We start from the raw sequence: 144,179 nt of genomic DNA, 5'->3' as shown, positions 1-144,179 counted from the left end.
TACCGCTGTGTATTGCCTCCTGAATCAGAATGAAGTTATCCGTGATTTGTCTCTGAGGTACAAATCCCCCTTGGTTCTCAGAAATGAGGGTGGGGAGGAGCTTTTTAAGCCTGTTGGCTAGAATTTTGGTGACAATCTTGTAAGAGACATTGCAAAGGGAGATGGGCCTGAACCGATTGAAGGAGAGGGGATTGATATCTTTGGGAATGAGGGTGAGGTGTGAGGATTTGGTGTTTTCCCCCATCTTGCAGTTTTTGAAAACATTTTTTACCATCCTTACAAAGTCTTTTTTTATAGTGTCCCAGTGATTTCTGAAAAAGGCGACAGTGGAACCATCTGGGCCTGGGGCCTTGTCCTGTTGCATGCTGAAGGCTGCCATTCTGATTTCCTCCTCTGAAACTTCCTTGTCCAAATCACTATTTTGCATGACTGAGATTTTGCTCTCAATTGGTCTGAGGAATTCCATGCTATTCGGAGACTGGGGGCCTGCTGTTAATAAGGATTGGAAATGCCTGAGTGCTGCCTCTTTTATTGCTTCTTGCTCGTTGATCTCTTTCCCTTCTGCCACGATTTTGTCGATTTGGTTGCCCGCGCATCTGAGCTTGACGTTGTTGTGGAAAAAGGAAGTGTTTTTGTCTCCGGCCTTTAGCCATAAACACCTCGATTTCTGTCGTTGTTCTTCCTCCTCTACCCTATTTTGTCTATACAGTTCCCTGTACATTTCGTTTTCTTGTGCTTGGTCCTCCTTTGTGTATTGAGTGTTCTCTTTTGCCTGGCTCCACTGTTCCAACTGCTTGTGAAGGTCTATTTTTTGTTTGTTTTCCTTAGCTGCGTTTTCTCTTGCCCACTGCTTTATAGCTGTTCTTAGCGACTTTAGCTTGGTTTCCCAGATATAATGAGGCGAGCCTATAACTTCCTTAGCCCACTGGGCTTGGATGAGGTTGCAGAAGTCTTCTTTAGCGTCCCAGATTTTGTTGTATTTGAAGGGGAGGGGCCCCAGATTTCTTCCCTTGTCCAGCATTATGGCCACTGGTTTATGGTCTGAGGCCGAGGCTTGAATGATTTTGGATTTGATAGAGGAAAAGCCTGCAACAATTCTTTCATGAACAAGGATTCTGTCTAATCTCTCCTTGATGTTATGGATGCCGATTCTTTTGTTACTCCACGTAAATTTCCCATTGTAAGGAGGAATATCTATCAGATTGTGATTCTGGATTATTGATTCCAATGTATCTCTTGAGGGGTCTGCGTGGAAGTTCCCACCTAGTTTTTCCTCGGCATTTCTTATTAGATTCAGATCTCCTCCCGAGAAAATATTCCTGTCTTGAAAGGACTGTAAGTCTGTGGATAAAGAATCCCAGCAGAGAGCTTTATCCCTATAGTGATTCGGAGCGTAGATGTTGTATATAGTGTAGATTTCTTTTGAGGTTTTGTTTCTGAGATTTGATCTTACCCACCAATTGCAAGAGTTTATATTGATGGGGTCCCATTTGTTCTTATTCCATAGAGTTCCTATACCTCCTGATGCGCCTGCTGCTCCTATTGATGTACCAGAGTAGTTTTTGTATTTTGTGGTTTGCTTTTGGAAATCGTTCTCAGAAATTTTGGTCTCCTGGATGAGGAGAAGGTCTGGTTGCTCCTGTTTAATTATATCCCGGACTGCATTTGTTTTTAAGGAGGAGCCCAACCCCCTGCAATTCCAAGAGACCACTATCATCATTTTCCAATTTTTAATTGGTGCCCGCTCTTCTCCTTTAGTTTTTCTCCACTTCCTTTTTGTCTATCAAGATATGTATCCATAGGTTGTTGGGTACCGGTGGCCATTTCTTTCGCTGTTGTTTCATCTCTGATCTCTTTGTTTGACTTCCTGCCTGCCTTTCTCGGAGGGTCAGAGGAGAGGCCTGCTTCTTTTGATTTGTTTCGAGTGAGTATTCGCTCGATGGTTGGGGGGGGTGAGGGTGGGGGTTTTGATGGGGAGGAGATGACTGCTAGGGCAGTGTCTCGGGGGGGAGGGGGGAGGGGATATGGGATCTTCCACTGATAGGGATTCAAAGGGGTTAGAGGAAGAGGGGAAGGGGGGAGCTGAACAGGAAGGGGGAGGAGGAGGAGGGAAGGGGATTTCCGGGAGGGGCTTGGAGCTTGGTCCTTGTGGGGGGGTGGATTTTTTCTTTTTAACTTGTTCCCAAGGACCTTCAGAGATTTATTCATTGCCATTAGGCTCATTTAATTTTGACTTGCTACATCTATTTGCGAAGCGTCCATATTCGTGACATACCTTGCATTTGAAGGGCAACTGCTCGTAGTCTAGTTGTTGGATGTGTGTCCAGTGATCTACCTTGATCTTGATGGCTTCTGGCAGGCCTTTCCTGAGGTCGACTTCCACGCATATCCTTGCACATGCATGCATGTTCTCCTTTGTCTCAGATCTGTCGATGTATTTGCCAATTGCGTTTCCAATAGCCTTTATAGATTCGTCTCCCCAGCAGTGAAGCGGCAGATGAGGCAGGCGGACCCAGACCGGGACTGCGTTTGGGATGTCCATTTCCGAATCGAAGTCTGGAGTCCATCTATTCAGATAAAGGCCTCTTGAATCCATGAAATAAGGGCCGTTTCTGAAGATGAGGTTCCTGTCCTCTTTTGATTCAAATAGGAAGGTGTAGAAGCCCCTTCCGCAGAACCTGATAGCTATTTTTTCTTGTGTCATCGTGCTCCAGTTGCATTCTACCCATTTTTGGACTGATCTGGGTGAAGGCCAAAGGCCAGTGAATTGGCCGACAAGGCCTCTTTCAGCTAAGGCGATTGCTGCCTTCCTCGGAAGGGTGGGAGGAAGAGAAACTTCAGGGATTTCATCCAGTTTTTTGACGAACTTTGTCGCAGATGGACGGATTCTTGTTGATGCATTCTCTGGGATGAGAGATGCGAACAGTTTTTCATGATCTTCCAGATCTGGTGGGGGGGGATCAGACCCAGCCATTAAGGCGAGGGGGAGCCAGAGTGCAGGCGCTTAAGAGTAAAGAAAGAGGCAGAAAGGGAGAGTCCCAGAGCTGGGGTGAGCAGGAGGCCCGAGGGGCGAAGGAAAACAGGGAGAGGCCCAGGGGGGCGAAGATGGCAGTGGGCCTGGGGTAGGGCCAAACGGCGGCCGCGAGAGTCTTCAGATCACCTTCTTCAGAGCTCGTGCAGCAGCCAAAATCCCCCCGTCTTCTCAATACCTCCATCAAACAGGCGCATTTGACCTCCGAATGAATAAGGAATTACTTGTGGAAGTTTGTAATAAACCAATGTTTTATTGCTCGACACATGGCAAAAGTACAAATTAAGCTCAGTGGCAGATCTCCAGCTTTGTTACAGTGGTAATATCTCCAGTTGGTTGCATGGTGAGATTTGCGTATATATGGCACATTAAAATCTATATTTAAATGCATTATATAAAAACTATATATATATATTAAAAATATGGTGCATTATATATAAATTAAAAAACCTAATTTTAAAACCATGGCAACTGAATATTACAAACCATATATGGTGAATACATTAATATATGGTGGGTGCTTTACATTAATGCTGCAAAGGAAATATTGTTATATGGTATAACATGGTGCGAAGTCAACAATCTGAAACCGTCGGATTTGTGGTTACGAAATATGCAGAACCACCATCTTAAACATAGTTACAACACCGTGTTCACATGCCACAGGTTCTAATAAGATATCACTGCCGAGAATGCTATGTTATGTTTGATATGTAGTTCAACACTTGCCATGGAATCTTCGCTTCAAACCATGGGAACAAATGACATAACGTGTTCCGAATCCACCGTGATTGTAACAATTCCACCGCTCTGCCATTCACATGCTATATTCGATATGGTTGTAACGATTTATGCCACAGGTCCACAATCATAACATATGTGATTTGATTGTATTTGTGTATAGTCATAATTGTAGCAAGGGATATGGTTATGAGATTTGTTATGCGTTGTGGATATGGTTGGCAACCATATAATTTATATATGATATATATTGTTAAAACAAACCTTATGTAGTTAATACACCATTTAATAAGACTATATTTGGGTTAGCCACAAACACTATATATACATGTAATGTTATGCCAAGGATATAAGAGAGGTGAGCTTGGTTCCTTGAGAGGAATTGTAACACTCTATGTAGCAGAAGAGTTTTAGAGCAGCTTTGAAGACTTGGAGGCGAAACTTTGCAGGCTTATTCCGGGAGTTGTAAGAGGTCTTTTTCTGAGCTGTCAGTTGCGTCGGAATTTTGAGGTCGAGCAGAACACAGCTGGACCAGCCAGGGATCTTGTTGATGTAACTTTGATGTATTTTTTGGGCTTTTAATTTTTAATATAAAGGCCTCCCTGTTGAAGACTAGGCCTGGAGATGTAGGCTTTGAGATAGCCGAACTTCGTTATCAATTTCTTGTGTCGTTTTATTTCGCACATGTTTGTTGTTCTATTATTTTGCTGCAACATTATTATTCAGTTCTCCATGCTTTACAATTTATGTGATTAAGTGGTGTTCTAATAATTCATGCATTAACTTGTTTTTGAAACATAAGAAAATCACAATTTCAATTAAAGATCTTTTTTGGGATCATTTGGTATCAGAGCGAGTTGTTGATAACTGTGATTTGAAGTGTGCATGATCACCAGGAGAAAATCAAAGCTTGGTGAAGGAGAACTTGTTGAAGGATATCCAGAAATTGGCTCGAGAAGAAGGACAACTCGAGGAGAAGAGATGGCTGAAGAAGGAAGCGGTGATCATCCGTTTGGATCTGATGCAGGCTTCATAGATGATTTCATGACCTTGTGAGCCATGGTCAAAGAAATGTATCGATAATTTAAGGAAGAAAAAGGTGAAGATGCAAAATCTAAAGACGAATAAGGACAACCATCACAATATGGAAAAGAAGATGAAAGCGATCAAAAAGACCCTATCACTTCTCTCTTGACTCCACCTGAAACTTTGAAACCGTTGTTGAAACTCGATGTTAAGTTCGAGTTACCCATGTAAAATGGAGAAGTTGATGCCGAGAAGCTTGACAACTGGGTCATGCAAATGAAGGTATATGTAGCGTGCAACAAATCAATGAAGATGAAGTCAAGATCAGATTTGCATCGCTTCATTTAGCAAGCACAACATTGATCTGGTGGCAATGTAAGTTATAGAAAAGTAATCAACATATCGGTAAGATTTTTCCATCATGGTTTGATTTTATTACTGCACTTAGAAATCAATTCTATCCATTGGGATATAAGGAAAAAACTTTAATAGAATGGCAAGGACTAAAAGTTAGGAAAGGTCATTCATTGTAGGAATATACAGATGAGTTTCGTAAGAAGGTGTTGATGTTAGATATTCCTTTGTATACTCAAGAAAATCTAATGAAATACATAGGAGGATTACTTGAGTATGTTCGCAATACGATATTTATGTTCAGTCCTACTAACTTGGATGAAGTGGCAGTACAAGCGACTTACATTGAAGCAAGTAAGTTGGGAGTTGGGGTATCATCAGAATTGACAGCTAGAATGAGAGCAAGGGAAAAGGGAAAGCGAAGAAAGTGAACATCACCAAGAAGGAGGCTAAAAATCTCTCTTGTAAACATTGCAATAAAGAGGGCCATGATGAGGATCACTGTTAGCAATTGCATCCCAAAATGAAACCAAAGTGGATCAGAAAAGGGAAGCCAAAGGTTGCAACAACAATGAAACCAATGGACCTAGGGTAAGATTCCGACGATGAGACACATATCGCATCATTGATTATGACTGGTAAACCCGATGAAGGTAATGATTCTAACAGTTCCAGAGGAAAGTTATTTCATATAAGGGTTGTTTGTAGAAATTCTGCAAATTCTCTACAAATCTCGCTCTAAGACCATGTAGAAAATTTGATTGTAGATTAACCCGATAATGCAATATAAATCAAAGCAAAATACTATAATCTACTTCTACCATCAATTTGCGGAAGCTTAAGTATTGAGAAAGATCGAGCTGAACACATATAACCAAAAGAAGAAGAATCAATCATCCAAGACACATGAAAATACTTGGGGAAAGCCTCAGCTAAAAACCCCACTATCTGTATTATCATACAAGTTGGAAATACATAGGAATTATACAAAGCCTTAGCTCTCATAGCTAGCCAGCTCTCAGTACAATACTCACAGATGCTCACAGGAAATCCTGGCTTCTCACAAGCCTTTTCCTCTGCCCTCCAAGCTCCTTTTTCCTTGCGTTGTTCCTAGTGGATGATTCTCACCTCACTAAGTGGAACACTGCTCTAACACATTGTCAGAACTGCACAATCCTCCAAGGATTAATCCTTCTACATGCATGAGTTTCCTTTATAGGAAAACACATGTAGCTGAAAGTACACTGTCCTTGACATTTAGCTCAACTGGGTATTTCTCATAATAGACATGCATGAGTTTCTGATGAGGGAATCTTAAGTTATCTGGAGTACATTGGTTGAGTGCGTGCATGCATCAACTGACTAATAACTCACAATTAGTTCCTCAAACAGTTTGGAACTAATTTAACTGGACTTAACTCAATAAACTGAGTTAAATAATTACAACTCAAATATAACTCAATCTTATCTCCTTAATTTAAGGGATAACTGTTGCATGACCGCAAAAAGATTTCTAACTTGAATTTCTCCAACTAATTAATCCATAATGAATTAATTAATTATTTCCAAGCAACTGGTGAGACTAAATTCAAATTTTAATTCAAGGACAAATTAAAATTGGAATATTCTGGATTCTATTTTTATCATTTCTTGTTGCTATTTTCAACACTCCCTCTCAACAAGAAAGGAATTCAACTCGATCTCGATCCTGAACCTTTGGAATGTTATGCATGCAACACTTCTCTCTAGTGTTGTTGCTCCAACAACTTCAGAAACAAAAAAACATCCAACCTGAATCAGTATGATGCATCTGTCATCAAAGTCTCTGACTGCTATTGCCTCTGTCAACTGAAAACTTTGCGCTTCGGCTGACTTTGCCTTTCTGCACTGTTGTCAATCCTTCTCTATGCTCTTTAGTATCTAACTGCTTTAACCTCTGTCACTTTGATCTTTGACTGCATCAATCCCACTGATTCCTCCTGCTACCATGTACTTTGAGCTCCCGTAGCAAGGTACGATCCATGAGATAAAACCTCTCAATGGACCCTGCCCAATTTCAGCCTTCTTGAGAGTATCACTTCACATCACCCCACCTCACATTTGTCAAGGTGATAGGAGGTCCAATCTCTCTCTGAAAAGCAACTGTGCCCACTTCTGAAACACTATCCTTTTGTCGTCACCCATCTCTATGTGCATCTGGAGGTCTTTCTCCTCCAAGGCACTGAATAAACTTTTATCACTAGTCATGTGGAATGAGACTCCACTATCAAGATACCAACCACAACCCATCATCGATGACACCATGCATGTGATGAGGGTAAAGTCCATTTCGAATTGATAGGCTAATGCCTCACCTTCCGATCCTACCAAGGATCCCTTCTTGGACTTCTCTGATGGGCAATTAGTCGCATAATGTTCGATCTCAATTTGAAGTATGATATGAATTCAATTTTCTCCTGCAACCTCGAACTTCAAACTTCGAATTCTCTTCTCTGTATACTATTCACAACTCCGATAAACTTGGCTCCAATACCATGTAGAAATTTCTCTATCAATCAGTTAGCTCTGATACCATGTAGAAATTTCTCTATAGATCAGCTAGCTCTGATACCATGTAGAAATTTATCTATAGATTAGCTAGCTCTGATACCATGTAGAAATTCTGCAAATTCTCTACAAATCTAGCTCTAAGACCATGAAGAAAATCTGACTGTAGATTAACCTGATAATGCAATATAAATCAAAGCAAAATACTAAAATCTACTTCTACTATCAATTTGCGGAAGTTTAAAGATTGAGCAAGATCGAGCTGAACACATATAACCAAAAGAAGAAGAATCAATCATCCAAGACACATGAAAATACTTTGGGGAAAGCCTCAGCTAAAAACCCCACTATTTGTATTATCATACAAGGTGGAAATACATAGGAATTATACAAAGCCTTAGCTCTCACAGCTAGCCAGCTCTTAGTACAATCCTCACAGATGCTCACAGGCAATCCTGGCTTCTCACAAGCCTTTTCCTCTGCCCTCCAAGCTCCTATTTCTGGTATCAGAGCTAGCTGATCTATAGAGAAATTTCTACATGGTATCAGAGCTAGCTGATCGATAGAGAAATTTATACATTGTTATGAAACATAGAAAAATCGACACATTGTTAGATAGTGGATCTCAAGCTAACTTAATTTCAGAAAAAGTGGTTAAGCAATTGGGATTGGAAACCATAAAGCATCATAAATCGTATACTTTAATTTGAATGAGAAGAAATCATAAATTACGAGTAACTGAGCAATGCATGTTACCGTTTGCAATCACTTCTCAATTTAAGGATAAGGTGATGTGTGATATGGTAAAGCTAGATACATGTGGGATGGCCTTGGGCAAGGAAAATTTTAAGGATGGAAATTTATCTTCAAGTTTAAAAACATTGGTGAATCTCACTAGTCCATAATATGCAAACTATAAAATGTTTATTGATGTATTTGTAAAATTATTTAAATTGATAATTATTTTATATATACTCTCTTTGTAATGTTGGCGATTTTTAAGGTAAAATAATTTTATATTGTAAAAATTGGGTGAATCATTTTTATAAAAATGGAAATTGGCGAATCTTTTTTTTGGGAAAATCATGGAAAATTAGCCCACCTACGAATATTAGCCCCTAAAATTTTCCATGGTCTTGGGTAGCCCGTATTTATATGATAGAAAAGTAATCTTTTACAGGGAACATAATCAATATCACTTCTTCAAGAAAGGAATTGAATATGTTGTACATTCTCATCGCAAAAAAGCAGATAAATCTCTTTTTATAGTTGAACAGTTAAAGCAAGCAACTTATGCTAGAAAAGATGTTGTTATACAATCTGAAGAACCTAAGCAAGAGATCATTAAAATTAATCAAGACATGTTAAACGGATCTAAAATTGTATGTCAATAGAATTCGCATCATGATAAGTTGAGTTCAGTTTCAGCTATGAAGGGAAACCAGGGTATGGTTTCATCTATGTTGATATTATCAATGTTTTCAATGGGCTTATTACTGTTTAGTGGTGCCTGTATATTAGCAGCAAATATGAATGTGGACATGGGTGAAAAAGGACATGACCTATTTTGCAGTTTGTGTGTTTCGCTGACGATTGCATGGATGAGTAAAGTGTACAGGTTCAGAACAGGGTGGAAAGATACCGTCCAAGTGGGAAAATGGAACCCACATTTATTTTATGGAACTTAAGCCTTTTGGAGGTCCAAAAGGTCTAAGCGGGGAGGAAATGATCCGAAATTGATCAAGGATCTAAAAAGGCCTAAAAAACAAAGTTACTGGAATCAAGCGGAAGTAGCACCATTGCGTCGAGCTCGCAGAAACGATCCTAACGCAACTTGAACAGGCGTATTTGACTTTTGAATGAATAAGGAATTTCTTGTGGAAGTTTGTGACAAACTAGTGTTTTACTGCTCGACACATGGTGAAAGTATAGGTTCAGCTCATTGGCAGATCTCCAACTTTGTTACAGTGGTAATATGTCCAGTTGGTTGCATGGCGAGATTTGGGTATATATGGCACATTAAAACCTATATTTAAATGCATTATATAAAAAACTAAAACCATATATATATAAACCATATATTAAAAATATGGTGCATTATATATAAATTAAAAAACCTAAGTTTAAAACCATGGCAACGGAATATTAAAAACCATATATGGTGAATACATTAATATATGGTGGGTACTTTACATTAATGCTGCAAAGGAAATATTGTTATATGGTATAACATGGTGCGGAGTCAACAATCCGAAACCGTCGGATTTGTGGTTACGAAATATGCAGAACCACCATTTTAAACATCGTTACAACACCATGTTCACATGCCATGGGTTCTAATGTGATATCACTACTGAGAATGCTATGCTATGTTTGATACGTAGTTCAACACTTGCCACAGAAGTCTGCTTCAAACCATGGGAACAAACGACATGACATGTTTTGAATCCACCGTGACCGCAACAGTTCCACCGCTCTGCCATTCACATGCTATATTCGATATGGTTGTAACGATTTATGCCACAGGTTCGCAGACATAACATATGCGATTTGATTATACTTGTGTATAGTCATAATTGCATCAAGGGATATGGTTATGAGATTTGTTATGCATTGTGGATATGGTTAGCAACCATATAATTTATCTATGGTATATATTGTTAAAACAAACCTTATGTAGTTAATACACCATTTAATAAGACCATATTTGGGTTAGCCACAAACACTATATATACAAGTAATGTTATGCCAAGGAGATAGGAGAGGTGAGCTTGGTTTGAGAGGAATTGTAACACTCTATGCAACAGCAGAGTTTTAGAGTAGCTTTGAAGACTCGGAGGCGAAAGTTTGTAGGCTTATTTTGGGAGTTGTAAGAGGTCTTTTTTTGAGCCGTCAGTTGCGTCGGAATTATGAGGTCGAGCAGAACACAACTGTACCAACCAGGGATCTTGTTGATGTAACTTTGATGTATTTTTTGGGCTTTGAAGTTTTAATATAAAGGCCTCCTCATTGAAGACTAGGCCCAAAGATGTCGGCTTTGAGATAGCCGAACTCCATTATCAATTTCTTGTGTAGTTTTTCTTTCACACATGTTTGTTGTTCTATTATTTTGCCGCAACATTACTATTCAGTTCTCCATGCTTTACAATTTATGTGATTGAGTGGTATTCTAATAATTCATGCATTAACTTGTTTTTGAAAAAATAAGAAAATCACAATTTCAATTAAAGATCTCTTTTGGGATCATGTAGACATTTTATTTGAATTTTACATGTTCAATACAGGTACATAAAAGTTTAACTTGTTATATACTTGAAAAAAGAGAAGAACTTAGATAAACAGAAACATGTGTATGTGTGTGTAAAGTGCCAGTATAGTATAATATTACTGTAAGATACAATAACGTTCAAACCTATATAATTTTGGATTTAATAAGATAATCTATGACTATGTATGTATAAATGTAACTATATGTATAAATATTTGCGTAGACATGTTGAATGAGAACATGAGTAGAAGCCATTCCAAGACTTGAAACAAATAAATGATCCAAGTAAAGGAATAATATTTACAAGAGGATGACATTAGGATACTATGAACCTATCAGAAATGCGATGTATTCAATTGGAAACTATTACTGGTATAAATGAATGTTAAGTAACATATACAAAGTCTAGAAGACCGAGTAGTCTAAATCTACACAAGAAAATAAGAGAGGAATACGACTATAAGATTAAAAAATAAGAATATATAGTTAAATGAAATATATCAATATAGTCATACATTTGAAAAACATAAACATCTTTTGTATATTAATATGGAGAAAGCACTGCCATAATAGCAGTATAGGTAAAAAATGACCTCAGTACATGTCAAATGATAATAGTTTTGGGTCTAATAAAACCCTTAATTTAAAATACATGTCTAGGCTTAGAAGCATGTAGTTTAATGCTCTAGAAAGGAAGAAAGAACTACCAAAAGGAAATAAACTGAAAAAAAAGATAGAAAAAGGACTAGTTTTGATCTTGATCTCAATAGTCATGAATAAGTAGACAAGGGCCAAAGGTATAGGAACATCTAACTTGGTAAGACAACCAAATGTTTTATAAATATCGATGAAGTGTTGTGAAGTTGAAAACGAGAAACATTGAAGGAAAACGACTTGGGAGTTTGGTAATATAATTACGTGCATGTATATGAGAGGAAAAAGAAAATTTTGTTAATCCTTATGAGTTAGAACACTATATATGAAATGAAGGTGAAAAATGAGAGAATATTATATATGAATTACCTTGAAATTAACCCTTTCTCCTTGTTAGAAACCTTTGCCACATGATAATTAATATGTTAGTAAATGATAAAAGCATTGTAAAGTAAAGAAGATAAAATTTATAAAGGAGCTAAAAACCCTAAAGAGGGAAAAACCAAATTTTAGAACAGTGTTACTAATTTTCAAAATATAGTTGACATCATGATTATAACACTCATATACGAACAATTTAATTTTGGCTTCCCAAATAAACTGTCTGTTGAGTTACCAAAATTCATGGGTAGTTAAGGTTTTAATTGCAAAACCTGGTCATGAAGGTAAATAACTTCGCAGTTAACAAATCAACTAATGAAAAGAATAAATAGGTTATGCCCATAACTTGTGGTGAAAAAAATAACAAATTCTTGGCTTGTGGCGACACAAATAACAAATTCTTCCAAGAATAGAATTATCAATTCACGAAAATAGCCAAAAAGATTAAAAGAAAAGCTTATAAAGTTTTGTAATAGAGAGTTGAAGACCAACAATATGTACATGGGTAGGGTTTTCATTTTGAATAACCCAACTCTAACTGTGAATTCAATTCAAACCAATATACGAGATATTAACAGAATGGGAAACGACAAATACACATTTGCATTTGAAAAATAAGTGAGTTTCTTCCCAATCATAAGGAAAATGACAAAATAAGCAATGAAGGGAAAACTTCAAGTACAAAACTAAATATGTATACAAATTCCAAACCAGAGAACGACAACTTGAAAACTTGAACCTTATATACATATAGGAAGGGATTCGAACCATGCATTATATGTAATATTGGTACAAGTGTTAAATTCATATCGGTAAGGCTTTTCTCCATGCCTGGAACACCTTAAAACCCTACTGACGATGAACTCAAAGGAATCGACAAGCAAAGAAAAAATGTTATCAAACCAAATAAAAATCCTGCTCTCAAATGTATATATCAAAGTTAATATACAAGAGTTAAAAAGGAACGGGCTGTAATTTAGTTCAAGAAGAAATGTTGCATAAAATAGAGAAGTCTTAACTTGAATTAGAAACCCTAGAAGTATAGGAATAAATTATGGGTTTCATTAATAGGAACTGTAATAACTTGATCTAAATTTCCAAGACCTTGGAATATTATACAAATAAGGAAAATGAGTGCTAATTGTGGAATCAGAACAAGTCTTAGAGCTTGTAGACCTTTGTTTAGCAATTCGAAAAACAAATGAATGGCTTGCAGGAATGACTGTCCAGGGTAGTCTTGAAACTCAAAAATAGATCTAATTGTCCAACACCATAGATCTAGAAAGGTTTGATAATAGTCATTGATGCTAAGGTTGAGTTCATCACCATGTTAACATAATATACCAACACATGGAGGCAAATACATGAGTTAAAAGTTCATGAATAATCTAGATTGTTCTAATATATCTATATATATATATATATATATACCACATGGCGCCGAAAATTAAGTTTCATAACACATATTAGAAACCCTTGAATAATGTAATACTATAACATACCTCCGATATGATCAACTGAAACATTAGTGTGTGTAGATATACATTAGAGGTAATACCTTTGAGTATGAATAAGTATGGAAACCATAACAGTCATAACCATATTATAATGTAAAGGAAGGGAAGATATATACACATAGGCACAAGGGAGTATAAACAAACCTTTTTGAAGGGGAACAAAAAATGGAAGTTAATCCAAGATAGGTTATACATATCATGAATGATATGTGTTGATTTCAAAATTTAGAGTAGATTGGAAAATCAAGTTTGGATTTCATAATGGTCTCAAAAGTAAAATCAGATATCTTATTCAATCTAAAACATTTTAATGTGGGAGAGACATTATCAAATAGAGAATCATGATTAAATTATATATGATAAGAGAAAGAAGTATAGAGAGTTTACAAGTGCAATAACCTATTTTGTCAAGTGAAGAATTATAATTCACTATCTGGACGAGAGAGAAATAATTTCCTTAGGAAACTAAATTGAATGAATGTAAAGGTTTAACTATACAACCTTGGATTTGAACATACAAAAGAAAAACAAGATTGTATTAAGAGTTTAAGAGATGAGAAAAGTATTAGAAGGAAAAGTCCTCAAAGTTTATAATTGCAAGTTAAGTGATATGAGTTATATCTCTCTCTCTCTCTCTCTCTATATATATATAGGATCCTATGTGGGCTTCATTACAGAACTTGACACTTTAGCCGAACAAGTATGCCATATGATTCTACTTTTCTAAAGGATTTCCAGTTCCTCCCATTTTGTCTTGTGGAGCAAGAGTATTTGGGAAATTTCTTCTCTAATTAGATCCCTTACTAAACCTATATTCTTTTTACTTCCCAAACCCATTCAATTGCAGGAGAGGATTTTCATTATTTACTAGAGCTTTTAAGGACTCCTCCCAGAGGAAGAGTACAACCTCTTTTACTTCTTGCACTTTAGGGAGCCCTGCTTTACATGCCCTCTATTGTTTGTTAGGTCCCAACTTCCTTATATTTGTCAGCTTACTCTTCTCTCTTACCTCAATTTGGTTCCTTCCAACCATCTTAGTCAGCCTACTTACCACAAAATTCTTGGTTTATGTTCCCATTCAATCTTTCATCAGCTAATTCAAGGCAGGAGAAGTGGAGCCCAATTACATACTGGATCAAAATGGGCCAGGGTTACCACTTCAACTAGATCCGAGCCTCCCAATATTTTTTATAGAACTGGAATTCCTTCCAATGGAGGCGTCTTTTTAGTTTTATCCTTATCTTCCATAAGAATATTCTGGGGGAAAAATATTGTCCTCATTTCCCCCTTAGGCTAGTACTTCATGCCTGTTTCATTGCAAGCTTCTCTCAACCTCCATATAACTAGATTGTGAGTGAGATCTCGGGAAGGGTCTTGAGGGTCTATAAACACCAACTAAGTAGTGAAGGGAAAACTTCTTATTGAGAGATAAAATTTTTCCTCTTAGGTTGTTTCTGTTGCTATTCTTGATCCCCTTGTTGAGAATCATATCTATTTTTTCACAAAGTGGCTATACTCATGGCATACTTTGCATTTGAATTATAGTTGGTCATAATCCACGGGTTGGAGAAAGGTCAAGTTGTCTAAGGAAAGCTAGATGGCCTTAGGGAGGCCCTTTTCCAAATCCATGTCCACACAGATCTAGGCACATGTGAACATCCGATCTCACAGTTCAACGTGATCAATGTACTTCCCTAGAGTATTGTCTATGGTTCTCATAGTGTCCTTGTTTCACCAGTGAAGGGAGAGATGAGGCAACTTAACCCATACTAGAAAAATTGATGGAATTTCATTATTTGGGTTGAAATTAGTGTTACAATGATTTAAGTATAAACCTTGGGTACCATGAAAATATGAACCACTCCAAAATATCGGATCATGGTCCTCATTTTCTTCAAAGAAAAAGTGAAAAAACTTCTTCCACAAAAAGAAATAGAAAGCTTCCATTTGATCAAAGGCCTTCAATTTTTATCCACCCACAAAGCCATAGTCCTCGAGGAGTGCATGATACCTATAAACTAGCCTATCAAACCCCACTCCACAAGTCTAAGAGCAAACATCTTGGATTTTGTTGCATGAACCTAAACTTTTGGAATCTCCTCAGGTTGCTTCATGAATTTGGAGAGTTGATATTTTTATAAAGGAAAAAATTTAGCGAGAGAAAAGTTGTGATATCGAAAGGAAAGGGAAGAAGAGATGCCTCTCATCCGGTGGTTGAAACCATAAGAAGAACTCATGAGGGAGCACAAAGAGAAGCAACCAAATTCACATAACTCAAAACCAATATTCTTCATCTTTCTTTTAGCATTCCTCTTTCCACTAAAGCGAGCTTACCCACTATTACCTATAAAAATAAATTAATAACACTAACCGTGCAATGGTAATGTTACATCAAGATGTATCAACTAATTAATAACTAGTGGAAATATGACAACAATAATTATAAATGCATAATGTTAATTTTTTTTGTTTGTTGTAATTGTCCATTTCAAAAAAATTGATATTTTACCTAATATTTGTAGCTTTAGCAGAGAAAACACGTATTAAAATAATTAAAATTTCAATTAACTTATAAAAACTAAATCATAAATTCACGAAGTTTTGTGTTGTTTTGATTTTGATAGGTTTTTTTCAGGACAAAAAAGCATAATTGTATTTATATAAGAAATATAAACATAGCATATATGGACAATGACATGAGAATATATATGTCTCATATAGATCTATCTAAGCAAAATCAAGGAGAGATCTTGCCGCAAAACCAACACAAAAGAGCCATACAATCAGCCATCATCAAAGTCTTCCAGAAAAAACCATACTGACAACCATCATCAAAATCTTCAAAAGATATAGGAGCCTGGAGAATCCTGCGGCCACTGAAACGAAGAAACAACATCATATAGGAAATGATGAACAACATCATATAGGAACCTAAGACCAGCATCATCTGGAGAGACAACAGAACTGATAGGAAAAAAAGACCAAAAGGGAAATGGGAAGACCAGAATAGATGCAAAGGAAGAGTTAAAAGTCGGGAGGAAAAAAATCCTGTATGGAGAAGATTTTCCCTTCATGAGCAACCTGCAAAAACCATAAACCTAGAACCGCCTGAAGGCCCTTTTTTGATAAAACATCTGCCTGCTGATTGAGTGCCCTGTTGATGTGATGAATAGAGGCTCCCTCTGATCTATTCCACAAGAATTTGATCCTGTCTAACCACCCTACAAGCTGAGGCTTGAGAATGTTATTCTTACCAAGAACATAATCCACCATAACCTTCGAATCTCCAAAAATGGAGACATCCTGAAGATTAAGAAAGAGACAGAAGTTTAGAAGGCCAGCAAGGGCCATCACCTCAGCTTTACTGTTGGAGCCCCTCCCCCCATTCCAGTGAATGAGAAAATGACTATTTTCATTTGCCCAGATGAGAACCCCACAGCCACAAGACCCATTCTGTTCAGCTCCATCGAAAAAAGCCCTTGGCATAGATGAAAGCTTCTGTGGGAGCTCATTACAATTCTGATTCAACTGCTTGGTAGGTCTCTGCGGGATTGTTTCATAGATAGAAATAATGATGGAGAAAATTTCCAGAAAAGGGGATGAATTGTCATTGAAAATAAAACTGTTGCGCCACTTCCAGATACTCCAAAAAGTGATAATGAAAACTGATCTCCATGACTCCTTTTGATTACTGCACCATAGAAACGCTTCCATAATAGAAGCGTGGGACATATGCTGGATTCCATAGCAGTCCTCCAATGATTTCCAAAGTTGCTGAGATTTCTTGCAATTTAGAAAAAGGTGATAGTTGTTTTCCTCTGCTGACCTGCAGATAGGACAAAAGCCAGGACCCTGCCATCCTCGCTTCCTTAAGTTTTCCCAAGAAAGATTTCTATTGTGGAAAGACAACCATGAGAATAAAATCATTTTTGTAGGGCAGCCAGATTTCCAAAAGATGGGTGGGAATGAAGGGCTGAGCTGAGACTGCTTTAGGCCACTCAAATCTTGGTAAACATCTTTTACACGAATGGAGGACATCCCTTTCGAGTTTCTCCACATGAGGCAGTCCTGTTCTGCCGAGCGAAAAATGCCACAATTTCTGAGTCGAGTTCTGATATGGTCCCATTGAAGAGCAATATCAACCGACATCCCCAGACTTCCTGCTTCCTTCCAGAGAGGGATCAGACCCTGCCAACCTGCGATTAGGCTGTCCCAATAAAAAAAACCTTTCCTGTGAAGAAAATTCAATAAAGGATCAGGTACATCGATCACCTCAGCGCCACTCATAAATTGATCTCTCCCAATGAGGATCCTTTTGCCGGATTGGAATCGCCAGATTAAATTTTTCAGGAAATAGCTTTCGATCTTTCGGAGGCTTAACCATATTGGAGAGCCTATTGAAGATCCGATCCTTTCTTTTCTGAACCAGAATGATAGGTCCTTCATGCCCAAGTATTTCTTTCGTATTATGTTGCTCCAAGGACCATCTTCATAAATCCCTCTCCACAGGGTTTTACAAAGCAGTGCCTTTCCGAAATTCCTCAAGTCTAAAAGACCCCAGCCTCCCCTGCTCTTCGGCATAGAGATATTGGACAATTTTGAGAGGTGATATTTCTTTTTTCCCGCTTGTCCGCCCCAAATAAAATTTGCAGAAAGCTTATTCATTGACTGTATTATGCTCGCTGGAAGGAAATATAAATGAGCCCAATAAACTGCAAGTTGGTTTAACACCGATTGAGCGAGGATCACTCTTCCTGCTAGAGTAAGACATCTATACTCCCAAGCCGATATCCTCTTGTAGTATCTATCTGTGATCCACTGCCAGTCCGCCTTTGTGTAACCAGATGCTTTTAACTGAAAGCCCAAATATTTAATTCCAAGACTGATAGTTTGTGCCTTAATTCCAAAGAGAGCCGATAACCAATCAACCTCATCCTGGCAGATATCATTGTGATAGATGACTGACTTAGCATTGTTTATCTGAAGACCTGTTTCCCTTTGAAATTTTTTAAGAATTTCATAGAAACATAACCATGTGAGTCTGCACAGAATTCCAAACATTATAATATCATCAACAAATAGATTATGAGAGATCGAAATGCTCCTGCAAATTTTTAGCGGATGACACCTATTTTCCTTTACGGCCTTGTTGATATGGAGACTGAGAGAATTCATCGCCAGTATGAATAAGAGCGGGGATAAGGGACAACCTTGACGAAGTCCTCTGGAGGCAAGGAAAAAGGAAGATGGGATCCCGTTTATGATCACCGCATAATTCACCTTCTCTACGCATGCCATGATCCAGTTTGTCATGCTAGCTCTTAAGCCAACCTTTGCAAGTAAACACCTTATGAATCCCCAGTCGAGGCAGTCGTACGCCTTGCGAAGGTCGATCTTGAGAATGATTGCATCCCTTTTTTTGGAGTGAATAGCAAAAAGACCTTCCTGTGTACTTGCCACCGCGTCCAGAATGTTTCTCCCTTGTAAAAAACCGTGCTGATCTTTAGTTAAGAATTTGGACAGAGTTGCTTTAATTCTTTCTGCAATAACTTTTGCAATAATTTTGTAAGAAATATTACACAGAGAGATCGGTCGGAAGTCCATGAATGACTCCGCCTTTTCTTTCTTCGGAATGAGCGCTATATTAGTGGAAGCGGTCTTTTGGTTGATACTGCCCGAAATCCTGGAACCTTCTACCATTCTTAACAGATCAACTTTGATGAGGTCGAAGAAGTGAATGAAGAACTCTATTGTCCAGCCGTCCGGCCCTGGACATTTATCTCTTTTAAAAGATTTCATAGTTCTTAGCAATTCCTCCTCAGAGACTGGCTGAAAGATTTTATCATTTGTATCCTCATCGAACATCTGAGGAAACACTTCAATGCCCCATAGAATGTCCTGGAACCTGCATTCTTCAGATCTTTGGTACTGTTTTTCAAAAAAATTTACTGCCTCATTTGATATTTCCTGTTGAGAATATAGGAAACCGCCTCTTCCATCTCTTATCTTCCATATGGAATTCTTTTCACGCCTGGCATTTGCAAAATTATGGAAAAATTTTGTGTTCTTATCCCCTTCTTTTAACCATATCGCCCTACTTTTCAACCTCCAAAAAGATTCCTCTTGTTCTAAAATTTTTATTTTCTTCTTTTGTAACTCCTTTATGAGACACCTCATTTTGAAGGATAGATGATGAGCAGCCATCGCTTCCGAAGCACTGTCCAATGCCTTCTGAATTTTCCTGAGATCTTTTCTGTTGGATTGCCTTTTCTCATATTGCCACTCTTTTACCACCTTACGCATATGAGCCATTTTGTCTCTGAATGTCATCAAAAGCGAAGAAGGATTAGAGGATGCCATCTCATTCCATGTTTTTTTTATAAGGTCGTTAAAAGCCGGATCCTCCAGGAATGATCTGTTGAATTTGAATGAATATCCTTTTCTGAAACCCTTTTCCTTCCAGCCTAATAAGATCGGTCTATGATCTGAAATGAAGACATTCTCAATTGATGAGAATGGCATGCCCATACTGTCAATCAAACTAGCATGGAGAATAAACCTATCCAGTCTCTTTGCAATATAAGCTTTCTCGATTCTGCCATTTTCCCATGTCGGGAGCATTTGGGGAGGGAGAATGTCGACAAAATTCCTCCTCAGCAGTTCATTTTTAATTCTTTCAGCAAGAGGGTCCTTCTTCTTGTTGCTGCCCCAGATCTCGTCCATATTTAAAGTGACATTTAAATCCCCTGCAATCAATAAATTTTCAACATCAAGAATTTCAGAGTCAAAGAGATTCTCCCAGAATAGCAGTCTATTCTTGTAGGGAGCATATACATTCAAGATATTTATTGGAAATTTATGTCCTCTCATTTGCGCCGAGATCAGGATCCCTGCCAAACAACTATATGTTTTTGCCTTGATCCAGATTGGATCCCATAAGACCACTAACCCCCCCGAAAGGCCGATAGCTTCTAGAGCAGAGATGTGCCAGGAAGGAAACATCTTCCTGAAGTAAGAGATTGCAACAGAAGAGGCATGCATAGTTTCCTGTACTAAAATAATTTTGGGGCTTGCTGAGTAAAAGAGGTTCTTTAAGGCCAAAAACTTTGGACCTGCCCCCAGACCCCTTATGTTCATGGAAATAATGAAATTCATTTTGGAGACTTTCTGGCCATGCTTGCTCTAAGAGGCCTATCTTCTGTCATGTCAATGATGGGAACATCTATGAGAGATAAATTACGGACTCCTCTGCCCGCGCCATCTCCTCTCCCCCTGAAATGCCTGCTTCCCCCTTTTGTTTTTCTCCTCACCGTGATATTACTAGCAGACTTTGGACTAATTTGAGGGGGATTTTGGACTGCAGGTTTATGAATTGTGAGCGCCCTGAGCTGTAAATATTTTTTACTTAATAAGAAATCCAAGTCACTGCCTATTGAATTTGTGGGCGAGGATGTAGGAGAGTATGGTGTTGAGGAGTAGATGGTTTGGATTTCCTTACTGAGCTTTTTAAAGGGGTGTGGAGTTGGAAGAGGATTTGGAACCTCGTGATCCGAGGCCAGCTCCAGAGGGGGCATGGATGGAGATATGGGCGGAATAGGAACCTCGCGGTCCGAGGCAGGCTATTAAAATCATTGATAGGCTTGCGGACTTATTAATCTAAATGGCGTCACAATCATAACGATTATCATCGTATTTTAGTGGGTATATTTTCTTAGGCATCGTTACATATATCTAATATCTTCATAACCCATCTATACTAAAAATGATTATATATATCTAATATCTTGTAGAGTTAAAATCTAAAGTAACGTAAAAATTATGCAATTTATGTTCTAAATAAATATTAATTTATAATTATTGATTTTTTAAGCTAATAAACTTCTCGTCATCTCTTAAAGAAACATAAGTTTTAATTCAAAAAATCAAAGTTTCATTTAAAAAAAATCAGAAGTTACATTAAAAATAAATAAATTTAAAATTAAAGTTTCATTTAAAAAATAAGTGTCTCTTTATTAGACATTTTGGAATTCCGATGGATTTTTGGTTAGAATTCAGCGAAAAAATTTGTGATCAAATCTTCATTTGTGTTGTTTAAACTGGTTTTTTTACTGCATATATGGTTTCAACACCCTCCAAAATTGTCATTGAGTGGGCGCAACACCGAAACTCTCTTGTTTTTCCATCCTTATTTCACTAGTTACAGAATATCAAAGTCATGTTGACTTCTTTCTCCAACATCTCCTTCGAACATGTTTACTGGGAGCAAAATCTTTTAGCAGATGCCCTCTCCAAATGGGGGATCTCCCTCCAGCTAGGTTCAATGCATTTTGATCACCATGTTGATGGTGTTGTCTGTGGATTCGACACCTTTGATTTCTAGCCCAGAAAGGTTTTGTCCTATGTTGCTCTGTTTTTTTTCTTATTTGATATGGATCAGATGCAGATACTTTGTTCCTTTTTTGTGGATTTTTTAACTATCTTTCGCCTGTCTTGCTTGTGGCATACGGTGATATCTGCTCCAGGTGTAGTTTTGCGCTTCGAGGGACATTGTTCCTCTGGTTTCTGATGTCACATTTCTTATCTGCCTTTGTTGGTTTTTCTTGGTTTGTAGATGGGCGTTATCTAGCCCTATTATGGAGATGGCATTTTCTCATATTTCTGGTTCTCATTGTATGTTTGGCCATGTTTGTGGATGTATCTAGGCCTTTACGATTCTGAAACATGATTATGTAAACTCCTTTTATTAATGAAAGTAGTTTTTTTTAATTCTTTTGAAAATTTTTATGGATTCAACACCCTCAAAAACACCTGGGACACTTCGATTGTGATGATTTCACCAGTGAAACTTATGATTTCAATGAATCCCTGCTGCATTCTAGACAAATTAGATCAGAAAATAATCCGGAAAACTTTCCAAAAAGTCTAATAAGTAGACACTCCCTTTAAAGAAGAGCCAATTCAAAACAAAATAAGGCACCCTTAGAGTGTGAGGAGAGAATAAAGGATGGGGACATTTAATGGAATATTTTGATCCAATTAAGGTCATCATTACGACTTACTTCTTCCGTCACATAAATAAATATGAAATTAGTTTGGACGAAAATAATGAAATAGTCTCATTGAAAAGCAATTAATAAGATGTAGAATCTCCTATTTGGACCAATAATCACTATATAAATTCAAATTTAAAGTATGTTTAAAATGTTAACGAAGGTTTGAATGTAAAGTGCATGAAGCAATTTTCCGGCTATAGGTTTTTGTTTGAGGTGATGATTGACATGCAAAATTTTTGTTTGGTAAAGGTGGAGGCGGCCTTTGTAGGAAGAGCCTCGCCATCCACTTGACCTCGCATGGGACACGCATGGCGTACTGTCACCTCAAGTTACGACAACTTAATATTAAGGTCCTTTCAAATTTATTGCACGAGGATGGGAGTTCAGGGTTTTCAGTATGCCAAGGGTTTCAGAAACTCAATTTTCTCTGTTGATTCAACTAAGGATAATCTCCCCTATGGTGGATTGGATGTTTTAAGGAATTTCTCTGACATACAGAGAAGGTTCATTAATGAGTTCACCATGATATACTGCCTTGGGATGGCAGAGACCTGGGGGGAGAAAAACACTTAGTGGTTGTTCTGGAAATTGATGAGAGTTTGGCTCTTAGTAGGTAAATATTATATTATGAACACGACTATATATACAAGTCTTGCTAGTGCTTCAGGGTGGCAGACAAGAGTGTTCGATGTCTTTGGAAACTTTCTGGTATAACACTTTTGTTTACGTATTTGTTTCTTAGTTGGTCGTATCACTATTAAGGGAAGGTTATTTAGATTTTTTTTTTTTTTTAATGTGAGATTTTGGGGGGGTTTGGCCAATTCACGTTTCAATGCTAGTAGTCATTGTATTCCTTAGTGATTTGTTACAAGGTTAAAAGTTTATCCACACAACATAATTGGTTTCATCTAGTCGGTCAATGTTTTCGTGTTATTTTTGCACAATACAGGGTCCAGACCCTCCTTTGAATTGGTTGTTGTCCTCCCATTGTTGACACCTCATTCCCTCGACCCCTCTGGGATTTCATTTAATTGTCATGTACTGGTGTGCAAAGTATTGTAGAGCAGATTTTTTTCCATATGGTTCTAAATTAGTTCGTCATCCCGTTATCTCTATGTTATTTCTCACATTCCAAGTGTTGAAGAATGTAACTAAGTTCTGTCTTCATAATTGTTTAATGTAATGTATTTGTCAAATGAATTTTTATTATTGATAAAATGACTTATTAAAGCATGGGTTTCATGCTTGGGTCATCATTTTTATGTCAAATCCTCCATTGTAGGCTTCTAGGTTTTATATTGAGTCAATAGATTCATTGTCATTTTTATTAGACCCTTCTTGGGCTTTTGTATCATGTAAAAGTACTTATTTTTGAGTCAAATAAGTCATTTGACACCTCCACTCCAAGTCGACCCTATCCCTATGAAGTTGGCCTACCTTAGGGAAATTCGACCCACAAAAAAGGCTATATATAGAGAAGCAGATCGATCCATTTGGAACATTCACACAATGAGTTTGATATACAAGCAAGAGAGGCAGAAAAAACGTGAAATAGATGGAGAAGGACGAAGTTTGATGGGAAGGATCTAAATCTAAGTTTTGGGTTATCAATCTCTCACATGTGTGAAGTTGTTGGGCACTTGTTGAGGCCGAAATTCTGAAATCTACTGTAGGTTGAAGTTCTGCTAGGGGGGCGAAATCCTGCTGCTGAAAGGTTGAAGTTTCTGATGGGAACTTGTCACTTGGAGAAGACGGAAGGGTTGACTTGGTGTTTAAAGGAAGTCTATGTCTAGGTCAAAAGAGTGTTGGATTGTCTCATATTGTTCTTGAAACTACTAAAGGAATAGTTCTGACTGGGTTTTGCCCTGGTTGTGCACCTACATCTTATGTTTCTTGTTGTTTTGGTATTCATACACATATAATTTGGTAATTGCTTGATGAAACATAATCTAATAAAGAATTAAAAGAAGCCAACATAATTCACAAGTGATTATCAAGAAGAGGAACAAAACCCTAATTCCTACAAGTATTTATTTCTCAACATGGTATCAAAGCCAAGGACGAAGAAGGTTGGAGATCACTTTTTTGGCTTGGAAGAAAAAGTTACCCCCTTTATGATAAGAATTGTAGAAATTTGGATTGGAAGGATCATCTACAACTTATCTAAGAAAGTCAGAAGCGAAGGGTACTTGGCTACACTTATAGGTACTCTTGATGATGAAAATGCATGGATCATTGATAATGGAGCATCAAGACATATGACAAGAGAAAGTGGACAACTTCATACTATATCAAAGGAACAATCATCTCATGTAGTGGATCTAGGAGACAACAACAATTATGTAGTCAAGGGCCTTGGATCTACATCATTGAAGCTGGAAAATGGAGCAAAGCTACACCTCAACAATATACTCTATGTTCCATGTTTGAAAAAGAATTTACTTTCAATTTCTTGTTTAGAAGATAAAGGAGATAGGGTTTCCTTTGTAGATGGTAAATTTTTGGTTTGGGGAAAGGAATCAAGCATTGAAAAGGCGAAGGTTATTGGATTTCGTGAAGGAAGACTATATAGAGTTATAACACCATCTCCTCAAGCCCTAACTCACATGGAAATCAATCCTATCAAACTATTTCATAGAAGATATGGGCATATACATTACAATAGCATTCCCTCTCTCAATCAAATGGTAAATGGCATCCCTAACATCAAGGAAGATCATGAAGGAGTTTGTAAGGGATTTTCTTTGGGAAAGAATACAAGGAATCCTTTCATAAGTAGTGATACAAGGTCTAAGGGAATATTAAATCCCATTCATTCTGATCTGTGTGGGCCTATTCCTAACAAGCATCTTTGAGGCCATCTTTATTATGTGATCTTCATTGATGATCAATCTAGAAAGACATGGATCTACCTTCTCAAGACAAAGGACGAATTATTTGAAAAATTCAAGGAGTTTAGATTTGAAGTGGAGACTTTAACCGGAAGAAAGATAAGACTTTAAGATCCAACAATGGTGGGGAATACACTTCAAAAGAACTAATTGCATATTGTAAAGAAGCAGGTTTTAAGAGGGATCAGATTGTTCCCTACTATCCTAAACAGAATGCAGTTGCAAAAAGTAAAAATAGAACATTTGAAGTAAGTATACGAACTATGATATTTGATCAAGATATACCAAAGTTTCTATGGGGAGAAGAAACTATGATGAAAATTTATATACAAAATAGAAGTCCTCATAAAATCCTTGAGAATATGACACCTGAATAAGCAGTCACAGGGAAGAAGCCATGTGTGGACCATCTCTGAATCTTCGGGTGTCCCGTATACATCCATGTTATAAAGGACAAGTGAAATAAATTAGATTCTACAAGCACTAAAGGGATCTTCGTTGGCTACGGTTTTTCTTCAAAAGAATATATAATACACATTAAGGAAGGAAGACAAATTGAAGTGAGTGGGGATGTTATATTTGATGAGAATCATGCCTACAAAAGATCCAAGGATATTCCAATTGATTCTGATGACGAAGATACAACACTATTTGAAGAAGAAGAACATCATGATAAGACAACTACAAACCAAGAAGAAGAAGAAGGATCAAATCTGATTCAACCTATGATCATACCCGAAACAAGGAAGAGGCCAAATTGGTTAAAATATACTCTTGAAGATGTCAAAGGACATGGAACTACTAAAGTAACTTTTAAAGAAAGAAAAAGACCAAATAGATATTCAAGACATGCATCATATATGAAAAAATTAATAGAAGTTGAACCAACTACATTTGAAGAAGTTGCTCATCAAGAAGAATGGAAGAAGGCGTTGCAAGAAGAATATCAATCCATCATGAAGAATTGAGTCTGGGAAATCATTCCTAGGCCAAGAGACAAATTAGTTGTCAGCTCAAAATGGATTTAAAATATCAAACATGTTGTTGATGGAAGTATAGATAAATACAAATATATATTCATTGCAATGGGCTTCTCTCAAATGGAAGGTATAGACTATGAAGAAACCTTTGCACCTATTGCTAGATATACTACTATAAGATCTTTAGTTTTGCTAGATGCTACAATGGGATGGAATATTCATCAAATGGATGTAAAAACAACATTTCTGAATGGAACCATCGATAAATAAGTATACATTGAACAACCAGAAGGATTTGAAATAAATATCAAGGAAACACATGTTTGCAGACTTAAGAAAGCCCTATATGGCTTGAACCAAGCTACTAGAACATGGCATGCAAGGAGGGATGCATATCTCTTAAGAATTCAGTTCGTCAAAAGTTCTACAGATCCAAATCTCTACATCAAGGTGGTGAACAATGAAACAATCATTATACTACTATATGTAAATGATTTGTTTATTACATGTGTGGAGTGAAAAATACAGGAATTCATGAAGATGTTGGTAGTTGAATTCGAAATGAAATATCCAGGACTTATGCACTGTTACTTGGGTTTGGAAGTCTGGAAGAAAACTGAAGAGGTATATCTAGGTCAAGGTAAATAAATAATTGATATATTACAGAGATTTGGTATGATGGATTCAAGGCCTAGGACTACTCCCATGATCACTAATCTCAAGAAGTTGAGAAGCTCTGACTCTAGTCTCGTCGATCCTACTAGCTATCATAAGTTGGTAGGTTGTTTGATGTACTTGGTAAATACAAGACCTGATATATGTTTTTTTGTAAATATTCTTAGTCGATTTAATTTGGACCCTCGTCATGACCATTGGATAGCTGCTAAGCATATTTTGAGATATCTATGTGGCACTATACATCAATGCCTAAAGTACAATGGAAAGGAAGTTAAGTTGATAGGTTTTACAAATTTCGTTTAGGGTGGCAGTGAGATTGATCAAAGAATCACTACTGGTGAATGTTTCAGTTTGGGATCTATAATGATTTCATGGATAAGTAGAAAAAAAGATCATGTTGCGTTAAGTAGTGTTGAATATGAATATGTTGCTGGATGTGAAGTAGCAAAGGAAGTTGTTTGGTTAATAAAACTCTTGTTAGATTTGTTTGGAAAGCCTCTGGATCCTACAAGAATAAATTGTGATAATCAAAGAAACATCAAGATGTCCGAAGACCTTATTTTCCATGCAAGGACGAAGCATATCAACAACAAGTACCACTACATTAAACGCTTGGTACAAGGTGGGGTCGTAAATCTACAATATATTCTGACAGATGGACATGTACCTGATGTGCTGACAAAGTCTCTTGTGAATAAGAAGTTTGAATATTTTAGAAGCAAGCTTGGATTGGTTGACATTACATATTTAGTTGATAGGGAGAGATGAAGCATCTAATGGCGGATTCTTGGGAGGACACTTGGTCGGCCTTTGTGTTGATGTCTAGATCCTGAAGAGGGAGGGTGGGGTTGGTCTTGGAGCTCTGACCTTGGATACAAGCCTAGATCCCTGGCTTGATAGTTAAAAAGTTCCTGATGGTAACTAGACTGGCTGAAAGCTTGATTCCATCTTAGTCCCACCCATATAGATAACCCTGGTCAGGTATTTAGTCCGTAGCATTGAGTATGTTAGAACTCTTCGCAATTCATGTATTTTGAGATCTTCCATGTAGTTGTATATATCTGTAATTATGAATACCTCCCTAGTTAAGAGGGAGTGTTGAAGAATGTAACTAGGTTCGGTCTTCATAATTTTATAATGTAATATATTTGTCAATATATATATATATATATATATATATTTAATAATAAAATGACTTATTAAAGCATGGGTTTCATGCTCGGGTCATCATTTTTAGGTCAAAGCCTCCATTGTAGGCTTCTAGGTTTTATATTGAGTCAATAGAGTCATTTCCATTTTTATTAGACCATTCTTGGCTTTTTGTATCATGTAAAAATAATTATTTTTGAGTCAAATAGGTCGTTTGACACTTCCACACCAAGTCGACCTACATTAGGGAAATTAAACCCACATAAAAGGCTATATATAGAGAGAGGCCGTTCGATCCATTTGGCACATTCACTCAACAAGTTAGATATACAAGCAAGAGAGGCAGAAAAAGTGTGAAATCGCTGGAGAAGGACAAAGTTTGTTGGGAAGGATCTAAATTTAAGTTTTGGGATATCTATCTCTCACACGTATGAAGTTGATGGGAATTTTCTCCGGCCAAAATTATGAAATCTACTACAAGTCGAAGTTCTATTGGGGGGCCAAAATTCTGTTGCTAGAAGGTTGAACTTGTTGTTGGGAAGTTTTCACTTGGAGAAGAAGGAAGGGCTGACTTGGCGATTGGAGGAAGTCTATGCCTAGGAAAAAGAGTCTTGGATTGTCTCATCTTGTTCTTGAAACTACTGAAGGAAGAGTTCTCACTGGGTTTTCCCTAGTTGTGTGCCTACATATTGTGTCTCTTGTTCTTATGACCTTCATACACATATAATTTGGTATTTTCTTGATGAAACATAATCTAATAAAGAAGTAAAAGAAGCCAACATAATTCACAAGTAATTATCAAGAAGAGGAATCAAAACCCTAATTACTACAAATATTTATTTCCCAACAACAAGGTGCCATATAGTCTGTTCCTCTTGCCTTAATGGTTTCCAGTGAAGAGTGTCAGTCCATGGTTTTAGTAAGTAAGTGTCTTTGTGTATTTTGTGGTCAACACCTATTCCTTCGAAGGTTTCTCAATGACTTGTGTTCTATGGTGGAAGTGGGGAATTTCACTCTGTCCGTCAACTATAAAGTGGCCTTTTCTGTTTTAGAGGTGTCCTATTCTCCAGTTATTTTTCGTATCTGGTTAAGTCAGTTAGTCAAAACAATTGTCTTCTGTGTTGATTACAAGTTTTAAGTTCATATGTCCCCTTGTTAAATATTTCCCAGTCGTAGGGTAGGTTCTCTGGGGGTGTCTTTGTCTAGGCACTATAGGATGTTCATGTGGGAATCAGTTACAAACTTCTTTGATTCCGGTCCCATGGAAGTTAGAAAGGAGGTTCTCACCCTAGAATTAAAGGAGTTTAGGGACCGAATGTATCATTATGACTTAGAAATTTGTAATGGAAATTTCAAACGGGTTCCAGACCCAAGAAAGTTGAGAAAGAGAAGATTGTATTTCTTGCATTCTATATCAACGCACCAACAGATGGAGACACTTCTCTTAGTAGGTTGAAAGAAAATATTTTTGTTTCTATGTGGATGAAGGAGAATGACCTTAATCCTTACACCATTGGTAGCCTAAGAGAGAAATTTTTCCTCTGGAATCATGTTGTGTAGACAACTAAGAGTCCACCCAAAGAATTTGGGTAGGCTTTGGGCTTAGTGTGGTTTTAAGATAATTTATGAGCTTGATTTGATGAAGGAGAATGTACTTCATGAATCCATCATATAATGTTTGAGTGAGGTCTTCCTTTATGTCTTCATGGTCTATATTTGAAGTGACTAACTACAAAGGGTATAATAGGCACATGACCTTATCATGGGGTGGAATGTGGTTCATCCTTCATCAATTACAAGAAGCTATTTCTATCTATCTGATAAGCACCCTTGTGGAATTTGAATCTATAATGTAAATCATATTCAATGAAATATAAAATATGATGATAAATTGTGTATATTTATGTGCTTTCTTACTGAATGTACATCTTCGTTTATGCGATTAATGCTCAAGGCATGAATTAGTACAACTGGCTATGATTACTATGAATATGCTTTTATATTGATGGGAATAGATGGAATGGTTCACATGAGCATGAGATTGATATATTCTTAGTTCTAGTTATTTTAATGTTTATGGCTATAATAGGACATTTTTCAAGTCAGATGTTATGGCCAAGAAGACATTGGATTCTAGCCTCTTATCTTCTTGGACTACTAAGTGTTACACAATAATTTGTCACTCTCCTGTCACTCCCAGTTCCTGATCCCGGAGAACCCTAGTAGTGACTGTTGTGTTATACATTCACCATGAAACCTATCCTCTTACATCCCTTGAAGTTTGAAGAAAGTAGTTCCCACTCCCTTCAAAACATTTCCAATGAATCCTTCTTAAAACCCAGTTTTTAAGATCAACGCTCTTTCCTAGTGTATCACCCACGCCGATGGCGGATTTTTACACTGTGACCCATGCCGATCATCACTACTGTTAGCCCAATACCCGCGCTGGTCTACTTCTGGAAAGTTTTTATAAAAGGAAATAGAGTTTCACATCTAGAAACTTCTAGTGGCGATGTGCTGAATGTCCGTTTGGTTGGATAAGGGCCAAGAAATCCATATAAGGTTCTTTCCCCCTTAAAAGTGGACCCTCCCAAGGAGATAAGACCTTCTTCCCCTTGAGTGGATCTCATTCTTATCCTCCTCTCCCTATATAAACCACTTCCTCTTACCCTTTTTTGTTACACATAATACAACACATAGTGAAAGTGGTGGAGAGATAGAACCAATTGCAAAATTCTGAAATCTTTAGCTTTTGATAGAAGAAGATTAGTCTTAGATGACAAAAGAATAGTCTTTGGTAGCTAAAACATGAGGAGAGAGAGAGTTAGAGCTTGGAAGCCATTTCATGTCAAGCTAGAGGAGGAAAAGAGTCACGTTGAAAAGGCGTGTAATAGGACTTGGATACCGCAAAGGAGATCTCCAATGTCAAGGCTTCGATTTTATTTCTATTTGAAGTTTATTTTAATACAAGTAATGGTTTATTTCCTATATCGGGTGTAATATTACATTTGATAGCTTAGAACTCATTGACCTTTTAAGTAGACTGGATTCAATTTTATGCTATCACATTTGTTGTTGTTTCTTTCATGTTCGTTTCAGGTACTTGAACAAAAGGAACGAAAGGACACTGGAGCAAGGAAGCAAGATCACCATCAAGTGTATTAGCGTTATAAGAGGTAGGCCCTCTTATTCGATTCTAATATAAGGAAATTTACATTAGATTGTCTTGTTTGTGGCTAGACCCACTCTCTTGGGCTAGAGGGATCATCTCTGTTCGCAGAGAGGATATTCCTACACCACACTAAAATGGTTGGTTGGTTGTGAAATACTCTTAGTGAGTCTCAATAAATGGACATTGGTTTTCTCTAGATAGACAAGAAAAGCTCTGAATATGTTATTTATGATTAGAGGTTCCTATTCATGAGGTACACCTAGAAATATGAGTAAAATACTTGCTTTTAAAGTGGAGACTCGAAGGAATTGGTCTTCATGGAACATATGAGAAAACATGTTAAAGTGTTCACCAAAGAACTATCGAATTGGTGGAAAGTCTATTGAAGGGACTGAAGTAAGAATATATGGACTTTTAGGTAATTGTGATTGGGCTTTACTAGGAAAATTGTAGGATTGAACAACCTTGTTGTATCCCTATTTATAATTCTATGTAATTGGTTAGTTGAAAGGTATCCTTACTTTGGGATAAGGAGGCTTGAAGAAATTTTGATGTTTATACCTTAGAAGGATTGTGTTCCTTTTAAAGGTAGGACTTGATGATGGCTTCTAGTTAGTATTATATTGGGTTGCAAGCATGTGTTTATTTGGTTTAGGAGAGAGAGAGAGGTTTCATGCAGATGGAGGAAAACCGTGAATAATGACTTATTTTGAGTCCTTAGAAGAAAGTCCTAGTTTATGAGCCTGGTGGCTCATCGCTTCGTTTAAGATTGTAGATTACCTCATATGATAAGTAGATATCTTGTCTGATGTGTGATGAACAAAGATCCAGTTAGAATGGCTAGTCACAAACGTAATAGAAATGTGATGATATCATGGTTTATGCATTCTTATAATTTTCTATGAAATCACAAAGTTCATAGATTAAAGCTTGGTCATAATCTTCTTGGGAAATATAGCTTCTTGATGCTGGCGCCAATGCTCCCAAATCTCTTCTCACAACCTTATTTGATTCATTACTAATCAAGACCGTGGATCAATTCACATTCAAGTGTAGTGCAATTCTATTAGGGATTTTATAAGCTCCTTATAGGAGCTGCAATAGTGATGCATATCCATCAAAATTATATAGCTTGGTTCCTTATCTAAATTATTAACCATGTGACCAAGGATAGTGAAAAAGTGCATGAGAACTCATATCCCAACTATTGGGACTTCCTCCATATTGTAACTCGCTATCTTTCTATTTTTTTGAAGCCCTGAGTTGCGGTACATCAAATGACGGGAGATTTCACATCTACATATGGTTGTTAACTGATGGAATTTCCCACCGCTCATCTGCTATTGTAGTGTTTCACTCTCCCATAGCATAGTGGTGGTGGTAGACAAAAATGCAAGCAATGGAAATATTTTTGTTTTCCAGATCCATTAGATAATGATATTTTCCAGTGCCCACCACTTGAAACTTAGTACTAAAGAATTTTTAGTAAGAAGAGGAGGTTGGAGCTCGTTTAGCATGACATGGGTATTGTATAATAATCATAAATGGTACGTGGGGGCCAAAATGATGATCATAGGATAACCCCACCAAAAAAAATGAGAAACCTTGAAGGGGACACACGTTAGGTTGACATGGAAATGCCGTGTAGAGTCGAGTTGGGTCTCTTTACATGAAGTCAAGTTTGGATCCGAGAGTCTAGGGATAGTGGATAAAAGTGCAAATACACCAATTAAATATGATATTGGATATACTGTAACAACATTGTAAAAAGTTGAAAAAGAGGGGATATAGTGGGTCCCACGCTGAATCTATGTGGCATTAGCCATGTAGAGCCCGTTCTCCTTTGTCTAAACCATAAGTGTTGCCACAATAATAAACTTGGGCATTGTGACTTAGATGTGGGGTGGGTCCCCATTAGGGTAGTTTTTAGGTCTAAACCGGGTCTCCTAAGGAAATTATAAAATAATAGTGGAAATAATAAAATTAGATTAGATTACATCATCAAATTTTAGAGGGAAAAAATAAAAAACTATTTTTTCAACTCGTATTTTCAAATTATCTCCTTATGGGTTTTCTCAAATTTTGAGCGACAACACTCGTTGGATGCATAATTTGATTCTTCATCCAATAAGTACCCATGTTTCATACTTTCCATGGACCCTGCGACACGAAAAATTAGAAATACACAAAAAACATGATTGCAATCACATTTTTTCATGTATTTCTCATTTTTCATGTAGTAGGGTCCATCAAAAGTATGCAACATGGGTACTTCCTGGACGAGGAATTAAATTTTGCATCCAACGAGTACTTCCACTCAAAATTTGAGTAAAACCTTAGGGAGATAAGTTGAAAATAAGAGTTGAAAAAATAATTTTATTATTTTTCTATTTTTTAATCTTTTTACTTTTTAACTCCAAAAATGGTTAATCATCCCCAATGGTTGACATCATCATCTTGAATCCTATTGGTTCCTATAAAGTTTATTTTGGTTGTACATTTTTCTTAGGAGGCCCATTTTAGACCTCAAAATTCCCCTAATGCTTAGTGGCTGATTGGGTGATGTGGTTTAGCTCCATGAGTATCCCTTATGGTACATGTGGTTGTCACGTGGGGTACATGTGGATGCCATGTTTGATCATGCAATTGGTCTAACTTTAGTATGTTTGATTTGGATCTCTTTAGCTACTGGAATTGACCAAGATCTTTTACTTATGTGATGTTAGTAGAATTGCATGTAAAAGAGTATTGAACAACCACATGTGCATGATTTAAGGAAGATAAAACATAACAACAACCATCAAATCAATGAACACAAACACCTTGATAATGGAGTTCACCCAGTACGGGTTACATCTCCCGACCCTGGTATCAAGAGAGTGGAGGAAAATTCATTTAATGCTGCAAATGATGATGATGTACATGGCATGTTCTTTTTCATTACAAGGACAAATACACCCAACCATCTTTATTACCCGTATTACAATATTTGAAAATTACATGCCCAATTACATGACCAAACATGACCCAAGCATCCCCATACTTGCCAATAGTTTATAAGACACACTCTTTGGTCAAGTTTACATAAGAATAGAAACAAATACCCCAACTATCAATAAAGGCCAAAATCATCATCATTGCTTTAATAAGCGATGGAAAACATATCATCACTTTTACAATTGCAACACATGATTTCAAAATTGTGGCCATGGCAAGTTATCGTATCTAGCAAAACCATCTCTACTTAATAGAGTGAACCATGAGGAATGTGGCAGATTCACTTGTTGAACATATTTTCCAACTGTTTCCTACATGGGCACTACTCGTCGCCAGAAATTTAGTGGTGCAGGCCATTTCAGCAGCTGAGCTTTGCAGTTTTTGGCCATCCATCAGAGTGGAGGTAACTGATGAAATTATGTCATGATTTTCTTCTGATTTGCTAAGATGATGTTGTTATTGTTGAGATACCTGATTACCATTATGTTGAGGGATACTTGTTTCCACATCAGGTGAGCTTTGTTAGTTTGTCATGCTGAAGGAGGACCCATTTGAGTGAGAGTTCCTATAGGGAGAACGTCTCATGGAGAGACATGCCACTCAGGTTGAGGGTATTTGTCCTTGTAATGACAAAGAACATGCCATGTACATCATCATCATTTGTAAAATTAAATGAAATGACCTCCACTCTCTTGACACCAAGGCCTGGAGATGTAACCCATATTGGGTGAACTCCGTTATCAAGGTGTTTGTGTTCATTGATTTGATGGTTGTTGTTATGTGTTATCTTCCTTAAATCATGCACATGTGGTTGTTCAATACTCTTTTACATGCAATTTTTCTAACATCACAAAAATAAAATATCTTGGTTAATTTCGGTACCTAAAGAGATACAGATCAAGTTTGGTATCAAAGTGGTCTTCTCCCTGATGTGAATTGCGAGTGTGAACGATTGAACGTGCAAAAAGAAAGAAAATGGAGGATGACAAAGATATGTATGAGGCCTTCCTCAGGATGTCAAAAATGGTGGACATAATGTTATGAATCTTATGAGAAGAATATGTCAAGAGATGGATAGTAGAAAGGAGGAGCATACAATGATGCTCCATCCACATCTTCTAGTGATCATTCTTCCTCTTCATCGTCTTCTCATCATTCATATGAGGAGATTAGTTGGATCCTTCAAGAAGAGAATGCTGAGTTGAGGAGACTTCTACAAGAAGAGAAAGAGGAGAATAAGAAATTACGACTTCAGCTACAAGCCATGAAAGAAGCCTTGAAAGAGTTGAAGCGTGAAGAAGGATTTGCAAATCCATCATCACCTGTTTCATAATCGATAGTTGAGGTAAACAATGTTGATCGTTCTTCAGTTTCATTTTCGAATGACACTATTTCTGTTGGAAACATGGAGGTACCCATTTCATGAACCGACATGAGACTCCTTACCAAGATGGGGTACAAAGGAGGAGGACTTGGTGTTAATGGCAAAGGAATGACTCAGCCATTGGAGATTGTGCAAAGACCCCGATTTTCAAGTTTGGGATACATTGAAGGAGGATGCTCAAGGGTGCTAGAAGCTTCCAAGACATTGTTGAAATCGTCGAGGAAAGATGATGATGGGAACACATCACCATCCTCCCATGGCAGTGCACATTGCAGAGGAAGAGCTGAGGCAAGCTCTCATCGCCATAATTTCACCAGAGACAACCAAGAGAGGTATAAACAGTCTCAATAATCCAAAGTTCATTTTGATTACAATCATGTTAATGACAAACATAAATCATGGCGTAGAAAAACATGTATTTATTGTGGTTTGCATAACCATGTGTTTGCTGAGTGCTCGAGGAGAATGACAACAAGAAAGAGGATGAGGCGTGAAAGGAATTCTCCACGTCAGGGAAGGAAGCAAGTTAAACAGGTCTAGAGGAAGAAGACTTATTGTATGAATTGCAATAGAGGTGGTCATCAAAGAGCCACATGTTGGAGGCTCCATCCATAAAAAGTGTCGCAAGGACAAAACTCCCATGCAAAAACTAGTTGGTGAAGGTCATGTTCAACAAGAAAATCCACCACATACTTATTGGTGCACTTTGTTGAGTAACTGATGGTTTTACTAGACATGGTAGCTTGTCATGGGCTCATTTAGTAAATCATGTGTTGCGATATAAATGTAAAAGTGATGATGTGTTTTCCATTGCTTATTAAAGAAACAATGATGTTTTGGCCTTGTATTTATAGCTAGGGTAATGTTTCTATTCTGATGTAAACTTTCCCACATAGTATGTGTTATAAAATCTTGGAATGTATGGGGACACTTGGGTCATGATTGGTCATGTAATTACGCATGTATTTTGCAAAGATCATACTACAAGTTTGTAGGGGATGCAGGTGTCAGTTCATTGCATATGGCTCCAAAGAACAAAGGTGAAGGAGAAGGAAGGGTGACCTGTGAGGACACTTGTGGTGCAGACAATGTAACACAACAATTGCAGATTATGTTCATGCTTTTGGAAGACAAAAATCTCCTCAGTGGGGAGGAATGATCTCAGTGGCTTTAGACACGCTCAAAATTCAATAGTGGCTCTGAAAACGCTCAGAAGTCAAAGGTGGCTCCAGAAAGACTTGAAAATCAAAGTCTTCAAAATGTATCCAAACCAATACCAAGTTGTAGTGCTCATCATTACAATTTCGGTGGTGCAGACAACACTCAAATCCGAGTCTGTATGATCAACTTATTGAAGTTTAAAGATTGATAAGACATGTAAAAAGAGGGGCCCACAATATGCCACCTGGCATCCCAGTCAGCAAGTGGGACCCACATGGAAACCCATTATTTGCAACATTAAATGAAGTGACCTCCTCTATATTGAGACTAAGGCCCGGAGACGTAATCCATATGGGGTGAACTCCATTATCAAGGTGTTTGTGTTCATTGATTTGATGGTTGTTGCTATGCTTTATCTTCCATAAAGCATGCACATGTGTTTGTTCAATACTCGTTTACATGCAATTCTGCTAACATCACAAAATTAAAAGATCTTAGATAATTTCGGTAGTTGAAGAGATTCGGATCAAGTTTGGTATTAGAGCGGTCTTCTCGCTAATGTGAATTGCAAGTGTGAACGATTGAATGTGCAACAAGAAAGAAAATGGAGGATGACAAAGATATGTACGAGGTCTTCCTAAGGATGTCAAAAATGGTGGACATAATGTATGAAGCCCATGAGAAGAATATGTCAAGATAGGGATAGTATAAAGAAGAAGCAAAGAACAATGCTCCATCCACATCTTCTAGTGATCATTCTTCCTCTTCATTGTCTTCTCATCATTCAGATGAAGAGATCAGTCGGATCCTTCAAGCATAGAAAGTTGAGTTTAGACGACTTCTACGGGAAGAGAAAGAGGAGAAGTAGAAACTGCAACTTCAACTACGAGCCACGAAAGAGGCCTTGGAAGAGTTGAAGCGTGAAGAAGGCTTTGCAAATCCATCATCCCCTGTTTCATAATCGATAGCTAAGGTAAATAATGTTGATCGTTCTTCAATTTCATTTTTGAATGACACTATTTCTGTTCGAAACATGGAGGTACCCATTTCAGGAATCGACATGAGACTCCTTACCAAGATGGGGTACAAAGGAGGAGGACTTGGTGTTAATGTCCAAGGAATGACTCAACCATTGGAGATCGTGCAAAGACCCCGATTTGTAGGTTTGGGATACATTGACGGAGGGTGCTCAAAGGTGTTAGAAGCTTCCAAGACATTGTTGAAACCATCGAGGAAAGAGGATGATGGGAACACATCACCATCCTCACATGGTAGTGCACATTACAGAGAAAGAGCTAAGGCAAGCTCTCATCGCCATAATTGCACCAGAGATAACAAAGAGAGGTATAATCAATCTCAATATTCCAAATTTCATTTTGATTACAAGCATGATAATGATGAACATAAATCATGGCATAGAAAAACATGTAGTTATTGTGGTTTGCATAACCATGTGTTTGCTGAGTCATGGAAGAGAATGGCAACAAGAAAGAGGATGAGGCGTGAAAGGTCTTCTCCACATCAGGGAAGGAAGCAAGTTAAATAGGTCTGGAGAGAGAAGACTTTTTGCAGCAATTGTAATAGAGGTGGTCATCAAAGAGCCAAATATTGGAGGCTCCATCCATAAAAGTGTCGCAAAGACAAAGTGCCCATGTAGAAACTAGTTGGTGAAGGTGTTCAACAAGCAAATCCACCACATACCTGTTGATGCACTTTGCTGAGTAAGAGATGGTTTTACTAGACATGGTAGCTTGTCATGGCCTCATTTTGTAAATCATGCGTTGCAATATAAATGTAAATGTGATGATGTGTTTGCCATGATTCACTTATTAAAGCAACAATGATGTTTTGGCCTTGTATTGATAGCTAGGGTAATGTTTCTATTCTGATGTAAACTTAACCAAAAAGTATGTGTTATAAACTCGTGGCAAGTATGAGGATGCTTGGGTCATGATTGGTCATGTAATTGAGCATGTAATTTGTAAATATTGTACTACAGGTTTGCAGGGGATGCAGGGGTTAGTTCATCTCTTATGGCTCCGAAGAACAAAGGTGAAGGAGAAGGAAGGGTGACCTGTGAGGACACTTGTGGTGCAGACAATGTAACACAAAAATTGCGGATTATGTTCATGCTTTTGGAGGAAAAAAATCTCCTAAGTGGGGAGGAATGATCCAGGTGGCTCTGGACACGCTTAGAATTCGACAATGACTCTGGAAACGCTCAGAAGTCGGGTGGCTCCAGAAAGACTTGAAAATCAAACTCTTCAAAATGTAACCAAACCAATACCAAGTTGTAGTGATCGTCATTACGATTTCGCTGGCACAGATAACACTCAAATCCGAGTTTGTATGATCAGCTCATTGAAGTTTAAAAGACTGATAAGACATGCAAAAAGAGGGCTCACAGTGTGGCACATGCCATCCCAGTCAGCAAGTGGAACCCACATGACAGCCCATCAGCCATTGACACATAGCACTCTATCATTGGCATCCCAACCCTGCACATATTTTTTTTTAATAATATTAAAATAATCATATATAACAAAATTCATATATATATATATAAAATTTAAATAGAACAAAAAAAATATTAAAATACCACCCACAAATATTAAAAAAATAAGAATATAAATCGAAATATGGTTATTTATTTTGTGGTGGGGATTTAACATATATTAAATATGGTTATAAAACCACTTATGATTATATTAAAAGAAAGGAAAATATTATTAAAAAAAATGAACTCAAAAAACCCACACAACTGAATATGGTGAAAATCTTTTATTAATGGGCATATGTTAAAAGGTCCAACAACCTTACGATAACTTTAACTTTTGGGAATGGCATTCAACATTATGTTACATATGTTTAAACCAATTGCAAACACTTATGTTAACCGCGCGAAGTTGAATGCACCAACGGTTAAACCAAATTGCTGACGACTTTTTTTTGAATGGTGCTACGATTTTTTATATTAAACCAAACTAGTTCACGATTTTTGAAATTGGGACATCCCTAACGACCTATGGTTTAACCTAATTCTGCCCATGCTGCTAGCAAGGTCGAATTTGGAATTTCCACCCGCACAATTTTATTTAAACCTCTAACTTGCTCATTCGACGACCGACTGAAGAGCACCAAGCCGAGGTCGAGCGGAACCAGGAGCCAAGTGCCGGACCCTAGGTCGAGCAGAACCAGGAGCCAAGTGCCGGAACCGTACATGGGCATGTTTTTTGAAAGAATTTTTTAAGTAATATTTTACAGATTGTTTTGATGCTTGTGAGGAATTTTTGAAATTCTCTTTATGATGAATTTCACAATGTCAGAATTTGATAAGTGGATAGTCATTTTTTACATTTTCACGCCAAGAGTTCAACCGTGCAGTTAGAATCTCCATCTGAGTCGCGGAAATGCATGGGTCCAATGGCTAAGAATCTTTTGAGAATCTTGGGGAATCTAAAAGATTCCCTTGGACGCTGATTTTTTCCGGTCTCAGATGATGCGGACTTTATAGTCATTTTTCACAGAATTTCACAAGGAGCGTAGTGGTGTGCTCAGAATTTTTATCCGAGCAGTAGATTTTTTGGCCATTTTCAGGTAGGAATCTTTGGGGAATTTTCAAGATCCCTAAGGGTCCAAAATTTGGCTGTGTCAAAATTGGACAAGTTTACAGTTGATTTTGCACCATTCATCGCCATGAATTTAGTGGTGCAATCCATTTCAGTAGCTAAGCTTTGCATTTTTCAGCCATCACCGAAAGTGGAGGTATATGATACAATTATGTTATGTCTTTCTCCTTGATTTACTGAGATGATGTATTTATTGTTGAGATCCTTGATTATCATTATGTTGAGGGGTATTTTTTGCCACATTATGTGAGATTTCAATAGATTGTCATGTTGAAGGAAATCCCATTTGAGTGAGAGTTCCTATAGGGAGAATGTTTTGTAGAGAGACACACCACTCAAGTTGAGGGTATTTGTCCTTGTAATGAACAAGAACATGCCATGTACATCATCGTCATTTGCAGAAATTAATGAAGCGACCTCAACTCTCTTGACATCGAGCCTAGAGACGTAACCCACACTGGGTGAACTCTGTTATCAACGTGTTGTGTTCTTATTTTTTGATCGTCATTATGTTTCCTCTTCTTTAAGCGTCCACATGTGGTTGTTTTCATACTTTTTTAAATGAAATTCTGCTAACATCACAGAAGTAAAAAGTCTGGGTTAATTCCGGTAGCTGAAGAGATCTAGATCAAGGCCATAAATTTCAACCCAGAGGTCGGATTGAGGTAAATTTCTTATCATCAGAAAGCTCTCGATGGGATGGATATGATGATGGTATCAATATTTATTTATGCATACTTTGTAAAAAGAGGACTTCTGTAACCCCATATTTATATAACAGATCTTGGAGGTCCGGTTAAATCAATAAGTAATACCTTCCACAGCTCGAGATAACACAAGGGGGTGGGAAGTAGTGTTACAATGCGGTATCAGAGTAAAGGTTCACCTCTAGACCTAAAGAGGATCATACACACATGCACATAGGATAAACATTTAATCTACTAGTATCATTACTATATACATGTGTGTTGATTTTAAGTTTAAACATGATATAATTGTTGATTTGATATATTGTGGATCTGTTAATCTACCCTCTAACCTATATACTAACCTAAGATTGATGTTTAGCCACTTTCAGATCAACATGCCTACTACAAGAATACCAAGGTTATCAATTTATATATATAATTTTTTAGGATTGATTTAATTGACATTTATGTTTGTGTGACAGTACATGAAAAGACTCAATTGAAAGAAAGAAATAAAGGAATGAGTAACAAAATGGTTTAGTATGGCACAAACAGGTCCCATTAGGATCAAGAAGAGGACACAATGGGGAAGAAGTCAGATGCAAGTTCTCTAGATTGGATGGACACTCTCAAGATCTTAAGAGCTAAGATGAGGAGTTGCAAGGAAGACAATAAAATATTGTTAGAGCATAAGAAAGGCAAGTAGAGGAAAATGCAATAATATTTCAAATCCTATTAGACCCGTAAAGGAAAAAATAACAAGATCTTGGTGCCAACTATCTAAGTAGGAAAAAATCCAAACCTAGCCCGTCAACAATATAAAAGCAAAAAATGGAGACCAATAGGGCATACAAAAACAAGTCAAGGAAAAGATATAGGAAAGTAGATGAAGACACTGTGAAAGAAGAATTTCCAATCATCACTCATGAAAGAGAATCAAACAACATAAACCAATCATTACATTTATACGACCATTCCATAACTTAAAAAAATTTGTATGTTGCATCTAAAAGCTTGGAAAACCTTATTTCATCAATTTCTTAACTTTCCCACACTGGTATGGCTGCCATATAATAACGATCATGGATGAAACAAAAGGAAACAATATTCAACCAACTTTATGTAGGTTCCATGACCTTTAAAGACCACTTCATAAGGTGCACGATAGCTTATTTTAAAGTCTTTTTTGTTATATCAAATGGATTTTACAAAATTTGATTTCATTTCCTATTTTGAGATAATATGTCATCAATTGAAGCCACACATGTCTATAAAGCTGCGTGACTACACACCCCTTGAGTTTCAGGAATGATTTTCTCACTCCAAAGATCATTAAAAAGAAATTATCTTATTTTAGTGGAAATATATATTCAATATATAAAATTGGTCTTCAACGGAATTTGATTTCATCACTTATAACAAAAGTTATCAACAAAGTTGCAGCAAGAGGTCTATTTCTAGCAAAAAAAGAAGAAGTTATGAGTCATCCAGAAACCCATGTTTATGGGTAAAACACAAAACATCTTCTCAAATATTACCATTTCCATCTTAGTTATGGGTCATCCACAAACACATGATTATGGATTAACCACATAAAATCCTTCTCTTCATTAGCACTTGGCACATTGTAATCATGATGTTTATGGGCCATCCACAAACCCATGGTTATGGGTTAACCAAACAAAATTATTCTCTTTATTGGCTCACAATATATTTTAATTATGATGGTACATTGAACATAATGGCATCCCCGTTTTGCAAGCATGAGTGAATGATGGGGACCATCATTTTCTAAGTGGAGAGGATTAATCTGAATCTTGGGGGCTTATAGTTGAAGTTCAGATGTATAAGTCATAAACCCATATTTTTATGTAAAAGGGGACTTGATATATATGTAATTGACAGAGTCAAACCTAGTTAAAGTTGACTCCATGAACAACACACATTATAAGAAGGCAATAGGAAGAGAGTTAAGGTTGGGAAGGAGAGGTCCTAAAATTGGCCTCATTGCATGTAATGGTTCTTCTTAATGGAACCGTTCTTCTCTAAGTCTATCTCTCTCTTTCTATTTTCATATTTTATATTTTTAATTATTTATTTATTTATCAATACTCATGTGATTACTTTCATGGAAGTTCTGTATGTTTTCTCTTCTCCTCTCTCGACATTTAATTCTTTTGAATCTTAGCCCCATAATATTCATATAATCTAGCATGGGTGGTTGAGAGGAATGATTGTTTTCCTTATTGCATGGATTTATTCTCACCAATAACATGTTAATATTTCCTTGAGCCCTATATAATCCATTTTACCTTGGGTAGTATCCTTGAATTTAAGGGAATTTTCGGAGGGTTTCCTAAGATACATATTCTAAAAAAATGTTAATTAGGTGTAACTTGGGTGGTTGAGAGGAGTGCTATCCTCACCACTCAAGATTACTTTTGCAAAGTGACATACTGAACTCATAATGAGTGTATTAATTTATCCTATATATCATCCTCAAAATGAGGGGAGTGCTCGATAGGTTTCCCTTGGATATGTATTTCACAAAAGAACATCTGAAGTCATGAAAAAATGAGTAATACAAACTAAACGTATATTCTAAATAAACCCAAAGTTTTGAACTATATAAATTCTCTTTTGAAAGTCAATATGATCTATGTTTCTTTATCTTTGGTTAAATAATTACATAGTAAGACAACATGTTTTGTTGGGGTTGAATTTGTGGATGTGTAACCGTTTCTTCCAATACTAATTAAGTGCTTTGATGAAAAGGGAAACATGCATGTGGTATTCATAATAAGTTCAAGATCTCAATATGTTGAGATCTCTAAATAGAAAATAGAATCATAATCTAATATGAATCTCATAATCTATAGGACAGGAAAAAATGAATTCTTTATCTGATTTGGGCTCTTCATTTCATAGTTTATATATATATATATATATATATATATATATATATATATATATATATATATATATGATTAGAAGGTATATGACTATTAGTGTCCATTACTAGCTAATGGGTGCAAACCTTGAATGCTCAAGATGAAGGAAAAGACTAAGGGAATGTTGACCCATATACTAACTCAAAGTGATTATAGAGTTATTTTCAATATAGAGATAAGGATTATGATAATGATAATGACGAAGATAATAAGACTCTTGTTGAAAGTTGAATGTGCCTCAAGTGTGTTTTATGAATGACCCTTATATTAATCTATTCATACCCCTTTTAGATACCATTCAATCAAAGATTGGGACATGTGATGGTAAAATTTGTCAATATTCAAGCCATGAGCATGACAAAGAGTTATAATATTTAGATACGAAGAGTGTCTATACCCGTTGCTTGCTTAGATGCACATAGAACTAAAGCATGAGAAAACGACACCTCTACTTACCAATAATAGAGTTTGTGGTTAAGTAATTGACCTAGTTCACGAGGGAAATAATGTGAAACAATGCCATAGTGATGAGGAATTAGACCACAAACTCTAGAAAAATAATCACATGAGGATTTTAAAAAGAGTGTAAATAAGGGTTCTCTCAAATTACTATGCTAGATTTAGTAAATAAAAAAACACTTGATAACAAGTTGTCTAAGATTACAACAACAGCAACAATAACAACAATAACAACATCCCTTACAAGATACTCCTAGCCAAAGTGAGGCTATACTCAATAAAATTGGAGGTATTAAAGATATTGATTTCATTCAAAGAGAAAATGGTGGCCATGGAAAATGATATGATTCTACTTAAATCAACCAAGATGAACTAAAACAATCAAAACCATGAGATTTACAATCATGAAGGAAATGGTTTGAAGAGTTGGGTATATAAGAAGACAAATCACGATAAGGTAATAGGGCATTGAAAAGTCATGTGCAAGATGTTACAAATATAGAGATAATGAAAGCATGCCAAATTAGAAAATAATGCTACATAGATAACTTCAACAAACATGAGGATACCAAAGTGAAACACCACTTGAAACTTAACATCACATGGAATGAAAAATAGGTAATAGCATAACTAAGGATGAGCTCACATAGGTTGAGATGTGAAACAAGGAGATATGAACAACCATAGTAACTATAGGGAAAGGTTATGTCATGTATGTGGAAATGGGGAGACAAAAAATAAACAGCACTTTCTCCACATTGTGCAATATATCATGAAAAAGGTAGAAGTCTAATTTATATATTAAAAATTGGGAATTAGTGTTTCAAAAAAATTTAGTGAAAAATATAACAAAATTAAAAAAAAATGATAATAAAACTAAAACATGGTTGACAACAAAATTAACAAGAAATATAGTTTTTCATGTTAAAAAGAAAACTAGAAAACTAGACTCAATTAAATATGCCAAAGTTCATGATATGGCCCTTCCACTTCATCACTAACTCTAATTATCATCATTTCTTACATTATTATCTTTGAAATTTACAATTAACACAAAAATGTAAGATCAAATTATCCCATATGTCTCTTGGGTCTCGTCAAACACCATGTTTATTATTAAATTACAGTGCACCAAATTTCACCTTCATATAATAAGTCAAAATATGAATTTGTGAAAAGAATATATTATATTGAACATTTTGAAAATGAACTTCGTTGTTGAAAAATAAATAAAACAACATAACCTCTTATTAATTTAGCTTTGAGAATCATAAACCATATTGAAATGGTTGCAAGAACAACGTACTTAAATAAATATCATAAATATTCATTACAACAATTATTTAAATAAATATCATAAATATTCATTACAACAATTATTTTTCTTTGAGGAATCTTGTGTGAAAAGATTCTCTTGTTTGAAATTTTGAAAGTCAAATATTAATATTTTAGAAATAAAACAACATAACCTTTTTCCTTTGAGGAATCTTGTGTGAAAAGGAATCTTGTTTGAAATTTTGGAAGTCAAATATCAATATTCTAGAAATAAAACAACATAACCTCTTATTGATTTAGCTTTGAGCATCATAAACCATATTGAAATGGTTGCAAGAACAACGTACTTAAATAAATATCATAAATATTCATTACAACAAATATTTTTCCTTCTGAGGAATCTTGTGTGAAAAGGAATCTTGTTTGAAATTTTGAAGTCAAATATTAATATTTTTAGTTTTTTTTTTTAAAGTTCCAAAAGTCACTTACAATATTTAGGTTTATGTAAATTTTGATCCTTTTGAGTCTTAAAAGTCACTTAGAATATTTAGGTATTTTTCCTTTGAGGAATCTTGTGTGAAAAAGAATCTTGTTTGAAAATTTGAAAGTCAAATATTAATATTTTTAGGTTTTTTTTTCATCCTTTTGAGTTCCAAAAGTCACTTAGAATATTTAGGTTTAGGTTAATTTTTGATTTTTTAGTCTTAAAAGTCACTTAGAATATAGGTATTTGAAATGAGAGGTTAATTTTTGATTTTTTGAGTTCTAAAAGTCATTTAGAATATTTAGTATCTAAAATGAGATACCTAAGTTTATATCATTATAAAATGTATGACAACAACATTAAAATTAAATTGATTGGTCTCTTTGTGGGATGATCAAGTAGTTGGCATAATAGGATGTTATCCCCTTTACTTGGTTTCAAATCCCATGAGCGGACATCTTTGGCCTGTTGTGATAAGGCTCAAGGAGTAGGCTACCCCACCCTTATGGAGTCTTGGCTCTTTCTATGTCATAAATTTTGGATATCTCTAGCTTATAAGATGTTGGATATACTCTTGGTGTTATAGTGGTAATGACTAGATTTAATCTTGGGCCTTGCCCAAATTACTCACAGAATATATATATATATAGATAGATATATATATATATATATATATAGAGAGAGAGAGAGAGAGAGAGAGAGAGAGAGAACCTCAATATTAATGGAAAAACAAACCTAAAATATATTTATAGGATGCACTAAGTTTTTTAACAAAATTATACATTTTTACGCCATAGTCTACTTCTTATAAGCTTTGGATCTTTTTTGAGGCATATTTTCCGATCGAATTTGTTTAGAATTAGGCAATGATTTGTTGCAATCATAAGTTTCGTTGTAAACTCCCCACGATGTGAAAACTTCATGAGATTTTCAAGGTGTTAAATCTATTTATATAGTCAAAAACTCAATTTAAATAACAAAATATTAAGATTTGACAAAAAATTATTTTGCCAAATTCCAACAAAAACTCTTAAATATAAAATAATAAACCATACCTATTTTTAATCCAATCATCTATTTTAATACTTATCTAAAACACGAACTAATTTAAAAAAAATTAAAATTATCACTTTAATTCAAATTATTACCTTTAAACTTTGCTCAAGCGAGAACATTGGTTCATATAAAAATCCAAGAAACGTGTCAAATTTGTTTAAAATATATAAAATTCATAGATGGATCCATTAAAGTTAGAAATGAGTTGTCATCTTAACCTTTTTCTTAATTTGTTTAAAATATATAAAATTCATAGATGGATCTATTGAAAGTGAGAAATGAGTTGTCACATTGACCTTTTTTTTAATGTGACTAAAAATTCATAGATCGATCGCTCTATAATAATTATGCTGGAGGGATCTTTAAGGGGATGATATATTCAAAAAGTTTTTGCCTCCATAATTGGTTGGATCATTGTTGTTGATTTTTGAAAATTGTTTTTTTTTTCAAATGTGTGTACTTGTTTATCTCACCTCGTAGTATCTATGTCTATGTGATTGTGATGGGATGGTCTATGGTCATGCAGAAAACCCACTAACAAAAGAAGGGGAGGTACTCCTATCTCATCACTGAAAGGGAAAAAGTTGGATGACATCTGGAAGGTTGTGAACGAATGCCACTTCTCTTTTTTTATTATTATTATTATATATCATCAACATTCAAAGGAATTATTTTGACATTCATGTAAAAGCTGAAAATGCCATCAATGGATTCATTATGAATAGAAAAAATGCCATCCATTCATGTAAAAGCTGAAATTGCCATCAATGGATTCATTATGAAAAGAAAAAATGCCATCAATGGATTCATTATCAATAGAATTTTTTTGGGAAAAGTTTATTATAGGAGTATTTATGGACCCATATCCTCACTTGGGCCAGCCAAGGAAAACAAGAGAATCAATCCCTTGCAAGTTTGGCATTACAACTTTAGTCTCTTAACAAAAACCTAATCTTTTAGCAATATATCATACGAGTCCTTAACTATTGCAGGCCCTTGCGAAGAGGATATTCTTGATATTTAGATGAGAAGGCGCAACATGATTAAATAATTACTCAAGAAAATGTTTGGCCAAATATCAAGCACATTGGTTTTAGTCCAATCCAAATATCCTATACAATTCAATGGGCACAATGCAAATGCAACTAGTGGTGTACAGTCTCAATTGTAAAGAAAGAATTTGTGCCAAACTTTAGTCTCTTAACAAAAACCTAATCTTTTAGCAATATATCATACGAGTCCTTAACTATTGCAGGCCCTTGCGAAGAGGATATTCTTGATATTTAGATGAGAAGCGCGCAACATGATTAAATAATTACTCAAGAAAATGTTTGGCCAAATATCAAGCACATTGGTTTTAGTCCAATCCAAATATCCTATACAACTCAATGTGCACAATGCAAATGCAACTAGTGGTGTACAGTCTCAATTGTAAAGAAAGAATTTGTGATTAGTGTAGTGATAGAAATTCACATACCCAAATCAGATATTTATGGTTATCAAGATTGGATGCAAGTTCATCTACTATTTTTAGCATGATTATATTGAGTTTTGAATGATAAGAGCCCATAGTTCTAGCATGACTTTATTGTTGTTTGAATGAAAAAGGTCTATAGTTTTTCCAATTTGAATGTATTAAATAATATGATTCTATTGAGTTTTGAATGATAAGAGCCCATAGTTCTAGCATGACTTTATTGTTGTTTGAATGACAAAGGTCTATAGTTTTTCCAATTTGAATGTATTAAATAATCACAACAAATTAATTGTCAGTGGTAAATAACGAAGTCTTAAAAATCATAATTAATTTATTTAATTTGAAAATTATAACTAATTTATTTATTTATTTATTTTTTTATAAAATTAAGACACCTTAAAATACTTGGCTAATCTATTGATATTAATAAATAGTTTTGATTTTTAAATTTAATTAAAATAGTATTCATAATAAAGAAACTTTATTATACTAAAATGATATAAGATTATATATATAATTAAATTTATTAATTAAAAAAATATTATACTAAAATAGTTCTTATAGGTGCAGTTCATTGATGATCTTGATATGAAGATATTGTGCAAATTTAAGATTCAAGATTCAAATTCCTTGATTTACTATGCACACCATGTGTGGAAACACATAAATTCACTTAAAAATTATAATGATATTGATCGAATCAACATTATATCACACAAATACAAATTAGACCCAATTACCAATTTATTTAAATACTTTAATAATAATAATAATTTTAATATACTTAAATAATATAATACTACACAACATGAAATATATTTTAATTACATATTTTTTACTTTAATAAAATATATAATACATTATTTTTTTTATTAGGTTAATAGTAATAAATTATTTTATTTATTTTTTATATAATGTTAATAGTAATGGCAAATCTTATACTAATATTAAATATATTTAGCAATATCTCTCTATATTAGTTTTATTTTTTCATTGTTTGAATTATAGTACTTTTTCTAGATTCTTGTCAAATAAATCCTAGTACTTCTTCTAGATTCTTGTCAAATAAATCTTGATTCGTTGTATTATATTTCATAATACTTATTCTAGATTCTTGACCCATAAATCTCGTTCCGTTGTCATAATACAAGTTCATAAAAGTCAAAGATTGTCCATGACTAGTTAACTTAATTTATTTTTTTAAAGTAATTATTTCTTTAGTTTAGTTGTACTATGCTATGCTTTACAACATGGGTGTAAGAGATGTTGGTGTGATGCATGCAATGCACATGAACAATAATGAAATTATATGTAATATTTATGCGAATTTTTGTAAATAAAAAAATAAATAAAAATGACTAATATATTTTAACATTGTGAAGTTTAGTTATATATTTATTTGAATATTTAATAATTATAATGTTAAAATTAATTTATATTAATTGATTAATAAAAATAAATTATAAATATAGAAAATATGTTAAAATGGTTGAGGTAATACTTAATAATTTATTACAATTTTATAAAACTACAATATTTTATAAGTATGGAAATTTTAAAATAATGGATAATTATATATATATATATATATATAGATATATTTTATAGAATTTTGAAAAATAAATTTGGATTACTATGAGGGGTAAATGCAAGAGAAATTATAATGGGTATTTTGAATTAATTGAAATTTTAAGGGGAATCATAAATTAATAAAGTTAAATGTGTACTTAGATAGGGTGTTTTTTTTTCCAAAGAAAAAAGCCGAGCTTTTCTATTATATAATAAAAGAGCTACAAAAGAGATGAGTTAACATCCAGCAGATCAACAAACTGCCTGATACAAGGAGGTGCCAACCTTCCCCATGGTTCGTCATTTTTCATGACTTTAATACACAGTATAGGATCCTAAGATCCCTGATGTCTACTGCCTGTACTCAGCCGCATAATAAAAGGCTGTCGAGTATCCACGGGCCTCCATTAAAGGAAAACAGCCCGCAACTTTACAGAAATATTCCATAAAAGTTTTATCCATAAAATTCTCCAAAAAATAAGAAGCTTTAAGTTTTTGTTTTTTTTGGTTCATATAAACACAGAAAACGCCAAGGAAAAAAAAGTACTAATACTTGGCCCCATCCGATCTTTTGAACAAAACAGAAAAAATTAAGTATATGGGGCCAGATCCGTCTCACGAATCTGGTCCTGGACCTGTTCCTTTATCCGCCACGAGCCCACAGCCTGTTGTAAACCTGTTTTAGAATATTCATCTGCTTCGACATTCCTGTCCCTGTAGATATGTGCAAGAGAGAAAACAGTGAAATAGGATTTAAGGTTTTGTATTTCTTCTAGCAATGGCATCAATAAATAATTTCTGCATCTAAATTTCCCATTGACCCAGTTTACTACATTTGAGGAATCTCCGAAAATCTGAACTGTGTGGACTTGTCTATGAATAAGCCAGCAAAGGAGGAGATTTAAGGCTGATAATTCGGCAAAGTTGTTTGTACCCGGACCAAGACCCACAGAGGCTTTTAGAGAGTGATTTGAGCTAAGGTGGATAATAATTCCAGCGCCAGTGGAATTGTTTTGTGCTGCCCCGTCGAAGAAAGCCCAGGGAATACCAGCTTTTATCTGAAGCTCTGTCCTTTGCTGAGAGGCAGGGGAGGTCTCAGGTTCGGGGATACTAGATAATATTGCTGTGCTCTGAATTGCAATAACTTCCACTGGGGGCGAATTTTCTGTGAAGATGCTGCGGTTACGAGCAATCCAAATGCCCCAACAGAGGATGGGAGGAAGGTTCCTCATATTCTTCTCTGGATGATTTAACCACCAACCCTCCCATGCCGCCTTGATATCCGCTCCCTCCCATCTAGCATTGATTTTCAATAATCTTTTTGTTTCTTCCCAAACAAGTTTGGTGAATGGACACTCCACAAAAAGGTGGTTGATCGTTTCTGAAGCTTCCTTGCATAGAGCACAGCGGCTAGGTCCCTCCTTATAACGAGCTGTCATAACATCCCAGGTAGGTATCTTCCGATTGAGTGCACACCATAGGAAAATCCTGGCTTTTTTGGGGCATTTCAGCTTAAGAAGAGGTCTTGACCACCAGATGGGAGGATCCCATCCCTTTCTGTTCATCAGGAAAGTGTATCCCTCCTTTGGGGAATATGAGCCTGTCTCAGCATGAGCCCATACCAACAGATCCGGCCGATCCTTTATCCTAACATTTGTACGCTTTAGTTCATTTAAATACCTCTGCCACTCATTCCGCCATAAATTTTCAATCCCTAAATCCTCTACCGATTTCCAATCTTGTCCCCAAATTGACTGAAGCTCCATGTTAGCAATCTGGCTTAGATTGTGGATCCCTTTTGAATCTAGATGAGTAAGGAGACCGGGGGGCAGGGCATAGAGCTCACTGCAACCTACCCATGGGTCCCTTCCTATCCGGATGCTCTCTCCATTTCCCACTTGCCAAGCGAGACCTTGTTCGATGATGTAGAAAGCCTCTGAGGTAGCCTTCCAGACGACCGAGCAATTTCTTCCTTTTTTATTTGGCCTCCGAATCCAGTCATCAAGGGGCACCGGGTCGATATACTTCCTTTTTACCACTCTGGTCCACAGGTTTTCTGCTTCTATTATTCGCCATCCTGATTTTGCAGCCAAGGACTGGCTAAAATCAACTAGTTGTTTTATGCCCCATCCCCCCCAATCCTTTGGTCTAGCTATCTTATCCCAGGCTACCCAAGGGAGGACTGAGTCTTCTTTTGTGCCCGACCAAAGGAATCTGCTACAAATTTTCTTAATTTTGTGAAGTACACCTTTTGGGATCCAAGTCAGGGCAGCCCAGAAGACCGGGATGGCCTGCAGAACAGAGTTTATCAGAGTTAATCTGCCTGCCCTTGATAACCATTTGAAACTCCAGTGAGCGATCCTTTGCTCAATTTTTGCCACAAGCCAATTCCAATCCTGTTTTCTGTATGTAGAAGGTTTTAGCCAGAACCCCAGATACTTAAAAGGCTGTTCCATGCTGCATGTTTCAAAAGGCAAATAAGAAGTGATCATGTCCTCCTCCTGCCTGGAAAAGGCTTCCATTATAAGCTGGGACTTCCTGGGGTTTATTTGCAGCCCTGTAGCTTTTAGGAACATGTCAAGAATGTCTTTAAGAATTGTTAGTTCATTTGGATTCCCATTTGTAAATAGAAGAATATCATCTACGAATAGAAGATGAGTAATAAAAAGATTTACCGCTACTTCCAAACCTGTTATCAAGCCAGCTCTCTTTGCTTTTGAGATCAGCCTGCTGAGACCTTCAGCAGCCAGAAGGAAAAGAAGAGGGGAGAGGGGGCATCCTTGTCTCAGACCACGCTGACTTTTGAAGAATTGAGAGGCTGCCCCATTAATCAAAACAGCAAAATTTACATTTGTAATGCACCCCATGATCCAATTTATGAATCCCACTTTGAATCCGAGGTGTGTCAGAAGAAGCTTGAGATATGACCAGCTGATTCTGTCATAAGCTTTTGATAGATCTATTTTCAACACTGCCCCTTTCTTCTTAGAGATTCTTAAACTATGGATGGTTTCCTGAGCCACCCCAATGGCCTCGTGAATTTGTCGTCCATCCAGGAATCCAAATTGCTCGTTGGAGATACAGGTAGAAAGGATGGGCTTCAAACGGACCGCTATAACTTTTGCAATAATCTTGTAAATGGTATTGCAAAGGGATATAGGTCTGAAATCTTCAAAGGATTCCGGTACTTCCTTTTTCGGGATGAGTGCAATGAAAGTTGCATTGAAAGGCCCATAGATTTCCCCTTTCCTTCTTGACTCCTCCACCACCTCAGTCAATTCATCGCCTATCTGTTCAAAAAAGTGCAAAAACAGTTCAATGGTCCAGCCGTCCGGACCTGGGCTTTTATCCTTGGGCATTGATTTTATGACATTTTCGACCTCCTCTTTTGTCACTGCACCAAAAATGTTCTCTGCCTCTTCCTCCTCCACAAAACGAGGGAAAGCTTGTGCAGTGCGAATGATCTCAGCTATTGTGGTCCCCCCTGGGTCAGAAAATAGAGATTGGAAATGATCTTTCCCCATATTTGAGACTGCCTCAAAGGAGGAGTGCTCCCTGCCATCCGCATCCTTTAATTTCCAAATTGTGTTTGCATTTTTCCTCCCCTTAGCATAATTGTGAAAGAATTTTGTGTTCTCATCCCCGGCTTTCAGCCAAATAGCCCTACTTTTTAATCTCCATTCTTCTTCTCTGTCCAAAAGAATCTTTGCCCTTCTTTTTTCTAATTCTAAAATTCTTTCCTTCGACTCCTGAGATAGATATGCATCAGCATCCGGGTCTTCTAGGGTGTTTAGAGCTTCATTTATACTAGCCATTTCCTCATATGACTTCCTCCTTTTCTCCGCTGCCCAATTGATGGTTTCCTTCTTTAACCTTTTTAAATTCTCCATGAAAAAAGCTCCTTTGCTTCCTGAATAGTCAAGATCCGGATGTCTCCAAGTATTCCTGAACAGTTGGATGAAAGACTCCTCCTGGATCCAGGAGGAGTTGAACTTAAAAGGAGAAGCCGGTTTTGGAGGGGTCTTAGAAAATTCTAGAAGAATAGGAAAATGGTCTGAGTTTCCTCCTTCCCCCACCCACTGCCTGAAAAGGGGAATATGAGAGGCCAAAGCATCATTTATGAGGAAACGATCCAGTCTTTTTGCAATTCTCTCCTCCCCTATTCTCCTATTCCGCCAAGTAGGTTTAGCCTTTATAATGTTAACATCAAGAAGATTGTGATTCAGGAGAAGAGATAAGAAGAAATCAGCCAGAGGATCTTCCCTTGCATTTGGTCCCCAAGCTTCAGCAATCCCCAGGGAAAAGTTTAAGTCCCCTCCAATAAGAAGCTTTTTCCCGTGAAGCAGAGTTTTTGATAACAGATCATTCCAGTAGGAGACACGACCCTGACAAGGCCCGTAAACATTGATGGCCAAGAAAGGCTGCTCAAAATCCGGGGATTGAATCTCCATACCCAGTGCATGGGAGAAACCCCAAGAATTTAAGGCTCTAAGTCTTCCAATTCTGTAACCAATGGCAAGACCTCCTGAGTGACCAGAGGCATCTAGAGCTGTGAAGGCCCAACCCGGGAGCAGAGCGCCAAGGGAGGATTCAACATCTGAGCTATTTCCCAAAGTTTCCTGTAGAAAAACCAAGTCTGGATTGTGGCAAGAAATTAAATCTTTTAGTGCTAGTTTTTTGGGTTTACTAGCCAACCCTCGACAATTCCAGGAGAGGCAGATCATTTAATAACCGACTCATGGGGTTTAGCTGCTCTAAGTGCCCCTGTGATCGACATTTGTTTGCCATCCTCAACATCAAATTTTGCCTTGACTTGAGCTTTGGAGAAAAGGGATTTCCTACCCCTGGATTTTTTTATATTACTTTTCGATGACTCAGGATGAAGGCCTCCAACAGATTCTAAGGTAGCCTGACAGGTTACTGGTCTCTTACCATGGGATCTGAGATTGTAATGATGAACAGGGGATGATTTGATTTGGGTCTGACTCGGAATGGGGGCTTCCACACAGTTCAGATTTAGGGCCGGAAGAGCTTCCGAGATGGACTCTATGTTTTGAATATGTTCATCAAGATTTTTAATCAAATTACAATCATCAGACAGACCCCCCTTTATAGATTCAGAAAAAGAGGAGAGGATAGGAAGAGGAGACTGCATACCCGATGGATCTTCCGCCAAGGGGATTTCAGGTCCTTCCAGAGGTGGGTCTTTTGAAGACTGATCTGTTGTGTTGCGCAGAGGGATCCCTTCCTCTTGATGCTGGTCCTCGACTTCCTGATCCTCCAAAATTGAGCTTCGGTGAGCCGCTTCCATAGCATTGTCCTCCATCTGCTTCTCCTTTCTTCTCCTCTGACCCTCTTTAACCTCTTCTCTGCGCTTCAGCTTCCTTCTCCTTTTTCCCCTAGGGCAATCCCTTGCCAGATGCCCATATTCTTGACAGCGAAAGCACCTGAATGGAAAGAGTTCGTAATCCAGTTTCTGATCATATTCATAATCCTTGTACTGTAATAAAACCGATTTTGCAAGCCCTTCAGATGGGTTTAGTCTTACAAGGATCCTCGCCACGGCCCGTTCATAGGTATGCAGAAAGGATCACTTAGATAGGGTGTTATCTGATAGAGATTGTGCCATAAGAAAGGATGTGATCGCTCTTATGCATTACTCATAAGAAAAGATGTGATCGTCCTTATGTATTGCTCGTTTGCCTCCTTGATTGATAACATCGAGCCATCATATGCTAGACAAGTTGTAGTTACAAATCTAGTTTGGCTACATGAATAAGTAATGGGGAGGAATGTGAATGCTCCCCCAACGGCTATTAACCTCATACAACATATGGAAGAATCCATAAGATGGGTTGATAAGCACTTGGTTTTGATTATTCAAAATCATGGGAACTCCAAGATGCAGACATTTTCCTATAGTCAGAGATATGATAGTAGGGTGAGGTGGATTTGAGGACCACATGACAAAGTTTAGAACAAGGTAGGAAGGCTTCTCATGGACATAATGGCACTATTGTGAATGTATGGATGTTCCTAACCTCTAGTCAATTGTTGATATTTATGTTAGTGTGCTCCTTCTTTTCAGTTTAATAGTTGTCTTGCTTGTGAGGTTTAAGGTCATTGAATTTCGATGGAGTGGAACTAAGACCTTATATTTTCAAAGACAATAGGTGCCTAAGGTACTAGGTAGGGGTTGCCTCTTATTAACAGAATTACTTATTTGTACTCGTTCCCAGTGGTGGTAGAGACCAAGGGGCTTCAATGTAATTCAGGGTGGAATGGTATCAGGTATGGGTAGGGAAGAGATAAGAAGAAGAGGAGAGACCATGCCTAGGTAGGTAGAGCTTCCTCCTCCCACCCTACTCATCCATCTCATGCAACGGGGAAGGATTTAGCACTAGGACAAAAATATTATTTCCAATTTTTGGAGGATGCACAATGCCAAATGGAAATTTTCGACAAAATAGTAGAGGAAAAGAAAGGGATGTTATCAGAGGACCATATTTTAAGTGAGGTGAAGTACTGGATCACTAACCCTATACACTCACTTACAAGGGACATGACATTCTTCATGATTGCAAAGATCTATTGGCTGTGATCTTAAACCATCACTTCCCATGTGTTCCCTCTCCCCTGGTCCCATGTGGCCCCCTTCCCTCTCTGCCTTCATCCCATGCTCCTTCTCTCCTTTCCCACACGCACATCCCCATGATAATGAGCAGTAGATTAGAAATGTTGAATGAAAACATTGAAGCAAGATGTATCAGGTAGTTAATTAATGGTGAGAATATGACATCAACAATTATAAACATATAATGTTGATTATTACATCTTTTAGTGATTTTAAATTCCTCATTCTAAAGAATTTGGGATGATATCTAGTATTTGTAGACTTAAAAGAGAGAATGTGGGTTAAAATAATTACAAATCCATTTACACATAATAATTAAACCATAAATTCATAGGGAGACATGTTTATAATGGGTTATTATTGGCCTAGGTGGGAATTTCTTAACACTTTCGAATGGATCCTAGGCCTCATGACAAAAAATGGAGCTGAAGCATGTGCTCTTCTATAAGGTATCACCCAAGCCATTGGGATCCACATCAAAAACCTCATGGTTCCGGGGGATTCCCGTCTCATCATTAAGTACATGGTACTTAACTCAAAACCTATAAATTCTCGTTTTCCTTCTATATTGGATTGGATCAAGTAAGCTAGGAGTGTTATTGAAAAGGCTAATTGGTTTCATCTTCTCCGCGACCATAATTCCCTAGCTAACTCCAAATCCAACTATGTGGGTAGGAGAAAAGGAGATGTAATACTTATCGATAACCTCATCTATGATCTCCGAATCCAATAGCTCACCTCACATCGAAACATCATCAAGGAAAATGACAATAAGTTTGATAAGCCCTTCACAAAATTTTTGAATGAGAGGAATAAGACATAACCACCTTCCACACATGATTTCATTAATACACCCCACAACTAGATAATGTCCCCATTTGAATATCTAGTGTCATGGCACGGCAATGGATTTTCCATTTCTAAAAGAATTTTACACCTACCTTTGGTCTTAAGGGAGGGGTGTCGACTCTGGTCATAACATGCACCATTATTTCAATTTTTTCATCTCTAAATCTAGGATTTTGATGGTTGTCACCTGAGTTTGAGCATTCTAATTCCTCTCTCAACTTTTTCCCATAATTTCACATTATATATCTTGTTTGGACAATGTTCTTTCAATTGTTTGGCTCTTTCCTTCTAGTTACCACTCTCTTTTCCATACTCACACTCTTTAAACATTGATAGTCATAGCATAATAGTTGGGATGACTAGCATATTAAGGAATTTTTTCAAAAATTTCAGAAACAAGATAAATCCATTGCCACCTTGATCTCTGTCTTCAAGGCCTTTCTAGATTCCTTAGCATTGTAGGGATGAAATATCAATCTTAGGATGGAATTAGAAATGGTTTTGTTGTTGTAGTAGTTGAGTTGACTGGAAGCATTGGAAGAAAAGGTCAAACTACTTACTTAATTGGAAGAAATTCGACTATGGGATCAAAACGTTGAACTATATCCAAGTCAACACAGAATTGTGTTAGCACTTTCCCTCAATGTTAGGAAGGAAGGTTAGTAGTATAAATCCCTCTCCAGCACTTGATTTTAAACATTCTACCAATACATACACCATTGATGTTGATACTTCTTTCGACTTGGTTACTATGTTTATCATGTTAATTTAGGTTATATTTAAATTAAACATGTTGGATCTTCAATTTAGTATTAAAAAAATATTCTGGCTCTTATATAGAAATGGCCCAAAGATTGTGTTAATTTAGTTATGGAAACATGGTCTAAATTTTTCGATCTTTATTTATTTATTTTTTAAAACATAAAATGGATGACATTGTTGTGTTCATCTCATCGAGTCATTTCCCACGATGTAAAATTTGTCTCAATTTGACTCCCAGATCAAAATATATGACCATTCAAAGATTAGCCTATCATATAGTGCCGCAACATCTTGACCTGCCATGTGGCATCCATGTGGTCCCCACTTGGTGCCCATATGGCTATCTGAGTCATCCACCTCACTACCACATGGCAACATTACCTTAGTTGTTGACCTGTTAATACTGTGTCATGAATTAACCCCTCTCTACGGCTCACATGGCCTAAACCATATACACTATATATCCAATGCATGCGGTTGTAGGCCCTCCATGGCCATGTCACACTAGGAATAAAATCCTAAAGGTATTCCTTGAAATCCTCTGTTAAAACTTTTAGGGAAAATGGAGGAGGGTTACATAGATTCTACCGCAGACCCTCCTCGAACGTGTACCAAAACCATTAGCTCTCGTCGCACTTTCGACTCTACCAAGCCGCACCATCTTGTCATATATTCTTTTGGGAGGATTTAAAATTGTTGGGGTAATGTGGAGAAGCCACCTAGCTACCCATCACCTCAACTCAGTTCTAACCAATCGTGCAGTCACGTTCTTTCATGCATGTTCTGGTGGGCTCCATTGCGCCACATCACACCAAGGATAAAATCCTGGTAGGGTTTCAACCAAATCCATTTGAAATTTTCAGGGACGGGGTGTTGAGGTGACGTTAGTGACCCTTTCCACCAGGATGATGTCACGCTCCATGTGGCGCCACTCTAGGTATGCCACGTGTCACTTAGATCTAGGCCACTTGGTCCTGCAAAAACCTCGAATTCAACTGACACGTGTTCGCTTTCGAATACAACACGTGGCTCTGAGTCCACGTCACTTGCCATGCTAGGTGGGGGTCCCGCCTGGCCTTTCATTGCATGGTAAGTTCAAATTTCATGTTATAAGTTATTTTGTGGTTCCTTTACGTTGATGCACCAAATGCATAACAACTGGCACCACTAACACGTTGCCTCGACATTTTAATCCTAGTGGGACTTTCCTTGCCTCCCATCAAAATCCCAAGGTACCAAACCTCTGAGACAAGTGGATGGCTCCAACACTTTTCAACATCCGTTGACTAGGAGATCTCTTGCCTATGCCTTTGGTCATGGCTTTGGTTCACATGGTTATAAGGAGGCTTAATGCCATTTCTCCAAAGGGCTAATGGTTACTACACCAAGCAAATACTTGGGCTTTGATTTTACACAACTCTTTAGAGATATCCCTCCTAAGTTTGGTATCCTTTTTCAGGCCCACCAACCTCCTCTCTCTCTCTCTCTCTCTCTCTCTCTATATATATATATATATATGGAATTCTTGTAGTGATTACGTCTTGACTGGCCTCCCACTATCTCTTCTGAGTTTATAGTTAAACTTCAACATATCATGGCCATATATATATATATATATATATATATATAGATATATATATAGATATATATATATATATATATAGATATATATATATATATATATATAGATATATATATAGATATATATATATATATAGATATATATATAGATAGATATATATATATATATATATATATATATATATATATATATATATCTATATATATATATATATATCTATCTATATATATATCTATATATATATATATCTATATATATATATATATATATATATATATATATATATATATATATATATATATATATATATATATTAAATACGGGCCAAACCTAGTTGCACATGCATATACATACAACTTTCCTCTTGAGCTTATAAGATTTAGACTAGGACCAAATGGCCAATTCATTTCCAGTTTAGACATCTATTTAAATTAACAAAGATTTGCCCGTCACACCATACATATACCTTAAGCCAAATTCCAAGATTAGGACAAACAAAGAAAATAATCTCATTCCTCAAAACATCTTCTAGGCACCTTTAATACATTTTCATGCTAAATTGACATCCTTGGTTATTCACTGGAGCAAATCAACAACCTTGTGCCAACATAAAATAGTCATTACATGAAAACATAAGTAATATAGATATATTAGTCCTCCTAGACTGAACCTTTCCTCATCCATGGCACAAAACTTGGCATTATTTATTCACATAAGAATTTAGCATGCCTCAACAGTAACATAGGTATTAAACCAACACATTACACTATGCAAAATCTATGGTCTTCCTAGGCTTACAAATTAGAGACAAAACCTACTAGCATTATCTTAAAAAAGCATAATCATTGCAAAGATCCACCCATCTCTTTGATAATCAAGTACCTACAAGATTCACAGATTCATTAACTACAAGCCATTTAGACTAGGATTATGCCTAATTTAACATGTGAATCTAATCCATATCCATTCCTTTAAAAGAACAATGTTCTTTCATACAAGAATGGATCATTCCTCAACATTACAAGCCATGATAAATCAACACATTAAACAGGCATAAATCATTTAGAACATAAGAGTCATAAGAAAACACTTATATTTCATAGATTAAACCAAGAACCTAAGATTGGGAGTTTAACTCTCCACCTAACCATAGACAAGCTGTAGACAAGTCTTTCTTGTAGTTGTCACCCCTGATCCAAATTCTAGAGCTAGAGGTAGAGTGCTTCTAGATGAGTTTTTAAAGCATTATTATCAACTGAAACAAGGTGTCTCGAGGATGTCTGACCTCAACCCGCCAGCTATCAAAATCAAATAAACACAGTGAACCACTTCAATGGAATACAACCATCTTCTACTTAGGAGATTAAATTAATATCATCAACTAAAACAAGGAGTCTCATGGATACCCTACGTTCACCCACCATCTATTCAACAAATTCACATCAGGAAGGGAACATTTTATTTTATACATAGGGACTTACAACATCCTAATATCTCTAGGGATTTAGACACAGAGTCTCAATTCATATGTGGAGATAGATATATATAGTTAATGTTAAGGAGATTTTATCAACAATGTTACCTCTAAAAGAACAAGAGTGCACTCTCCAATAACTTCTCAGTGGAACTTCCACCTGTGTTCTCATCCCAACCCATGGAAATGCCATCAGGTGTTATCAACCACTAGCCTTGGGTGCCTCCACCTCTTAGAAGTTATCAACTAGCATAGTCTCCAGTGGATTTATCAACCCTATAAGGCATAACCACTATTCAATTATTATCAACCAGCAAGCCTTTTGGTTTCCTCAACTTGACTATCATCTAAGCTTCCCTCTCACTAAATTATCTCGGTCGTCATATCTTTTCCTTCTCTCTAAGAAAATCAACTTATTCACCAGGAACCTCTTAGCCTCCCCTTTTTCATGTTCCCTTCTCTACCTATTCCTATGCAATCAAACACCATTTCTTTTCCAACAGGAACCTCTCGTCCTCCCCCATTTTCCTATGCATATTAATTGTGTAAGATCCACAAGGCCTTTTGGCCTCCACTTCTTGCTTCAACAGGAGCCTATTGGCCTCCTCTGCTTTCTTCACTAGGAGCCTCTTCGCCTCCCTATGCTTATTTTCCATAGGAGCCTCCTAACCCACTCTTCTCATGATTATGGTAACTGAATGAAGGAGTATCCCCATTCTTGAGTGGTATAAGCAAACTAAAAATGCTCGACAACACAACGCATACTTTGATTAACTTGTTCTCAATTATTTATTGTAATTGTTGCCCAAAGAGAACATTGACACATCCTTCATTTCCAACCTAATTTAAGAAGCAACCATCCGATTAAAATCACTCAGTAACCCCATGATTGATATTTAAAACAACCAACTCCTCAAGCAATGGAATATGTGTCCCTCTCTTAGCCATTTTAAATTTTATAGATACATAATTACAAGGAAAATGTTTTACAAGGGGAAATAACCTGCAGGGATGTCACAATCCCCACCCCCTTACAATTGCATTTCGCATATATAGTTGCTCACCCAACAACTAAATAAACATGAAAATTATCCTTGGATCAACCACTTCCTGTGACTCCTTTGCAATATTCTTGGTGCTTTTGATGTGCACTATGATATCTTTAAGCTGCTACAATCCTCTTTTTATTCAGCTTCATTCACCCAGACTGGGTAATTCCTATTCTTTCCTTTTAACATGGCATACAATCTCTCATGAGGTTCAACATAAATAATTTATAGAAGAAAAAATATTATACCTCTTGTCTTGTCCTTCACACACATGTCTTTAACAAAGCCTATTTATCATGTGTTCTCAACAAATCCTCATTGCTACACCACAATGGCCACAAATGAATCATTAAAAATCCCATTTAGCAAGTGTTCTCAACTTCTCCTCATTGTTACGCCTCAATGGCTACAAATTAGTCATTAAGAAGCCAATTTATCTGGTGTTCTCAATCGATCTTCGTTGTTACACCACAATGGCTACAAATCAGCATAAAGGTTCATGCAAAGCACAAAGAGCATAAGCTTAGCATTAGATGTAGAGATATAGTAAATAATGAGGAGGTTTTGTTAGCTACATTACTCTTGAAGGAATAAGAGTGCACTCTCTAGCAACTAAGTGGAACTTCCACCTATGTTCTCAGCCCAACTCCATGGAACTACCATAAGGTGTTATCAAGCAAATAAACGCATGTGCCTCCACCTTTTAGAGGTTGTCAACCTAGGCAGTCTCTAGTGGATTTATCAGCCCTGGAAGGCATAAAAACTACTCAATGATTATCATCCAACAAGCCCTTTTGGTTTCTTAGCCAAAATATCACATGCGCTTCTCTACTCAACCGAACTCGCATCAACACAATGCTTAGTGGAGTAAATGTCCAATCCTGTGATCAGGGAGTGTGATTATTAGTTAATATACCATCAACAATTACTTGTCATTTGCATGGTACAACATGAGAATATAAAATTCTTAACCTTATGAAATTAAAATGAACAATCATCCAAGGCTTTCCCCTACCCCATCGATTCCACTTTTAACCAGGAATCTTATTGGACAACTTATTATGTCATCCCATCTAGCCATTTGCATTTGCATCAATTAAATTTTTATATAACCATTCTTCCACACGAATGATACTTGACAAGACCCTCTCAAACATAATTATGAACATACAATTTGCATATGTAATTAGAGTCAAGGTTAAGAGAACCTCCTTTTGAGGCATTCTGATGGTTTCCATATCGTTTTCCATTATCCCATGGACCAAACTGGCCCACTTGGCTATCATACTTCCGTCCACTTAATCATGGACATACATATATTAACATATTTCAATTAAAATCAAATTTTAGAGAACTCCCTTCTTTTATGCAAGCATGCATGAAATTTCAACAACATTTTCCAAAGGAATTCTTTGTCCAATTCCTCCCTTTTACCTTTTTGTCTTGGTATTATTACCAATGTTCCAACTGTTGTTTTATGTTGGCACTACTTGCACAGTCAAACTCCAGTCATGCATATTTCCTCATTTATGCAGCTATTATATTCATGAGTAATGTTTCAAGGGATTCCAGTGATGGCCTTTTTCCAAACCATCTTCCCAATATCAACATGTCCTCATTCATGCTATCTTTGCACTTCCCATTTCCGACCTTCCTCATTTTTGTTCATGCTATTTAATTATTCGCAAGGCTTATTTTAGGTCGTAATTTTTGTTGGTCCTTCTCAGCTTTCTTACCAGAGCCCTGTGCCTTTCCTACCATGCCCAACCAATGTTCCCAAGGCCCCCAAAGCATGAAAATGAAAGAAAAAATCCAAAGGAAAGAGAGGGAAACCGTAAAAAGAAAGAAATTCATAAAAACAACCATAAAATTACATAACAAAATAGCATGGCCATGCACAATCCAAACATTAATCAATCGAGGAACAAAAAACATAAAATATTCAACATAACAACTCAATCCCCATGAGTTTTGGTGTTCCCAATGGTTCATGAATAAAATCTTAGGCAATTTCCAACCATTCACGGTTGCAAGACCATGCCACAATACAAGCTTCTTTTACTACCACTGAGTCTTGCTATGCTGCCACATACACTCAATTGTTAGTGTTTTAATGAAATATAATATGTATATCATCTGGTATCTTGCAATGCAAAGCCAAGCATGTTACCATGTAGATGTACACATGTATGTTTATTCATTAGTCACATGTCTCAAACAAGACATAATTTTAATTATATACATTAACTAGGTTTTCTAAATTTAGAACACATACACACATACCAAAATTTGCCATCATGCCATCACAGGTTTAGAATTCAGTCTTTAATCCATATCAACAACATAATTAAAATTAACCTCTTTACTAATGGCAACAACATTAGTTGAATACCCGTCTCTTTACTGATACTATCATTACAAAATTTTAAAACTCAAACTTTAGCATTTTTTTTTCCAATCAACCTTCTTTTCCGAGGCTAACAAATATATATATATATATATATATATATATATATATATATATATATATATATAAATGTATCATGGTTATGCATGCAATCAACTCATGACCATTCCATCACAATGCTACACCCAACATTCACTTGCATAAGAAAATAATCAACATGCAGGCCATACTCATAATGCTATAACCAACACCTATAACAACAATTATCAAACCACCTAACTCTCTAATAGAGTCACAAATACTATACCTTCATTTTTCTATGATAGAAGCCCATCTAGTCCAAGTGTTGAACTTGGAAGCTTTGATACCACTTTGTATTGTACCCCCTACTATCCCTAGCCCCAACTAATAGTAGAAGGAGGAAATAACTAAGATGACCCAACCTCCAAAGTACGGTTATTGAAATAGGGTCTAATTTTTTTGACATTCTTAAAACTTAAGATGAATAACGTTGTTGAGTCCATCTCATCGAGACCTTTCCGATGATTTAAATCTTTTCGTAATCCGACTCTCGTATTGAAAGATATGGCCATTCAAAGATTAACCACATCATCTTGACCTACCATGTGGCACCCATGTGGTCCCCATGTGGCTATCTAAGTTAGCCACCTCACCGTCACATGGTAGAATTACCTTCACTATTGGATTGTTGATACCGAGTCACAAATTAACCCCTCTCTATGGCTTACATTGCCCAAACCATAACATATACACAATATATGCAATGTATGCGGGTGCAGGACCTCCATGGCCACATCACTCCAGGAATAGGATGCCAAAGGTATTCCTTGTGGTCCCCCATTGAAACTTCTGGGGAAAATGGAGTGGACCCTCCTCCAACATGTACCAAAACCATTAGTTTCCATTGCATGCTCAACTGTACCATGCCACATCATCCTGGCCTATAATTTTTTGTGAGGCTTTTAAACTGTCGTGGTTACATGGATAAGCCACCTAACCACTCACCACCTCAACTTAGTTCTCACCAATTGCATGGTCACATTCTTTCACGCCTGTGCAGGTGGGATCCACAATGCCACATCACCTCAAGGATTAAATCTTGGCAGGGTTGCACTTGACTCCATTGAAAATCATCAAGGAAAGGGCATCGGGGTGACATCAACGACCCTTTCCACTGGAGTGACGTCACCCTTCACGTGGCACCACTCTTGGTATGTCATGTGTCACTCAGATTGAGGAGCCTCAAAATTAACTTATTTCAAGCACATCCCAAGCATCTTCTGTGACTCAAAACCTCAAGCCTTGCCTTGTATTTCCTCAAATTTTACTGCTATTTATTTATATTCCATGCCTTTAATTGCATATCGGTTATCAAAGGTGATTACCACTGTTTTATGCATTTTCTTGCTAAATTGGTCAGTATTTTAGTAAATTTTGCTTATCTAATGGTTCTAAAACTTTGTAGCCCTTCTTTGTTTAAGTACTAGGGAGGATGATCACTAGTTACTGGATCAAGCATAGTATCACAATCTACCAGAATGATCCATCCTGGATAGGTATGAGAAGAATGGATGATATGTTCAATTTACAGGATGCTTTGATTGCGACCTAAATAGTCAAATCAAATGTTATTTTGTTATCTTTTTATATATTATCTGAGTTGTATTTAGAACGACATTGTTGGCAGTTTCGTCTACTGTTGTTTTTGTAAATATTAACCACTTAGTTACAATGCTTTTCCCTACTCTTCAGATTGGATTGGTTGATAATGGTTATATATTTTATTATAACCATTTGAAGAGAGTTATCCATAATGCTATTGTGAGATTGTTGAAGTAGATGAACTTAATTCTCGACTTTGTATTGCATTTTTTATGGCTCCATAATATAATTCACACTGTTGTTGATTAATTTGTTGGTGTAACACGTTCCTTTATGTACAGTTCTTCTGGCCAGGCATGGCCCTCTAGTCTTGAATGCACTTGCATAGGTTATGCGTGTTTTTAACAAATTTAATGTGGTGCTTTACAAATTTGTAGACTCGTAATGTTAATGCTATAAATCATTATTTGATATTTTTTCCATTACAATTATTTAATGTTGTTAATTATTTTATGAGCATCACATTTTGACTTAAGGAATTTGGATTGTTATCATGTGTTAAGGGCCCCAGTTGCATGTGCTAAGAGACTACAAACCCAGGGATCCACTGAAGCATTAAGAGACACCCCCAGGACTCGAACCTATAGTCCTCTTAAACTATGTGGTTATATTTACTCTTTCTAGCATAAGTGCGAATTGATTGAGTAGTTGTTACTATTATTGGACTTTGTTGAACATTGATGAATGTAAATTTATTTTAGATTAATGCATATTGAATATTTGTTAACTGAGAGAAGCATAAATCATGTCTGATAGAAATAATTTTTTAATTAAAAATTGCAATGTGTGATAAAATCTTCCAATCAGATCTAATCCTGCATATATTGTGTCGGTGCCTCATTAGCTTACGAGCCCCAGTTGATAATTTAATGAACTTGCAATTTAAGAAAGTAAATCTCCCATCATTTTTGGCATCATTGCCAGGGAGGTGCCAAGGGAATAGGTCCTGATTGGTTAAATGTTTGATTATTGTTCCTCGTCTATAGTATCTGAACATCCTAGAAAACAAAGTGGCGGGAGTGGTAAGATGAGAGGTAAGAACATGTACATCCACGTTTCATAGGTTTCTTGCCTCATTGGATCTAGATGATGCTAGTCCTGTATGAGACGAGGGAGAGGTAGGAAAGGTAGAGGTAAGAAAAAATTTAATACTCCAATTGGTAAAGACAAAACATAAATACCCCCCCAGTACTAACTTGGAAGGTAGTAGATTTGATAAGAGAAGAGAAGGTGAAGCACTGGAGAATTTAGGCAAAGCATCGGTAGCTGGAAAAAGAAATTACTCTGCCACCTCCTTTAATAGTAATTATATTGAAACCATGTTGGGAAGAGGAGTAGGTTACCATTCCACATTAACCTAACTAATAGACTTCTACCCCTAGAATCTGAATTTAGTTTTATTTTAGGTAACAGGGTGGCTAAAGGAGAAGTGAAATGGACCAACCAAAGAAAGAGAATGAGACAACTTTTGGCTTTCCAATTGTTGATCAAAGTGATAATTTACAAATGAAGAACATACTCCAAGTAGTACTTCCACGCTTTCAAGGATTGGTAAGAGAAGATCCTGACACTTTTCCATTTGGATTCTATGTCTTATGTTGTAGTATGGATTATTCAACTGATGCATAGAAATTGGAGCTAGTTCTGGCTACTCTTAAATATTTTGGTTTGTGGTGGTTCATCGGACTGATGGAAAAGATCATCACCACATGGGAAGGCATGAGACATGCATTCCTAAAAAAATATCAGGATTATTGCAAGGCCCGCGAATTGAAGGAAGAAATTTTCAGAATGGTACAAAGGGAAGATGAAAGTTTGGAAGACTATCTGAAGAGATTTCTATAGAATCTTTAACATGCCAAGTAGCATAAGTTGGAACCTGAAACGAAAAATATTATTTTCTTAAAGGGCATGATGGAAGAATTGATGGAGGTGCTAAATTTGATGGGAGCTCGAGATATCTCATTGTTTACATTCGATGATATCACAAAATTTTGCAAGAGATATTCATGTGGACGAGGAAAAATAGTGAAAGGCTCTTGAGATCTCCTTAAAAATTAAAAGTTGACTTCTAGTGGAGTAACAGAAACAAAATTGGGAAATATTTTGGAAGCTTTTAAAACAGATATATTAAGCACACCAAGTTTACAACTAGACACTCTAAGTTTTAAGAAGAAACAAGAAGATAAGTGTGCCACCATTGCTATTTTTTGTCCCAAGTGTCAAAAGAAACAACCCAACAAAGATTGTCTACTTGTTAATCTCCTCACCTATGCCATTTGTGTAGAAGATCACTCCATGGACAATTGCCCTTTCTATATTAGTGCTAAAAGCGGTATACCATGGGGATGAGCCTATGATGAAGCAATTGTATTCATTATAAACCAAGAAACTATGGCAAACTAGGCCACAAGGTATGTCTTTTGACCCTACTGCTATGATTTTTTCACATTTTTCTCATTTAAAGTATGCACCATGGAATGTCACCACACCATGGAAGATGTGGTTGCAACAACCACCATGGAGCCAATCCTAGAAATAGGGTTATTGAGGACCAAGTTATGGATCCCCACCCTCGTATCCTTATCCTCCACAACCTCAGTATCCTTCGCAATCTCAAGTGTTTCTATAGAATTACCCGACATCAACATCTCAACAACAATATCCAAGTACCCAATTACAGTTTCCTTCTACCCAGCCTTCTAGGCTAAACCAATTTCCTATACAATTTTCACTAATCTAAATAATAAAACAACCCAACTTATCTTACAAGCTAAGTTGCAACCCTTTCCAACCTATGTCATCACTCTTGTAGAAGTGCGGGATATCCATTTATGGTCATGGAAGGTGTTGTCAAATTTTGGCCCCATTATTATAGAGGAAGAAAGAGAGGTAGATATTTCTATCCTTGTACAAAGAACTAGTGGACACACACCCCCTCAACAAGAGAGCAGACCTTAAAAGCAACCTTCCAACCCTCCTTTTCCTGAGAGGTTGAATGAGGTGAACCGATAAAACCTACTGAACATGATGTGATTAACAAATTAACAAATATTTGTGTTAAAATCCCCCTACTACAAGCTATTTGATATATGCCCATTTATGCTAAGATAGTAAGGATGTCATACATAAGAAACTAGGTAGGAAACAAGAGGATCCAATGAATATTAATATTGTTGGGAAGTGTGTTGATGTGATTACTAGAAAGAATTTAGCGAATAAATACTCTGATCCTGGAGGTCCTATTGTTTCAATACATATTAATGGAGTATGTATTCCCAACACTTTGATTGATGGTGGAACGACCGTCAACACCATGACTACATATAACATGGAATTGCTTGAACTAACTGATCTTCGTCTAACCCCAAATATTCCTGAAATGGTAGATCGGTCCAGGATTAAGCAGGAAGGAGTTTTGGACGATGTAACTTTCTTTGGATTCATGGGAATGTCTTATGGACTTCATGGTTTTACAAACTAAATCGACAGTTGGAGGGCATCCAATAATCCTTGGGATATTGTGGCTTGCCACTGCGAATGCATTCATATGATGTAGGTCTGTGTTATGCAACCAGCTCAAAAATAGAAGAAAGAGATAGATAAACAACTTCAAAAGTAGCCTCTTCAAGGGGGAAACCTCCTTTACATTACATAAAATGAAAAATTCTTGGATGATATTAATGACAAGACCTCCCTTCTATATATAGGAGTCTAAGGAGTCACAATATAATCAGAGATGACATAACAATAATAATGTAAGGGCACAACAATAACAATAGTGGGCTTCTATGGGGAACAATAATAACAATATGGGGACAACATGGGCACAACAATAATAATAAAGGGGTTACAATGAAAATAACAATAAGGGAATACACTAGTATTATAGGGACCTAACATGCCCCTCTCCTTCAAAAAAGTGTTGTCCTCAACGCTTGAGTAGTTATGGATGCTTTTGTATAAAACTCTCATCCTCCCATGTTCAGCAGGTAAGTTGTTCCACTTTATGAGATATTATGAAATTGATCGATTTCGTAGCTGTCAAGTTCTAGTTTCTGTGACCGCTTCAGGTTCCAATATGATTTTTCCTTCCTCGTCAAGTTTTGGCAATATTGTTTGAACTGGGAGCTTTTCACCTATAAACTTCTTTAAGTATGAAACATGGAAAACTGGGTGCACTCGGGAAGATGCAGGAAGTTCCAATTTGTATGCCATAGTAGCAATCTTTTGCAACACCTTGTACAAATCATAATACTTTGGTGATAATTTATTATCCTTCTTAGCTTGCTTGAGGGACATTTGTTTATATGGTTGTAGTCATAGAAATACCCAGTTACCTACATCAAAACTTATTTCACTGCGATGTTGATCTGTCTGTTGTTTCAATCTATTCTACACCAAAGTGAGGTTATCTTTTAAGAGTTGGAGATTTTTTTTTTGAATCTCGATGCAATCTTCCATTTCTTGAACCTTAGAATTTTCTCTTAAATATGATGTGATGGACGGTGGATGATATCTGTAAAGTGCCATAAATGGGGTCATTTTTTGTTGCAGTATGGAAGGAAGTGTTATACCACCATTCAGCCACAGGCAACCATTTGACCCATTGCGTGTGTTTATCAGATACAAAGCAACGAAGATATCCTTCCAAACATTTGCTCACTATCTCAGTTTTCCCATCAGATTGAGGATGATAAGATGAGCTATGAGCTAACTGAGTACCTAGACAAGAAAATAATTATGTCCAAAAATTTCCAGTGAAAATAGGATCTTTCTCACTTACAATAATCTTTGGGTTTCCATGTAGCTTTTGAATTTTTCCCATAAATGTAGTAGAAAATGTACCGGATTTAAATGGATGAGATAATGCACAAAAGCGTGCATACCTGGTAAGTCTATCAACTACCACCATGATGACACTCTTTCCTTCGGACTTAGGTAAACCTGTGATAAAATCCATTGATACCTCCTCCCAACGTTGACTTGGAATGGATAAAGGTTGTAATAGACCTAGGGTCTTAATTATATCAACTTTATTTTGTTGGAAAACCAAACATTTTGCCACAAACTTTTGAATATCAGATTTAAGGCCATCCCAAATAAATTCCTTCTTAACCCTGTGGTAAAGTTTTAAAAAAACTTGAATGCCCTCCTAAGGGAGAGGTGTACAGTTCTAAAAGAATATTTTGTTTGAGTTGGGAATTCTTATAGAGGTATAAGCAATCTTTGTACCATAACGAATCATTTTTCTAGCTAAATGTATTAGATGTACTAGGATCTTGCTGAAACTTTTGAATGAGTGCCCACACTTCTTCGTCATTCTTCGATTCATCCCTTGCTTCATTTTTCCAATTTGGTTGGATAATAGAAATGGCAAAAAGCAATGCTTCTACATCCTCATCCTTTCTTGAGAGTGCATCTGCAACAACATTTTTCTTCCCTTTTTTGTAGATGATTTCAAACCCTAGAATCCAAAGCTCTGATACTAATTGTTATGCAACCAGCTCACAAAATAGAAGAAAGAGATAGATAAACAAATTAAAAAGTAGTCTCTTCGAGGGGGAAACCTCCTTTACATTACATAAAATGAACAATTCTTGGATAAAAATGACAATACCTCCCTTCTATATATAGGAGTCTAAGGTGTCATAATATAATCAAAGCCGACATAACAATAATAATATAAGGGTACAACAATAACAATAGCGGGCTTCTATGGGGCACAATAATAAAAATATGGGGACAACATGGGCACAACAATAATAATAAGGGGTACAATGAAAATAAAAATAAGGGAATACACTAGTATTAGAGGGACCTAACAGGCTATTAGCCTGTTTACTTCTCATGTTGGAGCTGTAAAACATATCACCTCGTATCCAACTGCAAATTCTCCCATGGAATCAAAGGAAGCTCCCTGGTTTGATGACTCGAAAAGTTACGAGGAAGTGGTTCAACTCATGTGTATGGTCGATTAGTAAATAATTTTAAGGTATGTTATGAAAAGAGTTAGCTTAATTTTTTTCTATGTAATTTGAGTTCTTATGGTTTTGATAATCATCCATTTGGGTAAATTTTAAAGAGTGATCTGCAAGAAACAAATGATTTGACAACTTTGTCCTCATTAGATAATACTATTGAAGTACCGTTTCAATAAAAAGAGCTAGGTTGTATCTCTATTGAAGTAAGCCCTGGTCAATTTCTGAATATTCGTGCCGAACTTACTGATGAACATATAAAATAAATGATGTAGGTTTTACATGAACAGATAAAGGATTTCACATGGTATTACCAGGACATGAAAGAGATCGAACTTGCAGTTTTCTCTCATCATATTTATACGTAGGTTGATGCTCATCCTATCTAGAAACCCCATGGGCGTATGAACCCAACACCCAAGGAGGTAGTGAAAGAAGAATTGCAAAAGCTACTTGATGAAAACCTAATCTACCTAATATCTGATAGTAAATGAGTTTCCCCCTTAGTTGTGGTCCCTAATATTCAGGAAAATGGCAAGCGTGTGTAGAATTATGTGACTTAAAAAAGGACACTAGGAAAAATTATTTCCCCCTTCGCTTTATAGATCAATTCCTAGATACCTTAGCAAGAAAAAAATACTTCTCAATTTTTAATGGATTTAGCAGGTATAACTAAATTCAGATCGCTCTAGAGGATCAAGAGAAAGCCACTTTCACTTGTCCCTAGGGAATTTTTTCCTAGTGATTTTTACCTTTTGGGTTGTGTAATTCCTTAGCTACCTTCCAAAGAGTAGTATTGGGCATTGTTTCAAACTTGATCCATGAACATGTTGAGGTCTACTTGGAGGACTTTACTATTTAGGGGGATTCCTTCAAGGAAGCTTTGGCAAACCTTAAAAAAGTATTAATTTGATGCCAAGAAGCATACATTGTTGTGATTAACCAAAAAATTAGGATGATGATGACTAAGGGTTTTGTGCTTGGTAATGTTGTTTCTCCTGCAGGTATCAAGGTTGATTATGCTAGTATCAAGTTCTCCTTCCAATTATTGGTTCCCACAATGCAAAAATAGATGAGGAGTTTCCATGGTTCTACAGGGTATTATTGATGCTTCATTGAAGAATTTACAAAGATCGCTACACCTTTGCTAAAATTATTATGTAAATATGTTGTTTTCTTATGGATTGACCAATACTAGGATGCATTTAGGACTTTTAAAGAAAAAATCCCATTTGCTCCTGATTTGATGGGGCCCAATTGGGTTTTACCCTTTTATATCTCCCTAGACGCTTTGGATATGGCTTAGGGAGTTGTCCTTGGGAAAAAATACAACCTGTGTTACTATGAAATTTATTATACCAGTCAAAATATAGCCCCTTCTGAATTGAATTATACAGTGATGGATAAGGTGTTCCTCGCAGTGGTGCATTCTATTAACAAGTTGAGATGTTATATTATAGGTTATGAGGTCTTCATTCATATAGACCATGCAACTATTTGATACCTTATGAACAAACTGATAACTAATATATATATCACGATATGGCTCTTATTGCTACACGAATTTAGTGTTACAATTGTGGATCGACCTGGTAAATATAATTTGACCGTTGATTTCTTTTATAGGTTGCAATTTGTGTTGGGTGTGGAGCTTGATTATCTTCCTGATTTATAGGTCTTATTTCAACCATGTTTGGATCCAAGTCCCTGACGGGTGGGGGGGCTTCCCCCCTCACTGTTGTTTCCAAGGGAGTCTTGGGGGGGGGGGACAATACCTTTTAGTCCCCTTAACGGGGGTTTGGTGGAAGCACCCTTGAAAGAAAAATTTAGATAAAAATAGCCTTGTAAAATATGTAATTTCACAGTCAATTTAGGCCATTCATTAGGCTGAAGATATTTTTGAGAAGTTATGTTAATTTATATATTTTTTCCCTAGAAGGAAACCCTCGATTTGTATGTGGGAATTTTATTGTGGTTGTATATTATTATGTGTAAGAAAAAGAGAGGAGATTGTGTGAGATTGAAGAGGAATACAACGGATTTTCTGTAGGTTGTATCCCTTAAGTTTGCTAGATAATATAAAGGGAGGACTAGTTGATTCTACGTGTATGTAGCCCACATTTGGTGAACCACATATATCTGTGTCTCTCTTGTTTTATGATTTTCTGTGTTTGTGTTTCCTCAATATTTTATGTGTTCCATTGCTCTATTATTTAATTTCTAATAATCTAAAGAAAATTATGTTCTTGTAAATGTAGATTTTCCTGTTGAACAATTTTTTGCGGTTTCTACTTACCTTCCCTGATTTGTAGATATTACAAATTATCTAGCTATAGCAAACCTACTAGCAAAGTTGAATGCTCAAGAAAAGCATAAGTTCATAAAAAAATTTCTCATTATTCTTGGATTAATGGTGATTTGTTTTATACAAGTGTAGATCTTATCCTTAGATGACGTGTCTGGGAGGATGAAGTGCCTGACATTTTAAAAGCCTATCACAATGAACCCTATGGAGGTCATTTTTCAGATAAGTGCACTACATACAAAGTATTTCTGGTTGGATATTATTAGACCAACCTATTTAAATATGTGAATAAGTATTTGCGCCAATGTGATAGCTACTAGAGGATGGGGATGCCAGTTCAGGCAAACGAGATGCCATTGCAATCACATGTACTGGCTGAGCCATTCGAAATATGGGAATTGGGTTTCATAGTTCCAATCACACCAATGTTTAGAAAGAAGAAGTATCTTTTTGTGTGCACAAATTATGTTACGAAATGGGCCGAGGCCAAGGTATTAGATTGAGTGAATGAATAGGCAGTTGCAACTTTTCTTTATGAGGAAATTTTTACTTGGTTTGGGGTGCCACAAGAAATCATTATAGGCCAAGGGACATAGTTTCAATCCAACCTCATTAAATCTATTATGGAATAGTATCAGATTAGGAACCAAAATTCAAAATTGTATCACCCTCAGGTGAACGGGCAAGTAGAGTCCACGAATAAAGTGTTGGAGGACATTATTACTAAGATTGTTCGTATAAACCATAAAGGCTGGGTTGAACGATTAATTGAAGCATCTGGGCCTACAAAACAATGTGGAGGAGTACTAGGGGACACACACCATATGAGTTAGTCTACGGGAAGTAGGTCTTGTTGTCGATCGAGTTTCAAATTCATGCCTACTGGAATGTTGCTTAGTTGGGACTAGATTTAAGTGAAGCACAAGAACAAAGACTGTTGCAGTTGAATTGAATTGATGAAATTAAGCAAGATGTTGTCCAAAAAGAAGTCTTGGTACAAGATCATAGGAAGAATTGGCATGGTAAATTTATTCGGTAGAATCATTTTAAGGACTTTAAAGGAAAATTGATGACCTGCTAGTTGGGGTGATATGGAGTAGACAATGTTTTTGAAAATGGGTTAGTTTGAATCAAAACTGTTGTTGAACAACAAATGAATTTCATTATTAATGTACATAGGTAGAAATTATACTGAAATTCGATGTCCAAGGAGGAGTTTGTAACTGAAATTTGCAAGGACAATGGGATGGAAGTGTTGGAGCAAGGAGACTCTCTTCTCGCTATTATTTTAATTATTCTCTTTTTTTATGATTAAATAATAATAATAATAATAATAATAATCATAAAAAAAAAAAAACAATAAATATGAATTTTTGGGGCCCAATTATGAAAACTACCTTGTGGCATGATTAGGTTGTTAAGATATTGTTGTCATTTTCTTTTATTTTATGACCACGAATCTTCCAAATTTTCTTATTGACATAATGTTAGTTGATGAGGGATTCCTTAAGGCCCTCCTTCTAATGGTTTTCCCCCATTGACTTCAACACATTATCTAGGGAGGGGAGCTAGGGATTATTACAATAACTTGAGGCTTGCATGCATCAATGTCAGGTTCTCTCACCGCAAATCAGCAGGAATACATTAAAGTCTTCTGGTTACTGGATCTTCTAGGTGACTTGACTTCAGCTCATTTATTCGTTCCTCGTAATATGTACTAAGGTACTTTCACTTCTATTGACATTAAATGTGGACAACCTCACATTGATTAACATCACACATCAATGGCCGGTAATCTAACGATTCTCCCATGTGCTCGATCTCAACCCCTTCATTCGCATGGTGGGAGATTGTACCTAAAGTGGCGAAATGATAAAAATACTTGTTATTTTGTTCGAGATGAAAACTAATGGATTTGGGATAGGTTAGGGAAGTTATCAGAATTCATGGTGATAATTGTGACCATATCCTCTACTTGGAACAAAATTTTATCCTATAGAAATTACTAGTGAAAACTGGAATAAAAGTTAGAAGCAGAGCCACAAGATGAAGCCCAACGCAGTGCTAAGTTAATCTTCGAAGTTGTCAAGTCCAAAACTTTCTTTTTTTAGGATATAATAGTTATCAAATGAAGAATTCCATAATTCCTGATAACGATGAGCCTGAATTGTATGATCAAGGTAGCTTGTTCCTGTAACTGCTAGACAAGTGGACATAATCTTGGTTATCAAGACACAAACCTCCCAACAAAAATGTGTTAGTAATAGGGACTCCCAAGGGACTTAAGGTAATAACAATAAGGTGTTTTTACTTTAATGCATGACTTAATAAGGTAAGGATTCACTAATTGGTGAAATATTGTCGTACTCAAGATTGTGATTTATTATGTCGTCACCCTATCCTATCACAATGGATCGTGCAGGTGCAGTTTCCCCATGTAATCTAATGATTCTTGTTTTCCCTTTCTGTGTGATCCTTTTCCATAATAGAGAATTTCTATTTCAAATTCCCCATTTACCTTCTTGTTCCCCTCGATCATATGTAGAATTAAGGTTTCCAATGCTTCCCCACAAAGGATTGTATGGCACCAAAACCTCAAGTGTCATGCTTTGAACCTCCCAATTCTGAATTTCTTTACAAATTTCCTCAGGGTTGTAAATACTTCAAGGAGGTTGGTTGGCTTAAGTTTTATTGAAACTTTTAGGGATATTATTTTAAACTGATGAGAGCCTTCATGGAGAATTTTGATGGGAGGGTGGTTTGTTTCAACCAACTCGAGCTATTAATCTCAAAGGAATCCATTTCACAATGTATATAACTTCCGTAGGGAGGAAAATGTTAGTTCAACAGTGCAATGAAGGAGTTTGATTGTGACTAGTTCCTGATTTATGAGAAATAAGGCCCAAATTGGAGCAAGGGCATACCACGTGCATGGTGAAGGAGTGGCATAAGCCTCTATATTTGGTTAAAAAATACATCACTTGTGAAGGTAGATATATTATCACTTTCCAATACCATCTCAAATTTTTGATTTATTTTAAGGATAAGTAGGAAATTAACCTTCCCTTTTACCAGTTAATTTTTTTGACTAAATGGAAGAAAAAATAACATTCAGGTTCAGCCTGACAATACCAAGACTAGTATGTTTCACCATGCCTTGATAAAAATTTTAGTAGAAGTGAAATTACAGAAGTAGGGTAAGAAATGGGAATAATTTCTTTTATGGGGTGGATACAAACAAAATTTCCTATCGTCTCCCTCAAAAGAAAAATTATCCGTGTCTAAGAGGAAATGAGTTTTAAAAGATGAGTGTTCATATGAAGACTTGGTGTGTGGATAGAATGAGCAGGGATCCAACACAACACGAGAAACCCTTGTTTTTTAAAAGAGTAAAACCCTCTAGGAAGAAACTCTAGATTACCCCCTGTCTGAAAAAGTAGAGGAAGTAGTGGATGAAGATGGAAAAGAACATTCATTTGAAGAGTAGCTAATGTACACTATGTCAACAAGGGGAACTAACTCGATCGTAAGCCCCAATTAGACCTGCTTTCATTTGGATTGGCTAGCTCCGATGGGTTTGAAGGGACCCCGTAAACCACTTGAACATGTTGAAAGATTGCTTCCGGGAGGAATACTTCAATTAAATCAATAAAGTGAAACAGCTACCCTCTATGTATTAAATCTTATCTATACTACTTCTAACTACTCTAATCCAGTCCTAGCTACTCTAATCTATCTTGCAAGAGCATGAGACAGAGGTTTAAACATCATATATATGTTCAGTAGGAGCGTGATAAAGAAGGTTAAACATCATGCATAGATTCGAGTCCAAATGAATCAATCACTAAATTCACAGCTGGACAAGACTGTATTAAAGCTAAATTGCAATCCAATCACTCATATAGGAATCCACATTCTTCTATGGAATTAAAACTGAAACTGATGTTTAATTTAGTTTCAAATCAGATACCATTCACAAGTTAACCATGAAACTGAATCACATTCAATTTAACAAGACTAATAGTGAATTGTAAATCATCAATATGCATAAATATAAATCACATTTACATTCATGCCAGTAACAACACTCTGATCCAAAACAATACAATGAGTCTGAAACTAAAGGCTCCTTCTTCCCTAAAAAACAATCCTCCTCATTCACAATAAAGCAACATTGTTCTTCTCAAAAATCAAAAGCCCCTCCTCCTCTTCGGAGGTAATATTTATGCTAAAAGCCTCTCGCTCTCGGTCTTCCCTGCCTCTTTGCCTTCCCTCTCCTTCCTTCATTATGTCAATCAGAAGAAACAAGTGAAAACAGTCGATGTCATTGCTGACACGTAAAGGGCGTTTCTTGTCATTAGGGCGCTTCATTTCCTGGGCACTGAATGGTTATTGATTAGAGAGGATGACTGTTTTTCATCTCTTCATGATGCAATCTGGAGCGGTTTTGTCTTTTGGGAATACATGGGAAACACTTGGACATATGAATACCACGCCATAGAACTTGATCTTCAAATACACATATCCACGGGGACAATCTCTTCGGATCGACGCATGCATCTTTTATTTGGAGTCAAACTTGAAGCTTATGCATCCATCCTAAGGTTTTGCTTGCCTTCTATCGGTCTTCACCTGTAGAGATGGCCAACATCAGTTACACATATATAGATATGCTGCAAAATGCTTAAAAAACACAAATTTCACATCCATGAAACATTTATAACCTAAAGAATGACAATCATGAGAGAATCACCCCTTGGTTTTTAGCTTTATGCATAAATTAGGCCTCGCAAGCCAAACTTGGTTTACATTGAAAACTGTCGTAAAACACGGCTGAAATCAAATTGCAGAATTGAAAAATTATATGCTTGGCTTTGTAATCATCAGCGGGTCCGGGAGGTTGTGGTGCGCTATATCTATCTATATATATATATATATATATATATATATATATATATATATATATATATATATATCTATATATTCCAGATCCTGCCGATAGCGATAAATGATGGATCTTGGACCCGAAACACATATGTGTTAAGTTTCATAAATCCCTTCGGATCCACAATGTTACCCTTCCCTTTGGAAACCCCGACGTTAATGCTTTATCGGGGTTTCCAAAGGGAAGGGTAACATTGCGGATCCGAAGGGATTTATGAAACTTAACACATATGTGTTTCGGGTCCAAGATCCATCGCTTATCGCTATCGGCGGGATCTGGAATATATATATATATATATATATTCCAGATCCCGCCGATAGCGATAAGCGATGGATCTTGGACCCGAAACACATATGTGTTAAGTTTCATAAATCCCTTCGGATCCGCAATGTTACCCTTCCCTTTGGAAACCCCGACGTTAATGCTTTATCGCACAACACATGTATAATGGGAAAAATCCACGTATGGCCGTTGGGGCGGACTTGAAAGTGAATATGCCTGGCTTTATAATCATCAGCGGGTCTGACTTTTGCTTCCCGGCTAACTGTATGACCCCACGCTCCGCCGATATGCGATGGGTGATTGGGAATCGGACTTGATAGCGCATATATTCCAGTTAATAACTCCGTCGGGTCCGAAAGACAATAGAGTGCTTTATGTAAAGGCCTCATACCCAGGCCCGATGATATATAAAATGTGGTTAACAATGTTGTCGGGTCCGGCAGCCATGAAATCATTATGTTAGTTGTGATAGGCCCCCAAAAGGGATTTATGCATGCTTTGCAAAGGATTTTCATTATAAATGGTTATAATGAAAATAAAAGGGGCGATAGAAGGTTTTGTGTATTAAGTGCACAAACAGCTGTAGTGGGGGTGGGGGTGATTATGCGTGCAAGCATAGAAATACCACGAATGCATATGAAGATTGAAAAGTTTGATGAAGGGAATGAATGAAGGGCTAAGCTCGGTCAAGAATGAACTATGCAGCAGAGATTTATCAAAGGGGGCCTTGACCATTTAGAAATTAAAGATTTGGCTTGGCAAGAGCTAAAATCCTTGGGATAGGGTAGATCATTCGGAGGAGTGCAAGATCAACTTATGGGGGGGCCCATTCAAAATTGCTATCAAGGCAAGTTTTAATAGGGTGGTGGTTGTGGCCACAACAAATGGCAAACCATTGGGAAAACCAATTATCTCCGTTTCCAAATAAACCTTGGATCAATTAGAACAACAGGGTGTTAAGATAAACTTGAAATGCACACTGTACAGATGGACAAGCTTGGGTTCCACTTCAACATTAATTGCTTCAGGTGGGATAAAGACAAATAGCTTCTACTTACTGATAGGGTTTTGATAGGAATTCTCCAATGGTGGTGTTATGGGATTTATTTACCTTCCTCTACTTGTTTCCAACTTTCAAAAATCCTTTCAGGGCCATCACTAGTCTGCCAATACCTGTTTAGGTGTTTACCTCAGCTCTTTATTGCTCATCAAGCTTGATGTAGACATGTTTTTCTTGCACTTTATATGAGAATTTCAGTGCTATATTATTGATTGAATGGGGCATAGTCATGGATCATGCCATATTTTTAAACCGCTTAAGCAAGGTTGGGCTTGCTGTGTCAACCGGTACTCTAAGCCCAACAAACAGTCCTTAATCTAATCGGCTTCCCAAACAACCTGTCCTTCTAGATTGGCACAAGGACTTGACATTTCATTTCTTTTTAGATAAGTCCTTCCAGTTTCAGGCACAAGGACTAGAGCACAATTAGATTTGCCATAGGGTATGAGACAGTGAGCTTAGCCCATGAAAGGAGGTTTACTTGTGAGTAACAGGTATTGGACCATTTAATGTGGTGGATGGGACCAATGGAGAATGACTGTAAACTTTACAAGCAAGTATAGGCTAGGTCTGAGTGGGATTTATTTAAATGCAACGTTCCTCCATGCTAGTCCAACTGTAGTTACACATTTTTTTTTATAAAGATGCCCCTACATGCTCTAGATGTTCAAGTTATCAACAGATCTCACACAGTTCCCAACAGATGCCAATGAGGGGTTTCGGTTTGGATTCCACTGCTAATTCTCAAGTGCTCATGGGCCGATAGAAGGTTTGCTTGATTTGCTAGGAAATGATGGATTCAGGAACAACAGAATCATCAACAAGCTAATGAGGCAGGAAAGGCTGAGAGTAGTGAATGAGGGCAAATATGAAAGGTAGAACGAGACCAGAGGACAACAATTAGCTGGCTGAAAAGGAATGTAATTCAAAATAGCAGGAGAACAGACTTGGAAGAAAATAAAGGAAAGGATAGAAATACAAATAAACTAACAGCAAAAATGAAATGAACTCTAACCTACTCAGGAGGTAGCCACCAATGCGGTGGCTACTGGAAGTATCTATTCAAATGCTGGCCATTAACATGGAGCTTTTCAGTCCCCCCCAATAACGTTTTCAACCTATAAGTCCCTTAACAAATATTTTCAACGACTTGGAATGGGCCCAGCCATAGGTGTTGGAACTTTGTGTGTTTTCCCTTTGGCTCACTCAACTTGTCCCATTTTAGAACTAGTTCCCCCACTTGGAAATCTTTATCTCCCGCCAGATGATGATCAAACCATCTTTTTACAATCATTTGGTGATTTTTGAATTTAATTTTGGCTCTATCCATTAATTCCTCCAACTTCATCAGTTGGTCAATCCTTTCTTGAAGCGGGGCTGAAGGGGTTCCTCTTGAAGCTTGGGAGAGCTCTAATGATGGAAGGGCAACGTTTGGGGGCAAGATGGCTTCCTATCCATAGACTAGGAAGTATGGAGAGTTTCCCAAGGCCACTTTAGGGGTGACCCTATTGGCCCAAAGGGAATTTGTCAAGGCGTTGTGCCAGTTCCTCTGGTTATCAACGACTGTCTTGCAGATTATGCAGATAAGGTTCTTATTGGAAGACTTTGCAACTCCGTTTCCCTGGGGATAATAGTTTGCTGCATATTTTATGTGGATTGACTTATCAATGGAAAACTCAGTCAGTCTTAGAGATGAAAAATAAGAAGCGTTATCAAATATGAGAGCGTCAGGGATGCCATACCTGTTGATAATGAATTTCTCAATGAATGATATTACCTCATCTTCGTTCACCTTCCAGAGCGGGATGGCTTCGGTCCATCTGGTGAAGTAATCAGTCACTGTGAGTATATACTTGTGTTGCTGTGAGGAGTTTGGAGTGATCTCACCTATGACGTCTAGGCCCCATTGCTAGAACGGTCGGTAAATCATGACAGGCCTGAGGGGAACAACAGTGTTTCTTTCTCGTCCTGCAGCGGTTTGGCATGCCTTGCATTTGCGAGCATAGGCATGCGAGTCTCTGAACACTGTGGGCCAATAATATCCAGCTCTCAATATTTTGTGGGAAGTGGTCTCTCCGCCATAATGACCACCTGCTGGGTCGTTCGTGCATTTCTTTCAATACATGGTTGGCATCATCTTTCTCTAAACACCTTAGCCAGATTCCATCATGATTTTTTCTGTACAAGATGCTGTTGGCCAAATAATACATATTGGATTTTAATCTAAGAGCTCTCCTCTGTGATGCATCCATGTGTTCAGGACACGAACCCCGCACTAGATAGAAGCGTATGTTGTGGTACCATGACTCGGGGTCCAAAAAGGTTTCCGATGCTTCTCGCTCATACATCAGTGCTTCGTTACTCCATAAGAGCTCCTCCCTGAGTTCCCTTTGTGCATATTGCATGCTCAACATTCCTGATTCTTCAGGTGCCTCCTTTTGGTCCACTAAGGCTTCTGCCGCCAGCCTGCAAAGTCCCTGCCCTCGAACTATCTATGCTGGCTTTATCTCCAGGTCAAACTCTTGAAGGGCGGTTATCGAGTTCCCTCTTTGTTCACCCATTTATTTTTGTACGAAGAGGGCTCTTACAGCAGGATGGGGCACGATGACTTTGGTCTTGGCCTTTAGTAAGTAAGGGCGGAAATGTTTAATGGCCTTGAAAACTGCGTAGCCCTATTTCTCCACGTCTGGGTAATTCAGTTCCGCTCCTTGGAGATTTGAACTCATGTAGGAAATGGGGACTTCATTGCCATCATCATTTTTTTGAGTGAGAATTGCGGCATATGAAAGGTCAGAAGCAAAGGTGTATAAGAAGAATCCTTTGCTGAAATCAAGGCTGACCAATGTAGGAGCTTCAACAATGGCTTCCTTGATTCGCCGAAACGCTTCCTTGGCTTCATCGCTCCATTTGTACGCAACGTCTTTCTTCATCATCAGCTGCAAGGGGCATATTATTTTGGTGAAGCCTGAGACGAACTTTCTAACGAAATTAATCCTCCCAAAGAAATATTGCATGGCTTTTTTATTGGCAGGGGGTTGTATTCTCATGATGGTCTGTATTCTTTTAGGATCAATCACAATCCCGTCTTTAGAAAGGATATGACCCAGTAGTTTCCCCTCTGTGGCTGCAAAGATGCTCTTCTTGGGATTCAAAGAAATTCCATACCTTCGGCATCTTTCGAAAATCTACCTCAGGTGATAAATGTGATCCCTCCTGCGATATGAATACACAGTGATGTCATCCATGTACACCACTATCGATCTGTTCATCAACCCTCGGAAGGCTATGTCCATAGCTCTCTGGAATGTGGCACCCACGTTAATGAGCCCAAAACGTATTTTTTGGTATGTGTAGGTGCCCTATTTGGTGTTAAAGGTTGTCTTAAGCTAATCCCCATGCGATACCAGTACCTGATTATATCCCAAAAACCCATCTAATAGGGACAACATTTCAGACCCAGAAACGCACTGAAGGATGTGTTCCATAGAAGGGACATGATAATTGTCCTTTTGAGATGCTCTATTCAGGTTTCTGAAATCAATACACAACCTGATGTCTCCATTTTTATTTCTCACTGGCACGAGATTAGCTACCCAACGAGTGTGTTTGACCGGGAATATGATTTTAGCATCCAGCATCTTGTTCAGTGCTTTCTTCAGTAATGATTCTAGTCTTGGATGCATCTTATGCAGCTTTTGTTGGTAGGGCTTGACCTCCTTTTCCAAAGGGATCACATGCTGCATAATACTGGTATCAAAGGTCTTTAGGTCTTCATATGTCCATGCAAAGACATCCTTGTATTCTTTAAATAGTTTGACAAATGCAACCTTTTCTTGCGGAGAGCACCACAGGCCCAAATTAACATTTTTTGGGTCCTTTTCGGTCCCAATGTTGACCATTTCATACTTCATGGACGATTTGTGTGTTTGTAGTTAGTAGGTTTCTTGAATTTATCATGCAAGTCATACAAGTGCTCCATCCTACCCACTGATTTTGGAATCACATTGGTATGATCCTTTTCCTCATCTTCTCTTTCATTCATAAGCTTGTCATGCTCCCTTTCATCAATGAATGCACTCTTGAATGTCTTATCACAGTGTAGGAACTCAAGGATTTGCTCATCATCTTCGAAAACCTGCCAATTCAAGATGTTATCAAGCACGGACGGTCTGAAAATCAATTCAACAGAACATTTATTTTTCTTCAATCTAAAATCAGGCAAAATTTTAGCAGCCATATTAGCCATCAGATCAACATCTTGGTTTTGGCCTTGAGGTATGTATGTAATATTAAAGGAATCAAAATTGTCCATTAAATCCCACACCTCATGTTAGTACCTCACTAGGTGTGGAGAATTGCAATGTATCCTTTTCCTTACCTGATCTACAATTATCTGTGAGTCACCAAAAACCTTAATATTTTTCACATTCATACCAATGGCTTTCTTCAGGCCTTGCAGTAGACCCTCATATTCCGTTGTGTTTTTGGTGCATGTGAACTGCAACTGGCTAGCCATTAGATGTTGGTTCCCTTGCGGGTCAATGAGAATACTTCCAGCACCTGCACCTTTAAGGCAGTTAGAGTCATCAAAATAGAGTGTCAAGAATATTGCATCTAATGTTACATCAATTGAAATACTATCTCAGAAATTGGTCCTATCATCTACTATAATACAGGATAGCTCATCAGTTGGATTATAGGAGGGAATTTCCAACTGTGTGCATGTCAAAGTTTCTTCAACGGTTTCTGCATGAAACTCTCCAAAACATGTTTCTGTATTATAAAAATTGAAACTATAGTTCCCAAGGATGGAGTTGGTAAACATTATGGGTTCATTGCGACCATTTAGTTCCGTTACCACATACTTCATGTATCTCTCCCTATCGACTCTCAGCATATCACCTTTTCCCTTCTGAGGCAACAAGAGATGGGACCAATAAGTCAAGAAGTATCCGGTCAATTTTGATGACCAGTCCCTACTAAGTAGAATTCCATAGGCCTCAGGTATATCGACTACCACTATATCAATGACCTGTGTGTACTGTGGTTTAGCAGCCATCCGAATCAACACATCCTTCAATTCTCCAATTACTGTCACATTTGTCCTATCTAATTGCATGATTTGAGTTCCAGTTTTTTCAGGTATGGCCTGAAGTCTTTTAGCAACAACGTAAGGCATAACAGTGGATGAGGCGCCAATTCTACCAAGCAGTTATGGATGTTCATGTTGAAAATTTCAAACGTAATGAGGAACAGTGGGGTCATAGATTTTGATTTCCTCCCTATCATGGCTGCGTTGACATCTTGGGGTTTTCGATTCATTTTAGATAACGTGGCCTCCATAGCTGATGGTATTTGGGCTGCACTAGTGGTACTAACAGGTTTGGACATTGGCTTCTTGGTTTGGGTGCTTGAGGTGGTGGGGGTTTTGCAGTTTCACTCATTCATAGCTTTCAGCAGCAAATCTCTTTGCTGCGTTAATTTTAACAAGTCAAAATATGTGATATTGGCCCTAGACTTCTTGAGATCATCCACAATATTATAATCGATGTTATAAACAGGATAAGGCAGAGTAAACATACCTGTTTTTCCATTTTTAAGTGGGAGTTTACCATGTTGAGTAGCCTTCGTTGCAGTGGGAGATGCATTTTCTTTCTCTGGGTGACTTGCAACAGGGGTATTCTTGGATTGACTGCCAAGCCCACTCTTCTTGATAGGAACTCTGGGGGTGGATGCTTTCACAAGGCAAACATCTTGCTTTGTTTGGTCTAAGGGCTTTGTCGCACCTGGAAGCGACCCTTTACTACGCATGTGGATTTCATTAGCATTAATTTCTGCAGTGTCATCTCCCTTGTCGTCATTCTTATCATTATGGAAATCCTACAACACATTAATTTGGGTTTCCTCATCCAAGGTTTCCTCTACTTGGTACTCCACTTCATCTCCTTATTCTGGTTCGAGCTCTAGTATAGGTTCTTCTTTGTTGAGGAGTGATCCAATCAGAGGCAATTCTTTTGTGTTTAAAACCCCTTCATTAGGTGGAGCAGGCAATGCGAGCTGACCATGACCACCCTTTATTTTCTTCCTGTAGAAAGGTTTGAAGGGTTTTCTGTTATTATAATCTCCTCCCTTACCACTAGCACTCTCTTCGTGATTCCTTCTCATATCAATGACTGTGTTTGTAAGTTTCTTAATGATCCGATGCAACCCTTCTACATCCGTGGTGTCCTTGTCTTTAGTTTCAGCCCCTTTGTTATCATTTCAATTATTCTTCTTGGATGTATAAGGGGATTTATTTTCTCCAGTTGTGGGGTGGCATGTTGTGAGGCTGATCATTTCATTTTCAACTTTCACCGCTTCATAGATAGCATCTTGTAAGGTTTGCACATTACTCCTTTTGTTAGGTCCCTATGCTACTAATGTAACCCCTTGTTGTTATTAGTACAACCCCCTTATTATATTCTTGTGCCCATGTAGTCCCCATATTGTTATTATTGTGCCCTTACATTATTATTGTTATGTCAGCTTTGATTATATTATGACCCCTTAGACTCTTATATATAGAAAGGATGTCTTGTCATTTGTATCATCCAAGAATTGTTCATTTGTGTAATGTAAAGGAGGTTGCCCCCTTGAAGAGTCTGAATTATAAGGCGTTGATCTATCTTTTCTATCTTTTTGTGAGTTGGTTTCATAACATTTGGTATCAGAGCTTTGGATTCTAGGGTTTCGCTGCTCCAAATAGGTCATCATGGAATTTTCGCTATACCTTTTTTCTGCGACATTTCAGATGCTAAAAAGAAAACCCATTTGGGATGAAATAGTTCTGAACCTAGGTTCAGAATTTCAAAGCATTTTGCACTATATTTGCAAAGATATGATTCGAGGAAGTTTCCCTTTTTGTAGACTCCCGAATTAGATTACAAACAGGTGACCTGGGAAAAATAGTCATAACTTTGTTTTGAGAATCAGATTGAAATTTCATAAGAAGTCACAGAAAGATAACAGACTCTAGTTTCCTGTGTATATTTTTCAGATCCTAAGGCCAAAACAGTGACATGTGGCACTTCATACAAGTGCACTCTTCTGAAAAGGTATATAATTAGGTCATCTTGGGAGATTGTGCATAACTCTTTCTTGGAGAATCCAATTTTGATCAGACTAGTGGCATTGGAAAGAGGACACAGAGGGCTACTGCAGATCACAATTTTAGAACTTAAAGATTAGAAAGTACAAAGTTACAATAATTTCAAGGTCGAGCTCCTAAAATCAAGAAAAATTGAGATGAGGAAGTTTGATGGCAAGGATCCAGTAAATTGGATACTACAGATGGAGAAATATTTTGATCTACATGGTGTACTACTGTTACAAAATGTATGTATTGCATCTTCATATTTAGAAAAAGATCAATTTTTATGGTATAAAGGGCTTTGTTCTCATAAACCACTTGTTACGTGGTGAATTTTCACGGAGGAAATTATAGCACATTATGAGAATACAAAGAGCAACACCATAACAATTCGAAGAAAAAAGAGCAAAAGGGCTTTGTTACAAAGTGGAAAGAAAAATTATGGCAACAAGGAAGTCTACCCCTCACAACTATAAATATGGAAGTGTTGTTTCTCCTAGCTTTCCACAACTTACAAGGGTTACACCACAACAATTGGAAGAAAAAATTGAAAAAGGGCTTTGCTACAATTGTGATAGAAAATGCACTAAAGGTCATAAGTGTGCTGAGAAGAAATTATTCTACATAAATTATGAAGAGGAGGAAGAAAAGGATCAAGAAACATCAAAAGAAGAGGATATACGCTAGGACCCAACCCCAGAGAAAGAAGAAATGAATCTGACCATATCTTGTAAAGCATTGGCAAGAATTACCACTCCTCAAACTCTCAAGATAGAAGGACATATCAAGAAGAAAAAGGTTCAAGAAGTGAAAGATCACATCAAGAAAGAAGAAATGAATCCAACCATATCTTATAATGCATTGGCCGGAATTACCATTCCTCAAACTATCAAGATAGAAGGACATATCAAGAAGAAAAATGTTCAAGAAATGAAAGATCACATCAAGCATCAAGAAATGAATCCGACCATATCTTATAAAGCATTGGAAGAAATTACCACTCCTCAAACTCTCAATATAGAAGGAAATATCAAGAAGAAAAAGGTTCAAGCAGTGAAAGATCACATCAAGCATCAACAACAAGTTCTCCAACTTTTAAAGGATAACACCACTTTGGTGCAGAATCGAATGAAACAACAAGTGGATCAACATCGCAGTGAAAAAAGCTTTGATGTAAGTGATTGGGTATTTTTACGGCTACATCTCAAGCAAGCTATTTATGAGAAGGAAATGTTGGCAATACTACATGCACTTAAGAAATGGTGACCTTACCCAATGGGAAGACACTTCAAGGTAAAGATGGATCATGATAGTCTTAAATACTTTTTAGAACAAAGATTATCTTTAGAAGAACGGAAAAAATGGGTCACAAATATGTAGTGTTATGACTTTGACATCATCTATAGAAAAAGGAAGCAAAATTTTGTTGCAGATGCACTCTCAAGAAAGGATGAGGATGTGGAAGCATTGTTTTGTGCTATTTCTATTATCCAACTAGATTGGATAAACGAAGCAAGGGATGAATGGAAGAAGGACGAAGAAGTGTGGTGACGCATTCAAAAGTTGCAGAAGATCCTGATTCAAACAATATTTCTAGAACTTGAAGAGGAAGGAAAAAAAATATTGGAACATGAAGCAGTCACAGAACCAAGAAATCGAAAACTACGAAATAGATCAATTTCAGAGTATCTCATCAAGTGGAAGAACTTACCCGCTAAAGATTCCACATGGGAGGACAAGAATTTATACAGAAGCATCAAGAACTAATCAAGTGTTGAGGAAAACACTTTTTGAAGGAGAGGGCCATGTTAGGTCCCTATACTACTAGTGTAACCCCTTATTGTTATTAGTACAACCCCCTTATTATATTCTTGTGCCCATGTAGTCCCCATATTATTATTATTGTGCCCCATAAAAGCCCACTATTGTTATTATTGTGCCCTTACATTATTATTGTTATGTCGGCTCTGATTATATTATGACCCCTTAGACTCCTATATATAGAAAGGAGGTCTTGTCATTTGTATCATCCAAGAATTGTTCATTTGTGTAATGTAAAGGAGGTTACCCCCTCGAAGAGGCTAAATTATAAGGCATTGATCTATCTTTTCTATCTTTTTGTGAGCTGGTTTCATAACACCTTTTAACCCACATCGCTGTAGGGACAGGGAAAGCAGAGATATAGAATTCCATTAGCACCTCTTTAGTGGGTCTGGCAGTGACTGGGATTCTGTTGAACAAGGTGTTGAACCGAATGTTAAAATCCTTAACCTTCTCCTTGGTTTCCATTTTCAGATGGGATAATTCTAAAACTAAGTCTGTAGGTGTTTTGTCATCACTAAACTTGTCCAAAAAGGCTTGTTGAAAACCATCCTAACAGGTAATCGACCCTATTCTCAGACTGAAATACCATGTGGAGGCTGCACCAGTCAAAGTAAAAGAGAATATGTGGCACACCACATCTTCATCAGCGACCCCCAACCTGCGCAAGGCTAGGAAGAAAGAGCGAATATGGTTATTAGTGGTATCTCCCCGCTTAGGGTCGAAATTGGGCAACACTCTTTCTATATTTTTGGGTAAGGGACACTGCTGCCTGGGTACCGCTACAACATCCTGTGCAAGCCAGGGAGGGAGTGCTCCTAGAGGAGGTGGAGGTTGATTCCCACCCGGAGGAGGAGGTGGAGGCTGATTCCCACCTGGAGGAGGAATGTTGGCCATACTATGGACATGGAAGTTTTGGTTGGAGGCTTCTCTGTTAGGATTCTCAAAATCAAGCGAGGAGTTACCTTTAGAAGGGGAATCCTCAAGAATTTCTTCCCAAGGGGTGTGAATACTTTGCAAGGATTCTAGCACAATGTCTTCAAGAGAAGTGGTTGCTAATGTATCTTCGCTCAGGGTAAAGATCCTTGGCTTTCTCTTAGTTGTCGGAGGTAAAGAGTGAAAGATGGGAAGCTGAGAGAGGGAACGAGCGTAAGCCTGAGTAAGTGCTCTGACTGGTTGTTCCTGAGTGATAGGATACTCCCACAGTCTCTCTTCCTTGGGTGACCCAGAAACAGGACTTAGAGGGGTCTTTGTTTCTTCAAAATGAGGCTCTTTCAAATGTGTGGCAGGATCTCTCCGACCTTTATGATCCATACATTAATCCTTTTGAATCCATGCGTGGCACTTATAGATGAAATTTTGAAAAGCTAGAGAGGGCGGTTTAGGCCCTCCTTCTAGAGCCAATTTGTTGACATGGCTAATGTAATCTATGCCAACAAGGGGAACTAACCCAATCGAAATCCCCAATTAGACCTGCTTTTGTTTGTATTGGCTAGCTCCGACGGGTTATAAGGGACCCTGTAAACCGCTTGAACATGTCGAAAGTTTTCTTTCGGGAGGAAGACTTCAATTATATCAATAAAGTGAAACAACTAACCTCTATGTATTAAATCCTATCTATACTACTTTTAACTACTCTAATCTAGTCCTATCTACTCTAATCTATCATGCAAGATCATGGTACAGAGGTTTAAACATCATATATATGTTCAACGGAGCATGATAAAGAAGGTTAAACATTATGTATAGATTCGAGTCCAAATGACTCAATCACTGAATTCATAGCTGGACAAGATTGTATTAAAGCTAAATTGCAATCCAATAACTCATATGGGAATCCACATTGTTCTATGGAATTAAAACTACAACTGATGTTTAATTTAGTTTCAAATAAGAGACCATTCACAAGTTGACCATGAAATTGAATCACATGCAATTTAACAAGACTAATAGTGAACTGTAAGTCATCAATATGCATAAATATAAATCACATTTACGTTCATGCCAGTAACAACACTCTGATCCAAAACAATACAATGAGTCTGAAACTAAAGGCTCCTTCCCTCAAAAACAGTCCTCCTCATTCACAATAAAGCAAAATTGTGCTTCTCAAAAATCAAAAGCCCCTCCTCCTCTTCAGAGGTAATATTTATGCTAAAAGCCTCTCGCTCTCAGTCTTCCCTACCTCTTCGCCTTCCCTCTCCTTCCTTCATTACGCCGATCAGAAGAAACAAGTGAAAATAGTCAGTGTCATTGTTGACATGTAAAGGCCATTTCTTGTCATTATGGAACTTCATTTCCTAGGAATTGAATGGTTATTGACTAGAGAGGATGATTGTTTGTCATCTCTTCATGATGTAATCTGGAGCGGTTTTGTCTTTTGGGAATACATGGGCAACACCTGGACATATGACCTCCACGCCATAGAACACGATCTTCAAATAAACATATCTGCGGGGGCAAGATTTTTGGATCGGCACATACATCTTATATTTTGAGTCAAAATTTAAGCTTATGCATCCATCTTAAGGTTTTACTTGCCTTCTCTCGGTCCTTACCTGTAGAGACGACCAACATCAGTTACACATATATAGATATGCTACAAAATGCTTAGAAAACACAAATTTCACATCCATGAAACATTTATAACATAAAGAATGACAGTCGTGAGAGAATTGGCCCCTGGTTTTTAGCTTTATACATAAATTAAGCCTCGCAAGCCAAACTTGGTTTACACTGAAAACTGTCACAAAACACAACCGAAATCAAATTGCGGACTTGAAAAATTATATGCTCGGCTTTGTAATCATCGGCGGGTCCGAGAGGTTGTGGTGCGCTATATATATATATATATATATATTCTGGATCCCACCGATAGCGATAAGCGATGGATCCCAGACCCAAAACACATATGTGTTAAGTTTCATAAATCCCTTCGGATCCACAATGTTACCCTTCCCTTTGGAAACCCCGACGTTAATGCTTTATCACACAACACATGGATAATGGGAAAAATCCATGTATGGCCATTGGGGTAGACTTGAAAATGAATATGCCTGGTTTTATAATCATCGGCGGGTTTGGCTTCCGCCTCCTCGCTAACTGTATGCCCCCGTGCTTCGCCAATATGTGATGAGCGATTGGGAACCGGACTCGATAGCGCATATTCTGGTTAATAACTTTGTCGGGTCCAAAATACAGCAGAGTGCTTTATGTAAAGGCCTCATACCCAGGCCGATTGCGATATGTGGTGGTCTTTCGGACCCGATGATGTATAAAATGCGGTTAACATTGCCGTGGGGTCCGGCAGCCATGAATGCATTATGTTATTTGCGATAGGCCACCAAAAGGGAATTATGCATGCTTTGCAAAGGATTTTCATTATAAAGGGTTATAATGAAAATAAAAGGGGCGATAGAAGGTTTTGTGTATTAAGTGCACAAAAGACTGTAGTGAGGGTGGGGGTGATTATGTGTGCGGGCATAGAAATACCACGAATGCATATGAAGATTGAAAAGTTTGATGAAGGGAATGAATGAAGGGCTAAGCTAGGTCAAGAATGAACTATGCATAAGAGATTTATCAAAGGGGGCTTGACCATTTTGAAATTAAAGATTTGGCTTGGCAAAGAGCTAAAATCCTTGGGATAGGATAGATCATTCGGAGGAGTGCAAGATCAACTTATAGGGGGGCCCATTAAAAATTGATATCAAGGCAAGTTTTAATAGGGTGGTGGTTGTGGCCACAATAGACTGATATTTGAAACAACCAACTCCTCAATCCCTCCTCAAAGAATGGAATTTGTGTCCATATCTTAACTATTTTATATTTTATAGTTACATAATTGTAAGGAAAATGTTATACAAGCGGAATTAACATGTAGGGGATGTCACAAAACTATTTGAAAACATTATATTTTTATTAAAAAAAACATCTAAACAAAAGTATTTAAAATTTAAAAGTAAGAATAACATTAAAATAAAATAAAGTTAAATTAAAATATAATAAAATGAAAAAAAATTGATGGAAGTTTTGGTTGGGTGGGTGATATCACCTATCCCTGAGCTCGTACAATCCCACAAAATGCTACCATCACTGCTCACATCCTTCCTCTCCCACAAGTCCCTCGTGTTTTCCCTCCCTATCCACCCTTGTTCCCATCCCACCTCACCTCCTCCCCTCTCCCCTCCCCCTCAACTTCCATGACCTCATGCCAACAAGTTGCATGTTACAAATTTTGAATGAAGATGTAATATTGAATGAAAACATTGAAACAAGATGTATAGCTAGTTAATTAATGGTGAGAATATGACATCAAAATTTATAAATACATAATGTTGATTGTTACATCTTTTAGTGATTTTAAATTCCTCATTCAAAAGAACTTGGGATGTCACTCAGTATTTGTAGCTTTAAAAGTGAGAATGTGTGTCATGATAATTACAAATTATCTTAACTCATAACAATTAAATCATAAACTCCCAGGAAGGTAGGTGTGAGAGGGATCATTATTAGCCCTAGGGGTAATTATTTTCACTTTTGAATGGATCTTGGGCTTCATGATAAATAATAGAGCTAATGCATATGCTCTTACGTAAGGTATCACTCAAGCCATTGGATTCCACATAAAAAACCTCAGGGTGTTTGAGGATTCCTGTCTCATCATCAAGAAAATGATACATAACTCAAACTCTATGGATTCTCATCTATCTTCTATACTAGATAATATCAGGAAAGCTAGGAGTGACATCAAATGGTCCATTAGTTTCATATCCTTTGCGGTCGTAATTCCTTAGTTAATTCTGAATCCAACTCTGCAACTATGAGAAAACGAGTTGTGATACTTGTCAATAACAACATCTATGATCTTCTAATATCATATCTCACCTCGTGTTAACACATTATCAAAGAAAAATTAAACAAATTTTATAATCCCTTCAAACGAAATTTAGACAAGAGGGATAAGACATAAACATTTTCCGCTAATGATTTCATTAATACACACCACCATTGATTAATATCCTCCTTTGAATATCTAGTTCTACTGTCAGACAATGGCTTTTCCATTTCCAAAGGAATTTTGCACCTCCCTCTTGTCTTAGGGGAGGGGTGTCGAATTTGGTCACAACATGCATTGTTATTTCAAATCCATCAATTCTATCTTTAGGTTTTTTCTAGTTATCACCCCAGGTTCAAGCATTATAATACTTCTCTTGGATTTCCCCCCAAGTTTTCTCTCCCTATTTTGTCTGGATGGGGTTTGTTGTTTTTCTCACTCTTTATAGTTGCCACTTTCTCTTTAATAGTCACACTCTTTAGACATCGATAGTCATAATATAGTAGTAATGGATGACCAAAATATTAAAGAATTATGCCAAACATTTTAGAAGCAAGATAAATCCATTTTCACCTTGAGTTCTATCTTCAAGTCCTTTCTAGATTTATCAACATTGCAAGAGGAATTTACAATGGGTTTGTTGTTCTAGCAACTAAATAACCTAGAAGCATTGGAATAAAAGGTCAAACCGCTCACTCAATAGGAAGAAACTCCATTAGGGGAGAAAAAAGGTGAATAATCTCCAAGCTAGCATGAAATTTCATTGGCAACTCACCCTCAATGTTAAGGAAGTTCAACAAAAAATTTGTCTCCAACACTCAATTTCAAGCATGCTACCAATACATGCACCATTGATCCTAATACTTCTCTTAGGCTTGGTTTCAATGTTTATCATGCTAATTTTGGTTATGTCTAACTAAACATATAATCTCTCTCTTATACCATGTATAGAACTAGCATTGTTTTTATAGTGTATTATGATATCTAAGGATTTAGTTGGGACATTTTTTAACACAATTTATGAGACACAAAAAAGTCTCATCATAATGGAAGCTACACTATACTCTTTTCTATACATTTCTATTTCAACCCCTTTTCTTAATAAATATTTTCCTTGTGTGTTAAAAAAACCAACTAAATCATAAATTCATGGAATTTATGTTATTTTAATTTTGATATGTTATATGTGCTAATAGACTATGAAACTCATTGATGGACTATTGAAATTATTGCTGCAAGAGGCACTCTATATGGGGGATATTTTGGTCTCATAATAATACATTTAAAAATAATAAAATAATACTTACATTAACAAATTAAAAATTGATAATAGCAAAAAAAAACTTTCAAAAAGCTTTAATTTGTACCTTAATTTTACATCAACTGATATAGAGAAATAGAATGATTAAAAATAAGAAATTTCTAATTTCATCTATAATTGCTTTCATACAATAAAATAATTAAAAGTAAGAAATTTTTAATTTCATTTGTAATTGCTTTCTACTTTTTGGTATGAGGGAGATGTGTAATTCCTTCACTAATTAATAAGGAGTTCACACTTGCATCTAAAAGAGATATTAATATTGTAGTCAAATATGAAATATATATTCCTGGATCTAGGTGTTTTCTCGATGTAGAGCCTTGTTAGATTGGGAAGTACAAAATTCATTCTTGAAATGATTTAGAACTCCAAGTGGCCGTCATGTGCCACTGCCTCTTTAGATGATAGATTCATGAGTTAATACAACTCACCTGACTCATTCCTTCAACATCCACTTCATAATCTCCTTCACAACCATTCTGATGTACTGGTTAATACTTATGTCCCTACTCATGTCCTAGCCTTGTGGTCTCCTCGTGCATTCCTTCATGCAAAGATTAGCGGCTCAAAGGCAAAACCATTCCTCCTCCCTTCCTATCATTGTCACTAGAGATCACTCCATAGGGTTCTTCCATTCTTAGTCTGCCACCATGGTTAGAGGTAGAGGAAGAGAAATATGGGGTAGAAGAGACTGTGGGTGTCCACCTCGCATTCACTGGATTGGCGACCACATGGAGCATTCGACCTAGAATTTGTTTGTCCATTTCCATAACAGGGTGGCTTCCCTGGAGGTCGAGGAATGAAGAAGATTGGGTGATGGACATTAGGCTGTCCAGAACTTGCTAGCACACCACCTTTGGACTATGGAGTTTGTTATCACTCAGGTTGTTCCCCTAAAGTTGTGAGAAAATGGAATACGGCCGAGGTAACCACTAACCAATCTTTTAGATGCAGATTCTAGCCAACCTGCAGCCAGAGAGGGCTCTCTCTTTATGATTTGGCTTTGTTTTTGGTATATTAGGCTAGTTATGAAGTGCAGAGGTTTGTTTGATTTTTGGATGGTGACATTCAATAGAACAAGGGTGCAAATTATGAGAAGTTTAGAGCATTGGGTTAATGGAGTCAATGAAGATGAACTGCTGGGTATGGTTTCTTTGACAAAGGGAGGTACTACAGAGCAAGGTAATTAACCATGAAACAAATTGTAAGCTGGAATCAGGTGGAATGGGGTCAGGGGGTGAAGGGCAACTAAGAATCCTTCATCATGCTGACAGAGGGACAACGAATGAATATTGCTAAGGAGCAGTATTGAATTCCTTAGTTATATTCAAGGTGTAAGAACCAGGGAAACAGGAGCAGTTAAGAATTCAGGCTTATGCTAATTCTGAAGAAAACATAAAAAATAACGGGGATTGAACACAGAGTACAATTAAGCAAGTTCTGGGTTATTCTTTTTCCCTGTTATTAAGAATATGATATATAAATGATATATAAAACACAGAAAAAGTAAAACATGAGTTTAAAAGACTTATTGATCCATGAAATAATTCGAGAATTCTGCAATATAGTCTTCTGCCATCAACTCCACAACCAGAGAGTTCAGCAGCAAAGCATTCCAGCAACCTTTTATTCAGAAGAGTTCTCAAAATTACAACGCAGTTCCAGAATGATATCACCAACCCCTAATACTTAGCTTGGGGAGGTATTTGTACAAAAATGTTTACAAAATATCTCAATGAGATAATATCTATCAATAACTTCTTTCACCTACTTTACAGGAGCAGTAAATGATCTTGGGAACAGAGAGAAATGAATGCAGGAGTAAGAGATGCTGTGCTGGCATCTCAGTTGGTGAGATGCATTGATTATTTGCTCAGCGGGTCGGCCAATAGATACTTTAATGACATTTCGCGCTGTTGGCATTGCTTTTTTGGGTGCTTTGATTACGCTTTAATAGACCATTGCCCATCGCGGTTTTATCTGCTCCTTTCTCCACTTTACGATATATGATGTGTTGTGGGAAAAATAAACCAAAGTTTGAAATCTACCTACAAAATTTCCAGCATACTCTGCCACCACTGGTCATCTGGTAATTGGTGTCTTCGCATTTTTATTAGAGTTTGATCAGCATCCATGTACTTGAAGAAAGTGGGCTGGACTGTGAAAAGATGTCTTACTTCATGTTCAATAAAAACAGATTTTCTAAATTATCATACAAGCTTTGTCTAGATGGGAGTGCCTTCTCTCCTGCAGAACTTGATGATGCTGTGACTTGATTATCCACATATGTATTCAACCTGTGTACATAGTCTGCATGTGTCATCAGTCTATAGTCATTAGTTAATAAACTGGGTAGACCCTTTTCCTCCAAAGCTGTAAACTTCTGTGTGAAAGCATTTATCTCCATTTGCATGTCCTGGCACTTCCTCTCCAGATTTTGTATGAAGTTCCTCATGGTCAGAACTCTTTTAATTGTTAGGATGGTGCTTGTCCTATCCCTGATATCTAGTGCTGCCAGTTGTTCCTTGGTGTGGGTGTTCAAAAATTGTATTAGCCTATTGGCCTGCTCGGGCATGTGTCCCAATGAATCCCTGGCCTTTTGAATTTCTTCTTGAGCTACTATCACCAAATCAATCTGCTCATGAATTATCTGTATTGATGTCCATATATCAGTGATGGATTGGCCAATGTTGGCCCACAAAATGCCCCTGATTTCTCCCAGAGGCTTGTCTAAGGAGAGGTCTTTTTCCAATGCCTTTACTTTATTCTCTAATGCTTTTACCTCCCTTGTTTTTTCTGCCACAGTCATTTTAGATTTGTCATAACTTATTTCCAACTTGGCCAACTTCTCTTTAGCATCCTTTAATTCTGATACTTGGAGTCTTAGATCCTCCATAGCCTTTATCAGTTCCTCAGTAGTCATGGTAGTGCTGCTGCCTGCTGCTGTTGTTGTTGAAGTACTTGGTGCTGTTGATGCCGGGACAGTAGGAGGGACTGCTGTTGTGACTGTAGAAGGAGTAGTTGTAACTATTGGAGCTGTTTGAGATGGCTGGGAGGTCGACTCTCCCTGCTTTCCTTGCAGTTCTTTCTCCAATGCCTTCTCCATTTCTACTAATCTCTCATTCATTTTCATTAGTAGGTCCATCGTATCTTCTTGTGATTTTTTTTCAACAATCTTTGTAGTTTGGGGATGCATGGTAATGGGCAGCTTGAGCTACTTCCTGAGAGTTGCAATGTCTTCTTCCTTCTTTTTTATTAATGCTTTGATGCCTTTGGCATCCTTGGGATCATGTCCCAGCTCTATGATAATCTCTTCCAAGGACTTGATTCTGTTATCCTTGGCTAAAGAGGAAGCGTTTTCCAACTCCAATTGGGCAGAGGTATTATTTAAAGAATTCTGCAATTTGTGGGCCAATAATGCCTTATTTGCCAATGTGGAGTATACCATTTCTCTAGTTTGTTTATGCAACTCAATCTGGTCCATTGGTTGAATGTCTTTGGCTAATACTTCCAGATTGGTCCTGATGTAATCAGCAACTGACTGTGGTTGCTGCATTTTGGGCTTGAAGTGACTCAAGATCATCTTTCCTTCTTGAATGTCATATGCTGACATTAACCTTTGTTGATTTGTGGGGGCCATCTTCAGCAAGTGATTATAAAGTTGAATTCTTATTGGCTCATTCTTTGCCTTTATTTCAGTAAATGTCCTCTTAATGTCAGAGCCTTGCCTGCCTTGTGGCCTGGCAGAAGAAAATTCCACACTATGTTGTCTTACAATCTCCTGCCTGTGTGAATTGACCGATGTTTCTGTGACCGGGGATGTATCCTGGCTGACCAATCTTTCTTCCCTTAGACTTTCGGTGGTCTCCTAAATGAATTCCTCCTCTGATAAGGGGTTCAATATTTGCCTTTTCTCCCCAGGTTGCTCTACAGAACCGCTGATCGGTGTGTCTTCTTGCCTATCCCTTTTCTTGCCTATCTCCTCATTTAGAGGAGTTTGTAGTACAGGGATTTCTGGTGCTTTTGTTTGAGCTGGAGGAACCTGCCCTTGGTCTTGTTCCTTTGATGTAGCTGGTTGGTCTGTCATTATGTCCTGCTTTGAACCTATTACCTCTTTGCCCTTTGCTGACCCTGTGCTGGCTTTTTGTGTGGGCTGCTGAGAAGTCCCAGCAAAAGATGTATCACCTCCTATGTGCCGAGGCAGCTTGAAGGATAACTGTCCAAAAGAGTCTAGGTCAAGCATTTTTTCAAGCTCCTTCATGGCTTTTTCCAATTTTTCTTCCTCAATAATCTCTTCAATTAATGTGCCTTCTACCCATTCTTGTTGGTTAGCATACTGTTGAATTTCAGGGATCTTGTGGTGAACATACGCTGTTAGCTTGTTTTTCACTTTTCTATAACTTATGAAATGATCAGGGTCATAAGGTGCCCAATAAAAACTTTGTTTCAACTTAAGTTTCTCCCCTAAAATCTTGTCAGCCTCCTCCCAGGCTTCCCTTTTATTGAAGACAAATGGGTCCAATTGATTTCTTATTTTCAACTGTGCCTTTTTCTTGGCAGCATAGAAATGAGTCAAATATGAGCTAATAAATTTCCTGAAGTATTCTAGGGCAAACAGTCTCATAGGCACATATTTTGGCAGCTTATAGGGGCACAACTCACAGCCATATATCCTGATCTCAATGTGATTCTGGTAAAAGTACTAGTCACCTATACTGTAGCCTTTTGAGAGATGTAAAATTTTCTGCATTTCACGAGAGAGTCTGGTAGGAGGAGTTGTCATCAATAAAGAAGAGGCTGGGTGTATGAACATGTCAATGAATTGACAATAAGTATAAGGGGAGTCACTAACACGGTGGAAGATTGAGGTCCAGAAGATTATAGACCTTCGCTCTCCTTTGAGATCCAGTTTTCTAAGGGGAATTTGAAAACTATCTAGTTGATTGTACATCAGCAGATGATATATGTATGATGTGTATATACACACTCTTTCTCTGTCCAGGCTCATGAATTGCTCATGGATCTTATTAGCTATGAAGGTGGCATAATCATATTTGACAGCAGGGGGCTGTCTTGGAGTAAACATGGACAACAAAACTAAGGTAGTCTCATCAACATACTCATTGGTTTTAAATCTCAAGATGTAGGATATCATATCTACAATGAATATCCCTACTTCAGTGCACCATGAAAGCAGATAAGGAGGAGGTTGCTGGGGCTGGCAATTTGGTTTCATGAATAATTGAGCTATTCTGGTTATCTCTGAACTGGGCAGTTTGGCACCTTGGTCAAGCAAGAATCCCATGGAGAGAGGGGCCAGAGGTTAAGTTGGCTTAAAGTGTAGCATCTCATTGATGGATTCATGGGTAATATAGAAGAGGACAGTCCCAGATGGAGCCATAACTGCTCTTTGAGTGGGATAATTATTGGCACAGCATAAGTGGATTATATCAGGAAGCACATTTACTGAGGGGAGGTAATATATGGGCATGTTGGACTCCCAAATTCCATAGACATCAGCATTGCTGCGGTAGCTATTCCTAATTTCACAAACTGCTTGGAGGTGAGGCTTGTCACCAATTAAGTCATTAATCTGGAAATCTCTGTCAGCAAGGGGCAACCATTCCAATTCTTTGTGTGGTGCATTAAGGGGGGCAACATTGAGGGCCACTGGAGCCTCCATTAGTCAAATTATCTTGTGATTTTTCAACTTGGAGCTTGGGTTTTTACAGCAACAGTAGGTAAAATGATACTTTTGGGTCCTTTCTGCGGGAATTGTAGGCCGAAATGAGCTTGAATTTAGCTTAGTGGGCGAATTTTTCAATGGGGGATGAAGTTTGAGGGATTTCCCGGTAAAATGGATAAAAACAGAGGTTACAGTGTGCGGGTTTGAAGGCAGCACAGTGTTTCTAATTCAAATTTGGGTGTTTTTGGCGAATTTACAGAGAAAACTAGAAAAAACGGGGTTTGGGAGAAAATTTTGGGTAAATACCTGTTTTAATGGACGCCCTATGCAAAATGTAGGTGGCAGACCGAGCTGGGTGGCGGACTGTGTAGTCAAAATGCTGCTTTGGACATGAAACAACATGTAGAAGTTGCATAGAAGAAACAAATAGAAATGAACGAAAAATGACATTTTACGCCTTTTTGACAAAAATTTGATTTTGGCGGGTTTTGGCGCGCTTCGGTCGGGTGACATCAGCATGACGTAATATTTGTCATGTAGCGGGGGTACGAAGGCTGACTTGGTGGTGACGTGGCGAATGACACGACAGATGATGTGGAGGTGAGGTGGCAGACGACGTGGGTGATGACGTGGGTGACGACATCAGCGGGGGGAAGCGAGGGGCGGTATATGGTATTATCCCACACTGCTTTTGGACAAAAGCTGTTTTGGGCGGAGGGGTCGCGATAGCACCGGGCGGGCGCCACGTGGTTCTTGTACGACGGCAAAACCGCCATTTTCCTGGAGGCTAATGTTCGGTCATCGGAGGGGTTTCGATATCGCTGTGGGTTGTTCGATGGGAAAGCTCAGATCGGACGGTCGAGAGTGGACGGAGTTGGCGGAGGGGTACGACGTGGGGACCCGCCATATAATTCAACGTTTTGTAAGGTTTTGCAGTGTATTTCAACTTTGGGTTTATCGAGCGGGTTGGTTAATCATTTAACCGAATGTTGAATGAATCCCAATGTTTATATGCGCGCGCGGGGAGGGTTTTCCATAAGGTTTCGGATAAACCTTAGACTCGCTTAAAACATTAATATATGGCTATTATCGCCTGGGGTCGGGATATTTAAGTCTTTTTGGGGGTTTTTTTTATGTATTTTATATAATAGGGGCAGGGAAAACATTTATATAGGAACTATATAGTAAAGTTAATATGTTAATAATGAGAAATATTTTCAAACAAAGCACTAAGTCAAAAAAGTGGAACTTAGGCTTTAGGGAAATGAAAAGAATTGAAGTCATGAATTTTAGAGACTTAGCATAATGGAAGAAAAGGATTTTTACACAAGAAATGTGGCTTAGTTCTCTTAAGTAAAACCAGAATTTCACTTAATCTTTCTCATGAAATGAAGTGAACTAGGAACATTGAGCAGATCTCAATGTCCTTGAGGGAAGGTTAGTAAATGTTTTTTGGAGGAATGAGAAGGGGAATTAGTCATGCTCCAACTGTTTCATAGCCACCTTGCCATGGAATTTATGATATCCATGAGATGCAACATCTTAAAAAGACAAAATTTGTTCACAGACCTGCTTCTGCAACATCAAAACTGCCTACACAGCCTAATACACCTAACATTTTTTCTTCCTTTTTGATTGGGTGCATTTGAACTAGCAAACCCTCACTCTCTTCTTTTCTTTTAGTTGCAATCCTATCTAAGTCTGCCCTTATTTCTTCCAAGGGCTCAGATTTAACTGTTGAGCACCTCTGCTTCTCTACCTAACTACTTATCTGCCAAGCTTGAACTATTTGGACAGATCTTATTCTCTAGTTCTAAAACAAGAAATTTAAACATGGACTGGTCAAGATTAAGCTATTTGGTCACCCATCAACTGTAGTAAGAGTAAACTGATTGCACACAAGTGAGATTCTTTTGCAAAAATAGGACAGTAGTGGAATTTTGGATTAGCGCACTTTCCTGGTCTTTTCTTTGGGGTTCATTTTCTTTCTTTTTGACCAATTTATTCTTTTTGCCCTTCGATTTTTCTTTTAGGGCATACCCTCTTTTCATTTTTTCATTTTTTGTTTTTTCTGAAAATATGGAACCTTTGCAGCATGGAAAGGATGAACATATTTGGCATTTCAACAGTCAATCATGAAATATGACACCTATTGGTATAGGAGCATAACACTGGCTCCACTTGGGGATGGATTTTTCGGGTGAAAAGCCAAGAACAGCAGGTCAGATGGCCTTATATTCAACTCTTGCTGCAATCTGAAATTTTCCTTAGCTGTAAATAACCAAACTGCACCTCTGGAACATATGTACATTTTTCATAAATTCATTGAAACAATTGTAGCTCTGTTTTAACCTTTTGTCTGAGTGTTTGTCATCATGTTTTCAGCTCCCAAGTCTTCTTCTTCAATTCCTCTAATAAACTCAAAATGTAATACAAAAAGCTGGCACAGTTCCTTGCCTTTTTCCCAAAATTTACTGCACATTCCTTCCCTACCTTATTGCTGTAATAAACTGCAAAAAATAAACACTCTTATGTACAAGTTAGAGTCCTATAATCTCAACAATGTGGTTCAAAATAATGCTTGAACATCCGACCATTGACTGGCCCATCTTCTGCTTATGTAGCATCCAGGCTTTTCAAAAAGTAAGTGTTGTTTCCTTGTACAGCCTGAATAACAAATGATCCTTTCCATAGGAAGTCAAATTTGCCATGTTTTCCTTTATCTTCCCTTCTGGAATCCCATTTGAGTACTTTGTCCCCTCTGAAAAAATCCTCTCCCTTTGTTCTTCTGTAAAAAATCTTCTTAAGATTTTCTTGTAGAACTTGAGATCTCTGATACACTTCTTCTCTAGTCTGCTGTAAATGAATTGTTTGATTGATTCTCCTCTGAATGTCATTGGGTTCTGCTTGTATTTCTTGTAGCAATTTTATCACAAGGATTCCCAAAGAGGAATGGAATATAGCCTCCATGCCATAAACCAGCTCACAGGGGCTTGTTCCAATGGATCTTTTGGTTGTCAACCTATCTGCCCAGAGTGCATTGATAAGCTTCTTATGCCAGTTTTTCTTGTTTTCCTCCAATACTTTCTTAATGATGTTGATCAAGCTTTTATTGGATGATTCAGCTAGACCATTACCTTGAGGGTAATAGGCAGTGGAGTGGCCTAAGGTAATATGGTATTTATGACAAAAATCGATCATTCTTTTGGATTTAAAAGCAACAACATTGTTGGTTATAATCTTTTCTGGACAACCAAATCTAGACAGGATATGGGTTTCTAGGAATTGCATGATTACTGAATCATTGGCCTGCCTACAAGGGATGGCTTCTATCCACTTAGTGAAGTAGTCTGTGGCAGTTAAAATCCATTTATGTTGGCTAGAAGGGGAGGGTGAATTTCCCCAATGAAATCTAAACCCCATTGTTGAAATGGTCTTTCAGTGGAAACTGGTTTAAGGGGTAGAGGTAACAACTTTCTTTTGTCTTAAAATATTTGAAATTTATGGCAAGAAACTACAAATTTCTTTACATCAGCAAATAGGGAAGGCTAATAAAAACCAGCCCTTAGGATTTTATCAGCAGTTGACTTCCAATACAAATGTCCACCACAGTCCCCTGCATGAAATTATTTGAGCACTTTGTCAATTTCATCCTTTGTTAAGCAGCTTGGTAGAATGCCTTCATGATTTTTCCAAAACAAAACATTATCTACAATACAAAATTTTGAAGCCTTCATTTTAAGAAATCTCTTTTTAGTTTTGGATAACCCTGGAGGAGCCTACAGGTTTAACAATACATAAACTATATCAGCATTCCAAGGTGATTGTAAAAAGGCTTGATTGATCTGTGGAGTCGCCATCTCCTGTTCGTTATCCAGTTCATTGATGTCAAGGGCTTGAAAGTTGGTTTCAGTCATCAATTTGGCTAATCCTTGTCCTTATTCAGCTTCATTGGTTTGATCTCAATATCATATTCCAAAATGTTGGGTATCCATTTGCCTCTTTTGCCTTCTATTCCTTCTTGGGTTAGAATGTCCTTGACCACAGTATTAGGCACATAAGCTATTACATGAGAGTATAAGATATAAATTCTGAAATCCTTGATAGCCTTTACAATGGCATAGGCCTGTTTTTCCATGATTTGATATTTTAAAGGTGCATCTCTGAGCTTTGCTGAAAAAAGCAATGGGTTTCTCACATCCTTGATCATCTTTTTGTAATAGGACAACAACAATAGTATGTTCAGATGCAAAGTAGAAGATTATAAAATCTCTATCAAATTTCGGGCTTGTGAGGACTGGTGTTTTAGTTAAAGCTATTTTAATTTCTTCAAAAGCTTGCTTAGCCTCTATTGTCCACTTGACTTTGGAATCTTTCTTCAGCATGTTTTTCAAAAATCTTACTAGTTCAGCCAAGTTGGGTATGAATCTTCTTAGAAAATTGATCTTTCCTAGGAAAGCTTGCAGTTCTTTAATATTCCTAGGGTGAGGAATTTGCAGAATAGCTTGTATCCTATCTAGGTCAATTCTAATGCCATCTCTTGAAATTATGTGACCTAACAGTTTTCCCTCTTCTAGGCCAAATAATGATTTCATTGGGTTCAGTGATATGCCATATTTTCTGCATATTAAAAACACCTGTCTCAAATGTTCTAAATGTTCTTGGTCTGATTTGGAAAAAGCAGTGAGGTCATCAAGATATATGACTAGAAAATCATGAATCTCTTTTGCAAAGGCTATGTCCATGGCTCGTTGAAATGTTGCCCCTGCATTTTTAAGTCCAAAAGGCATTTTTACATACTTGAAGGTTCCCCAAGGTGTTGTAAAAGTAGTTTTATCTTGATCATCAGGGTGAACTAGGATCTGATTAAAGCCTGAGAATCCATCTAACAGTGAAATTCTGGAAGCTCCCACTACCCTTTGTAAAATGTGATCCATCTTGGGTAAGGGGTAGTGGTCTTTGAGAGAAACTTTATTCAGATTTCTTAAGTCAACACACAGTCTTATCTCTCTTGTTTTCTTCCTAGTGGGCACTAAATTAGAGATCCATTCTGAAAATCTAATGGGTGCAATTATTCCAGCTTCATACATTCTTTTGACTTCCTTTTCAATAAGGGGAAGGAGGACAGGATTAACCCTTCTAAGTTTTTGTTTAAAAGGTTTTTGATTTTCTTTTAAGGGTATTGTATGTTGGATCACAGAAGTATCATAGGACTTAAGATCTTCATAGCTCCACGCAAAAACATCTTGAAATTCTTTGAATAACTCAATATATTTCAGTTTTTGTTCAGGTGGCAATGCTTTAGAATATTTTATCATTTTAGGCTCCTTTTCAGTGCCTATGTTACAATCCTCAATTTCTGCGTTTAATGGGTGCATTTTTGGCTTTCTTGGAATATCATTAGAGTCATAAATATCCTCTAGAGGAGTCAAGTCTGTGGGTAAAAAATTATCCTTTAACTCAATCACTTCAGACTCTCCTTCAGCAATTTCATCAAAGTTTATTTGTTTCAGTTCTTGTACTTCTTTGCTGGTAAATTTTGTTGGATGTAAAATTTGATTGGCTGTTTTAGCTTACATGTGTTTTTCAATCTTGTTTATTTGTTGATCTTCACAAATGGTGCTTGTGTCTATATTTGTACTGGAAAATTCCTCTTTTAACGTTAAGAAATTGTTGATTTGTCTGTCATTACAAACACCTGCCAGTTTTTAACATTGTCTGGAACAACAGGTCTGTGTTTAATTTCAGCAGTAAAAAGATGGTTAGGCTCAAATGGCAGTTTACCAGTGCTGGCAAATGTTGCCAAACTATGAGCATGCAAATTGTGATTTTTTGGAATTTTGGTAAGCTGTGATTCTAGAAAGGTATTGAGTATTTCAATTGTTGCCCCTCTATAAGCTCTTAGCCTGAGATCATTTGTGACAAAGTTTCCTTTCATCTGTTGAATAATCAAATCAGAGTCTCCTAAAATTGAAATCCTAGCTGCCCCTAGACTTTTGATCAGTTTGAGTCCTAGCAGGAGGGCTTCATATTCAGCCATGTTATTTGTACATCTAAAATTCAGCCTATATGCATGTCCTTCAGCATGATCATTTTGCATGTTATGTATCCAAACTCCTGCCCCTGCTCCTAGTTTATTAACTGACCCATCAAATTCTAGATACCATAGGATTTCTTGATGACAACCAGCATCAGGAGTTTTAGAAACTCTCTTAGTAGGCAGATTTGGATTTTGTAACTCATATGGTTTGCCTTGTGTGTTTGTTGCATCAATTATTTCAGCAATTTCTAGATCTTGAGAAATGGATTTTTCATTTATGCTTCTTTGTTGTGCTGATTTTAGACCCTTGTCATCAGTTTTGGGACAAATTTCAACATTGTATAGTATGAAAGAGTCCATATCAGAATGCATGGAATAAATGGAAAAATTTTGGGGTTTCTCTTGACTGCGGACCACATATTTCATCAAAGTTTCCTGGTACAATCTCTTTGGCTGGCCAAAGACTGAGATGGTAGCATAGGACATGTCCAGTTGTAGAGATCCCTGGAGTTTTGCACCCCAAGATCTAGACAAAAGCATTCCATACTTTGGTGGGATATCAGCTACCACTACGTCCATTAAAATTGTCTTGGCAGGGTATTGGACTAGTGATACACATAAATCTTTGATTAGGCCTAGACATTTGACCTGGCTAGAATCAAAAGAAAACAAGCCTTTATATGGCCTTGTGATATCTAGGTCCAACTTTTCCATCACAGACTTAGGCATTAGATTATGGGAAGCTCCCGAATCAAACATTGCATTGTGAAGTACTTTGTCATGAATGTTTAGGCTTACATAGAATGGGGGAATTCCTCCATATATTGTTTTACCATTTACTTCAGGGCCAAAAATTAATTCAGGCTGGTCATCTACGACATTTACTGTATCTCTATTCTCTGAGATTTGAAGCGACCTGCTGATTTGTTCTATATAGACCTCATGTTTATTCAACTCGGACAGTGGAATGGATATTTTTAACTTGCCTATTTTAGTCTTTAGGTTGAAAGGTTTTTCCACTTGAATTTTTGCATTCCGGGCAGCGAGATTTTCTTTTTCTGCTGTGTTTTCAATGCTTTTCTCTCTATCAGGAGTGCTGTTATGAACTGAATCTGCCTTAAAGTCAATTTCAGGAGATCTGTTTGCATTTTCTTTTGGAGGAAAGGAGGTGGATGGCTGATTGTTTGATGGCTGTAAGTCTGATATGTCCTCAACCGTGGGCTCTTTTGGGTTGAGGTCTTTTCTAGCAGGGAGTTCTATAGGGGAAGTTTTATCCTTTGCTTTTTTAGGCTGCTTGGTATCTTTCTGCTTGTTGGGTTCAGGAACATCTATTGTTCTGCTTCTTAATTTGTATTGTTTGTGAACCTCATAGATAGTTGCATCATATCCATCTCTGAAATCAAATGATTCTCCCGATTTGGTTTGAAATTGGTTGAAAGTATGAGCCTCTTGGTCATCTTGGGTCAAAAAGATTTGCTATTCACTGTTTAGACCCATCAAATTAATCTGAGTATCCTCTGTTGGCCCACTAGAGGTTGAAGCTTTAGCATAGTTTTCTTGGAATGGAGGTCTAATGTTTTGGTCAGGACCAACCTTTCCAGCATTGGGATTCTGATTTTTCCTGAAGTTTGGATTTCTTGCAGTGTTACTTGGTTGACCCTCCCAAGAGGATTTCCTCTCAATTGTTTCTACTCTATCACCCAATATATCCATTCCTTTGATGATTGCATCTAGTTTTTGCTCAAATGCAGAAGGTTCTTCTTTGAAGGGAGTCCTTCTTTCAGCTCTAGCTCGAGCTCTTTTAGAGATCAGATTAGCCTCTACACTAACAGCTATGCTCTGCATGTCTTCTAAGCTTGGGGGATCTCTTTCCCTGAGCTGGTAAGCCATGTCAGAATAAAATCAATCAAGAAATTTGATCAAGGCCCAGTCAGGTGGAGGTCTAAATTTCTGAGGAATAGCATTGTACACATTATTGAATCTAGCATAGTAGTCTTGGGCAATTTCTTGTGGGCCTCGTTTCAAGCTCTCATATTCTGATAAGATATGTAATGGGTCCTTTTTCTTTTCCCATCTGTTCAAAAAAGTTTGATAAAGGGCATCTGGATCAACAATTGTGTTTACAAGGAGTGCTCTAAACCAAGTCCTAACATCACCGGTTAAACTTTGAACAAAAATTTTCATTCTGACATCATTATCATCAATTTCATAGTTCTCAAAATAATCCATCATTTTCTTAGTATGTTGTTGTGCTGTGTAGGTGCTAGTACCATCAAAATAGGTAATCTTGCTTTGATAATCTTGAGGCATAGCCCCTGGATTTGCAGGAAATTGCAGGGGAGCATATCGGTTTGCCATATTTGCAGGTATAAATGGGACAACTGGGAGAACAGGTATAACAGTGGAAATATGTGTTGTGGATGGAGGAGTGGAAAAGATGCTTTGAGGTGATGATGGTGAACTAGAAGAAGCTGCAGCAATGGAAGAAAGGACTGCTGCTTTTCCGGGAGTAAGCTCAGTTTGGATAGAGTTCTGCTGAGGTGTGTCAAGGTTTAAATCAACAGAATTTTCTTGATTATCTCGGCTTCTAAGGTTCTTTGGGATCAAATTAGGATTTTCAAAGATAGCTGGAGGATTCAGATCTGGATTTGATCTAGTGTAACAGATTTTCTTCTTTGGAGCCAGCTTCTAAATCTGTTTTTGGTATTTTCTGGAAGTATTTGGAGAACACAGCTTTTGACAATATCTTTCTAGGAAATTATGAATTGTGAGAGTCTTGAATTTTCTTGAAGATATTTCGAAAACAAAAGGAAACTGATCAAATTTTTGAGACAGCTGTTTAAAGCCTAAAACTAGATTGGAGATAGACTGAAGCAGCTTTTATTTACTCCTGTAATTGCATAGCAAAAACAGTTTCAAAGGCTGCCTGGCTAACTTCAGGCTCCATCTGTAGCTTTAGAAAATAGACAGCAGTAACAAACAACCATTCATTTCCCCAATGGAGTCACCAATGATGTTATCACTCAGGTTGTTCCCCTAAAGTTGTGAGAAAAGGGAATACGGCCGAGGTAACCACTAACCAATCTTTTAGATGCAGATTCTAGCCAACCTACTGCCAAAGAGGGCTCTCTCTTTATGATTTGGCTTTGTTTTGGGGTATATTAGGCTAGTTATGAAGTGCAAAGGTTTGTTTGATTTTTGGATGGTGACATTCAATAGAACAAGGATGCAAAATATGAGAAGTTCAGACCATTGGGTTAATGGAGTCAATGAAGATGAACTGCTGGGTATGGTTTCTTTGACAGAGGGAGGTACTACAGAGCAAGGTAATTAACCACAAAACAAATTGTAAGCTGGAATCAGGTGGAATGGGGTCAGGGGGTGAAGGGAAACTAAGAATCCTTCATCATGCTGACAGAGGGAAAGTGAATGAATATTGCTAAGGAGCAGTATTGAATTCCTTAGTTATATTCAAGGTGTAAGAACCAGGGAAACAGGAGCAGTTAAGAATTCCTACTTATGCTAATTCTGAAGAAAACATAAAAAATAATAGGGATTGAACACAGAGTATAGTTAAGCAAGTTCTGGGTTATTCTTTTCCCCTGTTATTCAGAATATGATATATAAATGATATATAAAACACAGAAACAGTAAAACATGAGTTTAAAAGACTTATTGATCCATGAAATAATTCGAGAATTCTACAACATAGTCTTCTGCCATCAACTCCACAACCAGAGAGTTCAGCAGCAAAGCATTCCAGCAACCTTTTATTCAGAAGAGTTCTCAAAATTAAAGCGCAGTTCCAGAATGATATCACCAACCCCTAATACTTAGCTTGGGGAGGTATTTGTACAAAAATGTTTACAAAATATCTCAATGAGATAATATCTATCAATAACTTCTTTCACCTACTTTACAGGAGCAGTAAATGATCTTGGGAACAGAGAGAAATGAATGCAGGAGTAAGAGATGCTGTGCTGGCCGCTCAGTTGGTGAGATGCATTGATTATTTGCTCAGCGGGTCGGCCAATAGATACTTTAATGACATTCCGCGCTGCTAGCGTTACTTTTTTGGGTGCTTTGATTGCGCTTTAATAGACCATTGCCCAGCGCGGTTTTTATCTGCTCCTTTCTCCACTTTATGATATCTGATGTGTTCTGGGAAAAATAAACCAAAGTTTGAAATCCCCCTACAAAATTTCCAGCATACTCTGCCACCACTGGTCATCTGGTAATTGGTGTCTGCGCATTTTTATTAGAGTTTCATCAACATCCGTGTACCTGAAGAAAGTGCGCTGGACTGTGAAAAGATGTCTTACTTCATGTTCAATAAAAAACAGATTTTCTAAATTATCATACAGGCTCTGTCCAGATGGGAGTGCCTTCTCTCCTGCAGAACTTGATGATGCTATGACTTGATTATCCACATATGTATTCAACCTGTGTACATAGTCTGCATGTGTCATCAGTCTGTAGTCATTAGTTAATAAACTGGGTAGACCCTTTTCCTCCAAAGATGTAAACTTCTGTGTGAATGCATTTATCTCCATTTGCATGTCCTAGCACTTCCTCTCCAAATTTTGTATGAAGTTCCTCATGGTTAGAACTCTTTTAATTTTTAGGATGGTTCTTGTCCTATCCTTGATATCCAGTGCTGCCAGTTGTTCCTTGGTGTGGGTGTTCAAAAACTGTATTAGTCTATTGGCCTGTTCGGGCATGTGTCCCAATGAATCCCTGGCCTTTTGAATTTCTTCTTGAGCTACTGTTACCAAATCAATCTGCTCATGAATTATTTGTATTGATGTCCATATATTAGTGATGGATTGGCTAATTTTGGCCCAAAAAATGCCCCTGATTTCTCCCAGAGGCTTGTCTAAGGAGAGGTCTTTTTCCAATGCCTTTACTTTATTCTATAATGCTTTTACCTCCCTTGTTTTTTCTACCACAGTCATTTTAGATTTGTCATAACTTATTTCCAACTTGGCCAACTTCTCTTTAGCATCCTTTAATTCTGATACTTGGAGTCTTAGATCCTCCATAGCCTTTATCATTTCCTCAGTAGTCATGGTAGTACTGCTGCTTGCTGCAGTTGTTGTTGAAGTACTTGGTGTTGTTGATGCCGGGACAGTAGGAGGGATTGCTGTTGTGACTGTAGAAGGAGCAGTTGTAATTATCAGAGCTGTTTGAGAAGGCTAGGAGGTGGACTCTCCCTGCTTTCCTTGCAGTGCTTTCTCCAATGCCTTCTCCGTTTCTGCTAATCTCTCATTCATTTTCATTAACAGGTCCATCGTATCTTCTTGTGATTTTTGTTCAACAATCTCTGTAGTTTGGGGATGCATGGTAATGGGTAGCTTGAGCTGCTTCCTGAGAGCTGCAATGTCTTCTTCCTTCTTTTTTATTAATGCTTTGATGCCTTTGGCATCCTTGGGATCATGTCCCAGCTCTATGATAATCTCTTCCAAGGACTTGATTCTGTTATCCTTGGCTAAAGAAGAAGATTTTTCCAACTCCAATTGGGTAAAGGTATTATTTAAAGAATTATGCAATTTGTGGGCCAATAATGCCTTATTTGCCAATGTGGAGTATACCATTTCTCCAATTTGTTTATGCAACTCAATCTGGTCCATTGGTTGAATGTCTTTGGCTAATACTTCCAGATTGGTCCTGATGTAATCAACAGCTGACTGTGGTTGCTGCATTTTGGGCTTGAAGTGACTCAGGATCATCTTTCCTTCTTGAATGTCATATGCTGACATTAACCTTTGTTGATTTGTGGGGGCCATCTTCAGCAAGTGATTATAAAGTTGAATTCTTATTGGCTCATTCTTTGCCTTTATTTCAGTAAATGTTCTCTTAATGTCAGAGCCTTGCCTGCCTTGTGGCCTGGCAGAAGAAAATTCCACACTATGTTGTCTTCCAATCTCCTGCCTATGTGAACTGGCCGATGTTTCTGTGACCGGGGATGTATCCTGGCTGACTACTCTTTCTTCCCTTAGACTTTCTGTGGTCTCCTGAATGAATTCCTCCTCTGATAAGGGGTTCAATCTTTGCCTTTTCTCCCCTAGTTGCTCTGCAGAACCGCTGATCGGTGTGTCTTCTTGCCTGTCCCTTTTCTTGCCTCTTTCCTCATTTAGAGGAGTTTGTAGTACAAGGATTTCTGGTGCTTTTGTTTGAGCTGGAGGAACCTACCCTTGGCCTTGTTCCTTTGATGTAGCTGGTTGGTCTGTCATTATGTCCTGCTCTGAACCTATTACCTCTTTGCCCTTTGCTGACCCTGTGCTGGCTTTTTGTGTGGGCTGCTGAGAAGTCCCGGCAAAAGATGTATCACCTCCTGTGTGCTGAGGCAGCTTGAAGGATACCTGTCCAAAAGAGTCCAGGTCAAGCGTTTTTTCAAGCTCTTTCATGGCTTTTTCCAATTTTTCTTCCTCAGTAATCTCTTCAATTAATGTGCCTTCTACCCATTCTTGTTGGTTAGCATATTGTTGAATTTCAGGGATCTTGTGGTGAACATATGCTGTTAGCTTGTTTTTCACTTTTCTATAACTTATGAAATGATCAGGGTCATAAGGTGCCCAATAAAAACTTTGTTTCAACTTAAGTTTCTCCCCTAAAATCTTGTCAGCCTCCTCCCAGGCTTCCCTTTTATTGAAGACAAATGGGTCCAATTGATTTCTTATTTTCAACTGTGCCTTTTTCTTGACAACATAGAAATGAGTCAAATCTGAGCTAATAAATTGCCTAAAGTATTCCAGGGAAAACAGTCTCATAGGCACATATTTTGGCAGCTTATAGGGGCACAACTCACAGCCATATATCCTGATCTCAATGTGATTCTGGTAAAAGTACTAGTCACATATACTGTAGCCTTTTAAGAGATGTAAAATTTTCTGCATTTCACCAGAGAGTCTGGCAGGAGTTGTCATCAATAAAGAAGAGGCTGGGTGTATGAACATGTCAATGAATTCACAATAAGTATAAGGGGAGTCACTAGCACGGTGGAAGACTGAGGTCCAGAAGATTACAGACCTTCTCTCTCCTTTGAGATCCAGTTTTCTAAGGGGAATTTGAAAACTATCTGGTTGATTGTACAACAGCAGATGATATATGTATGATGTGTATTTGAACACTCTTTCTCTGTCTAGGCTCATGAATTTCTCATGGATCTTATTAGCTATGAAGGTGGCATAATCATATTTGACAGCAGGGGGTTGTCCTAGAGTAAACATGGACAACAAAACTAAGGTAGTCTCATCAACATACTCACTGGTTTTAAATCCCAAGATGTAGGATATCATATCTACAATGAATCTCCCTGCTTCAGTGAACCATGAATGCAGATAAGGAGGAGGTTGCTGGGGCTGGCAATTTGGTTTCATGAATAATTGAGCTATTCTGGTTATCTCTGAACTGGGCAGTTTGGCACCTTGGTCAAGCAAGAATCCCATGGAGAGAGGGGCCAGAGGCTGAGTTGGCTTAAAGTGTAGCATCTCATTGATGGATTCAGGGGTAATATAGAAGAGGACAGTCCCAGATGGAGCCATAACTTCTCTTTGAGTGGGATCATAATTGGCACAACATAAGTGGATGATATCAGGAAGCACATTTACTGAGGGGAGGTAATATATGGGCATGTTGGACTCCCAAATTCCATAGACATTAGCATTGCTGCGGTAGCTATTCCTAATTTCACAAACTGCTTGGAGGTGAGGCTTGTCACCAATTAAGTCATTAATCTGGAAATCTCTGTTAGCAAGGGGCAACCATTCCAATTCTTTGTGTGGTGCATTAAGGGGGGCAACATTGAGGGCCACTGGAGCCTCCATTAGTTAAATTATCTTGTGATTTTTCAACTTGAAGCTTGAGTTTTTACAGCAACAGTAGGTAAAATGATACTTTTGGGTCCTTTCTGCGGGAATTGTAGGCCGAAATGAGCTTGAATTTAGCTTAGTGGGCGAATTTTGCAGTGGGGGATGGAGTTTGAAGGATTTCCCGGTAAAATGGATAAAAACAGAGGTTACAGTGCGCGGGTTTGAATGCAGCTCAGTGTTTCTAATTCAAATTTGGGTGTTTTTGGCGAATTTATAGAGAAAACTAGAAAAAATGAGGTTTGGGAGAAAAATTTGGGTAAATACCTGTTTTAATGGACGCCTTGTGCAAAATGTAGGTGGCAGACCGAGCTGGGTGGCGGACTGTGTAGTCAAAATGCTGCTTTGGACGTGAAACAACATGCAGAAGTCGCGCAGAAGAAACAAATAGAAATGAACGAAAAATGACATTTTACGCCTTTTTGACAAAAAATTGATTTTGGCGGGTTTTGGCACGCTTCGGTTGGGTGACGTCAGCATGACGTAATATTTTTCGTGTAGCGAGGGTACGGAGGCTGACTTGGCAGTGATGTGGCGGTTGACACAGCGGATGATGCGAAGGTGAGGTGGCAGACGACGTGGGTGATGACGTGGGTGACTACGTCACCAGGAGGAAGCGAAGGGCGGTATATGGTATTATCCCACACTGCTTTTGGACAAAAGCTGTTTTGGGTGGAGGGGTCGCGATAGTCCCGAGCGGGCGCCATGTGGTTCTTGTACGACGGCAAAACCGCCATTTTCCCGGAGGCTAATGTTCGGTCATCGGAGGGGTTTCGATATCGCTGTGGGTCGTCCGATGGGAAAGCCCGGATCGGACGGTCGAGAGTGGACAGAGTTGGCGGAGGGGTACGGCGTGGGGACCTGCCATATAATTCAACATTTTGTAAGGTTTTGCAGTGTATTTCAACTTTGGGTTTGTCGGGTGGGTTGGTTATTCATTTAACCGAATGTTGAATGAATCCCAATGTTTATATGCACGCGCGGGGAGGGTTGTCCATAAGGTTTCGGATAAACCTTGGACCCCCTTAAAACATTAATATATGGCTATTATCGTCGGGGGTCGGGATATTTAAGTCTTTTTGGGTTTTTTTTTATGTATTTTATATAATAGGGGTAGGGAAAACATTTATATAGGAACTATATAGTAAAGTTAATATGTTAATAATGAGAAATATTTTCAAACAAAGCACTAAGTCAAAAAAGTGGAACTTAGATTTTAGGGAAATGAAAAGAATTGAAGTCATGAATTTTAGAGACTTAGCATAATGGAAGAAAAGGATTTTTACACAAGTAATGTGGCTTAGTTCTCTTAAGTAAACCAAGAATTTCACTTAGTCTTTCTCATGAAATGAAGTGAACTAGGAACACTGAGCAGATCTCAATGTCCTTGAGGGGAGGTTAGTAAATGTTTTTTGGAGGAATGAGAAGGGAAATTAGTCATGCTCCAACTATTTCATAGCCACCTTGCCATGGCATTTATGATATCCATGAGATGCAACATCTTAAAAAGACAAAATTTGTTCACAAACCTGCTTCTCCAACATCAAAACTGCCTACCCAGCCTAATACACCTAACATTTTTTCTTCCTTTTTGATTGGGTGCATTTGAACTAGCAAACCCTTACTCTCTTCTTTTCTTTTAGCTGTAATCCTATCTAAGTCTGCCCTTATTTCTTCCAAGGGCTCAGATTTAACTGTTGAGCACCTCTGCTTCTCTACCTAACTACTTATCTGCCAAGCTTGAACTGTTTGGACAGATCTTATTCTCTAGTTCTAAAACAAGAAATTTAAACATGGACTGGTCAAGATTAAGCTATTTGGTCACCCATCAACTGTGGCAAGAGTAAACTGATTGCACACAAGTGATATTCTTTTGCAAAAATAGGACAGTAGTGGCATTTTGGATTAGCGCACTTTCTTGGTCTTTTCTTTGGGGTTCATTTTCTTTCTTTTTGACCAATTTATTCTTTTTGCCCTTTGATTTTTATTTTAGGGCATACCCTCTTTTCATTTTTTAATTTTTTGTTTTTTTCTGAAAATATGGAACCTTTACAGCATGGAAAGGATGAACATATTTGGCATTTCAACAGTCCATCATGAAATATGACACCTATTGGTATAGGAGCATAACAGAGTTATCTAGAGAAGGTGCTCAAAAATGATGGTAGAAAGAAATGCTCAACTCAATAGAACTCGTCTCTCATTACACAATCTCTCCATATCCATTGGCATAGACTTCCCTCCTACTCTTATATCCTCAACATCCTCCAGTTGCTTGGAAAGTTATGAGGATAGTAATTCTACCCACTAGCCTTGCTCCCCTCCTCTCCTTGATCTCTTGGTAGGTGAAGAGAAAGACAAAGGTCCTATTGTCTAAGGTTCTATAAGCCAAAATCTTGAAGCAAAGGCATGAAACTCAAAGCAATCCCTGTCCAATGTCACCCAGACTGCCATCAAAGAGCCCTCTCAGCAAGACACAAGCTCTTATGGATGCCTCATAGTTGATGAAAATGTGGATGATGAGTTTTACGGCATTGCAAGCATCGACGAAGTAGGAATATTCAACAAAGCGCAACAAGCTCCATCTGGCACTGGGAAAGAAGGTGGTTTGAAAATGTTTTCTATTTAGTTTAATTTGTTTTTTTTCCTCCTTAGCTCACTACATGGCTTTAGTTTTGATGGCCACTCCTGTAGGAATCTCGACAAAAGTTATTTTTGTAAACTCTCTTTTGATTTTTGCATGGTCCATGTTACTCTGTCATACCTCTATTCACTTTAAGGGACCATCTAGTTTACCCTTCATGGGCAGATGGTCCACATCTAGCTCTTCTTAGTTTAGTCTCGGCTCTAGGCCTCACAATGACTTTAGGATTGAATTATATGTAACATATTTTTGCTAATATAAAGTTTCTTACTTGCTTACAGTGAAAAAAAAAAGCGTGAAAGAGATATGTAATTCATTCTATGTTTATTTGATATGTGGTGTGTTATATATATAAAATAAAATTTCCATAAATAAAATAGCTCAATTTCCATATTAAGTAAAATAATTTTATATCAACATTATATAGAGAGATAAAGCAGTTGAAATCAATTTTTCTTATATTTTCATTTTCCATTGTGAGAGAGATGTATAATTTATTCAATTCTTAATACAGATGGTATCTGACATTTAAAAAATATTAATAAAAAACAAAATGTGTGTATGTATATAAACATAGAGGTATTCCTTATTGCATTAATTGGTGTTTTCTAGTTTATGCAATGATTTATATGGAGTTGACATGTGGCATTTAAACAAAAGGTTTTATAACACACACACACACACACACACATATATATATGAGATAGAGAGATATTTCTTATTCTATTGATGTGTTTTCTAATAAGAGAGATAGGGAGACCACTTTCATAGAGAGCCTTCTCATCCTTGAGGTAAGGCACATACCTCAATAGCTCCAGGAACCTGTTAGTGTACTCACCATATGTCATAGAACCCATCTACAGCTCAGAGAACTCCTTAGCTATGTCATCATAGTACCTATTAGACAAGTACTTCTTCTAGAAGAGTCTCTCAAACCCATCCTAGATCAACTCTTCTTCCCGAATTCCCTTGGAATTCTTCACATATTCCCACCAAATATTTTCTTTCCCTTTCAGACTGAAGGTGGCTATCTTGGCTTTCATGTTCTTTGAATGGCTATGCAATCTGAATAATTTCTTCATCGCAAGAAACCATGCCTCTGCATCTTCTGAATTCTTCATCTCTCCATCGAATGTAGGTGTCTTGAATTTCTTGAACTCCTCATCCAAGTACTCACCCCTCCTATAAGGATGATGAAAGTGATGACTATGATGATGTCTCCTGAATGAGGAACTAGAATGATGGCCATACATATCATTCCTCCTGTCATGTGTATCCAGTTATATACCACCGCAAATTGTATCCCCTTTATCCAACCTATATCTGAATCAAGACCTGCTACCACAGGCTCCATTAATTTTCTCTTCCTATTCTTGATTGATCCTCAACCGTCCCTATCTCTGCAACTATGACAAGCTCTGAAGAATCATTGCATTAACCTCTTCCTACTTCTCTTGATCCCTTGCAATTCTTTTTTAAGCCTCAACCAACCTGTCATTGTCCACTTTGAAACTTCTAATCTCTGCCTTCAAACTCCTCAATGTATCTGCTATATAAGGAGAATGCTCTCCTCCTTATTTTCCAACTAATATGTAGGGAGAGTCAAAGGAACTATAGTATACCATTTTTCTCGTCATCTCTGATTCTCTTCTTCCTACAAGTAAGCCATGTCAGATAATCCAAATAGATACCAAAATAAAAAATATACCTCATTGATGTTCAAGGGAGGCTTATCTGATCTACAAAATTAGTCCACATTAACATAATATATATATATATATATATATATATATATATATATATATATAATCATAATCATATCAATATAAAAAAACCATGCATGACCATACCAACTATATACCATGACCCCATGCATGACAACCATAACCTTAACAACATTATATTTTACCCAAAGAGAGCATAACCCTCTCTAATACCACCCTATAACCTTCTCCTCCCCCATTTACCCACTTTCATTAGCTTGCCTGGGGTAAATATGAGTTGAGGGTCACTATGATAAGACTCAACCTCCTATATGACCTTAAGGAAATGGAGTTGACAACTTGAGACCTTACTGACTTCCCTCAGGTGCTACAAGACCTCTAAGAGAAACCCAACCCCTTTAGGTGTCCAACCCCTGAGATAACTCTCTTTTTCACTGACCTAGAGCCTCAATCACTCCCATAATATTGTCTGCCATCAAATGTGGACTTTCCCAGTGAGTTCTATGACAACGACCTTGAATTCTAAGCCACTTTTTCAGTTCTAGGACTCAGGCCTCTGCCCAAAACTTAGTGAAGCTTCCAGAAATAAGAAATAACATAGAAATGAAGCTTATAAACCAAAAATTGAACCAGGACTTCACCGGATCCCTCCCAACCAGTACCGACATTTCATCAAACACATGGTAAACATGCAACCTACAGATCATGAATGCAAATATGAACATAGGGATCTGGAACTTATCTGAGGTTAAACAAGAAAGACAATTTCCTTCTCACTATAGTTGTCATAACACCAATTAGGTCATGCATTCATTAACCAGACATTCATTAATGGAAATGTGATAAGAGCCATACTTAGAATTGTCAATTAACCATGCTTATAACCAACATATAACCAAATAAATAACAATGATAAAACAACCATTAAAGCCACATAATAACAAGTACATTTACTCATCAAAATAAAGAGGAACTTAGCTCTTATTAACCATATGCAAAAGCCAACCAAGTCAGGGACTTCCATGTACCACCCAACCATAGATTGGGATGAATCAAATCTTTCTTTCAACCAATCATCCTCGTGCCATATTCCAAGCATGAATGTGGGATCTCATGAGATAAACCAATCCATAAACAACCAAGGGAATCCAAAGGTTAAACCACCTCCACCCTCACCATACTGTGATCTCACCTAAACCAGTCCCAAGATCACAAAACCAAACCGAGCTTCGATGCCTCATAATTTCTTCACCATCCCTTGAGGAGTTTTCCTATCTCCACCCACCTGTTGAGGGCTTCCCAGAGAAAACCATCTCCTCCCCCAACCCTTGGGATTTTCCTGAGACCACCTCACTCGGATCCAAGACCTTCTAGAAATCCAAATCTCTACCAAGAAAGAATCCCATCACACCATGGCTATCCAAAAATGGTAAGGCAAGGCTGAAACCACTGTCACAAATCGGCAAAATCCATGCCATCGACAACAAAGAAACCAAAATACACACATGCATATTCCATGCATGCCAAAATTAGCTAGGAAATCATACATGCAATCTGTTACCTGCAAGTATTCATGCTGAAGATGTTTGATCCAACCTATCCTTGCTTGATCCTTGTTTCCTTTACCTTCCTTCTCCTTCCTTTGCTTCCCTTGTCCTTCCTTTGCTTACTTGTTTTCCTTCTCCTCTTGGTGCTCTTTTCCTCTTTGAGACTAACTCCAAAACTAAACTGACAAAAAGCTACAACCGATGCTCTAATTTGTTTTTATTCTTGATGCCTCTAATTTCTTCATTTTCCCCTTATTTTCCTTCATTTTCCTCCTGACATGCAACTTGTGCCCTTTCACCTCCCTTTTCTCCTAATTTCCTTTATTTTCATAAATAATATGCTAATTAATGTCTCTTTTCCTTTTCAAAGCCTTTTCCATTTCCTTTCCCAATTTACCCTTAGCCATAAACACAACAAGTGATGCCCACTAGGATACTTTTCCCAACATTTATATTGGAATATATGTCCCATGACCTTGGTCTTATTTTTTCTTTATTAACTTTATTACACGAAATATTAACCGGGGGATGTTAGAGACCCATCCCTCTTAGGGGAAGACCATCCTCGATATTCTATGACACCTACAAGCAACAAACCACTAAAAAACATAACATATTTCCCATGGAGCTATATAACTTATCTCGTTGAAGTATTTACAATGAACAACCTGCTCTAAAGCAAAACCATCATGAAAAATGTGACAACATGATAACCATACCACTTATTGGAGCTTTATAACACAACTCATTGCAATATCTAAAATAAGAACCATACATGCATATGTACATATACAAAAACTTCTTTGCCTCAACTAAAAAACAATGAAGGATACATAGCCCACATCTGATCAACCATCTCCCATGTAGCTTCATCGGGCTCAAAGTGCTTCCACTACACTTTAACTTGCTCAATTTCTCTATTCCAGAGCCTGAGTTGTTTCCACTGCAATATGCATTGAGGTTCTAGTTGGAATTATCCTCTTGGTTCCATCTGCAATACAAACCAATAAATAACATTATCAACATCCTTTGAATATCTCTTAAGCAATGAAACATGGAAAACATCATGGACTTTCACTATCGGAGATAGTGCAAGTCTATAGGCCAGTGGTCTAATCCTGTCAAGGATATCAAAAGGCCCACAATACCGTGGTGCAAACTTGGCAAATGATCCAGTCCTCAAGGAGCTCTTCTTTGGCTTGATGTGCAAATACACATGCTCCCCAACCTAAAACTCCTTAAATTCCTTGTGATGGTCTACATAACTCTTCTTCCTGTCCTGTGTTGCCTTTAGATTCTTCTTTATAACCCGCATTTCCTATTCCATGTCTGCAACATGTTTGGTCCTATGAATACCTTGTTCACTAGATCACTCCATTTGATGGAAGTATTACAACTCTGCCCATATAATGCCTCAAACAGATGCATCCTCAGTGATTCTTGATAACCAATGTCGTAAGAAAACTCGACCAATGGAAGGTACTCCTCCCATCTCCTCTGCTGACGCATCACATACATCCTAAGAATATCCTCCAGAATCTTATTGACCCTCTCTATTTGTCCATCTGTTCGCGGATGATAAGTTGTACTAAATGCCAACTCTGTCCCCAAACCTACAAACAAATCTTTCCAAAACTTGGAAGTGAACTTCACATCCCTGTCCAACACAATCTTATTTGGAACACCATGCAATCTCACGATATATCTGATGAGGACCTGTGCCACCTCACTAGCTAAATAAGTAGTCTTCACAGGAATAAAGTGAGCTACCTTGCTCAGCATGTCGACCACAACCATGATATAATTATGTTGCCTCAATGTCCTTGGAATACATGTAATGAAGTCCATGGAAATAACCTCCCATTCCATTCTAGAATTAGAATAGGCTAAAGAAATCCACCTAGATGCTTACACTCGGATTTCACCTACTGACAATCCAAACATTTAGCCATGAACTTTGGCAGTTCTTCAGATTCAACCAATGGTAGAAATTATTCACTGTTGTCAAAATCTTCTGGTATCCTGGGTGACCTTAATATGGCTTGACATGAAGCTCCCTCAAGATAAGCTTCTAGAGTCCACTGTCATCTGACACATAGATCCTCTCCCTAAATCTCACCAAGCCCTATGTCATTAGATGATAGTGCACATCCTGGTCACCTGTACCCTGCTGCTGTAACATATGCCTAAGCTTTCTATACATGTCATCCTGTTGTCCTACCTGTAATATATGATCCTGTAAATCATTCCCATACAGGCTCACTGTTGCAATATGGTTCATCTACACTCTCCTACTGAGAGCATCTACAACTGTGTTCTCCTTACCCTTGCTGTATCTGATCTCATAGTCAAATTCACTAAGGGTGGCCAACCATGTAGCTTGCCTAACATTTAGATTTAGTTGGTCAAATAGATATCTCAACCCACCGTGGTCACTCATTAATACGAATCTCCTTCCAAGAAGATAATGTTTCCACATATTCAATGCATGTATAATAGATGCCAACTCAAGATCATGAGTCACATAGTTCTGCTCGTGCTCATTCAATTTCTTAGACTCATGTCTTACCACCTATCCCTCTTGCATCAAGACTCCAACAAGTCCTCTCTTGAAGGCATCTGTACACACCACGAACTCTTTATCTAGATATACAATCTTAAGAACTGGAACATTTTTCAACAATTGCTTGAACTGCTCAAAACTGGTTGCACATTCCTCTGTCCATTAAAATGTCTTCCCTTTCCTCTACAAAGATGTAATGGGATATGTAATACATGAGAAGTTCCTGATGAACCTCCTGTAGTAACTTGATAACCCCATAAATGATCTTACTTCATCCACATTCTTAGGAGTTTCCCACTCCATGATAGCCCTTATCTTTTCTGGATCTACTGCTATGCCTTCCTTGGAAAAAACATATCCTAAGTAATGTACCTATGTTTGAAAGAAACTGCACTTGCTAATCTTGGCATACAACTGATGCTCTCTTAGCAATCTCAACACTGTGCTAAATGCTCGGCTTTCTGTTCCTCAATCTTCGAATTTATAAAAATGTCATCAATGAATACAATAACAAACTTGTCCAGATAAGGGCACAACACACTGTTCATCAAGCACATAAAAGTAGTTGGAGCATTAGTCAAACCGAATGGAACTACAACAAACTCATAATGGCCATACTCGGTCCTGAAAACAATCTGTAGATGCCCTCTTCTTTGATGCATACCTGATGGTATCCTGATCTCATATCAATCTTAGAGAACACTACTTCTCTCTTAACCTAATCAAACAAATAATAAATCCTCGGTAATAATTACATGTTCTTGATCGTCACCTTGTTCAGTTGTTATAATCAATGCAGAACCTGAGATTACCGTCCTTATTCTTCACGAACAATACTGGTACACCCCAAGGCGATACACTTGGCCTAATATATCCCTTATCAAGCATTTTCTTCAACTGCAACTTCAACTCTACTAAATTTGGTGTGCTCATCCTGTAAGGTGCCTTTGATGTTGGTGCTGTTCCTGGTACCAACTCAATAGAAAAGTTCACTTCCTTGTGGGGAGGAAATTCTAGAATCTCTGCCAGAAACACATCCTGAAACTGCTATAATATAGGGTACCTCTTGAATATTTTTCATCCTCAACATCCTTACCCTTGTCACTAGATATATGGACTGCAAACATCAAAAATCCTTTCTTGCAACTGTGCTTAACCTGCATAGTGGTGACCATACTCACTTCGTCTTTCCTTGAAAAATTCTCTTTTCCCCATTATCATCTAGGCACTCAATAGCCTTGTCATAAAAATCTACCTTGGTACTGTGAAGGTACAACCAATCCATATCGAAAAGCATACCATATGATCCCAATGGCAATACACTCAGATGTGTTGTTGTAGGCATACCGTTAAGCTCAAATGCACAAGCTGTTACCCAATGATGAACTCTCTTCTTAGTACCTATAGCTAACTGCACCAACCAAGACTCTGCATGCACTTATTTTCTCAAGCCACACTTATCGACCAGGTCAGGATTAAAATAACTATAATTAGATCGAGGATCAATCAAAATAGAAATAACTCGACCACAATGCGTACCTTCCATCTCAATAATGGATGCCTGATGATCTTTCTGCTTTTTTTCCACAACTAAATAAATCTGAAGAATGATATGACCAACATCTCCAACTATCTGCACCTCCTGAGCACTGTATATCTAATGCCTACCACCCTGGTACAATGGACAATCCTTCTTGTGATGATCTTTTCCACATATCCAACACTCCAAAGGTCCCCTACCATCACCTCTATTCTATTGCTCTCCAGGATGCGACCCATTTCCCTTGTCAACTACATTAAACTTATTATAAGGAACCAAATTTTCTTTGTCGCCTGCATCCTGAGGACTTCCCCACTTCAATGGACACTTCCCTTTAATTTTCTCATTTCCTTTAAAGTCATGCTTAGGCTCAGCTTTGCGTTTTGACTGCTCATCACAATGCTTTAGCTTCCTGATGGCTTCCTCCAATGATCTAGGGTCATCAAACTCAATCGGGTCTCTATATGCTAATAGTAATCTACTAATGAATCTATGAATCTTAGCCTTCTCACCCTTGGGGTAAGGCACATACCTCAACAACTCTAGGAACCTGCTAGTGTACTCATCATCTATCATAGAACCCATATGCAACTCATAAAACTCCTTAGCTCTATCATCATAGTACCTTCAGACAAATTCTTCTTGAAGAGTCTCTCAAACTCATCCCAAATAACATCTTCTTCTTGAATGCCCTTGAAATTATTCACATCTTCCCACCAAATGTTTTCTTTCCCTTTGAGACTGAACGTGGCTACCTTGGTTTTCTTGTTCTCTAAATAACTATGCAATCTGAATAATTTATTCATCTCAAGCAACCATTCCTCTGCATCTTCTAACTTCTTCATCTCTCCATCGAATGTAGGTGGATTGACTTTCTTGAACTCCTTAAACAACTACTCACCCCTCCTATAAGGATGATGAAGGTGATGAATGTGAAGATGTTATGAGACCAGCTCACAAAAAGATAGAAAAGATAGATCAACGCCTTAGAATTCAGCCTCTTCGAGGGGGAAACCTATTTTATATTACACAAATGAATGATTCTTTGATGATTCAAATGACAAAACCTCCTTTCTATATATAGGAGTCTAAGGAGTCACAATATAACCTAGCCGACCTAACAATAATAATATAAAGGCACAAAAATAACAATAGAGGAATTCTATGGGGCACAGTAATAACAATATGGGGACAATACGGGCACAAAAATATTAATAAGGGAAATAACTACAATAGTAATGGGGTAATCACTAGTATTATAGGGACCTAACATGCCCCTCTCCTTCAAAAAAGTGTTGTCCTCAACACTTGAGTAGTTCTGGATGCTTCTACATAAAATTCTCATCCTCCCATGTGGAATCTTCAGCAGATAAGTTCTTCCACTTGATGAGATACTCTGAAATTGATCGATTTCGTAGTTGTCAAGTTCTTGTTTCTGTGACTGCTTCCGGTTCCAATATAATTTTTCCTTCCTCGTCAAGTTCTGGCAATATTGTTTGAACTAGGAGCTTGTCGCCTATAACCTTCTTTAAACATGAAACATGGAAAACTGGGTGCACTCGAGAAGCTGCAGGAAGCTCCAATTTGTATGCCATAGTACCAATCTTTTGCAACACCTTGTACAGACCATAATACTTTGGTGATAATTTATTATCCTTCTTAGCTTGCTTAAGGGACATTTGTTTATATGGTTGTAGCCGTAGGAATACCCAATCACCTACATCAAAACTTCTTTCGCTGCGATGTTGATCTGCCTGTTGTTTCATTCTATTCTGTGCCAACACGAGGTTATCCTTTAAGAGTTGGAGGACTTGTTGTTGATGCTCGATGTGATGTTCCACTGCTTGAACCTTAGAATTTTCTCTTAAATATGATGTGATGGATGGTGGCTGATATCCATAAAGTGCCATAAATGGGGTCATTTTTGTTGCTGTATGGAAGGAAGTGTTATACCACCATTCAGCCAGAGGCAACCATTTGACCCATTGTGTTTGTTTATTAGATACAAAGCAACGAAGGTATCCTTCCAAACATTTGTTTACTATCTCAGTTTTCCCATCAGATTGAGGATGATAAGATGAGCTATGAGCTAACTGAGTACCGAGACAAGAAAATAATTCTGTCCAAAAATTTCCAGTGAAAATGGGATCCCTGTCACTTACAATAATCTTTGGGTTTCCATGTAGCTTTTGAATTGTTTCCATAAATGCAGTAGAAACTGTACTAGCTTTAAATGGATGTGATAATGCACAAAAGTGTGCATACTTGGTAAGTCTGTTAACTACCACCATGATGACACTCTTTCCCTCAGACGTGGGTAAACCTGTGATAAAATCCATTGAAACCTCCTCCCAACATTGGTTTGGAATGGATAAAGGTTGTAATAGACCCGGGGTCTTAATTGTTTCAACTTTATTTTGTTGGCAAACCAAACATTCTGCCACAAACTTTTGAATATCCGATTTAAGGCCATCCCAAAAAAATTCCTTCTTAACCTTGTGGTAAGTTTTTAAAAATCCTGAGTGCCCTCCTAAGGGAGAAGTGTGCAATTCCATAAGAATCTTTTGTTTGAGTTGGGAATTCTTACAGAGGTATAAGCAATCTTTGTACCATAACGAATCATTTTTCCAGCTAAATGTTTCAGATGTACTGGAATCTTGTTGTAACTTTCGAATAAGTGCCCACACTTCTTCATCATTCTTCCATTCCTCCCTTGCTTCGTTTATCCAATTTGGTTGGATAATAGAAATGGCGCACAACAATGCTTCCACATCCTCATCCTTTCTTGAGAGTGCATCTGCCACCACATTTTGCTTCCCTTTTTGTAGATGATTTCAAAGTCATAACCCAACATCTTTGTGACCCACTTTTGTTGCTCTTCAGAGGATAATCTTTGTTCTAAAAAGTATTTAAGGCTATCATGATCCCTTTTTACCTTGAAGTGTCTTCCCATTAGGTAGGGTCGCCATTTCTTAAGTGCATGTAGTATTGCCAACATTTCCTTCTCATAAATAGCTTTGTGTAAAAACTTTCCCTTGATTGGACGACTTTCAAAAGCAATGGGTCTTTCATCTTGCATTAAAACAACACCAATTCCATTTCCTGAAGCATCACATTCCACAATAAAGGTTTTTGTGAAGTCCGGTGTAGCTAAGACCGGTGCTTGGCACATTGCCTCTTTAAGATGTTCAAAGGCCTTTGTTGCTTCTGGAGTCCATGAAAATGCATCTTTCTTCAATAATGTTGTTAGAGGTGCTGCTATTCTCCCATAATTCTTAACAAACTTGCGATAATACCCTGTCAACCCGAGAAATCCTCGCAGATGCTTTATGGATGTGGGGATTTTCCATTCCTTAATGGCTTTAATTTTGCTAGGGTCTACCTTAACTCCTTCATGAGATACAATATGACCCAGATATTCCACCTCTTGTACTCCAAAGAAACATTTGGATCTTTTTGCATATAATTGTTTCTCCTCCAATAGTTGTAGCACCCTGTCAACATGTTCAACATGATCCTTCCAAGACTTGCTGTAGATTAGTATATCATAAAAAATACTAACACAAATTTTCTAAGGAAGGGTTTGAAAATGGAATTCATCAAACCTTGAAATGTAGAAGGTGCATTGGTAAGGCCAAAAGGCATGACCAAAAATTCATAATGACCCTCATGAGTTCTAAATGCTATTTTTAGAATGTCTTCAGTCTTCATTCTGATTTGATGATATCCTGAACGAAGATCCAACTTGGTGAAGTAAATTGATCCATGCAATTCATCCAGTAATTCATCAATGACAGGAATGGGAAACTTATCTTTAATAGTGAGCTTGTTGAGCTCCCTATAATCTGGACACGTGCCATGATCCATCCTTCTTGTGCACCAATACTACTGGAGCAGAGAAAGAACTTTGACTAGGTTGAATTATACCAGCCTCTAGCATTTCTGCAACCATACGTTCAATTTCACTCTTTTGGGCATAGGGATATCTGTACGGCCTGATGTTTGGAGGAACACTTCCTGGAATCAGATGAATAGCATGATCATGATCACGAATAGGTGGGAGACCTTTGGGAGTCTCAAATACCTTGGAATGATTGTCCAAGACTTTTTGGAGATTTGGAGAAATAGATGATTTTGATGTGGAAACATCTAGTGAACATAATTGGGCAATTACACCTCTTTGTTCCTTTTTTAGAAGCTTTGTCATACCATTAGAGCTAATTATCTTTCCTGGTTTCCTTGCAATACCCCTTAATTCAACTTCCTTTCCTTCCGCATAAAATTTCATGAAAAGTTCTTGAAAATTAAAAGTTATTGTACCCAAGGATTGTAGCCATTGGACTCCTAGTACAACATCAACACCTCCCATTGGAATGGAAAGCATTGGGCTAGTCAATACATATTCTCCCATGGATAGCTTGATATTATGGCACTTTCCAGAGCAATTTATTGTTCCTCCATTTGCAACTATCACTTGACACTCTGGTGTTGGATATAGGAAGCAATTCAATTATTTTGCTACCTTACAATGAATAAAATTGTGGGTACTTCCTGAATCAATCAACACTATTACCTTTTTCTTCTTGATTTGTCCTTCTATCTTGATGGTTTGAGGAGTGGTAATTCCAGCCAATGCATTACAAGATATGGTCAGATTCATTTCTTCTTTATCTAGGCTTTGTTCCTGGAGTATATCCTCTTCTTTTGACCTTTCTTGCTCCTTTTCTTCTTCCTCTTCACAATCTATGTAGAATAATTTCTTCTCAGCACACTTATGACCTTTAGTGTATTTGCTATCACAACTGTAACAAAGCTCTTTTGCTCTTTTTTCTTCCAATTGTTGTGGTGTCAAACTTATAGGTTGTGGAAGACTAGGGGCAACAACACTTCCATCTTTATAGTTGTGAGTGGTATGCTTCTTGGTTGCCATAATTTTGCTTTCCATTTTTCTTGCTAACCTGAATGCCTTCTCTAATGAATCAGGTTCCCAAAGGCGAACATCATGTTGGATATTATCCTTTAAAGTCCCTATGAACACATCAATCCTATGCTCCTCTGGAATATTTTTACCCTTATGTTCAATTTTTGGAACTCCTCAATGTGCTCCATTATTGAACCCTTTTGTTTGAGACTTATCAATTGGCTAAAAAAAGTGTTGCTTTTTGTATCCTCATAATGTGCTGTCAATTCTTCCGTAAAAATTGCCCAAGTGATAATTTGTTTACGAGAGCAAAGCCATTGATACCATACAAACTGACTTGGTTCCAAATATAAAGTTGCAATACGTACCTTTTGTGTGTTTTGCACATTATTGAGATAAAAAAATTGCTCCATCTGTAATATCCATGTTGCGGGATCCTTGCCATCAAACTTCCTCATATAGATTTTTGGAATATGGTGGGTCTTCGATCCAACATTAGAGTCTATGAAATCATGATTAACATTTCTTTTGTTTGCATCATGAGTTTCCTTTACTACCCTTTCACCATTAGTAAGTGTTTCTTGTAGAAAATTTGTCAAATCTGTCTTCAAATCGTCAATCTTAGCTTCCATGCCATTCATCTTAGCTTCCACGCCCTTTATATTAGATTCCACGCCATCTATCTTAGCTTCTGTTATCTTTTGTGACAATGAAATTTGTTGCACTTGGTCTTGTAATTTTGATATATCATGTAGCATTTCTTCCTCTTCTTCATGAGTCATGCTAGAGCTTTCAGGTTGCTTACTAGGTGTTTGCATTTTTTTTCCTCGGGGCATTAGTTACCGATAATAATTCTCTACTATGCCCTTTGAATTCCTTCAAAATAATTTTTCAAACCAAGCTTAAGCAAAATTTTAAAAAAATCTACACACCTTTTTTCACTTTGTAGGAGCTCGATATTGCCTCTTATGTATCTCTGTAATTTCGCATCATCCAGTTCTGAAATTGTGACCTGCAGTAGCCCTCTGTGTCCTCTTTCCACTGCCACCAGTCTGATCCCAATTGGATTCTCCAAGGAAGAGTTATGCCAAATCTCCCACAGTGACCTGATTATAGACTAGTTCAGTAGAGTGAATTTGTACGACGTGCCACGTGTCCCTGTTTCACCCTTTGGCTCTGAAAAATATATACAAGAAACTACAGTCTGTTCTCTTTCTGTACCTTCTTATGAAATTTCAATCCGATGCTCAGAGAGAAAGTTATGACGATTTTCCCCAGGTCACCTGTTTGGAATGTAATTCAGGAGTTTGCAAAAAGACCAACTTCCTCAGATCATATCTCCGCAAATATAGTGCGAAAAGCTTTGAAATTCAGACCCGAGCTTCAGTATGATTTCGTCTCAAATGGGTTTTTCTTTTTTCTCTTCTGAAACGTCGCAGAAAAAAAAAGTTATAGCAAAAATGCCACGATGACCTATTTGGAGCAGCGAAACCCTAGAATCCAAAGCTCCGATACTAAATGTTATGAAACCAACTCACAAAAAGATAGAAAAGATAGATCAATGCCTTATAATTCAGCCTCTTCGAGGGGGCAACCTACTTTATGTTACACAAATGAATGATTCTTTGATGATTCAAATGACAAAACCTCCTTTCTATATATAGGAGTCTAAGGAGTCACAATATAACCCAGCCGACCTAACAATAATAATATAAAGGCACAAAAATAACAATAGAGGGATTCTATGGGGCACAGTAATAACAATATGGGGACAATACGGGCACAACAATATTAATAAGGGATACAACTACAATAGTAATGGGGTAATCACTAGTATTATAGGGACCTAACAGATGATGTATCTTGGATGAGGAACTAGAATGATTCCCATACATACTAGTCCTCCTGTCAGGTGTATCCAGTGATATGCCACCTCTAATTGTATCCACTTTATCCAACTTGTATCCGGTTCAAGACCTACTGCCATAGGCTCCATTAGTTTTCTCTTCCCATTCTTGACTGATACTCAACTGTCCCTATCTCTACAGCTCTGACAATATTTGAAGAACCGTTGCATTGACCTCTACCTTCTTCTCTTGAGCCCTTACAAGTATTTCTTGAGCCTCAACCAACCTGCCATTATTTGCTTTGCAATTTCTGATCTCTGCCCTCAAACTCCTCAATGTATTTTCTATACCAGGAGAATTATCTCCGCCTTGTTGCCCAACTGATTTGTAAGGAGAGTCACGGGAACTGTAGTTTACCATTTTGCTCGTCATCTCTTATTATCTTCTTCCTACAAGTAGGCCATGTCAGATAAACCAAATAGATACCAAAATCAAAATCATACCTCATTGATGTTTAGGGGAGGCTTATCTCATCTGAAAAATCAGTCCACATTAGCATAATACATATATAATCATAATCATATCAATATAAAAACATCATGCATGACCATACTAATTGTATACCATGTCCCCATGCATGCCAACCATAACCTTGACAACATCAAATTTTACCCAAAGAGAGCGCAACCCTCTCTGATACCACCTTATAACCTCCTCCTCCTACATTTACCCACTTTAACTGGCTTTCTCGGGGTAAATATGAGCTGAGGGTCACTATGATAAAACTCAACCTCCTATATGACCTTAAGGAAATGAAGTTGACAACTTGAGACCTTACTGACTTCCTTGAGGTGCTATAGGACCTCCAAGAGCTACCCAACACCTCCAGGTATCCAACCCCTGAGACAAATCTCTTTTTCACTGACCTAGAGCCTTAGTTGCTCCCTTGCCAAGGCATGCAAGCAACTGTAAGCCTCCAGTCACTCCCATAGGCCTATCTGCCAGCCACTATGGACTTTTCCAATTAGTTCTATGCTAGCGACCTCGAATTCTGAGCCACTTTTTCAGGGCCAAGACTCAGGCCTCTGCCCAGAACTCAATGAAACTTCTAGAAATGAGAAATGACATAGGAACAAAGCTTATAAACCAAAACCCAAACCGGGTCTTGACTCGATCCCTCCTAACTGGGACTGAAATTTTGTCAAACACATGGTAAAAATGCAACCTACAAGTCATGAATGCAAATATGAACATAGGGATATGAAACTTTTCTGAGGTTAAACAAGAAGGACCAATACCTTCTCACTATAGTTTTCATAACACCAATTAGGTCATGCATTCATTAATCAGACATTCATTAATGGAAATGTGATAAGAGCCATACTTGAACTGTCAATTAACCATGCTTATAACTAGCATATAACCAAATAAATAATAATGATAGAACAACCATTAATGACACATAATAACAAGTACATTTACTCATCAAAATCAAGAGGAAATTAACTCTTATTAACCATATGAAAAAGTCAACCAAGTCAGGGACTTCCATGTACCAACCAACCATATATTGGGCTGAACCAACTCTTTCTTTCAGCCAATCGCCCCCGCGCCATATTCCAAGCATGAATGTGGCATCTCATGGGATAAACCAATCCATAAACAACCAAGGGAATCCAGAGGTTAAAACACGTCCGCCCTCACCATACTGTGATCTCACCTAAACTGGTCCCAAGATCACAAAACCAAACAGAGCTTCGACGCCTCAGAATTTCTTCACCATGCCTTGAGGAATTTTCCTGTCTCAACCCACCTGTTAAGGGATTCCACGAGAAAACCATCTCCACCCCAAACCCTTGGGGTTTTCCTGAGACCACCTCATTCGGATCCAAAACCTTCAGTCAATCCAAAGCTCAACCAAGAAAGAATCCCATCACACCATGGTTATTTGGAAATGGAAAGGCAAGGATGAAACCACTGTCAAAACTCGACAAAATCTGTGCTACTGACAACAAATAAACCAAAATACACACATGCATATCCCATGTATGCCAAAAACAATTAGGAAATCATACATGCAATCTATTACCTGCAAGTATTCCTGCTGAAGATGCATGATCCAACCTTTCCTTGGTTGATCCTTTCTTCCTTTGCCTTCCTTATCCTTCCTTTGCTTCCCTTGTCCTTCCTTGGTTTCCTTCTCATCTTGGTGCTCTTTTCGTCTTTGAGACTAAATCCAAAACTGAACTGACAAAAAGATACCAACTAATGCTCTAATGTCTTTTTATTATTGAAGCCTCTAATTTCTTCATTTTCCCCTTATTTTCCTTCATTTTCCTCCTCACATGCAATCTGTGACCTTTCACCTCCCTTTTCTCCTAATTTCCTTTATTTTCATGAATAACATGCCAATTAATGCCTCTTTTCCTTTTCAAAGGCTTTGCCAATTTCCCCTTAGCCATAAGCACAACAAGTGATGTCCGCTAGCATATTTTTCTCAACATTCAACTTGGAATATGTCTCCCATGACCTTGGTCTTATTTTTCCTTTATTAACTTTTTTACATGAACTTTCATCCCAAGGCTCTTACAAAATGTTGGTCAAACTTGATTGTTTTTAAGTCAAGGCGTGACTACTTTTAAGCCATAAGATAATAATAAATTTATTGTTGGTTGTATTTTCTCCGATTCTGGTTTTCTAGGGTAAAATATGGTGTTGATTTGTTGCTAATTGTTTGTGTGTTAATTTTTATCTTTATTTCTCTCTCATTTTTCTAACAAGTGGTATAGCAGCCAAGGGATGATGGCTTGTAGAAGGAGGTGATGATTGCAAATGCCAACACATTGTATGTTGAGGTTGAATCTAACATATAGAAGCCCGATTGAGATCTGACCCACATACGTGAAGATTGCCTAAGAAGAAATAGAGGTCTAGCAGGGTGAGATGCAACTACAAAAGTGAGATTTGGTGAGGAAAGCACTTGGTGTGAGAATGTGTGTAGACATGAGAGAATATTGGCATAAGTGCAGAACAAAAATAATAAAAAATTTACTAGCATAGGTGCAAGACAACAATAACAAAAAACAAAAAATTACTTTGGTTATGAAATTGTAAATTACATGTATATGGGCATACAATAGGAAGACCTAGTCATACATGTGTATTCTGCTGGTAAAGTCTTGGAATAGACCAAGGTGATGGGAAATGAGAGCATGCATATTTCCCCACTCAAGTTTAAAGCGATGAATGTTAGAATAAACTTACTTTGTGAAAGATTCAAAGTTCTTAGATTCACAGTGATGGTTTCAGCTCATGGTTTTGTTGACCCATGGTATTAGAGCCCACGGCTTACATGTGATGAAACTTTTTAAATCTTTGATGATTCTACATTGTAATGTGTCTAAATTGAGTAGAAAACTCACTTAACTAGACTAAGATATTAATTAGATCAACTACTTTTAATTCAAAATATAGTTACTTTAAACCATAAAATAATAATAAATTTATTATTAACTAATTTCTTTTCAATTAAAATTTTACGAGATAGAGCATAATATACCTGGTTTATCATTATTTCATTTATGATGTTTTTATCTCTAACATAGAAATCAAAATTTCATTTCAAAATTTAAAAATCAAAGTTTCATGTAAAAAGGCAATTCAAAATATGGCGTGCTTTGAACGATGGGACATTTAATAGAATATTTTGATCCAATTAAGGTATCATTACAACCTGCCTTTTCCATCTGCGGAAAAGGAAATATTTAATAGAATATTTGATCCAATTTTTAAGGACATTTAATAGAATAGAATAGTAAGGTCATCATTACAACCTGCCTTTTACGTTAAGGAAAAGGAAATATGAAATCATTTTGGACGGAACTAATGAAATGGTCTTAATGACGAGCGACCAATAAGATGTAGAATCCTTTATTTCGAAGGATATTGATAATATAAATAATTCAAAATTAAATATATTTTCAATGTAAAGTGCATGTACTACTAACTGTATTATGAAGGGTATAATGATCAGTCTCGTAGAAGCTAGGTGAGAGGATGAGTAATTTAATGTATAGTTTCTACTTTAAGAATTATAGAGATTATATATAATATCAAAAGAAAATAACCAATTGTTAGAGAAAAAGTCAATATTTAACCATTTGCTAGGGAAAAAGGCAATATTTTATTAAATAAATATTAGGAACTTATTTATATAAAGATATAAAACTAAAATGAAAAATCAATTCTGGAAAGAGATACCTACTAAATTGAATAATTTTTCTTTTTAATAATCAAAATGAAAATACAGTTATTTTTAAATTCAAAACCAAAATGTTATTATTAACAAAATATTATCGATCAATAAGAATAACACAAATATATAATGAAGATTTAAATGGTTCACTTAAAGTGTATAGTAAGTATCTTAGATTCAATATGACTACACCTTAATTTTTAATTTCTTTTTCCTTTTGTTATTTTTGTTGTTTGTTTGTTTTTTAAATGTAAAATAGGTTGTTTGATCTATAAATTGTCGTGAATATTTCATAGGATAATTTGTCATAATATATCTAACAAACTTCCCGGATGTGGGTGATCAACAAGGACAATGAGGTGGCGGTCGATTGGGTTGGCGTGTGGCTAGACCACATGGCCTTCCGTAGACTGGCACAGTGGTCTAAAATTGGCATTCACAACAGCCATAAATGCACTTTAAGAGGGCGCCGTCTCCAACCTGTTAACCGCCACCCACTTCGGCTCTGTGCAAACATGAATCCCTAGGATAATTTCACCTCTGCACCTATCCATCAACCTCTGCCACTGCAATGCCTCTGCCCTCAAGCCGCTGCAGCACCCAGCTCCTACACAACCACTGGGAGACGCTGCCACCTCCTATGCTGCATTGATTTCGGCCCCAGAATTCACTTCACCTAGAGCTTGGATTGCCATTTTGTCTTCCATTCGGCCTTTGCTGTTAATCCCTCCGTTGAGCAGTCCGCAAGTTCAATTGCGTCTCTGCATCACATTGAGCCCAATTTCTTAAGGAATTCTCATACTCCTGTAGACAACATGCCAAGAATGCGACACCGTATGCGTAGCTGCAGGGGCGGAAGTAGAGGAAGCCTGATTCGCCCCCAGCATTCTCCAATCTCGGACACCACTTCCTCCCTGGCCGAGCAGGCTCCCGGGCGTTACCCAAATACCCGTAGTGGAAGAGGCCGCCTCCATTCGGTGCCCCCTGCCTCACCTCCCAGTAGCTTTCCTTCCATTTCTGCTTCGTCTCCCAGAGGCACTCCACCCCATCCACAGCTGCAACCCCAGAATGCCCAATTCACTTTCTGTTCTGCCCTGAACAGGCCCATCATCACGGCCACTATCTCCATTTTCTTTCACGAGGTGGAGCAGGTCATTGAGGGACAGGCCACAGAGGGTGGTGGTCGCACCAGAGCAATTGCGGAGAAGGACACTATTTGTAAGGTCCTCGGATGTGCGGTGTAGTTGGGCGCCGGGTGACCGTGTGCGTGCGCGACGGGCGTGCGATGGTGCGACGGGCGGGTGCGACCAACCGGGCGTGCGGAGGAAATACGACGTTCCTACAAGCTATGTGCGACGAAAGGCTGAACGAAGACTTCGACACTTGGAGAAATGCGATGGAAGAAATGATGGTTTATACCCGCGGTTGAGGCGCTTTGCGATGGGGGTTGGCCGACTCATAGTTTGGGCGCTCGAAGGGTGTGTAAATGAAGATTTGGTGGTCGGCTGGGCGAGCCACCACCACACTTGCGATGTGTATATATATGAGTGCGTTGGAGCTCATTTCAACCAACAAGCTTCGCACTTCTTCTTCGCTCTTGAAGAGAGTCTCTTGTGCGCAGTTTTAAGGGGAGATGAGCGCATAGCTCATGCGCTTCCCTTTGGTAGTTCGCACTTGGTGAAAGGCGCTCTTGGTGAGAGGTGGATACGTTGGGCAAGACGTGCCCGGGTGTATTGTGCGGAGGTGTTTGTGCGACGACTTGGCGTGGGTGTCTTGGCGACTCGGGTGAGCGCCCGCCCACCGTGCAAGTGTGCACGAAGGTGAGACGAAGGTTGGAACCGGAGGTCGTAGAGTTGGGCAGGCGGTACTACGTGTTGTGCACACGATTTGGGCATTTGTCAAGAGTTGGCAAGCGGGATTGCGTGTGGGCAGGTATACACAGTTTGGGCGTTTGCGACCAAACAAAGAGCGAACTGGCGAAGACGTGCAACGAGGTGAACGACGGGTTGGAGAGTCGTGCGGCGACCGTGTGGAGGTGCCGACGAGCTGGGCAACCGAGTTTGCCGAAGTTGTGAAAATTTGGCTAAGTGTAAATTTGGGGTTTCCCAAGGACTTAGTCTGTACATTGTAAAAATGAAGATTATATAATATATTGATATTCGGGCAGACTCATATTGTAGGGAGTTGCCCCTCCCTTTATACTGTTGTGCATTTCTCTTGGTTAATGTTGTTGATAATGAATGTGTATGGGTGTTCATTGGTATAAAGGCACATTAATAATACTTGGTAACGAAAATAAAACTAAGTATGGAATGTTAAGGTGTAGTCTACAATCATAAGTATTGGTGAAAAGAAAACGGTTGGTAGTGCCGCACCTCGCTATAAGCGGTTGGAAGACTACCGCAGGTGTAGGGGCGTGACATTATGGGTGGTGGTAGCACCAGAGTAATTGGGGGACAGGACATTGCGGGTGGTGGACGCACCACAGAAGGATGCAGCCACACCAAAGCCGAACCAGACATGGCTCAAACGAGCACCCACGAGGCAGGGAAGAAGAACAATCAGCAGGAGATGAGATGTGCAAGGAAGGAGGTGTACAAGGACCAACACGCAGACAATGTTATGGACCCTTATTTCTATTTCATTGAGGAAGAACATCCGGCGTAGCAGGCAGGCAACATGGAGACCTCACAATAGGCAGGTGGCGACATGGAGGAGTACAGGTGTTTCATCGTGGAGGAACACCCGTCGTCTCCGCCTTGCTCCTAGTCAGCCACTTTGATTGCTGTGTGTCTGCCACACAGTCTACCACATGTTTGCCACTCAGCATGCCACGTGTCTTTTCTCTCAGGTTTTTGGAACTTTGCTTTCTAGTTTTTGTTTCAATGGGGTTCCGGGGAAAAAAACTGCTGGTTTTAGGCTCTTCAGCTGGATTTTGTTTCATTATGAAAACTGATAACAAACTGTGCACTTTGCTGGTTTCCCCTGCGTGGGCAACAAGCTAATTTTTGAAATCACTTTTGATACGGACTGGTTTCCCTTTTTGGGCAATCTAGATCTAGACTCTGCTGTTTTTTGCCATTACTCAGGCATGGATAGGTACAGGCTAAGGCCTCAATGTACGATATTTTTTTAGTAATAGAATTAGCATAACTTAGAAAAAATGTATATATATATCTAACAAATTATATTAAAAATATGAAAGCTACGTTATGAGGGTTATTTTTCTTTAGATTTATAGATCAAGGTTATTTCTCTTTAGATTTATGGATCTGTAAATTGTTGTTTATTGTGTATGCATGTAAATTATAATTATGCAGAAAATAGAGAACAACGAAATAAAAAATGACAAACCACAATTGACACGAGATATATCCTAGGACGCTTTTTCTAAAAAAAACTAGCTAGAAGATGAGGTCGCTTTGCTCTCTTTCTCTGGATAGAAATGGTTGTGAGTACAAAGAAGTATGTCATGTGGTTTGTGAGCTAATACAATGCACAAATCCTCTATGTGTACTCTCCCCCATCCCTCCCAACTACTTTGCCCATCTATGGAACAAATGCACTCAAAAAGAATGAAACCTCTTTTCTTCCAAGTGGTCCATTATAACATAGCCTGATAGCCTACTAGTAGTTAGGTTTGACTACTTCAACTCTTAACTATACTTACAATATGGACTCTTCTAGAGTCTTCTTCATCATGGTCACATGACTAGCCCCTTTTCCATGAGTAATAGGGGCTGACGTGGCATCCTCTCGAATTATATTTACCAAAATAGGAAGGTCAACTTCCGAGTTGCATAACTTTTGCATATGGACTCTGATTGAGGTGATTCTTGCACCATTGGAAAGGTATTTATATGTAGAATATGAAAAAGAAGGTGATATTCTAAAGTGGAAAAGTTATACCCCTAAAAGCACCATTTGATGCCTCAAAATTCTCTTAGAAGGTTTCAAACCCTAATTTTCCAAATTGGGTTTTGCACGTAAAACTTGTCATGTGAGTCGATTTTTCCACTTTTCCCCATTTAAAAACATCAATAATAATGGATGAAAAACAATATAATGATCAAATTCAGATCACACCTCCCCATTTTTGGAGGATTTTGGTCCCCAAAAGCTTCTACTAAATGAGGTGAGGAATTTTTTCCTCCACCTTCTCTCTAGTGTACCATTTAGCATTTCGTGGAAATTGTCCTTTCAACCCAATATGCCAAAAGCCACGTTTTCCCTGTCTTGTAGCTCTGGAACTCTTTTGCAAAACTATATCTTCTGTCAACTATTCCTAAGCATCTGGTGCAAAATCCTCCACTGAAGGTAGGACTTGTGCATCTTCCTGATCCAGCATGGAAGACACATAGGTTTTTAGATTCTCTACATTCACAATTGAGTAAATGCGCATGTATGGGGGTAGACTAAATCTATAGGAATTATCTCCCACCTTTTCCAGTATCTCCAAGGTACCATATTGAAAAACATTGATTTTCATACCAAGACCGTGTAGCATCTCCTTGTTCAACTGAAACCATACTTTGTCTCCCACCTTAAATGATTTCTCTTTTATGTGTTGATCATCTCTTGCCTTATATTTTTCGTGTGATTTCGGGAGTGTCTCTTGTACCTCTACATGGATTTGCTTGACCTTCTTAACATATGTTTTTTTTCCCTTAAGGCATCCCTTGTAAGATCCCCCCTTCCTCTTCCTTGCTACCCATTTGAAATATCCAAAGGTGAAGGTGGAAAATATCCACAACAAGCTTCAAATGGGGACTTACCAATATAAGTGTGGATTGCTCCATTATAAAAGTGTTGTATATATACAAAAATTTCATCTCAGGTCTTTGGATGCTTTTTATTGTAACCCCTCAAATGCTGAGCTAGGTTCCTATTGACTATTTCTATCTTCCCATCTTTCTGAGATGGAATGTTGTAGACCTATTTATTTAACTTTGACTCCATCTTCTCCCACAATGTAGTCTAAGTGAACAGAGAAATATTATGTCCTTATCTAAAATAGTGCTCCCTGGAATCCCAAATTGCACCCAGACCTCTCCAAAGAACAATTTTGTTGCTTCTTTCCCATTAATGGTCTTTTTATAGGGCATAAAAACATGCATCTTGCTAAACTTGTCAAGTATTGTGAATAAGTAGTCATGTCCATTCCTAGTTGTTGGTAAATCTGTCACAAAGTACATGGAAATTATTTTTTAGGGATGACTGTGTATAAGTAAGGGATGATATAGACCTTGTTTCTTATTACTAGGCTTGCAGGTACAATAAAGCACGCATATTCTTATGAACCTAGCTATATGTTCTTGCATCTTTGGCCAATACACACCTCTACAAATTGGCCATTGTCTTCCCTACACCAAAGTTCCCTACAACCTTGGAAATGTGAACCTCTCTAATCAGCTACAATCGCTCACCTTTAGGAATACACAATTTACCCAGCTTGTAGAGTAGCCCATCCTAGAGATGGTAATCAATTGTGTTGTCATCATCATGTACATGATTCTGTCTCTACAACTTCTGAAACACCTCCTTGATGTCCTCATCCTCTAAATATGCCTCTCTGTATGTATCATGGGTGAATGGCTTCATGTGAATCAAAGTTCCCAAAGTTGTGGTATTTGATGTGAGTGGTCTTGTAAGCATGTTGGCCAACTTGTTTTTGCTACCATTCTTGTACTTGATTACTAAATGAAATTGTTGTAGAAACCCAATCCATTTGTAATTCTTGGTCTATTGTAGCTTACTCTAGGCCTACAAGTATTTTAATGGCTGGTAATCTATGTGGATTACTATCTCCTTTCCCATCAGATAGTGCTACCACTTCTTCATAACTTGCACCAGGGGAATACATATCCTTGTAGTAGGTAGGGTCGTTAAAATCTATCACGAAATAATTTAGAATGGTAGCATACATGCCTTCCTCCCTACATTAAGATCGCTCCAAAAACATACCCACTCACATCTATCGCCACTTCGAAGGGATTTTTCAAGTTTAGTAATGCCAAAACTAGTGCTTGAATAATCTTCTTATTTAACTCATCAACGGACCGAGTCTACTGATCCTTTCCCCATTGGAAACTCTTACCACTTGTTTTTATGGCATGCAGTGGTGTTTCTACCACTGAAAATGAGGCTATGAATTTCCTCTGGTAATGTACTGCCCAACAAAACTCCTAACCTTAGAAACATTAGTAGGCATCAACCTTTTCATGATGGCCTCCATCTTGGTATGATCTATCTTCAACTCCCTTCCACCTATCACATGCCTGAGATACACCAAAGGCTACTGCACAAACTCACACTTCTTGATATTTTCTAGTAGCTAGTGCTTCTTTAATGTCTCCAACGCCTACTTCAAATGTGAGATATTCTCTTACTAGGTAGCACAATATACCAGTGTATCATCCAAACATAAAATAACAAATGAATCCATAAAAGGGCGCAATATATCATTCATTAACCTCATAAATTTAGCTGTTTCATTGCATAGGTTGAATGACATGACCAACCATTTATACAAAGATTTCCTAGTTTTGAAGGTAGTCTTCCAAGTATCTTCTTCTCTGACTCAAACCTAGTGATATCTAGACTTTAAGTCCATCATGGTGAAGTATTTCACTTGTTGCACCTGATCCAACGATCATCCATCCTGGGCAGGGGGTACCTATTCTTAAGCTTGATTTCATTTAGCACCATGTAGCCAATACAATTTTTCCAAGTCCCATCCTTCTTTGACACAATGATGATGGGTGACCCACATGGTGATTTACTAAGTCGAATGATACCCTGTTCTAGTAGTTGTTGCAACTATTTATTCACCTCAATTTCTTCTATAATA

The 144,179-nt window shown here is 37.6% G+C and overlaps 2 protein-coding genes across 2 annotated transcripts in view; both read right to left on the bottom strand.

Annotated features, from left to right (window-relative positions):
* The window catches only part of LOC149218977 (uncharacterized), a 5,505-nt gene extending 2,531 nt beyond the window's left edge, over window positions 1-2,974 (bottom strand). Inside the window, exons 1-3 of the mRNA XM_089386678.1 lie at window positions 2,679-2,974; window positions 2,276-2,567; window positions 1-1,639 (exon numbers count right to left, since the gene is read on the bottom strand). The exon at window positions 1-1,639 is cut by the window's left edge and continues 2,531 nt beyond it. Coding sequence (XP_089242804.1) covers window positions 1-1,639; window positions 2,276-2,567; window positions 2,679-2,974 — 2,227 coding nt within the window. The remainder of the gene's footprint in view (window positions 1,640-2,275; window positions 2,568-2,678) is intronic.
* A 48,189-nt stretch (window positions 2,975-51,163) lies between these two features.
* On the bottom strand, window positions 51,164-133,506 carry LOC149218976 (uncharacterized). The gene is made up of 4 exons (XM_089386677.1): window positions 133,361-133,506; window positions 85,555-85,755; window positions 55,306-56,020; window positions 51,164-55,192 (listed from the first exon to the last, which is right to left on the bottom strand). The coding sequence occupies exons 1-4, from the start codon at window positions 133,504-133,506 to the stop codon at window positions 51,164-51,166; spliced, it is 5,091 nt and encodes a 1,696-aa protein (XP_089242803.1).
* Between the last annotated feature and the right edge of the window lie 10,673 nt (window positions 133,507-144,179).

Source organism: Pinus tabuliformis, chromosome Q (assembly GCF_031772625.1).
Source record: "Pinus tabuliformis cultivar Carrire ecotype Pingquan chromosome Q, CPIR1, whole genome shotgun sequence".
NCBI lineage: Eukaryota > Viridiplantae > Streptophyta > Pinopsida > Pinales > Pinaceae > Pinus > Pinus tabuliformis.
Note: the sequence above shows the minus strand (reverse complement) of the source record. Positions and strands in the feature narration are given on the sequence as shown.

Bases quoted from the DNA above. Each gene is read 5' to 3' on its own strand.
- LOC149218976 (XM_089386677.1), bottom strand. From the start codon at position 133,506: ATGACGAGCAAAATGGTAAACTACAGTTCCCGTGACTCTCCTTACAAA. The intron at 85,756-133,360 runs GTTGGTTGAGGC...ATTGATTTTCAG, and splicing joins TGCAAAGCAAATAATGGCAG to ACCGTCCGTGCTTGATAACA. The intron at 55,193-55,305 runs GTTATTAAATGA...GTTTTTCTACAG, and splicing joins CAGCTAAACCCCATGAGTCG to GAAACTTTGGGAAATAGCTC.